Below are 105,000 nucleotides of genomic sequence, written 5' to 3' on the forward strand. Positions count from 1 at the left end.
TTAACAAAACCATGTCATTTTATTTTACTTATTTATTTTTCTTGTATTATTTGTAAGTAGGCATTTTCCCAGAAAGTACTACAGAATAACATTGTCTTTGATATGTATGGTGAAACGAACCAGTCAATAAAAACAGTGACACTCAATTAATTAAAATGAATGCTGACCCAATTAGACTCCAGTGTTTCCTTCCAAATTTGTGATCTCAATATTCGCGCTATAACCAGATAAATTAGTTGATCCTGGGAGTGGCTTCCCTTATGTACTGTTGTCATGTTAGCTGTGTTCATTATACTGTATATGTGAAGTTCAGAATGAAGATACCCTTTAGTGCGATCCCTTGAAGAGAGATGAGAGAAGCAGCACCAGAGTAGCACCGAAGCACCGCACAGCAGCACTTGCCACAGTCTGAGATGATGGCCTCGCACCGCCTTATCATTGGGTCGTATGGGGTCGGTGAGTGATGGCCAGAACACCCACTAACATAACAGTCTCGGTTATTTATTTATTTTTATACATATCCTTCCTTGGTATTATTGGCACACACTAGTATTTTCTCTTACACTGGCTTGAGTAGCATATTTGTTAGCGACTATGTCCAGCCTGTGGAAGACGCAGCCTATGACGTAAATATACAAGCGAAATGTGCATAGCACTGAATAACGTGACGAATGTTGCCGATAAACGTAAGATAGATTGAAGAATAACAAGTACTTGTATGCGTAACTATACATGTAATGATTGTACTGCTTTCTAGAACTTTGGTACAAATTCAGGATATTCACGGCGAATGGGAAGTAACAGATTTTCATTGATTAACCATAAGATTTGCTCAGTCAGCGCCATAAGTTGTGGATTTTTATAGTTCACAGTAAGTGGACTTTGCATTATACTAATGCATAGTGATGTAGTGTGTGTGTGCTGCACGTGCCTAAGGTACGGGGTCATCTCTGGTGAATTCACAACAATATTTATAACCAAGTCTCAGTCTCCAAGCAACAGCATTATTAAGTCCACGTACCTTTTTGGCCATATGTTACCTGAGTATTCTGAGACACGTTCCCATAGTGAAGAGAGCTAGTCCTGTCATTTGCTGTCTATAACAAGAGAGCTGATCGTACTTTTGACAAAAGTGTAGTTGTATACAGCTTCAGTATCAGCAAAGCCCAAAAGCAGAAATTGAAGAGGTAAATCGTCAGCCTTTTCATTGAAGAGTGTTCTAACATGGGAAGGAATCCATGTGAAGTGGACTTTATGAGCTTTGCTTCCAATACACTAGATTAATGAGAGACATCTGCAGATTATATCACAGTCTGTGGGAGTAGCAAACAGTAATTCACATAGGGCTCCTTGACTGTCAGTAAATAAGCATCCTTTGATAAAGATACTACACAACCAAGTCTCTCTTCTATCGAACATAGTTCTGCCCTTGTAGAAGAAAGACAGTCAGGGAGTCTTTCTGAAATTACATTGTCCACGTAGCCTACTGTGTGGAAGAGTCATAATACCTAATGAATATCCCACACTTAGACTTGGTTCCATCAACAGGCTCGTCACAGTATGTGTGCAGATTTGTGACGACTTATTGTGTCCACCTTTTGCATGTAGAGAGATTGAAGTTCACAAGGCAGCCAATGGTCCTTGGGCTTGGACAGTTTATGTCCACAGTCACTCTACAAGGACTCCACGTGGCCCGACCTTGTGTTTGTATTAAATTAATGCAATGGGCAATCACATTAAAGTGGCTCAAGAGTTTGTACTATTGCGGCCAGGAGTTCTTATAGTAGCCGCAGCGAGAAATGAACGCTGTGGTGGGGCAGGCGGGATGACCTGGGATTCCCCCATTGTTGCCATATCCACATGTCACCGACCATAGAGGTAGGATGTCACCGACCATCGGCCACCGCTGCAGCCCCGCTCCATGATCCTTACCCTGTGTCTCTGGCTTTCTCTTTCTCTCTCGGTTTCTATATAAACTGGTGTATTTCCGAAACTAATTATGAAATTATTATGACTTTTGTTCCACACCACCACTGAGGTAAAAATCAAGGAGAGTTTTCTGTATAAAGGTTTCCCCCCCCTTGTCTGAGGGCAGGTCAGTTCTGGCGAGTGTATAATTATAGGTCAGGCGGAGGTATCGGCAAGGCCGCACTCCCCCGCTCATATGCCACATTTAGGAGGGAGGGGAAACCTTTATACAGAAAACTCTCCTTGATTTTTACCTCAGTGGTGGTGTGGAACAAAAGTCATAATAATTTCATAATTAGTTTCGGAAATACACCAGTTTATATAGAAACCGAGAGAGAAAGAGAAAGCCAGAGACACAGGGTAAGGATCATGGAGCGGGGCTGCAGCGGTGGCCGATGGTCGGTGACATCCTACCTCTATGGTCGGTGACATGTGGATATGGCAACAATGGGGGAATCCCAGGTCATCCCGCCTGCCCCACCACAGCGTTCATTTCTCGCTGCGGCTACTATAGCCACCCTCGTCCAGCCAACCCGTGTATGTGGCAGCGTCGCATTCACAGGCACAGAAGTTGCCTTCGATGCATTTCTGTCGAAAAATATCCCTTCAGCTTTGGGCTTGTACTAATGGATAAAGCAATAGTAATATTTACTTTGAAGGTTTGTCCCTGATAACACGATTATATCATACTGATTATTTAATAACTTGTTTCTCGTATAGAGCCAAGCAAGTGACAAATATGTATATTTAACTCCACTCCACGACTTCCTGTAGGTTTGAACCTGCGAACAGAGTGAACAAGTTCGAAGCATTCATTTGTTACCAGGAGAGAGAGAGAGAGAGAGAGAGAGAGAGAGAGAGAGAGAGAGAGAGAGAGAGACAGAGAGAGAGACAGAGTTGCGGGAGTCCGTGAATTTTAGAGGAATGAGGTGGAGAAATGAGGTGCTCAACACAGTTAAACAGGGATTTTTCCTTTCGTTTCGGTTGGCTTTCTATGCCTAAATGACTAAATGAAGGTAAATTATGAAATATAATAACTGGATGACGAAGTGGTAATAGGGTCTGGCTAATGGTTGTTTGGTCCAAGGTGTGCAATGGTAAGCCTAATTTCAGGCAACGATCGCTGTTAAAAGTTGGATATTTTAAGTCCCATTTATTGTAAATATTCCATGTATGTTTACAGTACGTGTATGCCCCTATGGACCTATTTTCACCACATGAATATTTTTAGCAATGGACATTTTCACCACTCGGAGCACAATCCTCCATGGACCTATTTTCCTTAATGACTTTTTTTTTTTTTTCAAAGACGCCTACTTTTCTACGTAACCTATTTTCCCACGAACTAATTTTCCCCATTGATGTATTTTCTCCTCACGAACCAATTTCTCCGTCGACTTTGAATCTCTCCATGGATGCAGGTTTCCTACATGGATGTATACCCATGGGTGTATTTTTCACAATGAACCTACTGTATATTCCCCATAAGTCTGTTATCCGACGTGGTTATATCACCCACTGATGCGTGCAGTTCAAACACAGACCTCTTAACCAACAGACATATTGCACGGTGGACCTGTTGTAACCCACTGGATATATATATCTACTTCAGTATGATTCCATAATAATATCCCCTGTGCACCGATATTCCCAACTCGGACATTAACTCAAATCATCTACCCGCAGTGGCCTGTTTTCCCACAATCCGTCCATCCACCTACACACCCACCCATCAACGCACATACCCACAACCTTACTCAATACAGTATGTCTCAAGAGTAGGACGACAAAAACCCGTCTCTTGCCTTGTCCTACGCCACCCGCCCCATTTAAACAATGCACGAACCCCACTCCACCCCACTTAACCAGCCCAACAACCCTTTCCCTCCCTCTCGCGCACCCACTCCACCTAATCCGCCTGTGAAACAACCAGCCTACACTAACCAATCCACCCACCCATCCATCAACCTACCAATCATACACCACAAGTCAGATGACTCGCAATTCAACACACACACACACACACACACACACACACACACACACACACACACAGAGGCGGGGTGGATTTCCTTACAAGAAAGATGAGTCTCACCGCTTAACTCAGTCTGTCGGTAGAAAATAGTACCGGATACTCTTTACAGGGGGTTTGTCGGGCCGTAGATAGAGGGCTTCATTCCGGCTACATACACATGATTTTATGCGATATGAGTAAATAAGGTGCTCAAGCTAAACAGGGAATTTTTCCTTTGGCTAATGACGAAGGAGTTTATTTATCCCAGGATAACGCCTCGTCGGACAAAATGAAAGATAGGCTTTATTCTGGGTAACGCCAGTTGACTTTGTCAAATAATTTAGCAGGACGCGTAACTTCTGTTAAATGCCTTATGTTCGCATTTTTTTCTCTCTCTGGTGGTTGGCACCTGGATATTTTTGGCAAACTCATGAGTATTTTTCTCATTAACTGGATATCTCTCTCTGGACAGAGAGGCAAATTACTTTCTTAAGCACAGCTTTTTGTTAAATCAACATGCTTTATCTCCTAATTCATTATTCCAACGAAAGCAATCCTAAAAAGAAAAAATATACAGTATATCACAAAGCAAGGCAAGTTCTAGTGACTGATGGAAGAAATATTCACACTGTGGCCTGTTTCCAATGGATCACACGAATCCAGGGTTTCTTATCCCTTGCATTTCCCTGCGCCAGTCTGCCTCCATCTCATTATTCCAAAATTCACAGGCGCCCACCATACACGCTCTCTCTCTCTCTCTCTCTCTCTCTCTCTCTCTCTCTCTCTCTCTCTCTCTCCTGGTAACAAATGAATGCTTCGAACTTGTTCACTCTGTGTTCGCTGGTTCAAACCTACAGGAAGTCGTGGAGTGGAACCAAATATACATATTTGTCACTTGCTTGGCTCTATACGAGAAACAAGTTATTAAATAATTAGTATGCTATATTCCTGTTATCAGAGTCAAACCTTCAAAGTAAATATTACTATTGCTTTATCCATTAGTACAAGCCCAAAGCTGAAGGGATATTTTTCGACAGAAATGCATCGAAGGCAACTTCTGTGCTCGTGAATGCGATTCTGCCACATGCACGGGTTGGCTGGACGAGGGTGGCTAAGAACTCCTGGCCGCAATAGTACATACAACCAAGGCACGTGTCCGGAGGTGAATGAGTATTAATATGAAAGTACATCAGGGAATGTCTTAGTTGTTCAGACCCATAATTAATCATCCTGACTACTGTACGTGATGCAATTTCTTGTATCTTCGTTATGATACTTAGTAGTTCCAGTTCAGCCCGCATTACCTCAATTTTTGTTGTCTTGGGACAACCTAGGATAATCCCCAGGACCTCATATTGTACAATATCCAATTTCTTAAAGTGATTCCGACTATACTGTACGAAGACATGGGCTACGTAATCTATCAGGGATCTGACAGTACTATTGTACATCATTCTGAGCACTGGGAAGTCATCCCCTCTTCCCCTGTTAGCCAAGACTCGCAATGGCGTAAGTCTTGGGAGACACAGATTACAAAAGTAATCAATGCAGTCTGGGTGTTTATGATCTAAGCTGGACCCCAAGGTATTTGTAGGAATTCACTCTTTCCAGTTTAACAGAATTTATACTAGAAAGTCTGCATTTCCTATCTAGTCTTTAAAATTTGTTTTTTTTATTTATTAATAACGAGTCCCATATACAAGCACAGAGTCTCCAACTGTTGCAGGGCTTTACATAAAATGGAAGGGGATTCGCACTGGAGTAAGTTGTCATCAGCATATATAATTACCTCCCTACTTGGAGGGAAAGTGTGGCGTGCTATTTTGTCTATTAGTATATTAAAGAGCATAGGTCTGAGAACACAACCTTGTGGAGTGCCTAGTTCAATTTCTCTTTCATCAGAAAACTGTCCCTGCAACCAAACCCTTGCTGACCAGAGATAGCGATAGGATCTTATCCACCCAAGGAATTTCCCTTTAACCCCTTTGGCAACTAGTTCCTCAGAAATTACTTTCCTGTTTGCCTTGTCAAATGCCCCTTTCAAGTCAATGAATGCCCTACATGTGGCACTAGTATTACTGAGACACTTTACAAAACAATCACTCGTTGACTTTCCTTTAAAAAAAAGAAAAAAGCAAGTTTGGAGACAAGTGATCCCCCATCTTGTACAACAACCTACTGAAAAAGACTCTCCAACATTTTTCAGGCACAGCTAACTAGGGAAATGGGGTGATAACCACCACAGCCCTTTGGAATTGGAATTATAACTGCACTCTTCCAGGATGTGGGCAATTCATTGTCTGCATATGGTATATTGAACAAATCCAGCAGGGAAGTGTCGGAAGAGGCAAGGACGGCATTGATATTAAGTAATACCATCCTGGCCTGGAGCGGTCGATTTTCCTTTCTTGACAGCCCAAAGTAATTCATCGTACGTTATAGGAAGACAGGCGTCATCCCTCACATTAGCATTTACATCAACCAGAGAATTCCTGAAAGGCCTGTGGTGGTCAAGGCTGTCTCCATGACTGGCAGGTTGGCTTGACTGTGCAGAGGCGTGGCTCACTGAGTGATCAAAGCTTGGGCTTTGCCACCAGGGTTTGGTACACAGTCTATGCACTTATTTTCCTCTCTTGTCCTCTGTACATATAGTATCACACTCCCTGGAGGGACTTGGTCCTCCCAGTGGACGTGAGGAAATTATCCCAGTGCCATTGTCTGACCTCCCGATGTAGTTCAGTCAGGTACTGTGCGATTGCCACCATACTTATTACGCACTTCTGTCACTAGGATTGCCTTGTCAGCGCCTCTGTAGGTCAGCCAGTGTCTTCTGCCAACCAAGTATATCTGGATCTGTATCATATATAGGTTTGCTGGTCACTGCTTTGGATAGTTAAGTGAACTATTGTGCTTTGCAATTTTTTCAACAACTGCAACAAGATCTTCATAGAAAGTGTTAGCACTCAATAATGACCCCTGTGTGTTGTATTGGCTTGTAGGAATTCCTCAACTAGTCACTAATATATCAGCTTATTGGAACCCCACAGCTGATCACCAACTTATATATCAGATCAGACGTGGCTCCACTGTTCCAAGCAAGGTTATCAAGATACAACGTTCCACCTGGCTGACACTCTCCACCAAATGTCTTCTCACACTGGATATGGTGGGAATCGGTGTAGATCCTGTTGAAGGAATGGTAGAGGTAGCGTGTGCAGGTGAAAGAAAACTGAGCAGAGTTATCTCTCATTATTGGCTACAGAAAGATACAACTGCGACACAGAGAGAGCTCACAGTAAAGACGTCCCTCTCGTTTGAATGATAAGTGCTTTCTCCTTAGCTGGCCGGCTTCCCCACTGGGAGTGGCCCTGAGGTCAGCATAAATACAGAGGTGCCAAACCCTACAGACAACTGGGATTTATACATCAATAGAAGCTTCACAACTTTACCATGCGCATTATACACCTCAATAAAGTAGTATTGATTACATTAAAGTATACCAACAGGGTAAATATTTCCCCCGAGACTTTAAACATATATACAATTCATATTTCTCTATCGCCTTCCCTTTACCCTCGTTGTTTATGATAGAAAATGCTGGGCTTTGCAAGTCTAGCGCTCATTTCATCCCCACACCACACTACACTAAAGTGGCATTTGGACTCTTATCTCAACGCTACAGCACATTTTCTCTAAATATATATATATTTTTTTTTAAGCGAGGAAGAAGGAACCAAAGGCCATGAGCCCGCAGTAACAGTTCCCTCCAAGAGAAAAACAAAATACAATAGAGAGCCAAATTCAAGATCCGATCATTTTGAGATGCCTGGACACACTGCGTTTGAAAGATTGGAGATCATAGGCAGCAGGAAATACAGACAGAGGGAGACAGTTCCAGAGCTGACCTGTTGCATAAATGAAAGACTGGGAGTAACGGTTAACTCTTGCATTAGAAAGTTGGACAGAAAAGGGATGAGAGTTTGCTACCAGACGGGTGCTACGCGCCCGTCGTAGAGGTGGAGGAATGCAAGCAGACAGTTCAGAGGAGCAGTGACCATTAAAGTAGCGATAGAAAAGAGATAAAGATGCAACAGTGCGGCGAAGAGACAGAGGTTGAAGGGAGTCAGTAAGAGGAGGAGAGTTAATGAGACGAAGAGCCTTTGACTCCACCCTATTGAGAAGGGCTGTATGTGGGGAGCCCCCCCACACATGAGAGTTGTACTCCACACAGGGGCGGATAAAACCCCTGTATAGAGTCAACAATTGTGCAGGGGTAAAGAAAGAGCGGAGTCGGCTTATCACACCCAATCTCTTGGAAGCAGATTTTACAAGAGATGTAATATGATCTTTCCAAGATAAGTCCCGAGTAAATGAAACCCCAAGCATGTTCAAGGATGATGCAGGATTAAGCTGAATATTATTAAACATTAATGGGTATACCTGTGGAAGATTTTGTCGGGTTGATAGGTGTAAGAACTGAGTCTTAGATGCATTAAAAACAACCATATTATTTTTACCCCAGTCAGAGATAATAGCCAAGTCAAACATTAGGTGTATGAATAATATAATGTGTACAGTAGCGAGAGACATGCTCCAATGTGGAAAAAAATGTCAGACACTAGAACAGTGTTACGATACCAGTTCTGGAAATAGCAGCAAAGCTTAGGCAATTGTACATCTGGAATGACTAACTTAATCCTGGGGTTGTAAGTATTAGTACATAATGTCAATGAGTAAGTACTGCGAACGTAAGTTTCAGCAGGACTTGTTTCAAAGTTGAACAAAACTACACAGTCAAGCCTGCCTCCCTAAACATGGGTAGGAACATTATCACCTGTAATTATCACAGTATCAACGGCATCAAGAAAATTTTTTCGAACACACACCATTAACATCTCAGGTTTTGATGCTGCCCATATGCAGGTCTGCATGCCTAGCATTAAGGTCTCCAAACAAAATGCTTCTCTCTTCGAAAATACAGGCAGGAAGTGATTCAGTATATGAAAGCAACTAGTATGAACATATACATTCACAATATAAACAAGTACAGTGTACTATCAACATGTATGCACACAACTAATATGAACATATACATTTACAATATTACAAGTAGGCCTATACTTTCTTATCATTGCCTTCAAGGAATCAGCAACCTTTCTCCCTTGTTGTACCCTTTCAAACACTTCACCCTCCAAGGATGGAAGTTTGGAGGGTGAAGTGCTTGAAAGGGTACAACAAGGAAGAAAGGTTGCTGGTTCCTTGAAGGCACTGATAAGAAACAGGGAAGTGAGCATGGAAGTGAAAAAGTTATTACATGACAGTATTGTGATACCAACTCTGACGTATGGAAGTGAAGCTTGGAAGGTTGTTGGAGGGACAAAAGTCAAGAGTGAGTGCAGTGGATGTGAGTTATTTGAGAGGAGCCTGTGGAGTCATATGCAGAGACAGACTGACAAATAAGGAAGTGAAGGAGAGTTGTGATGTGGATGTGATAGGAAGCATTAGGAGAAACACACTGAGGTGGTTTGGCCATGTGGAGAGGATGGAGTGAGAGACTGACGAGGAGAGTGTGTGAGTGAGGTGGAGGGGGAGAGAGGGAGGGGATGGCAAAGGATGAGATGGAGGGATGGAGTGGAGAGGTATATGAGAGGGGGGGGGGGAATTGGTAACAGGGAAGTGAAATGGCGGGGGACAAGGTGACGTGGAGGCGATTTGTTTGTGGCCACCCCGTATAAGGGATTAAGGCGTCTGGCAATAGATAGATAGATAGATAGATAGATAGCCTATACTATGAAAATGTATGCACACAACTATGAACACCTTTTCAAGGAATGTAACAGAGAGATTTGGCTTAACATACACTGCCAAGTCATTGGTGTTGCCCTCTTGATGAAGGGTGGAAACACCATAACCTCTCACGTGGGGCACATCGCGTCCTACCTCCTGTAAGGCGACATGTCCAAGAAATCCTGTCTTCTTCTTATTACGCCTGTGCAGTACGTAGGTATCCCATGTTCATTTCCTACCTGTGAAGTGTAATGCTATCTCTCATCGATGAATTCCTGTGCCCATTTTTGCAACCGTAAGCTGCACAATGGGCCATGGCACCGTATTTTCCGGACTCATCGGCTGATTTCAAAACACTACATTTCTCACCAGAAATACGCAACCCCGTGCGGGCTCGAACTGCCAACTCTATGGTCGTAAGGCGAGAGCGCTACCATTGAGCTATTACCTTCGCTCACTCAGGTAAAGTTTACAAATGCTACGTGGAGAAGGGCTAGAATAAAAACCATGTCCACAACAAAAGACTGATAAGCAAAAGTGATTAATTTCACGAAGCGTGCATGTATAATTTGTATTTTGTTATTAATAACGTAAATAGGAGGTACCACAACATATTTACATGTCGATGGCAGAATGAAATTTGAACTTCTGGGTAGTACAGCCTATATTTTCAAAAAAAAAAAAAAATGTTTATATTCCATCACCAATCGGCCGTCCTTCGATTTCCCTCAAAATGTTTGTTCGATATATTATATGTAATTTACTGAATTAATACGATAACAAATGATTACCTTGCCCATCACTCCTTGACTGACTGATAGTTTATTGCTGTAAAGGTGCACGCTACTTATACAACAAAAGAAGGTGGTGGGTCTTGCCAGACACCTTAAGCAAATACAGTTATATATAGTTAATGGTTACAAATTCGTGGGTGTAGCCAAACGCCCTGTAGCAAATATTAGCTAAAGCATATGCTATAAAATGTAAAGGAATTTATAAGATATAATACATACAGGAGTGAGAAGTTGCATCACAGCAGTATAGAAGCACTGCATGGCAGCAACAGCCCCAGCCTGACATCGCACCGCCTTCTCTGTAGGTCGTGTGGGGTCGGTGAGTGATGGCCAAAACACCCACCGACACCACACCACTCCTCCCCCCCCCCCTCTCCCACACTCTCATCTTCACTACTTTTAGTTACTCATTTATAAATGTCCTTCATTGGTACACACTAGCGTTTTCTTTTACACTGGCTTGAGTAGTATATTTGTTAGCGGCTGTGGCTAAGTTGTTGTGGAAGACGTACAGTATAGGCTTTGAGGCTATGATGTCTATCTATCTATCTATCTATTGTCAGACGCTTTAATCCCGTAAGGGGTGGCCACAAACAAATCGGCTCCATGTCGCCCTGTCCCCCGCCATTTCACTGCCCTGTTCCCAACTCACACACCCCTCTCTCATATACCTCTCCACTCCATCCCTCCATCTCATCCTTGGCCTCCCCCTCCTTCTCCCCCCCTCCACCTTACGCACATACTCTCCTCGTCAGTCTCTCACTCTCCATCCTCTCCACATGGCCAACCCCCCTCAATTGGGTTCTCCTAACGCTTCCTATCACATCCACATCCACACAACAACGCTCCTTCACATCCTCATTTATCAGTCTGTCTCACCATGTAACTCCACAGGCCCCTCTCAAATAACTCATTTCCACTGCCCTCACTCTTGACTTCTGTCCCTCCAACTAGGTCCAACAAGACTATGATGTAAATATATAAAATCCACCAGTCACCGCCCGCCTCTACTTCACACCCAACCAGCTCTTCAATTCCACAAACCCCCAGTCACCCACCCACACCAACCAGCCCCACCCCCAACCCCATGCTTCCTGCCAACCACCCCCTCACCCCATCCCTCCCCCAAAACCATCCCCTCACCCCACCCCTCCCCTAATCCCCCCAGCACCGCCTCATCCCCGTCTCAACTCAACACCACTCTACTGCGCTCTGTGCTTCCATTCAGGGATTCTTCCTGTAATGCTGTGTTTTTAAGGCAACTTCTCGTCGTAAAAACACGAGCACTGGGACGGGGTCCTTTGGCTAGACCGGATGTAATGCACTAACAAAGGAACAGGGCATAAAAAGAGACAGTACACCGAATCACATCTATTGCTTAAATTCTCTCCCTTACAGTGCTACATACACAATATTTGATACACAATAACACAGGGATACAATAATACACTTATAACTGGATCCAATCTACTTTTGCACAGGGCACAGGGCAGTCAGGGATATGGGTTACTGTTATTGAAGAGAGATATCACTTCACTGCGATGGTCAATCGAGAACATTTGTCGTGTCACTGGTGGATAATAATAAACGGGGGAGTTTCACTTATATTCACTGTGATCGGGAGTCTGTGGGGGATATGATACTATAATAAAGGTAGGGTGCGTGTGGCGACATCCGACACTGTCACCTAGTCGCAGGGGAGCACTTCACTAGCCTTTCGGCTCACTCACACACCTACCTTCGACCCCACAGAAAACTCCCCGCTTCCTTTCTGAGAGGGGGAACTGAACTGTTTAATGTTTAAGCACGACTTACTACGATATCACTGTTTAACATAACTTTTTATAGTCACTGCCACTGTGCATTGGATCACTGTCACTGTATTAGGGGTCACTGTCACTATCACTGTTCTACCCGTGTTTCTTGGGTAGTTGGGTCACTAGTACTTACTGTCAGGGAGGCTCCCTTGTTTAGGGCCTCGACCTGAGGGGCGGCTCCTTCCTAGGGCCGCGCTGGTGGGGTGCAGGGAGGCCTCGTAGTCTGGGGGCCTCGACCTGATCGGGGGCCCTCGGGACTAGGACCGAACAGGCGGAGGATTCGGGCCTGCTTCTTCTTCTGCCGGGGCGTGAGAGAGCCTAGGTCGCTGTCGTCGGGGACCGTGGTGGGAGGCCTGGGCGTCCGGGGTCTGCAGGTGCTCAGGGGGAGAGGCGCCGTCAGGGCTGGGCTGCGGCAGCGACTCCTGTAGGGCTCCAACAGTGCTAACGAGCGTCCGGGTGTGGGCGGTAACTCCGCAATCGGGCCTTGCCACCACTCTAACGCCTCCGCTTGGCCAAGAAGCCTGGATGGCGACGAAGGGCTCCCCGGAGGGAAAGAGGCTTGAGGGAGACTCACGCTCTTCGTGGTTCCCTGAGTGTGTTCATTGGGCTGAGGTGGGGCTCCACTTCCCCTAGTATGGACTTTGGCTGGTGCCGTGAACTTGTCCGGCGTGCGAGGGACACCAGTAGGGTGATCGGGGTCGCCCTTTCGCCGAGGCAAGCGGCCGTCAGCGTGGTGTTCCTCCCGCAGTAGGGAACATGCCGGAGTGAGGGGCACGAGGGCCGCACTCTCTCCAATACGGACAGATCCTACCGTCAGGGAATTCTCCACCCTGGTACGTGCCCCAGTCGTAACTGAGTGTCTGCCCGTACGGGAATCGACTAACGGAGAAACGGGATCACCCGTCTGCTCCGGCGAGAGGCCGGCCCCGAGTCGCCGCTTCCGTAATTGGGTAGCGCTTCATGTACGGTAGCAGGGTCTCTCTACCCTGGACCATATTCTGGCCGTAGCCAAAGTACAACTGGAGAGGGATGCACACAGGCAACTCTCTCTCCTCAGCGTGTTCAGGCCGGAGCCTGGGGTCACCTTCCCCTTTACACACTTTGTCAGGCCGTAGCCTGTGTCTATTTCTCTTTTAAGGCCGTAGCCTTGGGCCTCTTCCTGCCCTTGGGCCTCTTCCTGCCCTAGAGGGTGTAGCAAGACCGTCAAGACGGTGTTACTTGGGACTGACCTCTTTTCAGTCCCACCCCTGGTCTGACGGTCACTACCCCGCCCGCACAGTAGTTCAGGTTGTCTGAACGCCTGGGGTTGGGGCACTTGCGAGGAATAGGGGCTCAGGGCCGGGATGTCCCGATGACCCTCTTGCCCGAGGTCACTAGCCTCACCTGTGTGTCCTCCTGGGGTGGTGGTGGGATGGCGGCTCGGCGGTGGTGTGGGGGGTGGTGAGGTGGGAGGTCCTGTGGCGGTCTCGGCGGGCATTTTACTTCCCCCTCCCTTGCCACAAGCTCCACCCCACCTGCCTCCTCACGGCCCTCTCAATCCCGTCTCCATCCCCTCATAGACCCAGTTCAACCCCCAGCTTCATGTCCTCCTTCTCCTGCTTGATCAGCCGATGGAGTCACATTCCAATCTTTACCAGATAGGGCCGGCAATCACGACCTCCAGACAGATACAGCCCCACAACACCACCACACCCCACAACCCCACCCACGGCATCCCCACCAACCCCCACCGCCACTCCCCCACCATGCACAACACCGCAACCCGCCGAAATTCAGTCCTACACATACAGTACACGCACCCTCCTATGCCAATACCTCCCCCCCCCTCGCAGCAGTACTTTTACGTCCACTTCCAAGGATGACAAGGCAATCCCAAGGTCAAAGTTCACCATCCGACCCCCTGCCACGACTACAGCCACTACCATCGTCGCCATCTCCTCGCTCCAGCCACAGCCGAACCAAGGCAGCATGATAATTTGTCCAATATGCCTTCTGGGTCTCACAAGTTGGGTAACAAAGCATTCAGACGCCCCATGCAGCACTTGCCCCGGTTGTTAGCCAGCTGTCCTCACCCCAGCTCCTTGATCTTCATCAAAGACCCCACCAGAGGACCCGATGAGCGATACCGCTCCTGGTATCGTTCCCTCTACAAGCTCAAACCAACCACCATCACCAGCCGAGAGCAAATATTCTACCTCCTGCCATGAAGACGTGGCTTACATGACAACAGGGGTGGTAAAATATCCAGGGCCCCAACACGACAGGTTGAAAGATCTACTGCAGTTCCAGTTAAAAAGAGGGCAGGAGAAAATACGTGTGGCCACACCCAAGTCGCGGGGATACGAGTGTCCACCCAAATGAGACACACGGAGCCAGTGCACCCTGTGGCCAGAAGTCCCTCTGGACCAGAACTGCCACACCACCCAAATCGCCGATCGAACCACCTGTACCAGCAGCGACAAGGGCTTGTCAACTTGGTGCTTGCTAGAGGCAGCACAAACGGGCTTGCTAGATGCAGCTTGGCAATGCAGAAGGAGTTCCAGTGTTCCAGTGTGCCTGCTAGATGCAGCACCCCCGAGCTTACTAGAGGCAGCTTGGGAACGCAGAAAGACACTGTGTGCTTCCCAGATGCAACACCCCTGAGCTTGCTAGAGGCAGCTTGGCAACACAGGAGTTCCAGACCACGCACTCCCCGGACTCGACAGGCTTCCCCAATGTGATGCTGAAGCTGGAGCCAGTCCCCCCCCCCTCACACATATCCCCTCCCACAGGTAGAGGATGCCCTCCTACCCCTGGAAAAGGAGTCCCAGGCTTGGTGACATAAACTTGTTGTCCTGACTGTCTCGGGTCCCTGCTAACTTCACCGCCAGACCCATTCTGAGGACAAATCGCATAACCCTATCGCCAGACTAAGGTAAAGAGCCAGACGTCGAGCCAGGGTCGTAGCCTATCTCCCCCTTAGCCTTATCACCAGTAACTCACCACACTACAACACCGGTACAGACATACAGTGGCTCCCTTCTTTTCCCAGAGAATACCCCAGCGGCGAGTGTGTTATATCCAGGACATCTCCTTCCAGATTTCCTCCTCTGCAATTCCCCTTTCCCCTAATTGACCATTTCCTCCAGATAAATCTCACAATCTCGGATGTAAAGCTGTGTGTAAAAGCTAGTGTAATAATAAATCTTTTGCTTGCATTCTGGAGTTTCTGTGTTTACCCTGTGCTCTTAAGGTGTGTCGAGTCCCGTTTTGGTGTTCCTCTCTTATTAGAACCCCACTGGACTTGGAAAATCCTAGTTTAACAGTTTCAAAATACTTGAGTTTTGGTTGCGGCTTCTGCTAAAAATTAATCAGGATAAGTAAACAGTTGATAATTATGCTGCTTATTTTTGTCTGAGTTTATGTGAAACTGTCAAGATATGATGGCTGAGGATCTGGTAAATGTTTTCAAAACTACAGACCCATGACATCAGATTCCTGCAAATTAATAACAGGAATCAATACATCACCGCACAGTTCAAAGTCAACTTTCTACTGTGACGTTTCTTCCACAGACAAAAAAAAAAATAATAATAATAATAATAATAACAATGATAAAAATAAGCGACGTATTGATGGGCCATTAATCACTGAGCTGTATAGTACAGAGAGGCTATCTCCGCTGCAAGAGTATGACTTTGGCCGCCATATTGGAACACCAGCACTCAAATTCAAATACTTTATTTCCAATAAGCAGTGGTTATTAATAAAGATACACTCGTCACTTATAGTACAAAAACATATATGGATTATGATTTTTTTTTCCTGCCTAGTTCAACGAATTATATCGGGTACATTTAGCCAACAAGTATAAAACAACGCCATAGGTTGCTGCAATGCAGAACTTACTCTTTACGGCACTAAGGCAGAGAAAAGTAATGGCAGAAAGGGAAAAGATAACGTGTGATATTAACGTTGAAATGACAGTGATGTTGAAGCTGTTTTACGTCGAAGTAATGGTGTTGAAATGGTGTGAGAAGTCCTTAGACTATCCATGTCATGAAACTGAATGTCCAGACTGACAAAGGCCGGAAGAATAATGAAAATTTCTACAAGAGAGTGTGAACAGAAGGGAAGAGGACATGGAGAGAAAGACTGGAGATACATGGGCCTCTTTTAGTGGCCTCATTCATGCAGGCATATTGGGGAAGAATCTACCTGCCCCACCCCAGGGGGCAGTAATGTTATAGAATTAGCAACAAGATATATTTCTTACTTGTGAAATGTAACGCCACCTCTCTTCCATGAATTCCTGTGCCCATTTTTGTATCTGTAAGCTGCACAGTGGACCATGGCACTTTATTTGCCGGAATAATCACCTGCTTTCAAAAACCCAGAGAGCAGCTCAGTACAAAAATGCGGGCATCAAGCATGGGGTAACATGGCTGCCACTACACCAGCACCGCCCTGGCGGCGGCTACATAAATTACGCAGTGCTACACCCTTGAGAAAGTCTCTCCATACTATAGACCTTTTCCAGTGACGTCACAGAAATCACGTGGTTTTGTTTACAATTTGATATTGGACGGCAAACTCCTCGCAGTAGTGGCTGTCCAGACAGGGCTGTCAGAGATCGAACTGTCAGATATATGCGAAATCTGGGCCAGTATCACCAAGATATGTAAAGGAACAATATAAAGTGTTTGGGGCTGGATCCTTACACCATATCTAGTCAGAAGTTCACCAGTTTCAAGGATTGGGGACCGAAACCAGATCTCAGATATGGCGACCTCTATCACTATTTGGTGAACACCTCATCAAAGTTCACTGGGGCATCCCTCAAGGTAAACAGACAAGTCACACTGTATATGTGTAATATAGCTAGCTGCAACTGACATACAGTACATGTAATTTATCCTGGTAATCAGTAAATTTTTAACGTGAGGCCATGGGGGTTGGGATTGTATACACTAACTGTGAATCGAGTAGTTGATGAATGGAATAGGTTACCCAGTGACAAAGTTGCTGCCCCCTCTCTAGAAAGTTTCAAGCACAGGCTGCACAGGCTACATAAACATATGGCAGGTACAGGTTGCATATAAAATGTCATTCTTGTGTTCACACTCCTGTGAGAGCTGCCTGGCATGGGCCTGCAGGGGCTATTTTCGGCAGGATAGATAAGTCACACTTTTGTGGGAGCTGTCTAGCATGGGCCTATTGGGCTACTGTAGTTATTCTCTCTTCTTAATCTTCAAGTTAGGTCGTAAGTTAAGTTAGGTCAGGTTAGGTTGGTTGGGTTAGCTTGGTTTGGTGTAAAACAAAAACAAAAAAGTAATTTCCGACATAAATAAATATTCGATGGAGATTAATCACACTATAAAACACTGAAAAATGAAAATTTTAAGCTTCAGTGTGTTAGGTGTAATTCTGGAAATTTGCCAAAAATTTACTTATCTTGGAAATTTCAGTAATAATAGGCCTAGATACATACAGAGCCTATATACAATATATGATAAAAACAGTTTAACATAAAATGAATAATTGACAGTATATGTCAAAACTGTCAAGTAAACTTTTACACTAACATAAAATGAATAATTGACAGTATATGTCAAAACTGTCATGTTAACTTTTACACTGCAACTGAAACATAACAATGGCACAAATTTAAATTAAGGTCATTTATTTTATGCTGATGAATACCACAACATAAAACTTAAAAGACTTTAACAATATAATTTTAATGATATTACATTTTACATTAACAAGAATGTCATAGTACATACCAGGTAAAAGATAAATATAAAGGGCTGTTGATATAGTGCAGTATTTAACCTCTCAATTGTGATTAAAGTGTTTCTGTACTCAGTTCCATATATATATATATATATATATATATATATATATATATATATATATATATACGCAATATATGGATGGGGTGATGAGAAAAGTAAAAACACGAATGACAGAGAAGGGGATGGCGTTGGTAATGAATGGTGATGGATGGAATATCTCAAATTTGTTGTATGCTGATGATGCAGTACTGCTTGCAAATACCAAATAGGAATTTGGTTGGCTAGTGCAGAGTTTTGCTGATGTCTGTGAGCGTCGTGCCTTGAGAGTAAATGTAGAAAAGAGTAAAGTGATGGTTACTGTGAGAGAAGGTGACTCCCACTGCGATGTTACAGTGAATGGAGACTGGAACTGGTGAGAGTTCAAATACCTGGGTACAGTGATAGAAAAGAGAGGGAAAATGTGCAAAAGAATTTGATATTAGAGTGACACAGGGAAGAAAAGTAGCTGGTGCAACGAAGACCTTGATAAGAAACAGAGGCTTGGGTGTTGCAGCTGCACAAGGCTTACATGAAGGAGTGTTAGTGTCAACTTTAACATATGGATGTGAGACTGGTGTGGCATGAAAATGAAAAGTCAAGAGTAACAACAGTGAAGATGGGACTGCTGAGGAATGTACAGGTATGTGGAGTACAGAGGATGGATGGGATACGAAATAATGTGATTCATGAAAGATGTGGAGTGAGGAAGTCGGTGGACACCAGAATCGAAGAAAGTGTACTGAGATGGTATGGTCATGTGGAGAGAATGAATAACAACAGAGTGGTAAAAAAGGTATATCTGAGCGAATTTGAAGGAGGGAGGAGGAGAGGTAGGCCAAGGAGAAGGTAGTGAGATATGGTGGATAGGTGTGTGAGGAAGAGAGGTTTGGAAGTCAGTGAGGCTAGGGAACTCACAAGAGATCGCGCTGGCTGGATGAATGTTGTGAGGAGAAGTACATGATCAGGGATCTGGCACCCCTTTTAACGTGGCAGCGTCCGGATTAACTCTATTGGATACGTTAATGTGAAGCTACATAACGTGGTGAATGTTTTTGGCGTATCAGATAGAGCCAGGATTCTGGGGGCTTGAATGATGAGTGAATGGAGGCATGACCCATTGGATTGGGCAAATATGGGCTGCCTGGACACTGCTACTCCTCGCCCTACCCTAGGATGGGAAAGGAGGTCCGGATGATGATGATGTACAGTACTCAGTGAAAAATGTATATTTAACTGGCACATACATTGGCAGTTTGGCTTTCAGTGCAGCAATAGAACTGAAAATTATACATAGTAGTACTAGTAATTATGCTTTAGTTGTAACTGAAACATAGACTCACAGTGGTATATTACAGTTTTACATTGAAGTGTTCAGTAGTGTTCTGTACTGCACTACTATTAAAGTGATCCACCATGACACAAATATGAGTTTCAAACGAATCACACTGAAAAGCATTGAAAAAATAAAAATTTAAGTTTTAATCTAACCTAACCTAATCTTACATAACCTTACCTAATTTGGGTAGGCTATTATTTTACGAGTGCACAGGGATTTGGAATCTCAGTTTTACTCTTAAAGGTATCTAAATCTCACCATTGCGAACATTTTGAACCCTAGAAACAACTTCCGCAAATGAATATTAACGCGAAAAAAGATTTTTGAAAATTTTCCGAAAAATTACTCTACATACTCGGGCGATCCGTGAGACCCATCGCGGCGCGTGCCTAATGCATTGTGGTCCTGTCCCGCGTGTGTCTACCATCACGTCACGGTTCACGTGACTTATGGGTGGGGCTAAAGCATGTGTCTACTGTTACGTCATGCGCTATCTGCTCATGCGTGAAGTTCAAACTGATACAACCGGCGCGCAAATTTGAATTTCAGATACGCTAGGGTCCCGCAGGATTTGAATTTTGAAAGTCAGTTCGTCTCCAGCCACGACCTGTGAAGCCTGCAAAATTACCGTAAGTACTTCAGGTGCTGTAAACTGGTGAGTAAAGGCATTACTTCATATTTACACACGGTTAGATTAGGTCAGATGAGGTTGGGTTAATGTCAGGGGGGGTCTGGGGGGCGAAGCCCTCCAGTTAGAAAGCACGGCCAGGGCTGGGGGGTCTGGGGGGCTTCGCCCCCCAGTTAGCAAACACGGACTCCCTAAGAAGCTTAAAATTTCATTTTTCCGAAGGATTTTAGTGTTTTCGTTTTGAATTTGATAACAGTTTCAGTCGGAAATCACTCGTTTTTGCGTGTTTTCCCCACCCAAAACCCCGCTTTCCCACAGGTCCCCCATTGTTCTTGGCACGAAAAAATATAATTTTATGGCTTAGCTTAGTTTAGCTTGGGAGATAATGGTTTGCTGGTGACAGCCGGCAGGCGATTGTTGGTGCAAGGCGGTGGGGAGTAGGCCAGACAGCCCGCCGCGCAGCGGCCTGGCTGGTGAAACCAATGTATTTCTGATGGTTTTTGATGTGCTGTGAATTATTCTGACCTTCATTTCTATCGCAGATCAATATATTATGTGATTTCCCCCACCCAAAAACCCCGAGTTCGCCCATCTCCCCCATTCTTGTGGGGGAAGGGGGGGTGGGGGATATCTTGAAATGTACTGATTTGCGGCAGAAATGAAGGTCAGATTCGTTCAAAACACATCAAAAACTATCAGAAATACCTTGGTTTCACCAAAAAAGACGTCCCTGTGCACTTGTAAAAAATTACCCTAATTTGACCTTCAGTATGACCTAACCTGTAATTTAATCAGTTTTACTTATCTAACATTCTTGATCATCACTGCTATGGAGAATACAGAGTATGTCCGATTTCGTTTGGGTGAAAATCTGGAATAAATACCAAAACAATGCCTGTGACATGGACCCTCCCCCTCTTTTCCCACAGACCACACACACACACATGGCCATGTGGGTCTTGTACTCTATAACATTAACATAATTAGGATATCCCAAGACATCTGCAGCTGCAAAGAATTATAAATATGCCCGTACCTACCCACAAATCATCAACTCACCTGATATGAAATGCTTGCTACAGAGCCGGGTGTAGGCCGTCGTCAGTCTCTCCTCTTCACGGCAGCTATCCACTTCTGTCGCCTTTCCTCATTGGCTGGAAACCTGTAGAAGTGTAACCAACTTTCAGTTTTCTGCCTTGGCTTACAGCCGAAGACACAACAATGGAATACCATTGTGGAATCTGCAACTCTCTAGACTTCCGATAATTTACCGTCCAATGTGCGTCGTAAACAAAAGTCACATGACTCGTGACGTCACATGCTATAGTGCTCAGTGTCAGCTGATGCGTCAGCTGACGAAACAGCATTATAAATCAACTCAAAATTTCAAGATGAGCAGCTTTGTATATCATTAGAAAATCGCTCAGAGCTCTCGAGGAACAGATATTTACTTTCCTTAAAGGAAAAAAAAAAAAAAATCCCCTAGTACAACTTGCAAACGGCCTCGCCGCACGAACAAAAACGTAGCGCTTATGACGATAATGCCCCACCAAGGAACAAAAACGCATTGCATTTACTGGACGAAACGTAAACAAACCACAGCATAAACACGGATTACACCCCACGATATCTCGGCTAACTTCAGTTTGCGGAAGAAACGTCACAGGAGAAAGTTTACTTTAAACTGAATAACAAATTGATTCCCATTATTATTCTTAGAATGGTTTTGTAAACATTACCCGAATATCTTTTGGTCCTCTTGGTCATCTCGTAACTTTGCTCATATTGGCTTTTAAAAATAATATAAAAATTGCATTTACAGTATATTTGTTGCTTTTAGCTTTACAATATGGGTAATACCTGTTAAGAAAGATGTAGTTATGATAATGTTAAATAATTTATGCTACAGAAGCCGACACCATCGTGTTCGTCCTTTTCATGTATAGATCTCTGAAACTTGGTTACAATGGCAATACAATTATAACAAGAAAATGTTTAAATCGGTCACATGGAGCTGCCTACGAGCAGAACGGGGTAAGATGCTTCAAGGACCGAGGTGACCGAGTTAGCCGAAATGTGTATGTGCAATTCTAAAAGCTATTGTTCATGTAAGCTTATGTTAGGGCAGGCTATTATGCCCAAACCGCCCTTAGTAACTTGTCTTTTGGTAACCTATCTACTACCGATAATCTAGTCCCAATCAATAACGTAACAGGCCATTGTGAGTATTCTCGTGCATGTCGTCTGCTACTTGGGCCTTCGGATGTGAATAAAATTGTATGTATATATATTCAGTAAAGTAAAATTCAATATTATGATACAGTTAATCGGTAAATTTTGAAAAAAATACCCCAAAATGTGTTTGTAAACTACCTCTTACTTTTTTATACGTCCTGTACTTTCGAATGCTAAGAATGGCCTCCAAATGACAGCTTGAAGATTGAAAAAATATATGCATTCTCATGACCGTAAAAATATTTTAATACTAAAGTTACCAACTGTTGAACCTTAGCTTCTAAAAATGAGGCTAGTATAGGTAAATCACTAATACAAGTGAGGTCTATGACAATCAAAGCATTTTTTGCTCCTTAGGAAACTTCAAAACAACAGGTAGGAAAATATTTTTCTTTGACATTATGTATTATATATTGAAATAAATAATGTTTCATGCAAATATAAAGTGACTACTGTATAGATAGTAATATTGAGACAATTGCGTTTTAGTTCAGAGACAATGATTTTGAGAGCATCTCGCATGACTCTCAGATCAAGTCGCGCGGATTGAGTGAGACGTTGTGAAGTTACCGATGAATTATGTGGTGTGTATGCATTTGACAGTCCATAATATCGTCCCGAAGTATCAAACACGTAATTTAAAATATCCGAGGGGATATACATTCTAGTGGCAGTGAAGCAGTGAAGGTAAGATGGTGTGAGTGTGAAGCGGTGTGCATGTTGTTGTGGCCAGCCTTCCAGCTGCAGCTGTCTCTGGAGCTTTGTGGCAGCTGTGTGTAACAAGTGACAAGCGACCTCACACTCCCCACTCACTTGCACACAGTTCATTTCACATTGTAACACAGTAGGTGTAGCAGCCTACAGTAGTGTAAACATTCAAAGTTTGTACTTTTATTTCATGAGATGACTTAATAAAAGAAGAAAATGAAATTTTAAAGATTTTATCATGTAACAAATTACCCGGATCTAATTCTCGGCCCACATCATAAACCAGGGGTATGCATAGTTTTGAACACTAATTTTGCATAACACTTTAACCTGGTTTTCATAGTTAGCTGGAGTCTTAGGGCAGGATTTATTTATTTATTTTTTCAAAGCCCACACTACCTTTTGTCATAAATTTATCCTAACCTTTCTCATCCAGTGTTAACATGTTATGGTAGTTGGAAGTTTTACCTAACCAAAATCAGGACTGCAGCAGCTTTTGTTTTATTGCATGTTTTGCAGGCAGTGTGTGTAATACAGTAAGATAGGGTAGGTTTTGACATGCATTGCTTGTATCAGGGTAACAATTAAATGTTTTGTGAAAGTGGGAGTGGTGGTGTTGTAGTATCCAACTCAAGTTTTAAAAACTTTCTGGCCTGCAGAATGAGCACATGTTTTTGAAAGGTTAGGTCAGATCAGGTCAGGCATTTTGCTGCTTGTGGGTCAAATTTATATATTTTTTTTTAAATAAATGCAGTTTTTGTTTTGTACCAGCTTTGAATTTTGAGTCACCCAGATCTAAACTTGAATTGAAAGCTAGCCTGACAGTCAAGCTAGTTTGAAACTTGTTGTTAACAATGTTTTGGCTCTGAGGCCCAGGCTCATCTGCATGCAAATTCAGTTGACTGCAGGCAGCAGTTATCTTCCCTCTGCAGTCCACCATTTCAGGGTTAGTGAGGGAGGTGTAGGAGGGCAGCAGGTAAAGCCACCTGATTACAGTATATTGGTACCACATGGGAAGGTATCCCACTTGAGCACCACTCACCTTTGGAGACACAGTACAGTATACAGTGAAAGTGAAGTATGGCAAGAAAATCAGTAATTGCTAGCAGTTGCTTGTAGCAGAGGTTTTATAATAGGTAAAGTGTTATTAACATGAAAGTATCTTTGAAGGTCTGCTTGAATTGATGCAGTACCTGCTGGATGTTTGAACACTAGGGTATCCTGGAGATGTATTTGTGTAACAGCAGTAAGGTCTGGCTGCTTTATCAGCCACTTTTCCCACTGTAATGGGTTGTTAATGCCCCTGTTGCCCATGGACAGAGTGAGGATCCTCTCTTTGGCTCAGAGATGTAGGGTGCACTAGTCGAACATGAGGGCTTTCATTCAAATCCCAACCAGCACAGCAGTTAATTAGTAAGCTTTGTATGGCCTTTACTCCACATTTGCATTTTATGCTGTTAACCAGGAAGTGGAGGATGAGGCTATGCAGAGCACATGCTGGTATGCTTTGTCACCTTGGGAACATGAATTAGACTCCAGTGCAAATCCCAGCAACTCTGAGTATGGTACATTAGCAGCTGTATGTACATTGTTCTTGCTGACATGTAACTGGTACTGTACTGACAATAATTAATTGTGATATATTTGTGCTTTGGACAATAACTGCCTATAATCAGTCCATTTCATCAGGTCCACCAGGCTGCTTAGATGTGCCAGTGGGTGGAATAATGTGTTATTTCTTGCCATCAGTATGTTACTACTTCCTCACTACATTTCTAGGGACTGAGTATCTCATGTCAACACCATCATTTGAGCTTTGGAAGGCTGCTGAAAATGTCAGGTTGTTCTAGCTCTGAATCAGTTCATAGCCATAAGGTCCTCCAAGAGATCAGGCCTTCTTAGATGAAGAGTATATATACAGTACAGTACTGTACATGTCCAGTATTTTAACGACAGGCTTGCACGTCCTTGACATTAGCTGGCGGTACTGCAGATGTTCAAGCTATGTTTGATAGGTCCTGAAGGGCAGCTGATCTGTATGGTTGAGGAACACTTTCCTTTCTGTAAGTGACCTGCCCTCACTCAGTGCTTTATGTATGGGTATAGGGTAGATGTGGAAATCTTTTGCAGTGTAGGGTGGGAAGCTGTATTGTAGTGGCTGTGGGTGTGAGAGTATTTAGGCTATATCAAAATTGGAACCTGGATATAGTGTGACTGTGTGAAACGATACCGAGAATGAACTGTCTTTCACACTGGGCAGGTACAAATCTGGAAGGGGTGTCAATAGTGAGGGCAGTGTGTGAAATTTGAAGTATTTTGTGTGTGTGTGTGTTATCATAAGCTGACAGGGCACAAATACTGTACCGTATGTAAATTGTTAACTTAAGAAGGGATGTACCATACTGACTGGATTCAAACCCAGTTTCACTGCATCCAGATCAGAAGATGAATATAGGTACTGCTGAGCTATTTTAGCTCCAACACAGTTAACATAATGCTATCTTTATCCTAGTAATGTATACCCAAGATGTACTTAAATTATCATCTACCATAATGTTTAGTAATTGTAAAGCATGCTAAAGTTAGGTTAGGTCTGGAGGATACCAAGGTTAGAGCCAAAGAATGTGACTTTCTCAGATAGTGTACATTTTTACACTTTGTTTGCGTAATACTGTACCCAGAATAATCTATTTATGATAATGTTGCAGTGGTTAGGACCTGAAAATGTCATGATCAAGATCAATGAATGCCAGTGTTGGAGGTGAAGATGCCCAATTAGAACTGAAAATATGGCACTCATGGTCTGGTTAGGTCTTATATTTCTGTAGTTTCCATAAATTCTCCACCTCGGACATTTATATTTAGTTCATAAGTATTGTCATTCACTGGTATTTAGCTTGCAGTACTTAGCAAGTTTGCCAAGATTTTCATTTATCTTCATTTTATGTTGCATTTCTTGGTTTTCATAATGTTTATCAATCATGCGACAGAAAACCTTGCATTTTCTTCATTACTGTACATGCTTTTTTCAAAAGTTGACCTATAATTTTAGTATTTTAGCTGTGACTCATATGTAAATGCTATTAATCTTTCTGCTGTGTTTTAGCCCAACATTTTCTCAGGTCATGAAAGTCCTCCCCACTTTTGGTATTGTAGAAGATTGCTGGTACTGTGCCATGTGCTGTGTCTACTGTTATAAACAGTATCAGTAATTAATTAGTATTCTATATATCTAGCCTGTCTATAGCTAGATGCCTTAATTCTGTAAGGGGTAACCATTTGACTTTGAGTTACTTGTTTTATGGGGAGGGGCACTAACCCTCCGTCAACCCACTTGTTGACGGGTAGGGAATACATATGGTTAGTTATATGGTTACCACCTAGCGTTGTAAATGCTAACACTGTTAAGTAGTATTTAATATTAAATGGAATGACTAAACTAGGAAATAGCCAAATCATCATTATCGGAGTGATTAGGTTAGTACAGTAATACAACTGCTTGTCCATACCTTTGTGAAGTTGCTAATGTTCTCTTCCACAGTCAGCATTATTTTCATGAGGAGCCTATAAGCAAAGAATACTGAAATGAATAGTGGACACTTTATTCTAATTCATCATCTGTGTGGGGAAAACAAATTATTCCTGTAAGTTGGTCTTGTCACTAAAGGAAAATCAGCATCAAAAAGGGTAAAGCAGCATGTCTTACCTGTGTGTTATGTGGGAAATTACCGTACACATTGCACACTTTAACTTGGCAAACTGCATGAAATTGTACTGGTAGCTATATCACTCATTCTCAGTAGACTTTCAACTGGTTTAACTGAAGAATGGTTTACTGCATTGTAATTGAGTTGGTTTTTCCATCAACATTTTCCATTCACAACACATCTTGTTGGTGGAAATATCTACAATACATCACTGGTTTGAGTGAAATCCAGAGTGGGAGAGATAATTGGATAAAGTTCCTTAACCCTTTCAATACAGCTGAATTGTAGTCTACCACCTGACTTTTTTTTTTTTTTTTTTTTTTTTTTTTTTTTTTAATACAAAGGAAAGGTCTCTGATTATGAAGGGATAAATGAATGCTATGTCTGACTGCTTCAGTTTGAAAAATATCCCCTCAGGCTTAATAAACTAATATTGAGGTTGCACATATAAGATAAAAGTGATGTCCTTGTAGTGGTAGGGTTAATCGGTCACAATAAATTTTTGGTTCAGTGTGATATCCAGGTTAGATTAGGTGTACTGTACAGTATTTTGTAATGTGAGTGATTTCCCCTCATATTCCAGGTTAAAAAATGGTTTAGTTGGATCCTGTAAGAATACCTTGGTAAGGTCCTGTACAAACACCCTGGTTAGGTCCTGTACGAACACCCTGGTTAGGTCTTGTACGAACACCCTGGTTAGGTCCCGTACAAACACCCTGGTTAGGTCCTGTACGAACACCCTGGTTAGGTCCTGTATGAACACCCTGGTTAGGTCCTGTAAGAACATCCTGGTTAGGTCCTGTAAGAACATCCTGGTTAGGTCCTGTATGAACACCCTGGTTAGGTCCCTTATAAACACCCAGGTTAGGTCCTGTAAGAACACCCTGGTTAGGTCACTTATAAACACCCAGGTTAGGTCCTGTATGAACACCCTGGTTAGGTCCCTTATGAACACCCTGGTTAGGTCCTGTAAGAATGTCATATGGTAATGTTCTGTAAGGATACTAAGGTTGTTTCCAGTTAATTCACCCCAGTTAGGTCCCATAAGAAGACATGGGTTTATGTTAAAAATGTAGGTTAATGGGGTTGCTGTTTAACTGTCACTTACATACCTGGTTCTGTTTCCACACATACAGTAAACAAGAGAAGTTTGGTTGAAAAAATAATGTCGAGTCTAAAGATCCCCCCCCCCCCTTCCCAAGTGTTTTAATGGACATTATCGGTAGTTGACCCAGGTTCAGATTGATTGCCTATGTGCTACAGGTTTGTGTGGGATTAACAAGATAGATTAAAACACTGTGAAGCTCAGGTTTTCCTCTAGCCACCATACAGGTATGTACAGTATACAGTATTTTTCTGGCTGTACAGTAGTCAACATAATATTAGAGCAGACTGTAAATATGAAGTGAAAGAAACATCCAAAACAGAAAATGTCCTTTTTTTTATTTATTATTTATTTATATATTTATTTTAATACAAAAATTTGTGCTGACAAGGATCCTGCATATTGTGGTGCTATGCACCTGGAAGTCAAACCTCATATTTCCCTGCACATTGGTATGGGGAAGGACCCTGGTCCCTGGCAAGAAGCTGTCTCCCAAAAGAAGTCGATGGTGGCCAGTGTTCAACTCCACGTGTAGGACAAACCCAGAGAAGCAGTCGCTTACCCGTGGCCAAAGAGTCTGCTTACCCAGACAGACTACATCTAAGCAAGGTTTTATTGTTTGTATCATTGGTAAAATAAATCAGCAACAACAACAAGTATAGAAATTAAAGATACCTGAAGTTTTGGAAGTCCAAGCTAATTTTTTCATTTGTAGGTGTAAAGACATGAGGAAAAGGAGAAGTTCAAGCCAAGTTTAGCATGGTATATTAAAAAAAATTAGGAGGGATATCATGGGTATTGTACAATCCAAACTAAACTTTAGCCACATCCTATGGTCCCAGACCTTGTCTGTGGGTTCTAGTTTTATTTCTTTATGGTCTTAGTTGAAGTTAGCTCACATGTTTTTTTGAGCATGGGAATATATTTTACTCTAACTTAATCCAGACTTTCATTTTACAGCTTACTTCAGGTAGCTCAGTTGCAGAAATATACAATGCTATGACTCTACATACTTTCCTTAGCACTTCTTCATGACTTCTCATCGTATTCTAGTGTTAATATGTTATTAAAACTTAGCATTCAAGGTTGAGAGATGGTAATTTGTGGTTAGGTTAGAGTATAAAGGATATAGTAGAAAGGAAGGATAAGTAAGACTGAACACATGTGGTCTGTGTTTACTAAGCACCAGATTTTAAAGGGACTGGTGCCTTTCCATTGGTTTGAATCGTCTTCATTGTAACTTGTATTTAAATGTTTTGTATGGTATAGCAAATGTTATTAATTGTTTGTTCATTCATTCTTTGACTCTTTTTTTTGGCTGATGCCGTGCTGTGTGCAGTACTTTATGTGGTACTGTAATCATTTTTTGTATGATTAATAAAGTTTTCCAATACAGTACTTTTTTGTTGGGGTGGGGGGAGGGGAACCTCCCACAGTAGTTTCAGAGTTTTTGAGTTGAGGTTAAATGTATGAAGGTGTGTTTTAATTGCAGTACTCTTAGCTGATTAAAAGTAAATTCTTACTTTTGTGTGTAACCTCTGAATGGAAGATGTTCGCTAGGGCTGCACAGTACTCGTGTTTGAGAAGCCACTTGTCATTTGTAGTACTCATACAGATAGACTATACTGCATGTTTTTTTATTGCATTGTAAGGGGGGGTGGGGGAAATGCATTCAACTGTGAATAATAAACTGCATTGTGGAAACTTTTGTTAAGGAAGGTTGGCTGCACAGTGATGAAAAGTTACACCATTTTTGTGTGTGTGTGTGTGTGTGTGTGTGTGCAAAAAAGCATACTTTTAAACTGTGTATTTCCTTTACAGATTTGCCATTTCTTTCAAGATGGCAGAGGGTGAAGAATTTGAAGGCCTTAATGAAAATCAGATGGAGTTACTATTAGAATCAGATGAAGAGGAAGCCAGTCTCATTGAAGAGATGGAGAAACACACCGGAAATTTTCAAAGTAGTATTGTTACAAGTAATTCGGAAGGTTCTTTAAGTATTAGAAAACGTGATTTAGAGCTGACAGGTCTTCCAAAGGATGTGGTGTCTTTCTTAGAAGCAGATGAAAATGCAGCCAAGCTCATTGAAGACATAGAGAGGCATGAAGGAAATAATGTAAGTCATGAATTTATGCAGACTCTAGAGGCAGCTGGAAGTAATAATGTGCTTGATGGGAAATCCTCCAGTGGGGAAGGTTATATGATTCATGTTGGAGATTTAAAAGTAGCTCATCATTTAAACAGTAAAGAAAGGGCAACTGATCTACAAGCTCTTCAAGAAAAGGTACTGCAGAGCATCCTTGGCACAGAAGGTGCTGCCTCATCCAGTGTAACTGAAAGTGAGCCTGCAGAAACTGAAAGCAATAACGATAGTGTTCAGATACTGCAGTTGGATATGTCAGCCAATGAATTAATCTTAGCAAAGTCAGCCGCATCTTTCAAATATCATGATCGCACCTTTCCTGCTGAAAAGGCATTGACATCTGAAAGATTAGTAAAGGTTCCTTACATCCTTCAAGATCTTCCCAGTCCAGGTAATAATCTGGTCCATAACACAGCAGATAATATGGACCCAGAAAAGTTAAGAGAATTGAACTTAATAAAAAGGATCCTGAAGCCAGAAGGGAAGAAGTTTGAAAGAACTACTACTCTCATCCACCCAAAGGCACTCACTCATTCTTCCAAACGGAAGAAAGTAAAAGATTCATCCCGGAAACGCAAAACCGTGGCAGAAGTGGATAAAGGTGATTTATTAAAGGCCAAAAAATTGAAGTTGCAAGCAGAGCCAGAGTCTTCAACAGCTGCTGTCTCCTTCTATTGCAATGGCTGCGATTTCAAGTAAGGTTTTTTTTTCTGAACAGCAATTGTCTCCCACTGCAGTTTCAAGTAATTCTTTTATATATGAGGCCCTCCGAGCCAGAGGGGTGATCATGCGGTTTTGCTTATTTTTGGTAATTAGTTGTTAAACTTTGACGTGGCTAATTATACAATGGTAAAATTATACATATATGCATTTTATTGTTTAGCTTGAAAGTGCCAGTCAAGACGATTAAAATGATGGTAAATATGACATGTTCAGAATATATTACAGTTTGTTAATTAGATATCAAAGCAAATAAGCAAAATGCACGGTCATCCATCTGGCTCAGAGAACCTCATATAACAGTAAAGTTTTTTACTGTATATTTGTTAGTATGTATATCCCACTTCATCTTACTTTACATACAGTACTACATATGATACTTGCTGTATTTTTAATAATCACCATTTCTTTAGCCTGTTCCTGCATCCCATCTTGTACATCAGGCAGAAACAGCCACCATATAGATTTTTTTTTTTTTTTTTTTTTTTTAAATCCTGTTGGAATACAACCATTCTGTATCTACTAAATTAGAATGATGCTGCCTATGTCTTTTGACTTTTTTTTTTTCCCACAATCACCTACAGATTCCCATGTACAGTAACTTTGTCCCCACTATATTCATATCTATTCACTATATGACCATAACATTAATCGCACTTTGATCTGTGGATTAGCAGACTTCCTTACTCCACATCTTGTGTCCAGATCTGACACTGAATAATTGTAGCTACTGTATTTCTAATGTGGTGTCATTGTGGAAAAGGAACTGTGTAGTGTGTGTTTTGTCTTTGTAGAGGGTGGATGTGTGAATATGTGATCTACATCTTGTTTGTGGCCAGATCTAACACTGACTGTATTTCTAACGTGGTGTCATTCTGGAAAGATGAGGTACAGTGTGTTGGTTGTGTTGTGTCTTTATAGAGCTGGATATATGACTGAAAGTGATGTGGCCTTCTCCGTGGCCATCATTTTCTCTCCACTTGTTCCCCTTGTACTTTGTTGTGCAGATTAAGTTGACATAGGCATCTACTTCCACATAAGTCTCTGTGCCTGTGTAGTTGTCTGTATAACCATAACAGTCTTCTGTCCTTATATCAGCAAACTTCCTTGCTCTCTCTCTCTCTCTCTCTCTTACAACTGTATATTTGACATTGTAACAACTTGTTATGTTAACCAGCTTTTATTTCACTCCATACATACCCGGTACCTAACACCTTTCTTAATTGTTCTACACTCACTTGTGGTCAAAGCTCTTGACAGTACCAATATTAACCCTTTGATTGGCATAGGCCACGTTCTGTTACAGACAACTGGTGGTAGTTTTGGGGGTGCCCTTCATCAACACAAAAATTGGACTTTTTTTCCCCACTTTCCCAATAAGTTAAATTTCTACTTTGCAAACAATATGGAAAATGGTTACTTAATTTGAGAGTTAAAAAATATATTTGTGTTGTCAGAGCTCCTTCCAATTTATATTTGTAGCAAACAGTCCAGTACATCAATTTAGGATGTAGTCCCTTCAAGGAACAGAGTAGTTTAATCAAGTAATAAAGTTTATGTTAAGTGGGGCCACTTACCCTGGCAAGGGCCCTCATGCCCAATTGTATAGTATGTACGCAGACAGTAGTAGCATTAAATTGTTGTGTAAGATTTTTATTTTATTTTTTTTTTTTCCTTCCAGATGCCCATTCATAAAGGAGAAAGTAGATGATATTGTGGAGCATCTGACCCCCTCGGAGCGTTATCATCAACTCTATAAGGTTCCGCCCAAACTCAAGTCATACAAAGAAAATGTCAAGCTGAGTGTGATGGTTGCCAAGAATAAAAGTAAAGCACAGGTAAGGGTGGTGTTGTAAGGTAATGAAGGAACACTGAACATTTGACATTGACAACAAAATTAGCACAAAGAAAACAGAAAACTGGAAAGCCTTTGTATCAGCATTCAACAATCCACAGACCCCTCTCATCTCCACAAAAAACACACAACACTATTACAGTACTACTGTAAATCACAAAATTAGTGGTATTTCATTTTTTAATGCATGTGTGTGTGTGTGTGTGTGTGTGTGTGTGTGTGTGTGTGTGTGTGTGTGTGTGTGATACTAGCTCTTTAGTTCTATCTATCTATCTATTGCCAGACGCCTCAGTCCCGTTTGGGGTGGCCACAAACAAATCGCCTCCAAGTCGCCCTGTCCCCCGCCATTTCACTCCCCTGCTCCCAACTCACACCCCCCTCTCTCATATACCTCTCCACCCCATCCCTCCATCTCATCCTCGGCCTCCCCCTCCCTCTTTCCCCCTCCACCACACTCACATACACTCTCTTCGTCAGTCTTTCACCCTCCATCCTCTCCACATGGCCAAACCACCTCAGTATGTTCCTCATAACGCTTCCTATCACATCCACATCAACACCACAACGCTCCTTTATATCCTCATTCGTCAGCCTGTCTCTCCATGTGACTCCACAGGCTCCTCTTAAATAACTCATTTCCACTGCTCTCACTCTTGACTTGTGTCCTTCCAACAATGTTAAATTGTTGTATGTTTTATGTTAAATTGTTTAAATGTTTTATTTTCAGGCCATATTACAGATACAGTTACAAACCATGAACTATCCAAAACATCAGTGTCTGATGTTTGCTATTAACTGTTGTATAAGAATGTCAAGTCAGCATTCAGTCTTTTGCCATACTCTTGCAAGAAAATCTTGGTCTGTCTGTGTTAAGGGTGTATAGTTTGTATCCTCTGATATTGTAGAATTGTCAGCAGTGGAGAGACAGTATCTTTGGTAAACTACCAGAGGAAGAAATCTGTGTTTCTTGAGATGTGTTGATTTTATGAAAATGATCTTTTATACCTGATCTCCAGTCCTCTGGGACATTACTTTCCTCCCAGGCCAATCTGCATATCTTCCACATCCATTCTACTACTATCTCTCCCCCATGCTTCAGCATTTCACCACACATTCCATCAATTCCTGGGACTTTCCCCATTTTGACTTTCTTCATTGCTTCCACATCTTCCATCCTACTGATTTCTTCCTCTCATCTCACATCCCTTCTTCTCCCAGCCATTCCCCAGCCACTTATACTCACATTACTTTCATTCTCTCTGTTCAGCAATTCCTTAAACTTCTCTTCATCTTCTCACTTTTTCTTCCTTCTCCATTAGCAGTCTACCATTTTTTTCACTCCCCAGCTAACTTCTTTATCATCCTAACTCTCTTTGCCTCTTTCCAGAAAATTTTCTTACATTCCCTTTACTTTTCGCTCAGATTCCTTCCAAATTCCTCATCTTCTTTCTTCTTACTCTCTCTTATTAATCCTTTCACTTCTCTCTTCCTCTCTACATGTAACTATCTATTCCATCTGTCAACTTCCTCCACGCCCATTTCTCATCCATTCACTATATGCTTTCTTTTGTGTCAGAGCCTGTCTCACCTCCTCATTCCACGATGCTGTTCCTTGCATCCCCTTTTGTCTTCTCTTCACCCCACATGCCACATCACATGCTGCATAGATTTCTTCTGTGAATATCTTGCACATATGCCTTCCACGTCCCCCATCCGCTCCATATCATATATACCTAATCTTTCCTCCACGTCTCTCTTATATTCTACCATTTTTCCATCCACTTGCAGCCTTTTTACCCTCCTTGTCTGAACTATTTCCTCCTGTCCTTCCCTTCTTCTATTCTTCCATTTCATTTGAACCTTGACTTTCACCACTGGTCCGAAAGTCCACTCCCCCAACCTCTATATGCTCCTGTATCCATTACACACCGTCTCATTGTATCATCCAGACACACTTAATCAATCATTGTCTTCTGTTCATTCAGTTCACCACCCACCCATCTCATCACTCGCCATGTATACCTGTGGATCATTTTGTGTCTGCAGAGGGTATTGGCTATCACCAACCCCCTCCCAGCACAGATGTACACTAGAGCACTGCCAATCTCATCCACTTCTGCAGGCACACCCCACTCACCAACAATTCCATCCACTTTCACGTTCCCAACTTTTCCAATCATATTCTCCAATCAAAAACACTCTCATTCCTTTCAAACTTTTTCATGCACACGTCCATGTTTCTCCATAATTTTTCTTTCACTCTACTTGCACGATCTTGCGTTGGCATGTACACACACACAGTCACCCACGTTTGTAGTCCAACTCTTAATCTTACCCACACAAACCTTGAGCCAATTGATCCATACTCTCGTATAATCTCCTTCCAAGGAAAAGGAGAAAAAGATGTGTGTGATAATCATAGGGGCATTTGTCTTCTTAGTGTAATAGGAAAAGTGTATGGTAGGATACTTATTGAATGAGTTAGGGATAAAACAGAGGAATTAATTAGAGAAGAACAGGGAGGTTTTATGAAGGGAAGAGGTTGAGTAGAGCAGATATTCATTCTTTTGTCTTTAGTAGAAAAGTTTCTAGAGAAGGAAAAGAAATTGTATGCAGCCTTCATTGATTTGGAAACAGCACATGAGAGGGTGGATAGACAAGGTGTCAATAAACGTAACTGAGGGGTTTAAGTAAATACAGTATAAACATATAGCTATCTAGTTACATACCATAGTTACATATAGAATAGTCATAACATATAATGTCTGCAAAGAAATGTGAAAAGTATTAAGAATATATAGAGTAATGGGAAGTTGTTAAGTGCCATGAAGAGTATGTGTGAGGGTGCTAAGGCCGCAGTGCGTGTGGACAGTGAATTGAGTTAATTTTTTTATTTGAAGGTTGGATTGAAACAGGGATGTGTCATGTCTCCATAGTTGTTCAGTTTTTATATGGATTGGGTTATAAATGAGACACAAGGTAGGGCAGTGGAAGTTGGAGCAGCTCTAATGAGAGAGGGCAGTGTTTGCAGACTCCCTGTACTGTTTGCAGATGATACTGTGTTGTTAAGTAAAGATGAAGGGGAGCTGCAAGGCATGGTGGATGAGTTTGTGAGAGTGTGTACGAAACGGAATCTAAAGATGAATGTAGGGAAGAGTAAAGTTATGATCTTCGAGAGAAATCAAGTCACTGAATGTTCAGTGAGGTTGGATGAGGAGGGAATGGATAATGAGAATGAATTTAAGTACTTGGGTAATGTGATGAGTAAGGATGGAAGTTTAGAGGGTGAAGTGCTTGAAAGGGTACAACAAGGAGGAAAGGTTGCTGGTTCTTTGAAAGCAGTGATAAGAAACAGGGAAGTGGGCATGGAAATTAAAAAAATTGCTACATGACAGTATTGTGATGCCAGCTTTAACTTATGGAAGTGAAGCTTGGACCTTGTTGGAGGGACAAGAGTGAGAGCAGGGGAAAGGAGTTACTTGAGAGAAGCATGTGGAGTCACACTGTGAGACAGACTGACAAATGAGGAAGTGAAGGAGCATTGTGATGTGGATGTGATAGAAAGCATTAGGAGAAATACATTGGCCATATGGAGAGGATGGAGAGCGAGAGACTGATGAGGCAAGTGGATGTGAGTAAGGTGGAGGGGGGGTGGGAGAGGGAGCGGGAGGCCAAGGATGAGATGGGAGGATGGAGTGGAGAGGTATATGAGAGAGTGAGGTGAGCCGAGAGCAGGGCAGTGAAATGGTGGGGAACAGGGCGGCATGGAGGTGATTTGTTTGTGGCCACCCCTTACAGGATTAAGGTGTTTGGCAGTAGATAGATATTTTATGGACAACCTTATATTGTATATTGTGTGTACACTTGTCAGTATATATTTTTTATTCATGCAGTTAATGTGGACCCCTCTGTACCCTTGTGATTACTTTTATGTACCAATAAAGACCTTGTTCTTCTACCAGGTCCGGCTTCTGAATCGTCTAGAATGCATCTCATGTCACCAACATTTTCCATTTGATGTTGAGGCTGGGGACCAGATTGTTACACATTACCATTGGTGCCGAAAAGTGCAGTCAGGTTCCAAGAGTTTAAGCTGTCTTTTCTGTGAGGAACTAATTGCCCGTGGGACTATTAGAAAGCATCTTTCCCCACAGAGTAGAAAGCAGTGTCCCATAAATGTTGCTTCAACTCTCCAGCTTATGTCTTGTGTCTGCAAGAAGTATGCTGAAAGACACAAACCAGTATGTGTTGTGTGTAATGAGAAAAGCTGGCCCTATCTTGGCCATTCATCTGACCTGAATCCTGTTTGTGAACCATGTAGAAAAAATATCACCAGTGGCAACACAACAAAACTGGTGGTTAGAGATGTGACTGGATGTGCAATTTGCAGTAAGTATTGTTCTAAAAAGTTTGTAACATACTGGGCTAGTGAACTTGAGTCGCTTTTCATTGGGGAAAGCTGCATTAAGAAATTGCAAAATCCTGTGAAAAAACATTCAGAAGAGATAACAGCGCTGAAGTTTGAAAAAATTAAGAAGCTTGTAGATCTGGCGGTGGAATCTGTAAACTTACCACATAATACAGAGTTGCTGCAACTACATAAGAGAAGCACTTCAAGCACAACTGAGAATGTAAACACTGTAGCTGCTGTTGGCCAGTCTCAGAACTGCAGTGATAGTCTGGGCATTGGAGGTGAAAACACCAGTAACACAGTAGAGTCCCCATCTTCACATTTGGCTGACTGGAGTGAGCCTTTAACCAGGGCATCTGTAGTTAGTAGCTCTCAGCCTGTAGCAGGGTCTTTCAAGATAATGGGTTCCAGTGTGACACCATTTACAACCATCACTAGCAGTGGGAAGGGTGTAAACTCAGATGAACTTCCTCCCCCTCCAGTTACACAGATGGTTAGAGTAGGAAGTCGTAATCCAATACCAGGGTCATTCTCAATGCGTCTTCCCAAACCTAATTCTGAATTCATCAGACACAAACCTGTTCCTAATAATTTTGCAATTTTGGGGAGTAACATTAAGGCAGGACAGTTCCCCCTGCAGCCAACTACTGTAGTGAGAGTTGGTGCACAAATATCTGAAGCTCAGTCAAAAGAGAACCCTACACATGTGGAAGAACCTACCCAAGGAATGAACTGCATAAGAATACAAAATGGGGGAAATGTTTTATCGAGTGTATCTCCTAGTCAACTCAATTTGAATGGAGGAATAATTCGGTTTAAGACGTCAACAAAGACACCTAATTCAACCCCTCCTCCTCCAGCCAATCCTCCATCAGATGGTAGTAAATTTGTTATTAAGTATGCTAGCCATGGACTCCCAAAATCAGTTAAAGAGAAGACCATGGATGCTGCAGAACAGAATAAACCTATTGTTATTAAAACATCATCTAAATGTTCTCGACCCAAATCCAATGAAGTAGCTCCTCCTCGAATAGCACATGTAATCAGGACTCAGAATCATGTTTTTAATAGTAAAATAGTTGAAACTGAAAATATAAAGTCAGTAAGTGTTCGTGTTGTAACAGGTTCTAGATCTAAACCTGAAACTGTAACATTGGATTAATTTCCATTAAAGAATGGCAAGGTATAACAAGGTAAGCTGGTTGGTTTTTCTGGGAAACTTGAACCTGAGTTGGAAGTCTTTTGGGCTTTTTTATCATAAGAGCATCTGTGTTGGTATAGTACTTCATATTTTGTACATTATAGTTAAGTAATGACATCTGTTAAATGTATCAGAGATATCATCATTTATAACAATGGATTGTGGTTGACAGGTTCAGAGTGTGTTAAGGTGTTATAAGACACTAACAGCAAGGACATAGTTTTTGTTTGTGGAAGGTGATAGTGTATTATGTACAGTACAGTCTTAATGCTTTGTTATCAGCAGTATGCAGAAAACTATGATGCATCACCTCAAGCTTTTCTTTGATGTCGTAAGCTTCAGTTTTTGATTAATTAACACAGACATTTATTGCTATAGTGTATATGAATGTGAAACCTTAATTCAGTCACTTCTATCATTGTCATGTAAGTGTTTCACATGCATATGAGCTGAGCTCCCATAATCAGACCTCCCTAGTTATTTCATGTTTTGCCATGATGACTTAAGTGTTCTCTAGATAGAAACTGTCATTGTCCCATTCCCTGCCCCCACCAACACGCTTATATTTCATGATTCTTGATGCCTAGACCTTGTTCCTCTACCCGTACACGTGTATCTCATGATCACGCATGCTTTTATGAAATTTTTTTCCCTGCGATCACTTTTATCGCGTATCTGTTGGCTTTACCATTTATTCTCCACATGGATAAATCACGTTCATGTGTGATGTGTTTATCCAGAAAATCTCATGCTCCAGCTTACTGTTTATTTGTTTTTCATAATAGCAGATTGTTTTGACTTTGTAATGTGTGTCTGATATTGTTGATTGCTATTTAAAGTCTATAAAAGGGAAGCTCTGTGTGTACCTTGTAGTGTATATAATGCAGTAATAGCAGATACAGATACAGTTGAGCTTTTCCAGTACAAAGTTTCAAAATCCATGGACATCTGAAAGCAGATAAAAATCTTACTATAAAAACTTCCATTTCTTAGTCTATGCAAGTCTTCATCCATACTCCAGTTCTGCATACCAGAACAAAAATGCTGCATGGTATATAGAATGCTTAACCCTGACAAAGCATTTTTCAAGTAGTATGAGGAGCATTAAAATGAAAACTTTCATTCTCTGGCCCTTTACTGCATGCATGGTTATTGGCCTATCACTCCCCCCCCCCCACCTGCAGGTGGGGTGAAATAGTGTACGAAGAGACAGGAAGAGGAAGGAAAACAATAGTGGGTGAACTAATCAGCAGCATACCCAGTGAAATGGGTCACACATCCATTCATTCAACATTCAAGCCCCCAGAATCCTTGCTTCACCTGATAGGTGCATCTGTTCATATGTAACTTCACGGTTACAGTGACCCCTCGTTTTGTGCGGTCCTTTTCATGTTAACATGTTTTCTGCAGTACAGTAGGATAAAGGTATACCCCAATTCAGTTTGTGTAGTCCCATTCATAATTTGTGCATCTCCATTGGTGTGCAGTTTGTGTTTTTGCTGTGTAAAAGAGTACTTTTTGAGTTCTGATGGGGCTGCTATAAGAATGAAATATGTGAGGAATGTTTCTCAGCTGATGCTTGGTGCTCACCACCACACCAGAACAAAACAAAATTATTCAATACTTGGTCTGTGCATTACAATGGTAAACATTAATTAATTGTTTTTGAGCTCTGTAGTGAAAACCATTGAGTGAAATGTGGCAGAGGAAAGTTTTTGGATTATCTTAGGTACATTAGCCAGCACTAGTGGTTCCTATGGAACAATATGCATAATTCTTTTTTGCGCCTTTTTAATTGTAGGCTTAAACATACAGATGTGACAGTGATTACATGGATGTGTAGTGCATCCTTGAATGTGAGGCCAGGAGGAGGTAGCTAGGATTGTTGTTGAAGATTTGAGAGGAAGGATGGGACTTTATTTATTAGTGTTGTGATGAGGAGGGGTAGTTTGAGATGGTTTGGGTATGCTCTGAGGACGGAGGATGGCAGTTGGGTGTGGAAGGTGAGAAGTGTGAATGCCGGGGATAGGGTTGCTAGAGGCAGACTGAAAAAGACTTGGGACAAAGTAGTAGGGTGTGACCACAGGGATAGGGGACTGAACAGGGAAGGTGCCAGACATCAAGCAGCATGGAAAGCCATCATTAGGTGACCAAGGCCAACACATTCAAGCATGTTGGAGCCTTTATAAACTATCCAGTATTAACATTACAATTTTCATGATTCATTAGCTGCACAAAACAAGGGGACACTGTACCTATCCAACAAAGTCAGTCTGACAACTGTTAAGTAAAAGAAGAAGAAAAAAAGAAGTGCCAAACCTTTGTTGTACAATCATTCATACAAAATTCATCCAACCAGCCAGAGCCCTTATTAGTTCCCTAGCCTTGTCAGCTTTCATACCTATCTCTCATGCCATTAACCATGTCTATCCACTTTCTTGGTCTACCATGTCTCATTCCACCATCAAACTCACGTACTGTGTACCCCTTTCTTCACTGTTATTTATATCCATCCATATGATCATATCATCTATAAAGTATGAACTTTTATCATCATCATCATCAACAACATCCCAATCTTTATCTTATTACTACATATATCCAACCCCTTCATTATGACAGACTTTGTTAATAAAATTGTTTTAGTGTAGCAAATGTAAAATACCGGGCAACTGTTTTATGGGTAATTGGAGATGGTTTGTAATCCTATCTTTACAGGAGGTGTCTCCAGTGTGAATAATAGCAGTTCATGATAGTAAAAAAGAAATGTCATCATAGTGAATGGGTTCAGAAAGTTACCTTGTTCAGTTTTCGTATTAAATTGAAACATGGTAGTTACAGTAAAGTCATTGATGCTTGATGCTCTGGTTTTGACTTTTGCAACTTTGGCTATCCCCCCCCCCTTTTTTTTTTTAATAACAAATGTGGCCCAAAATTGCCTTCCTTCTACTTTGAATGCTGAGTTGTAACAAAAGATTAGCAGTAGAATATAACACTAGTCAGGAAGAAGTGCTGTGGAAGGATGTAGAGCAGGAGCATTGTCATTTTCTGCCATTGAGCTACAAAATGAGGAAAATCTGGGCCAAGTTAGTGTAAAGTAACTGTACCCAACTTACTGTACAGAATCAAGAGCTTACAAACTTAAGTGATACATGAATGGATGTGACCCTTTTCACTGGGATTATCAGTAGGAACATATTCATACCTGACTGTTTCCCTCTCTCTTATCTAAACTACTCCCACCTCATTTTTCTCTCTTTTTTTCTAAATTACTCCCACCTTTAAAGGGAAAGGGAAAAGGGGATAAAGTGATAAACTTGATGATGTAGATGTTAACTTATATATATTCAACCAAATGAGGGGTCTATTTTTTGCACTGCTGTATGTTATTATGGATATATATACTCACCATCCATTCACAGGATGTAGTGCTGCTCTCAGGCACCTGCCGTTTCCCCTCTTCCTTCCTTTCCATCCTTCCTCTTCTCTCTTTCTTTCCATCATTGTTTCCCCTTCTTTCTGTCTTCAGGTGACTCTGCACTGAGTGACAAGCCAAATGGTTTCCTGTACACTAGGAAACCATTTATCATGCTGGGTGGTAACCATATAACCAAATTATGGCACCTGGTGGTTTGGTAGCCAGTTAAGGCATGGCAATCAGATTGAGCTGGTGCAGGTTTATATCCAAGGGCTGGTTGGGGTTTATTGCTCACATAATGCCACTCAGGGATGAGTGAGACTGGTCACTCTCATCTTAACCTTTAGCATGTGGCAGCAACTGCTGAGAAGCAACTAAAAAAAAAAAAACATCTTCATATAGGTGCCCCGGACCACAGGATTGGAACATAAATGTACTTACACCTCATTGTGCAAGGTTTTAACATCATCATCATCTAATCCTGTGTTGCCCCATGAGGAGTGTAGGAGCCTGGGGCTAGGCAAGTTGGTCCTGACATTTAAGATGAGTGACCAGCCTCACTCATCCCTGAGTGGCATTACTTGAGCAGTAAACCCCAACATCCCCTTGGATATAAACCTACCGTACACAGACTCAATCTAGCTGGAGCGCATTAATTGCCCATTAAACGACCGGGTGCCATAGTTTGGTTATATGGTTACCACTCATCATAGTAAATGGTTTCCTGGTGTACAGGAAACCATTTGGCTTGTCATTTAATGTAGAGTCACCCACAGACAGAAGGAAGAGACGAAAGGACAGTCACCCGAGATCAGCACTACATCGAGTGAGTGGATGGTGAGTGCCCCCACCTACCACATCATAATCTATTTATAGACTTTACCACATGTAAGGTTTTAACATAATCTATATATTGACTACCACAATGTGGAACAATTGTTATATTTCATTAACATAACAAAAAGGGTGTTGCAAGCATCTGGTTGGTGGAGTGGTATGAGTTGCTTGTAGGCTTCTTTACTACGTCTTGTAAAATGGCCAGACATTAGGTTCCTTCCACATCAGTTCTCTACTCTGTCTCATAATTTTTCTTCTCCTGTTTTCTTCACAGACCTTGGCAACATATTTGTTTGTTTCTCTCACTATATGTTCAATTATATCCCCATCTACAAAAGACAAAAATCTCCAGTGAGTCTTGAGGATTTTGCAAATTTACTTTGACCTGTGTTTCCAGTAAATAGCAATTGTTCTCTGTTGACTGGAGAATGACCACCACCCAGTTGGAACACTGTCATCATTGCCATCAACTTCTGAACTTGACATTATCATCTGGCTCCTCTGCCACTATCTGTGTCATCACCATCACCACTTGATGTAGAATCACTACTAATATCATCATTGAAATCATCATCCAAATCCTGATCAAGAATAAGTTGTATCTCCTCATCACTAATGCTCTTCTTTGTATAGGACATGATTATGTCTACAGTATCCAAATATCAAAAGAAAATTAGAAACTGAGGTCTACAGGAGAAACAAAGGAGTGTTGTGTCCCCTCCAAGAGCTGGGAACAGACTGAATCAGTCACTGAGTGAGCAACCGTATATAAGCCACATGCAACCCGTATGTTGCCAGTGAGGGATATTTGAGGCTCGAGGGCACTTACACATTGCCGATTATATACAGTTTCTGCTAGGATTTACAGGGGACAATTTTTGGAGAAGCATCTATATATAGTCTTTCTGCAATTTTTCAGATTTTGCACAGTCTATATATAGTTCTTCTGCCAGCTAAGGGTTAAATGTCAGAACCAACTTGCCTAGCTCTGGCCTCCTGTGCCTTTCATGGGGCAACATTGGATTAGATGATGGATGAATGAATGAATACTTGACACCTTGCGCTCCCGGAATTCTCTGCAATCCATGGCCATGACTGAACCTCGTCCAGGCTGCTTTATACTTCCACCACCACCCCATTTCTCAGTTACCCAATCCCTTTTTCCTTCTCTCTGTGTTGAGTTTACTGTTCCACTCTGTTTCGCACTACACAAGGTCTTGCTCTTCCAACAGTACCCTCAGTCTCACTTCACAGACTTTCTTTGGAACACAGTATGCCTTCTGTGAGTACATCCATACTGTCTTGATGTGTTTCTCTTGATTCATAAGGAAGTGCCATATTTTACTCATATTCCTTCCACTTCAAAATCCTCATAAATTTCCCCATTATTTAACCTGTTCAGCATATAATACTTAAATAGTACATGCACACATTCTGAAGAAATTCCTTAGTACAGACTAAAACCTTCATTAAATGCCCACGATTTATATTTTGAATTCAGGTTCAGAGTGACTCGGAGTAGAAGGTAAGTCTGTTATCGCTGAGCTGCCTTCACTCAACTGAACATGTGTTGTAATAGAAAAAAAGAAATTGCTTGCAAGTAAAGGACACAGTACAAACCCAAATCTTATGCTTATATTTTCCAAGCTTGTAAGTTTGTCATAATATTTTCACTTCTGTTGACCCAGTATGCACCTGTTTAGCTGGTGAGTGTTCTTAATACAGACATTAGGACCATAGATATAAAGTGACATGTGGACATTTTAATCTGCTGGATATTTACTGTACTGTATAGTATTAAAAGCAGTTTTCTGTTTCATTAAGTTTTGTCATGTACTGTATAGTCAGGGTCAAAAGTTCACATCATATTTCAGTTCTTGCTTCTCCGTTTCCTCTCTTAACTAATATTCTTAAGTTGAGAGGAGCTGTGCATATTTCTTTGCCCATTTATGGTGCTTTGTGATACAGTGCATCAGGGAGGAAAGTGACAGATATCCCCAAAGTTTGAAGTACTGTAGATGCAGTGGAATAGTTGGCAAACTTTTGTTCCTGATTGTACAGAGTACATTAATACATTTTGCATAATAAATAATCACAGGGTGTCTATATATGTGCAGGGTGTCTCTGTGATTCTTGTTCAGGGTGAATTGTCAGTACTTTAATATCCTTCCATGTAAATTATTTTCAGTCTGTAAAATGCAACAAGAAGAGGATTTAATCATGATTTAGCATATTTAACTGTAGGAATGCTAACTTTGAACATACCCAACATCTTTCTGGATACAAATCATAACATGAGTTTGAATTTCGCCAATCACGTTCTGCAGTTGGTGTTTGAATTGTAGCGCCCTGACCCAGAGATTGTTTAGGGAGTGAGGCTTTGTTGAGTAAACTTCACTTTTAACATGTCTTCTTAAGGAAGAAAACTTAATAGAAACAAGTTATAAAAATTAACTGCACAGGGACTTTATACACACCCTATATAGATAGATAGAAATACTGTAGGTATAAAGTATTTGTATAAAAGTAGCAGTTTCCGTTTTTAAGTAGCCAGTACTGTATTGTAAAGCAGACTTTGTACAATTCTTGGTTATGTCTTACTTCAATTGTCTAAATGTAAACCAGTAAAAAGAAAAAGTGGAAATGTTATCCATGGGAACTTACAGTGAATGCAGAAATATCCTTGTCAGTATCGAAAGTTTACTTCTGCACAGTTTGGTATTGATTTGTAATGGGAGTTAATGGTTGCTACCAGTAGTTCATCACTCAGCAGTTGTGCTTTTAGACATGTAGCTGACTCTGCAGTGTGCAGAATTTATCATTCTCTAGAGTTAATGGTTGCTACCAGTAGTTCACCATTCAGCAGTTGTGTTTTTAGACATGTAACTCTGCAGTATACAGAATTTTTCATTCTCTTGAGTTTATACTTTTAGCAGTCAGCTTTTCTGTGAGTTGTATACTTGGGCATTTTGTTCAGGGTAACACCAGCAGAACGTGTTACACAGAGAGAAGTCATAGATGCCAGAAGCATTAACAACTGTCTTGAGTAACTCTTTCTCTGCTGTGGATACTAGTGGGAATTCTATTTAGGCAACCACTGGACAGTTTTGCTCATATAAGAGAAATTTTAGCGGTCAAAGGATGAATACCTTAAGTAATTATTGTACATGTAATTCCATTGGACATTCCTAAGTCATAATTCGAGCTACAGTGTGTACGTACAATTTACTTTTTACTTCTAAAAATGCATTAATTGAGATATTTAAAGTAAATTAAGACAATTCAGTTTTGAAGAGATTAGGGAGTTGTAGGAAACTTTTTATATATATAAATATGCATTTGATCATCTTCAGCAATTCCTGTATAAATACTGGATTGTGATGATTGTTAAATATGTATATAAATATATGTACAGTATGTGGAAGTTAAAACACCTTGACATTTTATAAGACTGCAAATTTTTCTACATCCTTTATTACAGTGTAAGATGCAAATGGTAATATAGCGTCCTTTATATTATTTTTTCTACAGTCAGACCTTGCATGACTTCTAGCTGCATAGCTAGCAAACAGGTTGATGTGTTGCATTTATTTGCAGAGCAGTTTTTGTGGGTTAGATAATATATTGGTCAAACATTTGCAGTGAGGCATCATCATCATCAGGGGAGAAATGCTGTGGTGCGTATAGCCTCACTCACCCTCTGACTCCACCAACAGGGGCCCTCACATGTGGGGGTCGGACAGTTGGTACAGTATGGTATGCTGTGAGTGTGAGTCTGAAGTGTAGAACTGAGAGAAATTAAATTAGAAATATGTGGGTTGAGTGGGTAAGAAATGCATATTTTTAATAAAGTACAGTATATGAAAATATGGTATTATGACAGAAAATGCATATGAAAATTGTGTGTGTGTGTGTGTGTGTGTGTGTGTGTGTGAGGAAATGTGGAAATCAGCAGGATGTTGTACTCTATGTAAATGTGTGAGATAAGGAAGGTGAGGAAAGACTTCAACAATGCAGACCACCTTTAGGTGATCTAAACTGTAAAATGATGTGGTATCATTTTACCATTTGTGTGAACTCATTAAAATGGGAATGCCAACCACTTCCTCAGTTCTGAGTGAGTTGGGGCTGTATTGCTGATATTATTGTCAGGGTTTAAGTGGATATACTGACAATGTTATGAAAAAACACATGACGTGGTGTCTAATGAAAAAGTGTGGTCAGTTGCAACCCAGCAGTAGATTTTAGTATTTAGAGGGGGCTTCCCTGGATATGTGTTGGTGTGGCACTAATTCATCACTCCTGGTCTGAGTCCAAGGTGGGGGATGATGCTGTGAGGTGCTTGGCTGCAGTGTTCATAAGAGCCTTAGAGCCTGTGGTGAGTTATTCACTCACTGTCCTGGGATGCAAGGCCACTGCATCATCCAGATTACCATGGTTATCTACCACAGGTACTCATTTTACCTACCAACCCACAAGGGATGGATTGGCACATGAGTAGAATGGTGCCAGCTGCCCACACTAGGATTCAAATCCTAATGCTAATGGACAGGCAGCTTTGCAGTCAGCTGAGCTAGCCACTGGTCTGAATGGAACATATACCCTTTCATGCACTTCATCCTATAAGCTTCCATCCTTACTTATCACTTTTTCCATTTCCCGACTACTGTAGTCATCTTTACTGCATTCTGTTTATGGCCGTAACGGTATTTTTTTTTTCTTTACACCAAATCCATGCCGGATAAAAACAAGAGCCCTACCTTATGGCACTTCAAAGCAAATTTTCTTCCATAAACCTCTCTCGGAATTTCCGAGATTAAAGTCTTTACAAAGGGTCGATGGCAGAATTTAACAGGCTGAATTTATAACTCGACTGATCACAATTAGAAAAGGTGTGTCTAGGAATTAGTCAATCTAACCCCATTCCCTTACCTAAACCTAATAAGCTTTTGTCCAGAACAGACACGTGAAATGGCGGCCTACAAGTAGGACGACGTTATGTCTAGTGTGAGAGAAATATTTATTGCTGTAAGATGCAGAATACTGTACATGTACTGTACAACGAAAGAGGGTGGTGGGTCTTGCCACACACCTTCAGCAAATAGTACAGTGTCGTCTATTTTCTGAAACATCTGAATATTCTGGGGATAATTTGAGTTGCTCTCCGAGAGATGTTTATAGAAATATATATATATATATATATATATATATATATATATATATATATATATATATATATATATATATATATATATATATATATATATATATATATATATATATATATATATATATATTTAGAATCATTAAGATCTACTTGTTTTTCCTCACCACGATATTTGGGTAAAGGATACCCAAAAATACCATGAGCATAATCTTATATTAGGCCGATTACGGTAATATGGAACATGAATGCCCGTTTTAGTGGTTTCAGTTCTAACACGTATGAGGTACTGTAGGTTGTGTAAATTTCACCGTAACTACGGGGTGGAAAATAAAAATTTCCTTCTCCTCTGCTTCATGTCCCGAAACTCTCAAACCATTATCTAGGTACAGAACATAAGTAGTAGAGACTTTCAATATGGTCTCTAATAAGTAGCAGTCTTCAAATGGTAATTATTAAGATGTAACTTACCTAAATGGTTTCAGAAGTAGTCAGCTTTGGTTACATGGCCTGCTTAACTTATAAATAAACAAATATAAATTATTATATGCACGTATTATTTTATAAATAATTATATTTCTGGTCCTTGTGCCATGTATATGCTGGTTTGTGATTGGCTGGTGAATCAAGACTGGACTGTGATTGGCCGCTCACACCTTGCCCGGACATCGTGTTGTGCGGCATGGTATCAGAGCACTTGTCAAGATGGTTTATTTTGCAGGTAAGTGTGTTATTAAGAAATTTGTCTCGCATTAGTATGTGTTATTAGTTTCGAATTTTTCCAGTTATGAAGGTAGAGAAAGGATTGAGTTGCCCCATTTTCTTAGGGTTTCTACCACATGATGTGACCCTATTTTTGTTATTATTTTTTGTAACCCGACCGAGGTATATATAGGGATGTCATCTGTTCTCAGGATAAATGTTTCAGTATTACTTGCAGCTTTTTCCGTATAAGTGTATTTAGGAAGAGAAAGTTAATATGGTGAGAAATCGGTATTAGTGTAGTAGGGTGCCTCCTAGCCGGTGGCAGAATAATTGGTTTTAGTTTACTATCTATCTGTCTATCTATTGCCAGACGCCTCAATCCCGTTTGGGGTGGCCACAAACAAATCGCCTCCACGTCGCCCTGTCCCCTGCCATTTCACTGCCCTGCTCCCAACTCAGTCCCCCCTCTCTCATATACCTCTCCACCCCATCCCTCCATCTCATCCTCGGCCTCCCCCTCCCTCTTCCCCCCTCCACCTCACTCACATACACTCTCTTTGTCAGTCTTTCACCCTCCATCCTCTCCACATGGCCAAACTACCTTAGTGTGTTTTCCTATCACATCCACATTCACACCACAACTCTCCTTTATATCCTTATTCGTCAGCCTGTCTCTCCATGTGACTCCACAGGCTCCTCTTAAATAACTCATTTCCACTGCTCTCACTCTTGACTTGTGCCCTTCCAACAACGTCCAAGCTTCACTTCCGTACGTTAGAGTTGGTGTCACAATAGTGTCATGTAGTAACTTTTTCACTTCCATGCTCACTTCCCTGTTTCTTTTCACTGCTTGCAAAGAACCAGCAACCTTTCTTCCCTGATGTACCCTTTCAAGCACTTCATCCTCCAAACCTCCATTCTTACACATCACACAACCCAAGTACTTAAACGTACTTACATTTTCCAATTCCTCACCATCCAACCTCGCTGTACATTCACTGACTTCACCTCTCTCAAAGACCATCACTTTACTCTTCCCTACATTCACCTTTAGATTCCGTTTCTTACACACTCTCTCAAACTCATCCACCAAGCCTTGCAGCTCCCCTTCGTCTTCACTCAACAACACAGTATCATCTGCAAACAACAGTACAGGGAGTTTCCAAACACTATCCTCTCTCACCAGGGCCACTCCAACATCCACTACCCTACCTTGCACCTCTTTTATTACCCCATCCATGTTCAGATTGAACAACCATGGAGGCATGACACATCCCTGTTTCAACCCAACCTTCAGAGAGAAAAATTCACTTAGTTCACCATCCACATGCACTGCAGCCTTAGCTGCAGAAGAAATCAGCAAATTTTTGCTTCCAGCAAGTAGTATTCATTGGTATAAATGACACTTCTATGACATTGCCATCACAATTTGGTTTGAGTTCATTAATAAACTTGGAGGGGTCTGGGGGGATGAAGATCTCCAATATCAGAATTGACCCATGACTATAGGTTAGGTTAGGTTAGTTTAGTTTGGCCCACCTTAGCCTTGTTTAAAACCTTTGCTACATTCGCTGTTAGATTCTGTTTCTTTCACATGCTTTCAGACTTTCACCAAGCTTGCAACTGTCACTTATCACCGCTTAGCAAACAGTAGACAAGTTATGTCCAGTATTAATGGTGCAGGTGTTAATTTTATGCTGTTGTTTTTACTATTTCTTTTCCAGTGCATACAGCGGATGAGGTGTCCTTTGTTGATGGAACTCCCAGCAATAACTTAACAAAGATTGAGAGTTTTGAAGGGAAAATCAAGGCATTTACCTTCTCTGAGGATGGAAAAAGATTTGCATGGATTACAGGCGGCCAGTAAGTGTAGATACTAATATACGGTAACTACTGTACTGTGATCATATCATTGCTGGAAGTTTTTGGATATTCTTTGAAGAGGTGATAGATTTTAAATTCTTAGGAAAAATCATATATGTAATAAATTATGCTTATAAAAGTTTGACTATGAGGCATGTATGTATTGCCAGGGTTTGTGTAGCAGAGGCTCCTGCGTGGACAAAGATTGGAACCCTGAAGCATCCACGTGCCCAGGAACTTTGTTTCTCTCCGCTTGGCAGCTACCTGGCCATCTGGGAGTCGTATGTCAGTAAGTTAGGTTTCGGATCTTGTACACAAGGACATTGTGTCAGGACTAATGTTATAAAACTCCCTATAAGCATGAGTCTACTGCAGAACAAGCAGCTTTGATACGTGGCATTTCTGGAAAACATTGCTTCTCTCATACACATATTTACAGCATTTGAAATGGTGTACTGTGCAGTAGGCATATTAACCCCTTGACGCTGGCAGTATTTTGGCACAGTCGCCCTCTCACTACGGCAATATTTCCCAAAGTAGCCTTTTTTCAAATCTTCATATCTGGAAAAGTATAGCAGTTAGGGAAACAAATTAAAGACTACATTGTTCACCAACTCTTCTTGCAAATGAAAGCATCACCAGGTCTGCAGGTAGTTACATTGATGAGAAAAGACATGAAGAAAATGAGTAACTTTTGGCACTTAAAGCAGGATGTCTTCATGCACGTGTGCACAGCCCCGACTTTGGTTTCACCTTCAGCATGATAACTTCTCCGCTACTAGTTAACCTAGACATACAGGCGTCCAGGGCATGCACAATGACACTTATCACTGAAAACCTTTCCTAGTATCCTTGGGCAGAGGCTTGGCAGGGATGGATGAGGCAAGGGTCCACATGAGGTGGGAGTGGAATCAGATGAGAAGTTTCAGAAAACATCATTCAGCACCTGGCTAAGTGACAGAGAAGATTGAGGTACACTTGCGTAAGGTGGCGGGAGTCTCTCCCTACCCTTTGGTGATGATATCAAATGGTGGCCACCCGAAACTATGGCGTGAAAACAATTGCGGTTTCTGCCGACACCTGGCAGTCTCCGTTCACCATTTTTGCATTGGTCTCAACTGACACCTGGCACATAGGGGTTAAGCATACTTATTGTAATCCCCACTTTTAACTTTAGGAGTTTTTGTCAGCTGATGAGGTTTGTTTAATTTTTAGTAATGGCCCAGTTTATTATCACTGTACTGTACGAAATGTAATTAAAGTGAAGCTGATTAGCTGTTGCACTAGCAGACAGCTATACTACTGGTATTGTGTAAATTCCATCTCAAGGTGTTCTCAAGTATCATTGCAGACCAGGAGAGAGAGGTTTTGTAAGGATGTAAATTTTGTTAGGGATTATTCCTCTTTTGTCTTTAAAAGTTCTTAATAGTCCTACCATTTGAGGTTATTCATCTTTAGCAGTTTGTTTGATTCTTTGCACAGTGTCTACTGTACTTAATGTCAACTGCTTTATGGCCATTACAATAGTAATGGGCTGTAAATTTTAATAGTAAGCCATGTACGAAGTCTGTTCAGGAAGTATCAGACTTTAGGCTCTAAAAAAGTAAATACAGTAGGTAATCTTTTGAGCCAGGACACTAATCTGTTCTTAAAGTAGGCCCCTTCTGATTTGAGACACGTATCCCAGCTTCCTTTCCTCTGCCTGAAACATTTTTCAGTCTGTTTTTTGTATCTCCTGCAGGTGGTTCATCACATTAGTCATGATCTGTTTTCTCAGACAAACGTTGCTAAAGACATGCTAATCACAACCCAGACTTTGTGAAGACAGTTACTACTAGAGATGAGACTTGGGTCTACGGGTACGAATCGGAAAGTTGCACAGTCTTTCCAGTAGAAGTATGCAGGGTCGCTTCGGCAAAAAAAAAAAAAAAAAAAAAAAAAAAACAGGTCCACAGCAAGGTGAAATGCATTCGTGTGTTGATAGTCTTTTTTCGACCACCATGGTGTTGTGCATCATGAACACGCACCAGAAGGTCAGATTGTCAACAGACATTACTATCTCGACATTATCCATCGCCTTTGTGACGCAGTTTGGCTGAGACCAGACCTTTGGAGAGTGGCAAGTTGGAAGCTGCACCATGACAGTGCCCCTGCCCATTCTTCTCAACTGATTCAGGAATTTTTGCCCAAGCACAACATCCCCTAGGTCCAGCAGGCTCCGTACTCACCAGACATGGCTCCGTGTGACTTTTGGTTATTCCCCATGCTCAAAACTCTGCCGAAGGGTTTCCGATTTGAGACGAGAGAAGAGATCATAATGAATGTGATGAAGCTTCCGCAAGGGATATTGAAAACTGACTTTGGAAGATGGTTCAGGCAGTGGAGGAACGCTGGGCTATGTGTGTCAAGTTAGAGGTGGCCTACTGCATTAGTGTCGTAGTTCAACAAGTTAGCTATTTATTCTTTTTTAAACGTCTAAGGTTGGATACTTTCTGAACAGACCTCGTATTTCTGTCAGATGTGAGTAGAATACATTATCACTGGAGAGTTATGTACTTGGATTAGCTTGATTTTTTCATGTCAGAATAGTGCATTGATCCCTTGGTTGTAGTGATTTTTATTATCATTGCTAGATGAATATTGACACTCCTGCCATTATCATGCATTTTTTGGCTTAAAAAAAACTTTATTATTGCATGCCTGAGCTGGTTTCTGCTGACACTGATGGTGCAAAATCTATTGTTTCTGATGGCTTTAAGGGATTCAAAGATGAGGCCCTACTTGAGGAATTAATCCTAGGTGATGGAGACCACTCTCTCTCTCCTTATTGTGTCCTTTGCATAATTTCCTGTTAATGTAACCATGCCTATGTGTGTTTTGGATATACCATAACAGTATGTATGTATTTAGTAAGTCTAAATTGTTGTAAAAAAAAGTACATTTTGGTTTACAAATGGGATGCCCGGTACCAGTTTGGATAAAACCCACAGGTACTGTGCCTTCATTATCGTCCACTTTCATTATCACGTACTAGACGCAGTACCAGTTATGCACGATAACCATGGGATCATTCAATATTCTTCTCTCCCTAATCACCTGAAACTTATATAGTTCATTTCCTTACAGAAACAACAGACCAAAGTCAAGTACAACCCAACCTGAGTGTGTATGATGTCACAGAAAAGAAGTTACTCAAAGCATTCTACCAACAGAGTCAGGTTAACTGGTAAGGATGAGAAGATTTAGCACAGTGCTTCAATTGGCAGGCTTGTTTATCATTTAATTTTGAGATGGTTTTCACATCATGGCATGTTGACTTTTTCACTGTATGGCATCTGCCAACCGTGCTTCAAGTTCTCTGGAAGCATCTCCATTTAGTTCCCCATCTTTCAGTTCACTAGAACCTCTTCCCAAGCCTTCTCTGGTCTGTCTACTGGTGCCCAACCCTTCATATTCACTCTCCTCAATCTCATATTTCAGTTTTTATTTTCAATTTTTTACACATGTCAGTGCTTTCAGTTTTCAGTCAGCCTTGACAGAACTGCCTTTATGGTACTTTGTCCTTCCCTACTCTGTCTCTCAGACACTCATTGCGTACTCACCTGTCCTGCCAGTATACTGCTCCTTTCTTCCATACCACGTAGGCTACTGATTACTTCTTACAGTATTACCCCCAATTTTACTTGTAAAGACTTCCTTTGGCACCCAGTCTGTGTGTACATTTTTAATGTTTCTGGACTATCTCATGTTTCCTTTGTTTTTTCAGTAATCGCATGTATCACTTCTGTCACCATTTCTTTCATTCCAAAATACTCTTAAATAATTTCTCTGCATTAACAGATTGGTTTTGCTCATCAAAGGGAGCTAGTGTTTCAAATGATTGTGGCCCATTTCACAGGGCACTCGATTGAAAATTCTACATTTTTTTCAGTTTCATTATTTAGTAGGAAGTAGGGTCAGGATAATGATTATGATATTGAATATTATTTGATTTTGATCTCTTACACTCCTCGTGGGGTAACATAGTACTGGATGATGGATGGATTTGATTTTGATATTAGAACATCTGTTTTTCTTTCAGGAAACCACAATGGACAAATGACGAAACTATCTTTGCACGTAACGTCACCAATGAAGTACACTTTTACAATGCCAACGACTTACAAACGATTGTTCATAAGAAGATCCTCCAAAAAGTACGATCATTCAGTCTTTCACCGTCCACAAAAAATCATTATGTTACCTTCTTTGTACCAAGTAAGTATTTCTGTCTCATTTATTTATGATTAGCGATGCTATCTCAAAAAGTAAAAAAGGCTTCAAGATTGATGATTGTTTTAGTTTGTTTTCATTTGATGGAACTGGACTCTTTCCAGCCACTACTGATACAAAGCAATGGTTGCAGGAAATTCATTACAACTTAGTTATGAGGTAGGAATAAATCTTGGTTATTAGTCAAATCAACCTCTGGTACCTGTAATTGGCCATCAACAGAGCTGAAAGGGGTTAGGGATCATAGATGGTGTATTGTGCAACAAATGGGCTGTGGCCACACACTCATTATTCTTAGGCTGGAGACTCAGCCACAAGTATACAAGATCAGAGTTCAGTGTAATGTTTTGATGTCATTACAGATCACAGTGTACTCCCTCCTTTCCCCCCCAAAATTGTGCTGCTGGCTGGATACTTTAACTCTGAATCTGGTGACATACAGTACTTTTGAGCATATATCTTGCTAGTGTGTGATGATTTTACTCAGTGTTGAAAAGGCCTCTCATACTGAAGGGATTATTGAAGGGTAAAAATTACCCTTTCAGTCTGAAAGTCTTTAATAAACTGAATAAAGTCACCTGGATGTAGAAAGAATAAAATGAAATATGTTCTCAGGTTGAAGGGATTAGTTCCAGCCTATAGCACACTATCAGTTGTATGGTACCATGGCCTCCTAGGGTGGGAGCTTTTGTTGAGGATTTTTTTTTTTTTTTTTTTTTTTTTTTTTTTTTAAATAAATACATGAATGGATTATTCATGAAGATGAAATGAAGTGCAGCAGTTGAAGTAGAATTACGGGGTAATTTGTGGAACCTAACTTGTCTCAAAAAGTTGCTGGTGTAGTTTTACTGATGAAGAGTGAGGGTGGTCTGTTGAGGCTGGTGGGTGGGTTTCCAAGGATGTATGTAAATAGAAAATTTTCAGTTAAAGCAAAAAATGTGTATGAAAGTATAGAATGCAGTATTAAATATTGGCATGTAGTATGAAAGAGAAAAAGCAGGATGATTTGATAGTTTTAGGACTTTTTAATACCTTCTAGGACTCTCCATTACCTTCACTGATGTCCAGAAGTTTTATGCTTCTATTAGTTCCTCATTCCAGGGCATCACTCTTCTCCTTATATGCATTTACAATCACAATCTTCAGCCAGTCATTAAGGACAGCACACTCATATATAATCAAATTTATCAAATTGGTAACTAAACCCACTCTTACATTTCCCGAGACCTTCAGCATTTCAGGAGTCAACCCAGACAAACCCACTGCCTAACCCAGCTGCATTCAGCCTATTGCCCTGCTCACAGTAGCAGCATCAATCAGAGGCCAAAGTCCTTCCTTTAAAATTTTGTGGAGTGTGATACATGAACATTGATAATTTGGAAGCTGTACAGTTTTGGAATGTTTATATTGCAGGTGTGAAGGCAGCTCCAGCATATGTTCATCTTTACCGCTTCCCAAATTTTGAAGAAACTTCAAGTGCTCTTGCTAACAAGAGCTTTTTCAAGGTATGTCTGCCCTATATGATATTTAATTTTGATATAGATTAATGTCATCTGTGCATGTAGAGAGAACTAGGTAAACAGATCATTGTGTTTGGTCATCCACAAAAGTCTTATTATCGATTGCAACCCTCACCTTCATCCTAGAGGACCTAGCCCTCCTCACCTTTTGTTACTTATTAACCCAAAGCCCTACCGTACTTACACTGTTACCAGAGAAATGCTACTTATGTTTCATATTACTTGTGTAACACTATAAGTGTTTCCAGTGAACTGGGATCAACTCTTCAATTTCTATGGATGATTGAACTCTTAATTTGGAAGTGGACTTTGTAAGAACTGTTACAAGAAATACACTACAGTTTAGGGTCAGGAGGTAGTGCAACCAGTGCAAGAGTCAGCCCTTCAAAAAAAGCATTATTGTAGTAGGTGAAGAAATCACCTGCTGGAAGGAATGATGGTGAAGTCAGTGGTAAAGCTACACCTGTGGAGGTGATCATGTCTGGGGATGTAGGGGTGAGCTTGGTAATATATTTGACTCAGACGGGTCTGGTTAGTACTTGGATGGGTGACCGCCTGGGAACACCAGATGCTGTTGGCATCCCTACGTGTCATGTGGGGTTGGTGGAGGATTAGTGCCCCTCCCTGTAAAACAATTAACTCTAAGCCCTTGGCCACCCCGTCTGGGATACATGGCGTCTGGCAATGAATGAATGAGTGAATGAACAATAATTGGGGAGAGGTCTGTTCCAGTATATTAAAGGGGCAAATGACAAATGCATGAAATAGGTGAATCATGAAATAACAGTATTATAAAACTTAAAAGGAGGTAAGTCACTATGGTTCTTGGTTGGTAGGGGTGCTCACCATCCACTCACTTGATGTAGTGCTGCTCTCGGGTGGCTGCCCTTTCCTTTCTTCCTTCTTTCTTTCCATCCTTCCTCATCTGTCTTTCATTCCTTTATTCTTTCCTTTTCCTTCTGTCTCTAGGTGATTCTACACTGAGTGACAAGCCAAATGGTTTCCTGTACACCAGGAAACCATTTACTACGCTTGGTGGTAACCAGATAACCAAATAATGGTGCCTGGTGGTTTAGTGGGCAATTAAGGCACTCCAGTCAGCTTGAGCTGGTACAGGTTTATATCCATGGGGTGATTGGGGACTTTTGCCCATGTAATGCCACTCAGGGATGAGTGAGGCTGGTCACCCACATCTTAAATGTCAGGACTAACTTGCCTAGCCCTGGCTGTCTATGCTTCTCATGGGGCAACACTGGATTATATGATGAATGAATGAATGAATGAAGTCACTATGTTGTATATTTGTGAAATAAAGTTATGTATATATGTGGAAGGAATGTGACTGAGGCAAATGTGTACCTTGTTTGATGGAAGAAGAATTTATACATTGCAATGTGATTAGCTATAGTCTTTGCTTTATTTAGGTTGATAGTGTGGAGAACCACTGGAACCGTCAGTCATCGGCTTGCTTACTGCTGACAGCTGCTGAGGTCGACAAATCAGGCACATCCTACTATGGGGAGCAAATGCTTTTCTACCTCAATACTAAAGGGGATTCATCCAGAATAACCTTCTGTAAGTTGGAATCACTGGCCTACACTTTTATGTTGTGAGTAGCAGAGGTATTGTATTCATATCATTTATAAAGGCCCCAGCATGTTTCCATGGGTTGGCCTTGGTTACCTAATGATGGATCTCCATGCCACCTGATCTCTGGCAGCCCCCTCTTACAGTCTCATACTGCTGAGGTCACACTGACCTTGTCCTAGGTCTTTGTTGGTCTGCCTCTCACAACCCCACTGCTGATGTTCACACTTCTCACACATTTTGGTTTTTCAGTGAGGAAAGCTTAACAAGATTAGCCTTAAGATTGTTCATGTAGGTAGGGATAATGCAGATAAATTGTAACTCCTTCATTGTGACGCTGACAGATGATTATACTCAGCTTTGGGGAAACCTCTTACTTAGGGATTACAAACCATTTCCTTTAACCTCCTTAGTATGGTGACGTTTATATGTTTGTTACCACCATATATATATATATATATATATATATATATATATATATATATATATATTTTTTTTTTTTTAAGCATAGGGACAGTGAAAAGGTCCATGTCAGTTAGTTTGAAGGTCGGAGGAGGGATGTGTGAAAATGTGAGCTTTGGAAGTTAATCAGGTTCAAGAATTGACAAGGGATTAAGCAGAAGGAATAATTACATATACTGTACATATTTACATACACGTGGTACTATATGATGGGGTAATATCGGAGAAAAAGTGGATTTTACATAAGTTATTGGTTGCCATTGCTACAAATGAACCCACTCTGTGGTGAGAAAGGCATATATGGAAACTACATACTGTACTGTATTTTAAAGTTGTGTGCTCCGAAACCTTCTGAAATTAAAACAAGTTTTGGTCAATGAATTTTGAGCTAATGTCTACCCACAGACGTTAGCAAAACTCTGCACTAGTCTACCAAGTTCTTGTGTGGTATTTGCTAATAGTACTGCATCATCATCATACAGCAAATTTGAGATATTCCATCCATCACCATTCATTACCAGGACCATCCCCCTCTCCATGAGTCATGTTTTTATTTCTCATATATTGAACAACTATGGGGACATCACACACCCATGTCACACACCCACTCCGATCGTGACCCATTCACTTAGATGCCCATTAACCCATACTCATGCTTCACTACCATCATAAAAGCTCTTGACGGCACCTAGCAGCTTACCACGTACACCGTACATGTGCAAAACCTTCCACAATCCTTCTTGGTCTACTTTGTTGTATGCATTTTCCAGATCCATGAATGCCATAGACACCTTATGGTCCGACTCACAATTCATCACTATTCTGTCTTACCGCAAATATTTGATCCACACATCCTCTGCCACTCCTAAAGCCACCCTGTTCATCACTCACTAGGACTTCTGATATCTCTCTTACTTTCTCTATAATAATTCTTCCATATACCTTCCTTACCACACTCAGTAAACTTATGCCACAATAATTCTTGCACTCATTTAGCTCACCTTTATTTTTGTACAGGGATACAGTCACAGCCTTTTTCCAGTCTGCTGGCACAGTTTCACTCATCCATTCCTTTTTACCTGTCTCCAACAATCACTTCATTCCGCTCTCTCCACTAGCCTTAATCATCTCTGCATACACCTCATCAACCCCAGCTACTTTCCCATTTTTCAGCTGCTTCACAGTGTTCTTCACCTGTGTGAGTGTCACATTTCCTGGCACTGCATTCCTTCTCTGCACACCCCCAAAACCAATCATGTTTACGGTGGCTGTGCTCTCTCTATTCCCAGTCATCAGTCTTTCAAAATATTCTTTCCATCTGGTCCCTACTTCGTCCCCATGGGTTAATAATCTACCACTCACATCCTTCACATTTTCACATTTCTTTCCGCTGTCACTTCTACATTTCTGCACCACTTTCCAGAATACCTGTAATTTCCTATTTTCAGAGTAATTTGCATACATTTTTCTTCCTAGACCATCATTACCTCCTCCTTTTTCCTCTTCACTAGTCTCTTTACATGCATCTTGCTTTCAGTATACTGTATTCACTTCTTATTTCAATTGATCCCCTGTCCTGTACGGTAACCACTATAGCCACTTTTTTCTCTCTCTCTCTGTCTCCACTGCTCTCTTGACCTCTTTGTCCCACCATGCCGTACCTTTCTTCTTTGTTGTTACTCTTGTCAAACCACACAGTGCTTTAGCATTACTAACTAAGTGATCGCTATATGCATTCCACAGGCTGTCCAGATCCATGTAATTCCAATTCACTGATTTTAACTCCTCTCCTACTTTGGTCCTTTATTCATCTGCCATTTATTTGACCCTCAGCTTCTTGACTTTCAGTTAAGTTGTTAAATAGTAACTGCCAGTCACATATTATTTCCTGTGAATCCAGTTCTCTTAAATAGAATCATCTTGGATTAGCTGTACTTGAGATAAATGTCGTAAGTATGAAGAGGTAAAATGAGGTACCTTCTAACCCCTTCAGTGCAAGCAAATCTTTCCTATCATGAATAAAATCATTAGGTGTTGTCCAGGATAAATTAAAAGATATCTGTGGTTGAAAGGATTCATTTTCACTCAGACTTCTCTTTCAGCTAAAAAAGGGAATATTCACTCTGTGGCCTGGTGCCCTAATGGCCAAGAGTTCTTTGCTGTGTATGGGACAATGCCATCCAATGCCACACTGTTCAACCATAAATGTGAAGTGGTGGCAGAATTTGGAACTGGAGCGAGGAACACTGTACTGGTTAATCCTGTTGGCAATGTTGTACTTGTGGGTGGATTTGGCAACATTTCAGCAAAATTTGAGGTAAGCCACAGACACAGTACTCTAAATGATATTAGTTATCAGGATAAAATTACTGTGGCATGTAGGTTTAAGTGTAATTGTGTAGTTTTAACATGTGCAGTAGATGATATTAATACAGTGAATGCTATCCACCATAATGCATTGTAACCACATAAGTACATATCAGAAAACCACTTAATTGGTTTAATAAGAACTGCATGGAGGTGGTTCTATCATGGCCATCCCTTTTTGGAGGATTCCTTGGTGGGAGCAGAGAGTTAAAGATGACAGTGACAATGATGGTAATGTAAGAGATGTGATAGAAATGTTCTAATAATGGTTTCACCAATTTTTAATGAGCACTCAGTGATTTGCACAGTTACTTTTTAATCATCAACCATACCTCTAGTTGCTTTAGTTTTGTTGTTTTTGTGGCCCCAGATTCATCTAGATGTAAAGCTGGTTGGCTGAAGGCTCAGGTTGACCTTACCAGCAGTCCACAATGCTTTTTTTAGGGGACACTAGGGATATAATTGAAGGATGGTTGTATGGCCAGGCAGGAGTGTTGATCGGTTGTATCAGTGCCATTACATAAAAGTGTCCCTCTCCAATGTCTGTTGCCTTGATGTTGGAGAGGGATGCATGAGTTACTCAAACCCTTAACTGTCAGATTAGCAAAAGGTACAACCCTAGTTAAGTATCTTCTTAATATGTTTCATCTCTTCCACTGTATTACCATAGTAATAGAATAACCTCAGTCTATATGGCCAAGCAGACCTATCAACTGCAGGCATGCAGTCTTGTCTGCCAGGCCATCCATGCAGTGACTAGTTTTCCTCTGTGGTAAGCAGCTCCTCACCATGATGAGGCTTTGGGATACTTGGTTCCTGGATGGATGATACATTTGTATCTCTAATCCAGTTAACAGGGGCAACATAGTAGGCTCCACATAACCATGTTATGTGGTTATATGGTTACCACCCAGCATTGTAAATGGTTCCAGGGTTACAGAAAACCATGAGGTGTGTCACTCAGTGTAGAATCACTTTAGGAAGAAACAGGCAGCACTACATCTGCCACTCTTTTACATTTACTTGTGTAATCATTGCTTGCTCACCCTTTAGACCTGACATTTGCATATACAGTATTCACAAACAAAATAAGGTCATTCCTACTTTTAGCCTCATTTATATTGTTCACCACCAGTCCTATCTATTCTCTCCAAATGCTGCTTCCCAGTTGTGATTTGAAGCCAAATAAAGGCATGTATGATGGGTGAAAGGATGTATGACCCATATGATTGAAAATTCAAATGCAGTGCTATACAGTGACATTGCATTCAGTACTCTAAGAGATCATACAACACTGCCATACTGGGCTAATTCAGTACTGAACAACTGATAAACTGTATGGGAAAAATTGGTTGTCAGACAAGACTAATTCAGGTACAAAAATCAGTAAAATGTTGTAAAAATGGTAGGCAAACACAAAAATGCAGTTTGAAAGGTGGGGGCACCCATCATCCAGTCATACAGTGTAGTGGTGCCTTATGGTCCCTACACTGAATGACAAGCCATATGGTTTCCTGTAACCCATGAATCTATTTACTATGCTGGGTGGTAGCCATATAACCAGATTATGGCGCCCAACAGTTTAGCAGGTAATCTAAGGCACTCCAGTCGGATTGAGTTTGTGCAGGTTTATATCCAAGGGGTGGTGTGGGTTTATTCCTCATGTAATGCCACTTAGGGATGAATGAGGCTGGTCATTCTCATCTTAAATATCAGGACCAACTTGCTTAGCCCTAGGCTCCAGTGCACCTCATGGGGCCTCACAAGATTGGATGATGAATGAATTCAATATTTGAGTGTCGGTTGCATTAAAGATGATTAGTATTAAAGAAATACATGTTGGACGCAAGGCCACTGTAATAGCTGCCCATACTACAGTAGATTACAGGTATTCTTTCTCTCATTTCTGGATCATAACCACGCCTCTGAAATAATGTCAAAATTGGTTAGAATGATAAAAATACAATACCACTGTTTATTTACTAGATATGGGATATTAAGAATCGGAAGAAACTGGGAGAAACTGAGTGTTCCGACACAACACATCTGAGTTGGTCCCCTTGTGGCCAGTACATTCTCACAGCAACCTGCTCTCCACGCCTTCGGGTCAACAACGGGTATGTGACCCCCTCCCTAGTTTTTAAGTAATAATTCTCAGCTAGTTTCCAAATTTAATAATACCTATGATGCATTCTTGGGAGTGAAATTACTTATGGAAAAATACAGACCAGAATTAAACATAATAAGCAACAATTAAATGATTCTTGGATTGGTTTTTGTGAGCTGGTATGGGTTCAGAGCTTCAGTTTTGGGTTTGAATAAGTTACATAGGAGTTGACTGAATTGTCCATGCATGTCATTTCTTACTGAGCTCAGTTGCTGAGAGTAAGTGCATGCTTTTTTGGTTTTTGTTTGTGGGATTAATTTTTCATCTTAATTGTTTTGAGTTTATTTTTGTTAAATAGGATGTGTTAATATATATTGGTTTCTCTTATTAATTAAATACTCATGCTGATATATTAGGACCACAGAGAACATTCACCTGAAGGTGGTACTTTGATATCCATACACTGTATAATAGTCATGTATAGGGTACCCACAAGCGTACACATCACATAACTGGGTTTTTTGTTTATGCAGAACTTTGAAATTCCCCTAATTTCTGGTTACCTTGGGAGCAGCTGTATATTCAAATGGTTATTCTTGTAATTTGGAGCCAGGATTTCTGAGACATAAATGCATTTGTGATAGTGTGGTCTGTTTCACTAATGTGTTTTTCCATTTCAGCCACCAACCACAATCCTTTCAACAGGCAGTGCTTATCCCCTCCAAGAGAGGAGTGTGTATCATGAGACTGCATCATCTTCATTGTCATCATTTGAGTTACTTATATAAAAATACTCGTCATCATTATCTAGACTCGCCCTAGGGCAGGGTGAGGAGTAGTAATGTCCAGACAGCCTAAGTTTGCCCAGTTCAATAAGCCACGCTTCCATTCACTCATTGTTCAAGCCAGTGGAATCTTGACTCCATCAGATAGGTCATAAAAATTTCACCACATTCTGTAGCTTCACATATACCTATCAGATAGAGTCAGTCCGAATGCTGTCACGTTAAAATAGGGTGCCAAATCCCTGGTTATGCACTTCTCTGCATAAAATTCATCTAGCCAGCTCTGTCTCTTGTTAGTCCCTTAGCCTAATCAACTTCCATATCTCTCTTCCTCACACACTTATCCACCATATCCCTCCACCTTCTTCTTTGCCTACCTCGCCTCCTTCCCCCTTCAAATTCACTCTGTTGTCGTCTATTCACTTCACATGACCAAACCATCTCAGTACACTCTTTTTGATTCTGGTGTCCACAGACTTCCTCTCTCTGTGTCTTTCACAAATCACATTATTTCGTATCCTATCCACTCTCTGTACTCCACATACATTCCTCAGCAGTCCCATCTCCATTGCTCTTACTCTTGACTTTTCATTTTCATGCCACACCAGTCTCACATCCATATGTTAAAGTTGGCACTAACACTCCTTCATGTAATCCTTTTGCAGCTGCAACACTCAAGCCTCTGTTTTTTTTTATCAAGGCTTTCATAGCACCAGCAAGTTTCCTTCCTTGTGTCACTCTACTCTCCACTTCTTTTGTACATTTTCTATCACTGTACCCAGGTATTTAAACTCTTGCACAATTTCCACTCTCTTCATTCACTGTAACATCACACCAGGAGTCACTATCTCCCTCAGTAACCATCACTTTACTCTTTTTCTACATTTACTCTCAAAACACAATTCTCACAGACATCTATAAAACTCTGCACAAGTCTGCCAAGTGCTTATCCAGTATTTGCAAGTAGCACTGCATCATCAGCATATGACAAATTTGAGATATTCCATCCATCACCATTCATTACCAACACCATCCCTCTCTCCATTACTCATGTTTTTACTTCTCTCATCACCCCATCCATATATATATATATATATATATATATATATATATATATACTGTATGTATACAGTAAAAGTCCTATTATTCGGCATCTGATTATTTGGTAGATCCGACATTTCGGCAGTTTTGAGAAATAGTCCCATTTACGAAAATCTTTGATTGTTCGGCAGATGTTCGGAATCATCTCGGCAGTCCAGGAAGTGTTATCTGTGACTTGTAGGCCTAATGTTTCATTACACTTCTGTATGTTCAATGATTTCTATATTTTTCAGATTCAGGTATAGTACTGTATTGATTACAATATTGGGCAGTATCATACAAGGACAGTAACCACCCCTACCAAATTAGGGAGGGTTACATTCCAAGCCCCCTTGCTAATTCTTGAAATTCGTTCATTCTTGACGCCTTCCTGAAAATGACATTTACCAGTAACTGCATAGCCCATGAACCACTGATACTGTAATGCATTACCCATAAATAAATGTTGCCTGTTAAATCAGTTTCCCTGTTGTTTTTAGCTGTATGGCTGTGACAGCTCTAGTATTTTTATTCCTCAACATAATGGCGGAAAGAACTCTCCTGTTTAACTAAACCTAACCTTACCGAGTTTAACTGTACCTAATCTATCTATCTATCTATTGCCAGACACCACAATCCCGCAAAGGGTGGCCATTTGACACTGAGTTAATTGTTTTACAGGGAGGGGCACCAACCCTCCACCAACCCACTTGTTGACACGTAGGGAGCTGTACCTAATAATTTAACTAAACCTAACCTAACCTAAAGTCAGAAAAATACTTAAAAACAAACTGGAGGAATATTAATTGCTAAGGTCTTTCTGATTAAAGTTAAACGTACATTTAGCGCTCATTCTTTTGTTCGTTTTTGTGTTTAATGTGAAAAAGAGAGTATTGATGCAAACAGTAATATATCCCATTAACCCCTTAATAATCTCCGGCACTGAACAACCCTTTACAGTACCGATGTCAGTGATGTCAAGTTAGTGTGAGCAATAAAGAAAACTGAACAATTATGGGGAGGGAACGAAGGTCACTGGTATGTTTACACGACTCTACGCTACGATTCCAAGCAGTCAGGGGGTCTGTTAATCTCAGATGTTTTCGCCCATTTGGTAAATGCCCTGTAAGTTTATCAATTTTTCTGTGACTCATAGCAAATCATAGCATGGGTTTAGGAAGCTAAATAACACATTGCTAGGTGAGCCAGACGATTATCTTTGCATGTTTAAGAAAAATAAATTGATTTCAGAAGAATGGAAGACATTTACTCTGCGTACTCAGAGAGGGATTAAATTTCTTCCATTTTCTTAAAGATGTGAAGATAATCATCTGACGCACCTAGCAATGTGTTATTTAGCTTCCTAAACCCATGCTATGATTCACGGGAGAAATTACAAAGTTATGGTGCATTTACCAAATGGGCGAAAACATCTGAGATTAACTGACCCCCTGACTGCTTGGAATCGTAGCGTAGAGTCATGTAAGCATACCAGTGACCTTCGTTCCCTTCCCATAATTGTTCACAGTTTTTTCATAGCTCACTAACTCGATATCACTGACATCAGTACTGTAAAGGGTTGTTTAATGCCGGAGGTTATTAAGGGATTAATGGAATACATTACTGTTTCCATCAATACTCTCCCTTTCACATGTAAACAAAAAAACGAACAAAAGAATGAGTGCTAAATGTAGGTTTAACTTTCATCAGAAAGACCTTACCAATTCATATTCCTTCACTTTATTTTATGTAATTTTCCGACTATTTTATTTTGTGTTTGGAAAAAGTACTGTATACAGTACTCACTCCAAACCTATTTGTAATAATATATGTAGTGACGAGTTCACCAATACAAGTGATGTACTGAGCTGGTAGGTAGTATTCCGTATCATTTCAGCCATCCAGGAAGTGTTATCTGACTTGTAGGCCTACTGTGTCATTACACTCGTATATGTTCACTAATTTATATACAGTAATCCCTCCACTATCCGACGTAATAGAGCCAAAGGCACGTCCGGAAAGTGGTCCTGTCCGGATAGTGGGCACCAGCCTCCTGGACTGGTACTTATGGACCCTAACCCAGCCTAACTTTGAAAGCCACCTAAATAACTCCCTGCCAGACAGGCATAGGACCTATTTAAACCTATTTAAGACCCTTTTCACACCAATAATGGACATAAAGCATGAAATAAATGAAAAGGAACCAAAGAATGAGGAATTAGAAGTGACTGTACCTCAGCCAGGGTACTTACATCACATTTGTGGCTGCCTTTCTAAGGTTTTGGCAGTGGTGAAAATGCTCTTGAAGCACGTACAGTAATCCAGTATTGTGCTGCACTTAATTCTTTGCACTGTGAGTTATAATTGTTTAACACTGCACATTGTTCTTAACTGCACCACTGCAGTTCTAACCGCCAGTTTAAACTGCCAATTTGCACTCCACAGTTGATCCTTTGCACTCTAAGTTCAAATTTCTTAACACTGCACAACACTGTAAATTCCCATGTGGTCTAGAGGCGAGGTATTGCAGTATATTCACTGTTTATTAACAAAAAACGAGCAGGTGTGGCTTCCAGTGTGATAAGCATCTATTCACAATCGAAGTTAGGGAGTAACTGTTGATGTCGGAGAAACAGAGTTGCCAGATCGCAACGGCCACATTACCAATCTCTCAACTTTCATTACCAAATTTGTAAAGCTAGCATTTATTCTTCACTAATTATATATACAAGTGGAAATACATGCAATCACTCTCCTTATAATTAACAGCATGTTGATTATTTTCACGCTATGTAGGGTAGCAGATTAATCAGAGAGAGCAAACAATCCACCATCTCCATCCTGTGTATCCTCATACATGTGAAAAAACCATTTGGTAATGCATTATTCTGATTCATTACCAGACAAATTTTTCATTACCAAATTGGCCCACATTTGGTAATGAAAAATAACAAACGGCAACCCTGACATGGAAGGGGGGAGGGGGGAGGAAGGAAGGGGTGAAGGGGCCATGGTATAAGCAGCTGTTTGGCGCCGCGCGGCCATTTCAAACTACGGGTGGGAAAAAATTCAGATTTTGGGGAGATTTCTTTCTTTTTTTGGCCATTTTTCGGTTCTGATGGTCCAGGCCCACAATGTGCAGTAAGTGGGGATGTCCGGAAACTGGGCGTCCGGAAAGTACAGGGATTACTGTATATGTTTCAGATTCAGGTATCGTATCATATTGAGTGCAGTATTGTACAGTATACAGTACTCTCTCCAAACACAGTTGTAATACCTTAAGTGGTGATGACAGTGTTCACCAATATATTTAAGGTACTGAGTGGGTAGGTTTTTTGATTATTCACCAAATCCAATTTCTCGGCATCATCCCGGTCCCATAGATGCCGAATAATAGGACTTTTACTGTATTTATATTTATATAGAGCCTCTGTGGTACAGTGGTATAGTGTGCGTTTTTGTACGCTGAAGAACGAGGGTTTGTGCCCCACCAGGGTAAAAAACTTTGGGAGCATTCTTCTAGCCACGTACTGCATTGGCGGACATAAGGGGTGCTGTGGTTGAACCAGTGTCACATACTATAAAGTATGCTTGCACCCAGTCGGCTTGCACGGGCCAATTACACTTGGTTCACAGACTACACACACATCCAAAGCCACTCCAACACTACAGTTACACTTACAAGCACTTCTCACCCTACATACAATCTCTACCAGACAGCCTAAGCCACTTGGTAGAGATACATTGGCTGTATCATCCCCACTTTGGTCGAGATAGGCCAGTCCTGCAGTGGACACATCAAACAGCTGATGAGACGAGAGAGATGAGATATATATATATTGAACAACCCGTGGGGACATCACACAGCCTTGTTGCTTAGATGCCCATTTACCCTTACACATGCCTCACTACCATCAAAAAAAACCTTGACGGCACCTAGCAGCTTACCATCTAAATTGTACTGCGCAAAACCTTCCACAGTCCCTCTCTGTCAATGTTGTTATATGCATTTTCCAGATCCATAAAGGCTATAAACACCTTATAGTCCTTCTCGCATGGCTTCTCCACTTTAACCCCTACACGCCGGGGGTTTTCTGATGTCGCATGCTTCTCCTGACAGGGGATTTCATGATTTTAGAAAAAATACCCATACTTCAAACCGTAATATCTGCCAAACTATAACAGCTATAGAAAAAATTAGAGACATAAGACTCATCAGTTCTTTCAAATGAAATCATCCCCACATCTCCAGGTGGTCCTGTTGATGAGTAAGGATAAGTTAAAGTTCAAAGGGTGGCAGGAAGACGCTTGCAGCTATACATGTCAACCGGCAAGTAGGGGTTAAGCTAAAATTTGGTTTTCCGTGAATGTTGGTGTGAATCAGGGGTCAGGCTTGTCTCCCGTGTTGTTTATCATGGTACTTGAAGCCCTGTCACGTGACTTCAGAAATAGACTCCCGTGGGAGATGTTGTATGCTGATGATTTGGTGTTGATTGCAGAGAATGAAAGGGAGGCAGAGGAAGGATTTAGGAAGTGGAGAGATGGTACAGGGCACAAGGGCTTAAGAGTAAATGCAGATAAAATAAAAGTGATGGTATCGAGGGCTTGGGGCGTTACTGTCAAAGAAGAGGGAAAGTGGCCGTGTGCAATATGGCACAAGGGCCTGGGAAATAATTCCATCTTGTGCTGTGTTTTTGATAAGTGGGTGCACAAGAGATGTAGTGATATTAGAGGTAGACTGAGAAATGATGCTAATTTCATGTATGTAGTGTGTCAGGGAGAGCATGTGGATATTGCCAGGTTTGAAAAGATTGAACTTGCTGGCGAGTCTCTAGACTGTGTGGAATTGTTTTGTTATTTGGGAGACATGTTATGTGCTGGGGGTGGGGCAGGAGCTGTCTCAGTGGCTAGAGTGAGTGGTGGTTGGAAGAACTTCAGGGAGCTGTTGTCTCTCCTAACATTGAGAGGGCTCTCCCTCTGTGCTAAGGAATCTTTGTATGCGGCATGTGTTAGGAGTTTAATGCTGTATGGTTGTGAGACCTGGGCAGTAAAGGAAGAGGATATACGCAGGTTCAGATGTACAGAAATGGCAATGATTAGGTGGATGTGCAGTGCATCCTTCGAGTGTAAGGCCTGGGGGGGACTAGGTTTTTGATGGAAGAATTGAGAGGTAGGATGGGACTGGAGTGTATTGGTGTTGTGATGAGGAGAGGTAGATTGAGATGGTTTGGGCATGTGGAGAAGATGGCGGATGATAATTGGGTGCAGAAAGTGAGAAGTGTTAATGTTAGGGGATAGGGTAGTGAGAGGTTGACTGAAAAGGACATGGGATGAGATAATTGAGTGTGACTTCAGGGTTAAGGGACTGAATTTGGAAGCTGCCAGAGATTGAGCAGCATGGAGATTTGCCATTAGGTGACCAAGGCCTATGCACGCAAGCATGCTGGAGCCTTCAAAAATGAAAATAACACAGTATAAGGTATAACTTGCAAAATGATGTAATGCAAATGTATTGGTGAATAGGAATGCCTGCATGTGTTCACACCAACTTAACCATGCCTATTCATACAAATGTCCCTCAGCACTGTTATTGTCCTCTAAAAGAAGGATGGTGGATTGCAGGAGGCGGGCAGCTTCAGCCTGAAGTCAGTTGGGTTCACATCTGAATGAGCTGAGGGTCACACCAACATGAGTTTGTGTAGCAGAGTTGATGAAGCAATGAATATTGTGTAACAGGGATGATTATTTCACTGCAGGTATAAACTGTGGCACTACACTGCTGTGTTGAAGCAGGAAAGCTTCAAGGATGAATTGTTTGCTGCCACATGGATCCCTGACCCAGCTGCTGCCAAGCCCTTCACTCCATCCACTGCACCCGTCACTGGTATAGCTTCATCAGTGGCTGTGGGTGAGTTGTTTCATTCAGTTTGAACTGAGAATATTGTCACATTCACTGCCTAGGTTCTATTCACTTATGAGTGTTAGAAGTAGCATGTACTTCAGTAAGTACACCCAATAGATAGAAGTATATTGATACTTGTGTTGTCTTAGTTTTTTCTTTTTTCTTTTTTCTTTTTTTTTCTTTTTTGAGCCTAAAGGCTTTTGTTTAGTAGGTCAGATTATTAGTATGAAATAGAAAATGAAAGTAATTTTGGAGATATATTTACTTGCTGGTAAATAATGTGTTGTTGTTGTTGTTGCCCCAGCATCATCTGAAAGTGAACTCATTGACTGCAAGGTGAAATTGCCCTATTGCAGTTCACCATCAGTTTTCTTTTTTGGAATGAGGAGGGAGTGGAGGGACATTTCTATAACTAGGTAGTTGAGCCACCCAGTTACAATAGCCAGTATTGTTATATTGGTGTTGTGGGACTTTGAAGCCAGTGATTGAGAGTTTTTTTTTTTTTAATGTGAAGATATATAGAAAGCACTTCTGTTTGAGAGGTGATTTACAGGTTTGATTACTGATAATTTGTGTACTTTCAGCCTCTAAGCAGAAGTATGTCCCTCCATGGCAGAGAGGAGCCCAGGGCCCAGTTGGCCAATCAAACTTAGAGAAGAAGTTTTTAAGTCAAATGGAAACACCAGAAAAGGAAACAGGTAAGAGGACTTCATTGCCAGTAGATTAAATTCAGTCAAGTCACGTGCAGCATACCGTTTTGGTACTGGGCATTCATTGACATGATGATTCATACATTATCATCATCATCATCATCATCCAGACCTCCTTTCAGTGCGAAAAAGGGTATTTCTCTCATGACTGTCAAATCAGTCTCATTTTTAACCCTTTATCATACTTCCCCATTCCCCACTGTTTCATATTATTCAACACTTGGTGGTCCAGAAGTCTAAGGATGCTGGAGGAATGGAGGGGATTGGGGGGGCAGTCATTGGCTGTGCACAAGTTCAAATCTACAAGAGGTGGCTGAAGGTTTACTGATTATGTTGTTGTTATTAATTAACCCTGGTCTGTCTTGTCGAACAGACCCATCATCTGCAGGCAAATGGCTGTTCAGCCATCCAGTCATCGTGTGCAGTGAATTGATGTTTCTCTGTTGTGGGGAAAAGTGTGGAGGATTGGTTCCTGGATGGACACTGAATTAGTCTCTCCACCCAATTAACAGGGACATCTTAGCAGGCTCCATGTCACCTCATTATCTGGGTATATGGTTGCCACCCAGCTCTGTAAATGGTTCCTGTGTTACAGGAAATAATTTAGCTAGTCACTCAGTGTAATGCCACCTGAAGTGAAAATAAAGTACTGTAATAAAAAGGACAGGAAAGTAAGGGAGAAGTTGGAAGAGGGAAGGGTAAACAGAGGTTAAATGAAAATGGTGAAGGAAGAAGTAGGCAGCACTACATTAGTTGAGTGGTTGGTGGTAAGAAAAGGATTATTGTAGATGACTGTGCACTGAAATGAGAAATGTTGAGGTGGATGAGTATAGCACCTAAATAAAAAAGTTGAGAATAGTGTGGCAAAAGAGATATTAGGGAAGTAGCACAAGCATGTAAAGTGGGATAGTTTGGACACTGAGAGGAAGGGGGAGGGTGACTGGCTGAGGAGGGTCACAGTTACGAATATGGAGGGAAGAATGCGTAGAAGTAGATTGAGGTCCGGTGTTATGGCCTTTGGGAGAGAGGTTTTAGAAAGGAAGTGACTCAAGACTGTGACATATGGAGAGCTGCCATCAAGTGAAAAGGCTTACACATGCTAGATTGGTACATGGTCTTTAACACACATAACATAATGCTGCCTTAAGTTTAGACTCTGTCATCATGCATTAAATGTTGCAGACTGCACATGACTGGACTTGAACTAAAATCTCTTGAAGTGAGTGAACGGGTCCTTGTGATTACAGTTTTTAGTTATTCCTTTACCTGTTTTGATTTATTTCATATGTTATATCAGGGCTATTCAACTGGCAGCCCACGGCCCAAATCCTGCCCTTGAGTCATCTTTGTTTGGTCCTTTGACTGACTCAGAAGAATTAAAATAAACAAGCTTAAAACACAGTTTTATGTTTTTCATTTTATTTAATTATTTAGCAGAAAATGTAAATTCAAATGATGTATGAATGTCTTGTTTCTTTCTGTGTAAAAGTGTTCAGACTGAGGGGAAGAAATGCAGGTAAAGTTATGTTTGGCCCCGTTGTTAATCTGAGTTCTGTAATGCAGCACCACTTCTAGAGTGGTTAAATAGCCCTGCCATATACAGGCGGTCTGTGTTATGATGATGAGGCACGTTTGGGAAAACCCATCTTTGAACTGGGGTATCAGTTACTGGGGATGTTAAAACATAGAAAATACAGGGATTCGTTTGGAAGCCTTAGGATCTCCCCCAGCCAAGTCCAAAACCCACTCATATGAGTCCAAAAACAAGTTTTCAGCACACTTAAACCCCCAGATAGTTTTAAAACAAGCTAAACTAAGCCTAAAAGTTAATAACTCACCTAAACTAAAAAGTAAAATCTGAAAATGATCAAAAATAAGTGTAGAAAAAAAATCAGACTTAGTAAACTGTACCCCAGAATTACAGTGTTCACTCCACTTGTGACTAAAACACATTAACCCCTTAAACGCGGCCGTGAACAGTCGACCCCCCCCCCCCCCCCCCCGAGTGGTGGGATTATATCGTGGTCTGAGTACCTATAGGAAAATATTAGCCAAAAATCAGAGATTAACCCTAGAACATTATACTTGGTATGGCAGATAGTACTTACATTCAGCTTTTTCCAGAGACAGGTGTTGAGCCTTCGTGGACTACCCAAGGACTTGGAGACTTGCAAAGTTGGGTAACCAAATCTTCACTTTCACACCTCCAGCAACCCGGTTTCCCCTCTACCACAGCCTCATTCTGTCACAGTAAACTTTATACTACAATGTAAAGGTAGTTTGGAATCCGTATTTGTACAATAAGCACTGAAAATAAGGCTAAAATCAACGGAGCGTACGGCCGACATGCACCGCGGCGGCGGTCTTCCCGTCACTCAACAAACATTTCCATTTTCACAGCTAAAAACATGTATACTACATTATTTTCAATCATATTACTTCCCAAAAGATCACCACGGCGCACTTTTTATTCTGCCTTACGCCCGCCACTTTATTCTCGTTCCTGTCGGCCGCTTGCACTGACTCGGAAGAGCTAGAACTCGCCATAATGTCACTTTGAAAGCCTGCGGTAAACTGACGCTAAACAGGGGCAAACCGTGAGAAAAAAAGCTAGTGTTACAACTGGGGAAACAAGCGTTTCCCATTAGCATAAACTGCTTGTGAGAGGAGAGCGCAGATTTACAGTTCTGAGCACTCAGAGCGCTGCCATGTATCACAACCAGGCTGGCCGGGCTGTGGGGAGGGGGGGGGGAAATGCGATACTTGGCAACAACTGAGGTCAGTAGTACAAAGGTAAAGTATGCTAATTGTAGCTAAAGGGTGGTGGTACTGATAGACAATACCAGCTGGAGCCTGCTTGCCCGCGGTTATTCAAAATTTACTAGAATCGCAAATGTGACGATCCGCCGTTATGTCCTATTTGCTGAGCGTCGCAAACGAGACGATCCGCGTTTAAGGGGTTAATCTGTCTAGAAACAGTTTATAAATCAACCTAAACACAGTTAAGTCTAAATTATGATTAAAATTGGTTCAAACAAACCCATTGGATAACTGGGGACTGGCCATCAATAGGCAGGGAAGGGTTTTAATTTTTTTTTTACATCACAGACGCTGGGTATCGCATAAAGGAGGATCATATACCAGGGTATTACTGTACGATACAGTACTCAACAGTACTCAACATTGCCCCATCGCTCTTGGGTCTACCTCTTGGTCCCATCCAGTTTACTGGTGTTTATCCAGTTATGTAGGCACCATTGTCTTCAGTTATGTTAGTTTAATACAAATATACTACTATATTTACTTATTTCTTTGGTTTCAATTAGATTTCCCACCATACTACCTGCTCACCTGAAAATATAGCCACCTGTTCCTCCAAGTGACTTGACCTCCATATCATTTTAATTACACCCAAAATGTACAAATTAGGAAAAGCTTTATCCCTGTCGTACAGTAACACTGTTTATTCAGGTAATTGCTGGATGGATTTATCTGGTAGATGGATGCACCCACCATCCACTAAATTGATGTAGTACTGTCTTCAGATGGCATTATGTTCATTGAGAATCCAAATGGTTTCCTGTAACCCAGAAATAAATGGATGTCTTTTGGTCTAGTTTGTTATGGCGATCCAGTCGGATGTGACCCTTAGGGATTTGCATCCAAGGGGTGATTGGAGTTTATTTCGTATGTAGTGCATGCCAGGGGCAACTGAGGCTGATCACCTTCGCATTAAATTTGGAACCAAGTAACCTAGCCCTGGGCTTCTGTGTTTCTCTTGGAGCAAAGAAGGATGGGATGATTGATAGTTACGATAGATATTGCTTTTACACCATGAGCTTACACATTTTATGTAGTGTGGGAGTGTACTTGCATGGTACTTTTTTTCTTCTTTTCCCTCCAGAACCACAAAAACTGTCTAAGAGTGCACAAAAGAACAAGAAGAAACGTGCAGCAAAGAAGAAACGAGAGGCTGAAGGAGAGAAAGAGAGCAACAAAGAAGAGAAGAGTACTGAATCTCCAGAATCAACAGTCCAGTCACTTGCTGCCAATGTTGAGCTGACCGGGGACCCTGAGAAGGACAAGAAAATTAGAAACCTCAAAAAGGTAATGAATTTCTTTGTATACATAATCTTATAACTGATGTACACCAGCACAAAAATTATTCAGTACTTTTGGTTACGATGATAGTGAAAATGAGCAACATCCGCAGACACACGAGACTATAAGTGTGGTGCCTTAAAACATATACCACCCAGTAAGTGAATCTTTTTGCAATTTTGAGTTCTAATAATTACCAGCAATAATATTTGCACTTATACTTACAGGATACCCCATATATCACAATGCTTCGTCCATGTTTCAGAATGATACGTGCTGTAAGAGTGCTGAGTACCTTTTGTGTGCGTGTACAGCTTAGCCATAGGGCTTACAAGAATGGTAACAGCCAATTATCTTATCACTTATTTGGGGAACCCAAAGGACCAGAAACAATTTATTTAACCGAGAATAAATAATTATTATCGACATCACTGCCACCATTATCATCGCCATTATCGTGATCATGATCATCATATGCCTTTGTTGATGAAGATAATGAGATGACAGCGACCATTTCACTTCCATACTCACTTCCCCATTCACTGCTGTCAGTGAACCAACATCCCTCCATCCCTGCTGTACTCTTTCATACACTTCATCCTCTAAACCTCCATCCTTACTCCTCATACTACCAAAATACTTGAATGCACCCACATTATTCATTTCCTCACCATCCAGCCTCACTGTGCACTTTGTGACTTCCTTTCTTTCAAAGACCATAACTTTATTCCCAGCAGCATTCACATGGTGGCTCAATCGGTAGAGAGGTGGCCTGCAGTCCTAAAGGACCCGGGTTCAAATACCGCTGGGGCAGGGAACTGTTTAAGGATTTGAATATAATAAAAATCAGACTTTACTGATCTACCAGAAGACCTGCCTACATGTCGTAAAAATACCCCTGCTAATACCAATACACCAGTCCTGCATGAGACGGCCCTAGCATGTATTCAGTATGGATGGTAGGTGTTAGCGCCGAAGTGGTGACATGTAGAGGTGTGCGGTACTTAGAAGGACTATTGGGCCTTGAAAGCAGGCTGTGAAGCCTGTGCCCAGAGTCGGAGACATTTAAAAAAAAAAAAAAAAAAAAAAATACATTCTTACACATGCTCCCAAACATATTCACCAAGTCTTGCTACTTCAGTTCCTCTTCTCTTATCAGTACAGCATAATCAGCAAAAGACAGTAGAGGAAGTTTCCAGTTTCTGCTCTATCTCATTAAGGACACTCAATATCTGCTGCCCTATGTTGTATTTTGTTTACAACTCCATCCATATATTTATACATTAACTTACCGTGGAGACACATGAGGCCTCCGGTGCTACAGGGACGTAACCCTCAAACCACTGTTTTCTAGATGAGACTGTGAAAAACAGACTGCAACTCCCAGGATGAACGTGTTATCAATTTCAAGTAAAAAGCGACCGTACGAGGGTCTATAGGAGGGTCGGAAGTTGCGTGATTTTACCTGTCAGAAATGTCAGTCCAACTCTGATCTGGTGTGCCACAGGGGCGTAACTCGGAGTGAGCCACCAGCCAATGAGAAGTCGGCATTCTGTGTTTACCTCCTCCTCAGCCAGTCACCTGCCACCAGCCCCACATGTGCCTCTCTCTTTAAGCCCAGTGTTCCTGTTTTCCACCCAAGCCAGCTGTGTGGATTTTAATGGCTAATTAAGTGCATTTTAACCAGGATTGCAGTGCCATCATGAGTTCTACTGACAGTGAAAATGAAGCTCAACCCCCACAACACACAAGAGGTTAAGGAAGCCAGAAATGGGGGGGGGGGGAGCAAAATATCCCAGTGTTGTTCCCCTCAAACCTGAGAAACTGAATGATCTTAAGGAAGTATGTAAATTCATAGCACTAGAATACATGGGATTCTACAGTGACTTATTCAAGCGCCAAGAGGAAGTACAGGAGGAAGCGGGCGTGGCCGGGAGGGTGACGAGTCTGACCTGGATGACATCCTTGACTACAAGAACACCCCCCCCCCTCAATCCACTCAGCCACAGTGGCATCAGTGGAATGTTTTGTAATTATATTAATTACACAAGTTGTTTCAAGTTATTATCTTTCCTATGTACCTTTTTACAGGTCGCTGAAAAGAAAAAACACATAAAAAACTAAATTTAAAAATTTATATAAAATTCACTATTCATCGTAGTATAATGAACTTTTCACAACTTACTATCCTAATGGTATATTTACTAAAAATTATGTTACAGTTCCAGTCATGAAAATTTTTGAGGGGGGCCTTTTAGGGTAGGGTGCAAAAAACAAACAAATGAACACACAAACAAACAAACATGCATTTTGAAAACTTCTCAACCAGATGATTATAGTGATATATAACTAAAGATCATATTAATTGAAATACATTATGTACCTCTTCTCAAACTTTACCCTTCAATTACCCAAAACTATGATTTTGGAGTTACACCCCTGTAGCACCGGAGGCCTCATATCTAGTTATAGAAAAGAGTGAAGTAGATCATGTGGTTTTGTGTTAAGCATCTGGCATGGTAGCAGAGAGAGCCTTGTTACAGCCACACTGAAGCACTGAAAGTACTAATCATCCATACAGAGTTAAATTAATCTTTCTACATAAAAGCAGGCTAGAAAAGCATGTGCCCTCATTCACACGTAGTGATGAAGACTTTTTTTATTTGTCAGGTGGCTAGGCATGAAGTTATCCACCACTGTCTGGCCACTCAACATGCTTAAAAATGTAAAGGTTGTTGGAATTGTTTGGATATGTAGTTATAATTTCACTCTCATCTTAAATGTCGGGACCAACTGCCTGGACCCGGGCTCCTACGCTCCTCATGGGGCAGTGTAGGATTGGATGATGGATGGATGGATGTTTTTATACTAGAGCTTTTTCCCCGTGTGAATGTCTGTGACCATCATCCACTCACTTGATGTAGTGCTGCCCACTTCTTCCATAGCCTTTATCATTCTTTTTCTGTGCCTGCACTCCTTTCTTCCTATGTCTCCTATCTTTCCTGTCACTTCTTACTGCTTTTCTTTCCTTTACAGGTGGCTTTACATTGAGTGACAAGCCAAATGGTTTCTTGTAAGCCAAGAAACCATTTACAGTGCTGGGTGGTAACCATATAACCAACCCATACGTGCTCCCTACGTGTCAACAAGTGGGTTGGTGGAGGGTTAGTGCTCCTCCCCGTAAAACCAATAACTCAGAGTCAAATGGCCACCCCTTATGGGATTAGGGCATCTGGCAATAGATAGATAGATAGAATGTGTGTGCATCAGATAGCATAGCAGAGGTGTTAAGATTCACCCTTTGTCCAGATTTATCATGTACCTTTTATCTTCTTTATCTTTCCTGACTGCTTTATACATATCTTTCAGTATACAGTATTAATAAACATTATCATGTATACACCCATTGTTGGCATTCTGCACTCTAGTAACAGCATTGTTTTTGTTTCAGAAACTTAATGCAATTGCCAAGTTAAAAAGTGACCAGGAAAATGGTAAGGTGCTGGAGAAAAACCAACTTGAAAAGATTGCCACAGAGAATAAGTTAGCAAAGGAGCTGGAAGAACTGACTGTCTGATGAGTCTGGATGTATTTCTTAGATGTGAAATTAGGAACTCAGAATTTCAGTAGAATTCAGACTTACATAAGAGTTGTGCACACTTAAATACCAGATTCTAATACATACCAGGAAAGTATGCACAATTCTTATGGCAGATCAGTAATACCTCGGTACGTGGTTACACATACCCAGATCACCTGTAGGAGACTGGCACTGACAAGGAGTCTGCATGTGGTGGCACAGTACACCCTGGATAGAACAGCTTCAGAGTCCATTTGGGAGCCAAACCACTTCATATTTCCCTGTGCCATGTTGTGGGGGAGGACCCTGGTTCAACCCTAGCAAGATGTCTGCCACAAGGAGGTGTTGGCTTCCCACATGATGTATGTACTGTACTGTACCTGTAGGACAGCCCCACAGAAGCTGTTGGTTACTTGTGGTCTGCTCAGTCAGATGGGTTAAGTAACCAACAACAACAGTAACAACAACCTGTTGGGGACTGATTCATGTGTTATGATAAGATTCATTTGGACAAGAAAGATTACTTCAGGATGCCTTTATTGCTGGTGTGGGCATACATGTATGATGAATTGATAATTGGGTATATGTTGCATGCCAGTGTGTGATACATAATCCCTGTAGGAGCATAAAGGAAATGTGTTTGCCGGAATTCATTGTTATGGTTTCTTATAATGGATGGATGAATGTGTAATGGGCTCTATAAAAGCCTGCATTGCCTTGAAGGCAAAGCGGGGATCCTCTCTTTGTCTCAGTGGTAACGTGCCCGCCTTTGGAGCTTGAGGGCCTGAGATCAACTCTCGGCCAGGACAGTGTAATTAATTTGTTTCATTTCAGTCATTACCAGTAGATGTATTTTGTGTCAGTGTTTGTTACACAATCCCTGTAGAAGCAACTACACATCTTAAAGGAAGTGTGTTTGCAAGAATTTATTATAATAATTTCTTATAATGTATAAAATGCTAACCAGATATGGAAGTATTTTTAAAGCACAGTATGTTATATATATACTGTTATTTTGGAAGATCTTTGCACATATAATATTCCCATTTAACTCCCTGCTCCTATAATAAGTATTAAATGGTAGACCAGCCCTTGCCAGACAAAGGTGATTCCTTGGGAGCTAATCAGCCAGGAATTTCTACAAAGTATCATCTGTCAGTATTCAGCCATACCTATAATTTAAGATATCAGAGTCTGTGACACTACCAGCCATTGTCTTCATGTAAGCCCCTCCTCAAGACCATTCTGTTCATGCATGTGTAACCTCCTATTTTTAATCTAGGAATCACCCATTGGAGGTAGTAAAAATCGCTTAAGTGACAAGAATTTGGGTATGTGTAATCACAAAATGTATGGAAGAGTTAGAAAAAGTTCTGTGAAATAGGACAACCTATTTTATTTCTAGAGTGTGCTTGGATTTGCACTACCAGACACAGTTCAACAGATTTACTGGTGTTTGGTAGCTAGACAGTATTTTCCAGTGGGGCAAAGCCAAGAAGGATGAAATAGTGATAACTGAAATCATAGTTCCCATTGTCCTATTTACTGTGCACTGCAGTTGGTAAGTTTCATCCTTGCTGGTTTGAAGTGGAAGCAAGCTATGAGACCACCATTTATGTCTTCTGTCATTAAGACTAGTAAGTCCAAAATGAATTATGGCAGATTTCTTTATATTGTTAATATATATGGTTTCAGAGTGATAGCAGATGTTTTTTGTTAATATAGTCTGTGTATTTATTGTCAACCTATTTTTATAATAATATTTTTATTATTGTCAGTATGGAATGTTTTAATGTTGCACTACTGATGTGATACATGTTTTTTGGTAATGAGTATTAATGGAGGAAATGGTGCAAAGCAAGGCAGCTGAAGGTGTTTGTGTTAGGGGATACCACACCCTAACTTGTCCTCCTTCCGGCTATTTACACTGCCTGAGGTAAGTATATGGCATTAAGTATTGTATACCTTGCTGCTTCATCATATTATTGTACTTGTTCAGTACAGTACTATCTTCCCATTATTTCCGTATGTTCCTCTGACAGTTGTTATTGGATATATACCAATATTGTATTGAACTCTGCCACTGAGGTGTAATATGTAATGCAATAAATCAGTACATTACTGCAATACATATATTTTTTTAAGTCATAAACCTGATGGAAAAACAAACTTTTTCACACATGTGAGCAACAGTAGTGCAGTGGTATTGCAAACTCAGTGTTAAGACAACACTCACAGATACTACATTTGAACAACAGATAGCAACCCCGAAAACTGTCCATAAACACTGCAAACCCCTCCGGCCCCTCACGGGGCTCGAGTATCTGGGAGTGGCTTCGGTCGCCCGGGGAAGTACCACATCTCCCAACACAACACACACAACAACACCGTTTTTTCTACACTGAGAAATGACTCCCCGGCTGTCATTTCTCAACGACTTCTTCTAGCCGGGGACATTGAGAGCAATCCAGGACCCACCAACAAATACGTATGTCCAACTTGCTCAAAACCTATCACGTCGAGCCGACAGACAAAGGGTTCAGTTCAATGCAACTCCTGCAAGAACTGGACCCATTACACCTGCACAACACTTGCATCCAGAAAACATTACACAAACACCTGGACCTGCTCCTTATGCTCCTTCCCCCCACCCATCAACCCCCCTTCCAATCCTACTCCTACTTCCTTCACACCTCCACTGCCAAACCCACTGACCCTTCCCACACCATCCAGTCCCCCAACTCCTCCCATTCCAACCCATCCTAATCCACCTCAACCCTTACCTCCATCACAACCTCCTCCTACCCCTTCCCCTCCACCCACACCACCTCCCCTCCACCCACACCACCTCCCCCCCGTGCTGCAGCAGCCGACAAACATCGCACACACAACATAAACATCCTTCAGTTAAACATAGATGGCATAAACACCAAAATACACGAACTCTCACAATTCATCAAACAACAGAACATACACATTGCCATCTTACAAGAAACAAAACTACACAGAGCACAGAAAACACTGACATTTCATATCTTCACCACCATTCAACAAGACCGGGCCGACGGCGGTGGCTGTGGACTCATCACCCTGGTACACAAATCCATCAACTTTGCAGATACCAGTGCACACACAAAGGCACTTCTCCCCCCACATGACACCACAACAGAAATACAATCAATTAAAATACGCACAGGTAACAAATCACACATAACAATCGCTAACACATACATTCCTCCCCAATCGTCCCCCACAGTACCACACAATTACTCTCCACAGATACACCACATCACTAACATACCCATCATCATCCTGGGTGGTGATTTCAACGCCAAGTCGTCGGCCTGGCATGTTAACAACCCTGACACAGACAGAGGGCTGGTACTACAATCCCAGACAGATCATCTTTTCATACTAAGCAGTCTGGACCAACATACCCATATCCCACACCAAGCCCTCTTCCTCCCATCATCTCCAGACATCACCTTCTGCTCCCCAAACCTCGCTCCACTACATCATGGAGAGTGGTCAAAACCCTAGGTTCTGATCACCTCCCAATCATCATCACTACCAAAACCAGAATCACCCCAGCTGGCCACAAACACACATACACTAATTATAAGAGAGCCAACTGGGAGGCCTTTGTAACTGAAACAGAACAACATTTCGAAACACTAAACAGTACACCCATCACAAACATCAACACTGTTGTGCACACCTTCAATACAATCATACAAAACGCAGACAAAAGACACATCCCTAGAGGCAACAGAAAGAGACACAACCCCAACTTCACACCAGAAATTCAAGGCCTCATCAGACAACAGGACACACTGCGACACTCCCCAACACCCCATACACAAGACACCATACAACAAATACAAGAACTCAACACTCGGATAAACAGTAAAATATCAGAACAGCAAACACTAAACTGGAAAAATTACCTCCAAACACTTGACCATAAAACAAACATCAGCAAACTCTACAAAACACTAAACAGCATCACACTTTCCAACAGCAACACCACACAATCACACGCTGCCATCACAACAACAGACACCATACCCTCAAACAAACAACAAGCAAACACTCTCATCAATCACTTTTCACAAGTCAACCATCTAACCCCCCATCCGGAAGACCGACGTATCATCAGACGTAAGAGACAGTTCCCCACAGACCCAGACTACGCACCTTTCACTTACAACCAGACGAAGCACATCATTAACAACCTCGAGCAATCATCTGCCTGTGGACCAGACAACATAAGCAACATTCACCTTAAACACCTAGGACCACAAGGCATACAAGCACTCACCAACATATCAAACTACAGCTACTCACACAACATAATACCCAACATCTGGAAGCATGGCAATATCATCACTATCCCTAAACCCAACAAAGACCCCACGTTACCCTCCTCACATCGCCCCATCACACTCCTCTGCACCCCCTCTAAGGTCACTGAACGACTGATACTACAACTAGTCACACCTCACATTCCCTTAGCCCAGTCACAACATGGCTTTAGGCCACTACACTCCACAAACTCCCTTCTTACAGACTTTACACACACAGTTTTCGATGGCATGAATTCAGCTAGGTCACCACACAGAACACTCCTAGTCACACTAGACATTAGCAAAGCTTTTGATGCCATCCCCCGCCACAACCTCACAAACAAAATACTCAACACAAACATGCACAATAACACAAAAAGATGGCTGGCAAACTACTTAGCAGGCAGATGTGCACACGTAACATTTGCCGGTCAGTCTTCTAACATCAGAAACTTCACAAACGGCGTCCCCCAAGGATCTGTTTTGTTCCCTGCACTCTTTAATCTATACATGCACGACGTACCCACACACCACAAATACACATAGCTTCCTATGCAGATGATATAACACTTACATGTACACACCAAAACGCAAACACAGCTGCACACATCATTCAACCTTACCTCAACACACCACACGAATGGTTCACCACAAACAGGCTCAAAATAGCCCCAGCCAAATCTACAGTGACTCTTCTCACAAATTGGACAGCAGAACACAGTCACATCCCACACCTCACTATAAACAACACTCCCCTACCACACACACACACACACACACACACACACACACACACACACACACACACACACACACACACACACACACACACACACACAAAATCCTTGGTGTAACGTACAATTCATCAATGTCATTTAAACAACACATCACAAACATTAAAAATAAAATAACACCAAGACTCAATGCTTTGAGGTCACTTGCCCATACAACATTCGGACACAACAAAGAAACCACCACCACAGTATACAAGCAATACATACGTTCAGTGATAAATTATGCAAGCCCTGCTTGGGCTTCTAACCTGACCAAAACACATTACAACACTCTACAGACCATACAGAACAAGGCCCTAAAAATAATCACAGGCTGCACAGCTACTACACCCACAGACCACCTACATCAAGAAACCAAAGTCCTCAAGCTCAAGGATCACCTAGACATGAGGTGCACCCAGTTTCTTGCTGCAGCCTCCACAAACCCACAACATCCACTACAGTACATGGCAGCACATCTACCCACACCAAGGAACATCAAAACAACACCCAGCACACGATACCATACGCAAATACTGTCATCTCTCCCCCCTCGCCCACCTCAGACCAGCTTTCAGAAGCATATCCACACTCAGATCACTCGCCGCTCCATTCAGTCACTTAAAGACAACACACAGCTGCATGCACGGCCTCCTGACATCTACCCTTCTGAATCCTATCTTCCTCGTGAGGACAGGGTCCACCTGGCCAGGCTGAGTTGTGGGCACCATCCAGCCCTCTTAAGCTACCAGTAGAGGCTGGATGACTCCGTCGCTGATGCCTGTCCAGGATGCAAAACAGCACCCCATACTATTAAGCACATAATGGAAGACTGCACTGCACACAATCACCTACGCCAACAACACAACATACACTCTTTGAGAGCTCTGTGGGAAAGCCCGGTCTCGGCCATGGCCTTCATAAGGGGCTCGGGGCTGTTCGGCCAGACTGCTTAGGGAACTACTACTACTTCTACTACTGTCCATAAACAGTTCATTTCTGTAAATTATGCTAGCCCATGCTGAAGCCCAGCCTTAGAAGAGAGAGAGAAAGAAAAAAAAAAAAAGGTAAGTTTCAAAAGACAAAAGAAAGCCATAAGAATGATAACAGGATGCACTAAGACCACAAATACAGTATGGACCACTTACATCAAGAAACAAAAATACTTCCAAAGATCGCATGATCATGAGTCAGGCAGTTTACTTCTTCAGCGCAAGACCCATCTAACCCTTGTAACTTCATGTTGCATCACCCCCTTCCACAGAGAAACAAGAAACAAACAACTGGCCAACATTAAACAAAGCATCTTGGGAACATCCTACAATGAACACCAAGCTCACAAACACTTCCTTGGGTGGCTATACTGTGTGACAAGCATAATGGTTTCCTGTAACCCAAAATCCATTAAAATACTGGGTGGTAACCATATAACCAAATAATGGGGTGATGTGGAGCCTACTATGGTGTCCCTGTTAATTTGGTGGAGAGATGCTTATGCAGCATCCAAGCAGGAACCAAACCTCCACTCTCTTCTCCTTGCCTTGGAGGCAGGGTGACTTAGTGGCAGAACGCCTGGCTGGAGACTGAAGGGTCGAAAGTTCATGCCCTGCTTGAGTAGCTGCCCTGCTGGGAGAGGTGGCACTCTCCCGTCACCTAGAGAGGCTGTATGATCTATCAAGGTCTAGCTCGGGGAGTTCATTTCCCATCCATCATCTAATCCAGTGTTGCGCTATGAGGAGAGTAGGAGATTTCATTTCCCAGTATAAAAAAAAAAAAAATCCAAAATTCCCCTTACCTTACAATGGTGAAGCATTGCCCACCATGGGAACATTGGTCCACGTACAGAACAGCCGTCCAAGGGTAATTGCCAACAGTTGATGATCTGCTCAGCCAGACAGACTATGGTTGCTCTACTTCTACTTCTACACCACCTAAGCCACCCTACCCAGAGAGAGACAAGTACATCTACCTAGACTCCACTGCTGATACCACCCTTCTTTGGTACAGTATCAATACAAAATACAACTTTCAAATAATCTCTTAAACCCACACTGCAGTGCAACCCCCCACACCGCTTCACACTGCCTGAAAACATGCATCACAATGTCACAGTATAGATAATCCTTCAATGTAACCTTAACAAAACTCTGGGAGCATCCAGTTGAAGTGGCAGGTTTCTTGCTGTACTGTACTCTTGTGTTCACAAACCAATTACCCTGGGGTTGCAACAGCAACAGAGAAACCAGATACACATTTTGTAGTCGTCATCATCATCCCCAACACCTTTCTACCGCTTGGGAACACTCAAACAGGGGATGGTTATGACAAACACCTGTAGGCTAGCTTATCCTCACACGTCACTCTCACTCTCTCAAACACTCTTTTCCTCTTCGTACTCTTCCATTATTTTGCTCTTCAAATATCTTCTTCCATACCACATAAGGTCTTCCTCTTCAAATACTCCCCTCTGTCTCGCTTTTGCAAACTTTCTTTGACACCCAGTCTTTTGTATCAAATCGTTTATAAAGACTCCAACATGCTTACAGCCGTCAGCCTTGGTCATCTAATGACAGCTCTCCATGCTGCCGGGTCTCTGGAAGCCTGCCTATTCAGTCCCTTATCCCTAAGGTCACGATCAATGTCCTCATCCCAGGTCTTTTTCGGTCACCTCTCGCAACCCTACCCCTGACGTTCGCACTTCTAACTTTGCATCCAACTGTCATCCTCCAGCCTCTCCACATGCCCAAACCATCACAATCTATCCTTCCTCATCACAACACCAATACATTCCAATCCCATCCTTCCTCTCAACTCTTCAATCGTAAACCCAGCGCCCCTCCCCCCCCACCAAGCCTTGCATTCAAGGACATACTACACAGTCCCATCTAATCACTGTCATTGCTTTATGTTTGAGCTTATGAATATCCTCTTCCTTTACTGCCCAGGTCTCACTACCATACAGCATTACACTCCTGACACGTGCAACATACAGTAAAACGATCTTGTAGCATGGAGGGAGAGCCCTCTCAGTGTCACTAGAGGGAACAGCTCCTTGATCTTCCTCTACCTTAGCCATATAACTAGCTCCAGCCCCACCTCCATTACATAACGTGTCCCCCAGATAACAAAACTCTTGCACACCCAAGAGACTCACCAGCAAGTTCAGTCTTTTCACGAAGCTCAGCAAGCAAGATATTGTTAGTATGAGAGTAATACGTCTGGGGGATGCAGATATTTTGTGTTCAGTAACATGGATTAATGCTAGCACTGATACACGCTGCTCGCATGTAAGCAACGTGTACGACTGAGAAATCATCCAGGTAATAAGCCTGTCCTTAAGCATATTGCAGATGAACTTCATTTTACGTGTGGCACTGAATGTCTGTTTTTCACTCAGCCAATAGGTCGACGTCAATATGGAACTCATCATCAGAGTGAGATACACGCTGATCGCACAATCTGACAGCCTAAGTGAGATATGTAGGGAGGGCAGATGGGTCGACCGTATGAAGCAGAACATATCTTAGACGCAGCTGGTCTTAAGGACTGAACTAGAAGCAGGTTCGCTGTCACAGGGTCCTACTGCTTGTATTACAACTTTATATTACATACAGGCCACTTGTGGTATTAGGTGTAATAATTCACTAGGTGTTGATAATTTAATAATACAACATAAGCATCCTTTCACTTAAGTATTACATCGTGAACTGCTGTTCGCTCAGTCCATCGAAGCCTCGAGCCATCATGTTAGGTGACGGGGTGGGACGGGGAGGCAACGTTAGATGGAGCCTGTACAACGCAGACCTCTGCTTCCCTCGAGCCAGGGGTCGGGAAGTCGGGTGAATGGAAAACATGGCCTGTGAGTGTACATGCTGAGAGCTGAGAGGAGTAGAACAAGTAGGATTTCAGGGAAGTGTTGACCATGAAGTGGCTCTCATTTCATGTCAAAGGTACTCTACAAAAACATATGTGAGAACTGCATTGCTGTAGTGCAGAGAAGCTCTGCCTGTAAGAGAAAAGGATACGTGCAAATTGGAATGCCCAGAAATGGGAGTAGCCAGATGGATGGGTAGGGTTTCACAGTGACAGCTGAGAATAATGTGATGGCATAAGATATATGAGTAGCCTATAAATGAGGTTATGAAAACTGTTAGGTTGAGATGGCTTGCATATTCTGTGAGGAAGTATGACTGGTTGGGAAGAATAGTAGGTAAGAATGTGGAGGGAAGTGTCCAGAGGCAGATTGAGGGAGCTGTGGGGTGAGATTCTGTCTGATGACCTCAGGGCAAGGAGACTGAAGGAAGAAAGGGTCAAGATCACAACACGTGGAGAGCTGTCATCAGGTGAAAGGGCCTACACAGCCAGTACGGCCAGTGGATTGGTTTTCTAGCACATAAGAGGAGCCTTCTTTACATCAAGAATGAACTAACGTTTTTGACAAGCGAGATTCCTTCTCGCTGATGCAAGTCATGTAGAGATCTCTGATCCTGTGTATGGAAGACTGGGTATATATTAAAAAAAAAAAAAAAATGTTGCCATAAATATTGCTACTGCTTATGTGTCACTAAAAATCCTTATATAAATGTGAACATGAAATGGTCCATGTAAGCAAAGTGGCTAAAAATAATAATAATAATAATAATAATAATAATAAAAACAGGGAATGACGAGTATGAAACTAGGGGCAGTGTGACGCTGGCTAGGATAAAATGACGACAAATTTTGTGAAAGTTGAGCGAGCAAGTCACCTGCTCAAAGGGTAGAAGAATGTAAATCTGCAGTTATGGCTGTTAATAGGGTAGTGAGCCTGACTTAGTTTTAGGCTGACAAGAGACTTGGACGCGGGCATAGCCGTGCTGTGGAAGGTGAGGGAGTATATTATAAAAACTGACGATGGACAAGAATGGAGGGATGTTTTAAGTATGGAGTAGCACATGACAACAGGTAAGGGCTGTAGGCCTCCCCCCCCCCTCCGCTCTCTCTCTCTCTCTCTCTTTCGGCAGTCGTTGTGCATGTCGTTGGGCCTTTAAGTGAGATGTGATTTCTAGTGTTTAATGATGAATTTATTTTACTCTTGATAGTTCTCCAACTACTTCGTTTGCGTGTTCATGTTCTAGGACCTCTTCCCCTCTTCCATTTTTTATTTTTTATGTTTTTTTTAATGCAAGGAAGAAGGAATCAAAGGCCAGGAGAAATGATGATCCTGTGAAAATTCGCGCTCAGAGATTTTATAAGCGGCTAAGGGATAAAGTATAAAGCTCAGTGGATAAAACCTTGCTAAGCTTGTTATAAAGGAAAACACATATCACGCCTGTTGTCATACTCGGCTGGTTGCAATCGACTTACTTCGCGCCTGTCCGCGGGCTCGGGAATCGCGGGCTATCGAGTTTATATATGAGTACTATTGGGTTATTTACTTTATGAGTGATGTAAAACTTTTGTATTAGAATACAATGAGTTAAAAATATGGCAAAACTATAATGATAATTAGACAATACTTAACAGCTGACTTATAAAATTGACTCCATAAAAAAATTAGAATGAAGAGTTATTTCCATGTATGACTGCTGCGCTTTCAACGTACTCTTTGATTTGACTGTAACACATATATTTTCAAATGCTTCTGAAGTACATCCGTGTTATTAAGCAATGTTTGAGCTCGCAACCTCTGGCGCTGAACTCCCAGATGGCAACATTGTGTCAGTGAGTCAGCCAGGCGGGTCTGCGTGTCGTGTTATTCTCTCCACCTCTGCCCTGTATTACTGAAACATGAGCACAAAACCAGGTAAGTTTCTTTATCTCACTTTCATTTGGGATTTTGCTTAGGCTGAGACATAGGTTACATGGTGACAAGTGTGATTTATAGCGGGGTAAAGTTAGGTGGGGGTGTGTGTGTTTTTTTCCTGCTTCCCGTTGGTCAGAACTGTCAGCTCGTGTGGGCTGACTCTACCGGCCAGGTGAATGGCCCTTAGTAGGCCCCATCCTGTAACCCATTACTGTGAAGTAAAAATAAAGTACAGCCCTGTGTATTTAATTAAATTTTCGAAGAATCAAAGTTTGAGGCACCATATGTTGAAGGTATTTGTGAGAAATAAGATCGGAACTGAACAATGCAGCACAGGTACACAGGCATCCATTATACAGTACCCAATATCAATTTGCTTACACTTATGGAAAAATTTTGAATGTACAGTAAAAATGGAGTTGGTAATGGGAGAGCATTGGTATTAAACGTACCATTTGTAGCAATGTTAGGTGTTTGTTAGTTTTGCGTTTCGTCAGTTTTTTGTTTGATGTTCTGGGCATTATTTGTGAAGCCATATCAGGTAGCATTCTTCATGTGTGTTTCAGTGATTTTTCAGCATATTGTTCCTGCTAAACATGAGGACTGGTTTTCTTGACAGCTGTTCTGATGTAAACAAAGAATAGCACTAAGAAAATATTGAGTTCTCTTCCCTCCCCAATGACATATTGATATGCATATACAAAAGCCGATTTGTTTTCATCTGAGACCATTTGGCCACTTATGAACTGAATACAAAGCCTTGTTTTGCATGAAAGTCAATGAACTCTACTTGTGAGGTATGAATTTGTCTCCTTACTAGTCAGATCCACCCTCCCGTCAGACTGTGCTTGGCCATCAACTGATCTAAAAGGGGCTACAGATCTTTGTCAGATGAAAGCAGACAATAAGAGAATTGACGTAACATTTAACTATATACAAACCCACACACGGATTTAGTCAGTTAACATACCGAGTAGGAGAAGAATGAGCATTTGAGTAATGTATTCTTACAGGGCTTTGTTTATTTACCGTTGATGTAGGACGGAATGAGCAGAGAATGAAATAATTTTAGTGTTCTTTATATACCGGTAATATTCAGTTTTTGAAGAATAGATTTTACGTACAGTACATAACCATAATTATGCAAAATCTGTTTCAACCTGAAGATGTCATTTGTGTAGTATTTTTTGCTGATACCAGACTATTTTATTTCACTGAGGAGAGAGACACCTATTAGTGAAGTGGTGCGTAGAGGCTGCATGTAACCCATCCAGTTTGAAAAAGAGTCTTCTAAGCTGAAATACATCGTCTGAAGTTAGCAAGATTAAAGTAAAAAGTACGTCATTGTAGTGAAAGGGCTAATATTGTATGAAAATTTTGTGAATGTTCGGAATGACCTGTACACCCAACTATCAGATGCTAAAAATAATACGCCTGCCTCGTACTTTATGCTGTCAAAAGCTAATTCTCTACAATACTGGTAATCATCCATTGGCCTTTTTTTTTTTTTTTTTCTTTTAATTCGTAAATAAGGAGGGGGAGGGAGATTCTCCAGCTCCTGTCTTCATAAGTTATTGGATCTTTGTGAAAATGAGCTAACCCATCCTGACCAGACCAAATTAAACCTTACTTAAACTTACTCTGACCAAGTTAAACTATGCAGTACTTAAATCTGTTTAACCTGACAATTTTAGATACCGGTACTTAAGTTTGTCAGTTAAAATGTTGATAATCTATAAGGACACATAGGACCATCTTATTTTGCAGTTTTCTTCTTATCCTTTTTTTCTTTTTCTTTCTTTTCCTTACCTCTTCATGAGACTTTTTGGGTATTTTGAGTGCGTTTTCAAGTTCTGAAGTTTTCTAATTTCTGTTGTAAGTAGTGAAAAGTGTTTAAAAAGTGGGATTTGTTGACATTCCCAGTTGGCCCCAAAGACAGATGGAAACCATCTCAGAACACCATTATTTAATAATGTCACTTATCATGTGCCTTTATCTAATCCTAACCCAAGTTTTCAATACACTGACCAAACCTTATTTATCCAGACCTACCCCAGCTTATCCCTTATTGGATCATATATTCCTTGTTTACAAATGCATCCTCATCATACTGGAAAATAAACTTCTGTACACCTTTAGAACATGACAGTCAGTTGAGAGGGAGGTAAAAAATATATATATATATATATATATATATATATATATATATATATAGATATAGATATATATAGATATCAGTCACAGCACTGTCGCATCATGATGGTGGGGTTGGCAGTTTGAACGTGTACCAGGATAGCATATATCTGGTGAGAGATGTAGCGGCCTCAGCAAGGATCTCTCCTTGCCCTGCAGGGCTATATTATGTTCCATTGGTCCTAGCTCAGGGGATTCAACCTTTTGTTAATTAGCCAAGCTGCTGGAAGAATTGTGCTAGGATGCTGGTGTTCATTTTTTCTCACTTCTGTACTTGTAATTTTAGTTTATATTGCTTTTTATATTTTACGCACTAAATAAGCTCATACTGTACCTCATTATACAGTATACCACTGATTTCTTTATTTGTCCGATTTCAACAGTTTTTAACCCCAGAATATCCCTTATCTTAAATAGTCTTCCCCACTCGTGTGAGCTCAAGATTCTAGGATACTGGGTTAATGTTGTATCTCAGTCTTCGTAAATTACAGTTGGAACTTTTTACATTGTATTGAATAAAAGAAACAAAATTACAGGTATGGGTATGAAAGTTGTTCGTCATTTGCTCATTCATAAAGGCTTAAACATGCTTGTGTGCATTGGCTTTCGTTGTCCAGTGGTGGCTCTCCATGTTGCTTGATCTTTAGCAGCCTCTCTATTCAGTCCTTTATCCATGAGGTCACACTATATTTGTCTCAGGTCCTTTTTGGTCTACCTCTTACATCTCTTCCCTCAGTGTTGACACCTCTCACCCTATGTACCCAGTTGTCATCTTCCATCCTTTCCACTTGGCCAAACCATCTCAATTTACTCCTCCTTTCAATACTAAAATATTCTTGTCCCATCCTTCCTCTGAGTTCTTATACTTGATATCCTGACCCCCTGGCCTGTTATTCACTAATCACTAATCATTGTGAGTCTGAGCTTATGAATATTCACCCCCATCACTGACCTACTTTCACTACCGAGTAGCATTACAATCCTAATTCATGCTGCATACAAGGACCCCATAGCACTAGGGGAGAACCCCTCAGTGTCAGGAGAGGCAACAGCTTCCTGAACTTCCAGCCATTCCTTACCCATACCACTGAGCTAGCTCCTGCCCCACGTCCAGCACATACCTCGTAGCTATCATGTATCCTAAATTACAGAATTCCACACTCAAGACACTCCAGCAAGAAAGGAAGCATGATATTTATCCAAAAGGAACAGAAGGGGACTCGCAGGATGTTTTTAAGGTTGGGGTTAAATTAAAGTTTGGCTCTGTTTACACTGGGTGGTTGTGATAAATGTTGTATATAGTGTTTCCATCAGTTGGAAACTGGTGGGAACACTAATGGTTGACCACAATTATATCGCCTCCATGTAGACCTGTCCCCTGCCATTTCACTGTCCTCCCCCCAACTTGGACCCCCCACCCCCTCTCTTGTATACCTCTCCACTCCATCCCACCATCTCATTCACTCCCCCCCCCCCTTGCTCTCCCCCTCTCCACCTCACGCACATACACTTCCTCATTCTTCATCCTCTCCATATGGCCACATCACCTCAGTGTGTTTCTCCTAATGCTTTTTGTCACATCCACATCCACACCACATTGTTGCTTCACTTATTTGTCAGTTTGTCTCTCTATGTAACTCCACTTGCTCCTCACAAATAACTCATTTCCATTACTCTCTCTTTTATCTCTCCAGCAAGGTCCAAGCTTTGCTTCCATACATTAGAATGGGTATCACAGTACTATCATGCAGTGACTTCTTTACTTCTATGGTCTTTTCCCTATTTCATATCACTGCTTTCAATGAACTAGTGACCTTTCTTCCCTGTTGTACCCTTTCAAGCACTTCACCCTCCAAATGTCCATTCCTACTCATCACACACTTATTTTCCATTTCTTCACCATCTGTGCATTCAGCAACTTCATTTCTCTTAAAGACGACAACTTTACCCTTCCCCACAGTCACCTTTAGATTCCATTTCTTACACATACTCCCAAACTCAGTCCTGTATCCTTGCAGTTCCCTCTCCATCTTCACTAAAAAGTACAGTATCATCAGCAAACAACAGAACAGGAAGTTTCCAAATAATGCCCTCTTTCATTAGGGCCACTCCAATATCCACTGCCATACCTTGTACCTCTTTTAAAATTCCATCCACATACAGATTGAACAGCCCTAGAGATATGACACATCCCTGTTTCAGTCCAACATTCATGCCCCTGCTTATGCCTTTCTAGTGTCCCTCGATCACATCCATCATCTCTGCAGTGGTCATAATCCTCCTCTGCTTTTTCAGTGCAGTAGGTTTTAGGAGATTCCTTATGAGAAGCCATTTTTCACAGTCACTTTGGGAAAACACTTGTCACACTGAAGAGACATGAGACACGCAGATGGAAATGTTGGCACAACGAAAGACGCAGCAAGACTGAGACCAACCATGTGTGGTATAGTGTGTCCACAGCCTGTGGTCCCACCCAGGCCTACTGATAATAGCCAAAAAAATAGCCTGATGTGCTACTGATTCCTGCCTGATCCTCCTCAATCTATCTCAAATAGGTGGGAAAAACCACCGCCAATGTTGGTAACTGCGTTCTGAGTCATCCCACACGTGGGGAGTGACCCAGTAGGCCTGTGTCATATGCTGTATGTAATGGATAGTACAGTGTATGTTAAGTAAAGAAAAATGTCTGGTGGACCCTGAGTTGTCTGGAAGGTCTGCGTGATTTTTACCATTTAACATATGGTATTCAGTATGTACTATGGTTTGACTGGGGGGCCATCAAAGTGTCTGTTAAATCTGGTATTTGGTCTACTGAGGTCCAATAAAATGAGGGTCTACTGTATAGAACAGTACGTGTAATGCTTACCAAACTTTTTGACGTGATCTGCCCTCTTACTTTTTATAAGATTCTAATGCCCCCATCCCCCTTACTACTTTTATAGGTTTTAAAGTTTTTATTTTATACAGTATTGTACTATTGTTAAGGCAGTTAATTGCCAATTAATTTGTCTCTGTGCATACAGAGTAGATTAGCCCTGGGTGTGGATGACAAGACTCAGTTGAGTGTCTGTAGGCCAGTACAGTATATCAGAGGACAAAAGCCACAGTCAGCCATACCTCATCAATACTGTCAATGCCTTATATGCATCCATTCTCTCCTTATAATCTTATGACCATACCATCCAAGTACACTTCAACCATACTGTTGTCTGACTATATACTCCATATCTTTGACAAATCACATTATTTCTTATCCTGTGCACTATGCACTTCACAGGTATTCATTAGTAAGTCTATATCTCATGCATTTACCTTCAGCTTAAGGCTCACGTATTGTAGCATCATATGTTAATATGAGCATTAACACCATACAATCTTCCTGCCGCCTCCACACTGGCACCTTTGTTTACAGTCAAGGCCTTTCATAGCACCAGCTCCCTGCCTTCCCTGTGCTACTTTTCTTTCCATGTAATTTCATGTTGATCTCTCTTTTCTGTTAGCTACTTAAGCTCCCTCTGTAATTTCTCACCATTCACCAGTACATCACACTGAGTCACCTTCTCACTTTACCTTTATCAACATTAACACTCAGAGCACAACACTCACAGACACAACCAACACACTCCACCAGTGTCCAAAGCTTCATTTCATTACCAAAAGCCAACAAAACATCATATTTATACATCAAATAGAAGTTATTCCATCCTTCACCCCACCTTTCTCTCAACAGCTCAAATCTTAGGCTTTCTCGTAACCCCATTTATTTAAGTATTGAGTAACCATGGGGATATTACACACACTCCTGTTTTTTAACCCCATATATCTGTGTATTGAACAGCTACAGGAACATTGCCCACCTCTCTCCTTTCACATAACCTCATTTATGTGTATACCGAATGGCTTTGGCAACATCACACATTCTTCTGTTTATTCAGCACTGATGTTGAACCAGTAATTCACATTCACCAACTTTTACACATGCTTCATTATTGTAATACAAAGTCTTTACAGCATGCAGCAGCTTTCTGTCCACACCATACATAATTCTTCCATGACTTCCCTCATACATCTTATAGCAAATTTCAGATCCATAAATACCTTAGTCCTTCTCCCATCCTTTCTTAACATTATCGCACCAGATATTTGATCCACACATCCCCACCACTCTTAAATCCAGTGTTTTTCGATCTCCTGACTTTCTGATAAATTCCATACCTTCCCTTATGCAGTAATTATTTTTCCTTACCGTATATAATTTTAACCATGCACCATCAGCAGGGCTTGGTCATGGATGGGTTAAAACTGCTGTGTACTGTAGACCATTACTGAGACAGATTGTGAGTGACGTTAGATTTTCTTCCAGTTTCTGACACTGCCCCATTGAGGTGGGTACATACAACAGCAAGCATATATGACACTCTGCATACTTATAAAGAACTATGATATTTATTTGAACTCATACTCAATCCATTGTGTTAGATCAGGTGTTGTGCAGGGCGATTCACTACATTATTCAAGTTTGGGAATCCTGGCACCATCGCATAAGTCAGTCGGTGTCAAATGAGCTTTGGTGTAATGCTGTCCCGGTTTTAAAATTCATCACCAGTCTCTTACAGATTCATGCAGGTCTGTTCCATCAGGCTTGAGGATGTATTTGCCTCCATTTTATCAAAATTGGATTATTTGAGATGATTTTGTTTAGTTTTTATCCTGAGACTTGAAGGATAAGGTTGTTGGGGATGATTGTTGTCTGCTGGAAGGTGGAGTGGAATAGAACGAAGGATTGTTGGCGAGTCATGCAAAGATCTATTAGAATTTTTTTTTTTTATCCATTATGCTTGAGATGTGGGAATATGCATGTCATTAAGCAGTGTATGTATATAGTCAAATAATGATGGAGGAGACACCCGCATGCATTTTCCTTTGATATTTTTCACCGAATTTTCGGACACCTCACGTGGCCATCATCAGGGTACATACGTAGGATCCTATCAAGGAGCATACACCCTTTATACTGTATTACTCAACCTGTTAACTGCTCTACTGTATACAGCCTGGGCTGTTCTGAGTGCGACTGCTCAATACAGCCCTGGCTACGCTGGTGAATTTCGAATATAGTGCCATGGTGACCAAGGCCGACCCTTGCAAGCATGTTTGAGCCTTCAAAACCGAAACCAAAAAAGAAAACGAAAACCATACATTCCAATAGGGAATCAGACACTTCGATGTTCATCCATGGCTTTACCAAGGTAAATATTGAGCTAATATTTCATTACTATATGCTTTGGCATGTGTTCTCTCAATTCCTAAGACAAAATTTGGTCTTTGGGAAATTTCCTTTTTACCCCTATGTCTGCGCACCACGGACACCTCCAAAAAACCGCCATGTGCAGTTAAAGGGTCAAGTTGTGGTTCTAAAACATTTTTATCTGCAACGGAGCTGACAGTTCTATTAAGTAGTACACTGGGGGATTCCCCCCCCCCATGAGGGAAAGTTTGAATATCTTCTCATGGAGCTCTGAACAATTTTTTATGAAGCAAAGTTGTTCAGCTTGATTTTGAGTTGATTTAACATGTCAGCTGTTGCGGCACCTGACGCATCAGCTGACTACAATATTTAGCAGTTTTCAGACACCCATAAGGAGGCAGTTTAATACTGTACAGTTAACTCTCAGTTATCCATCATCACAATATCCGGCCCAATGCAATATCCAGCGCTCTTGTTTGGCTCAGTGAAAGTAATATGCTGCTGAGAAACAGGAAGCAGTAGGCCCTCTGGCTCATACATGGGACCCAATTGGTGTGTGAGCAGACCCCACAATGCATCAGCCTATCACAATGCATTGTGGGAGCAGCCCACCCTGCGCACTGAGCCTACTGTCGCTCTCGGTTTCTCCTGTGGACGCCTAACAGCGAGGAGGTATATGTGCGAGCTGCTATTGTGACCCACATGGTGGCTAAACCCTAGTGCTATGACCTAGCCTGTGGCTTCCCATGCCTCGCTTGTTGCTGTAGTGTTGTTACTAACCTTGTGGCCCCTCAGTGCTCTGTGCCCTAGTGCTTCGACTACTGTATAGCGAGGACATATCTGTGCGTATCTACCCTCCATCGCTGCCAACACTATTTTTTTTTTTTTTTTTTTAAATAATGATCATGGCGGCGCAACTGCCAGGGTCATATGCCGCCGTAAAAAAAAAAAAAAAAAAAAAAAAAAAAAAAAAAAAGAGGATAAGCCACACAATCAAAAAGGAGAAATTCTAAATATCCTTAAGAAGTCCTGCCTCCTTCAGAAAGGAGAGGGTTGCCCCTCCGCTGCCAACACTAAGTGAATACTCTATGATTATGATAAAATTATGTATTGTACTGTCTCACTGTATGTACAGTATGTACCATACTGTATTGTATTTTATGCCAAATTTTAATCATTTATGTAAGGATAATATTGTATGAAAGATTTTAGGATAGAAGGTTGACATGGATAGTAACAGATTATCTTGCACGGCGCTGAATGAATACCCAATTGGGGATACATTGCAATATCCGGCGTGGGCTTTGGCTAAATTACACCAGATAATGGAGTGTTTACAGTAAAACAATTTCACATTCTATGAGTTTCAAAGAAAAACTTTTAAAAATTGGCAGCAATAGTTTCGCCACAGGTCTGTGAAGATAGTCTCCTGTTTTATCTATGTCCAAAACAACATATAGCATAAGGTCATTAAAAAATAAAAGGGAATACCATAACAAACAAAAAATACAAATTAACATTACGGGCCCTAACAGTGGAAGTCACAACCATACAGTAGTGTAGTAATACCAAACCATTAGTCATCTTGTAGCTAAAATACAGAAAAAGCACGAGGCAGATAAGGTACAAAAATAATAATAAGTAATGCACAAAAAGACAAGAGAACACTCACCAATCGGTAAGAAAATCTCCCAAAACACGACGTTGATTAGAGACCGACACTGAACTGAGATCTTTAAGGAACTGGTAGTCTGGCACAAGGACAACAATGAACAGGTCAGACATCGACAACGAAGCAAAGCGTAATGAACAGTTGAAGCAGGAAACAAACCCATCAGACCACTAACTAATGTTTGCAAGTTGTGGCTCTGGATTAAGCTTTTTAATTAGGTCTTTCTCCCAGTAATACATCTCCGTGAGTCCCAAACCCACCAATAATTTGAAAATCATTCTCCATGAAAGGGTGATCATTGTTTAGTGCAATGATCCTAACAACGGAGAAGGACATAAAGTAAAAGCTTCCCAGTCTTCCTCTCTCTCTGTGTGTGTGTTGCATTTTATCATTTTTTTTTTTTTTGGTGCCATTTTTGCTCGTGTTTTTCTGTATTTTAACTATAAGAAGACTAATGATTCGGTAATTTTTCGTTATGATTGTGGATTGCAGTGTTGACTTATGGTAATTTGTATTTTTTGCTTGTTTTTTGTTTACGATCGTACACTTAATGCAGTTTGGGACAAAAAAAAAAAAAAAAAAGGTAAACTTCAGATCCATAACAATATAACGGGTTTGTGCTCCTTGATAGGATCCTATGTCTGTACCCTGATGATGACCACGTGAAATGTCTGAAAAGTAGGTGAAATAGCCTATATCCAAGGAAAATGCCGGCGGGTGTTATCTCCATCCTTATTTGCAATATATAGAAACTACTTTGCCATGGGTCCATTAACACTGCATTTCATTTCAAAGCATTGTATGTGAAAAACCTTGAATAAGAAACCAAACTTGCTGTTGCCATACCTCGTAAAAGATGAAAAAAAAAAAAAAACTCATCATTGCCTGTCTTGGTGATATGATAAGAGTGAAGGTATTGTAGAAGTAACCACTGAGCTCTTTTAAAATGGATAGGCTTTCTCACGGCTAACAGCGTAACTGATGTAGCCGCCGCCAGGGCGGCGCTGGTGTAGCGGCAGGCATGTTACACTTCGCCTGATGCCCACGGTTTTTGAACTGAGGTGTTCGTTGGGTTTTTGAAAGCAGCCGATGATTCCGTAATATATAGTGCCATGGTCAGCCGTGCAGCTTCTGGATGCAAAAATGGATACAGGAATTCATCAGAGAGAGATGACATTACATTTCACAAGAATCTTGTTGCTAATTCTATAAGATTACTGCCCCCCGGGGTGGGGCGGGAAGATTCTTCCCCGGTATCCCTGCGTGAATTAGGCCACTAAAATGGGCCCATTCATCTCCAGTCTTTCTCTCCATGTCCTCCTCTCTTCTGTTCACACTCTCTTGTAGATATTTCCATATTTCTTCCGGCCTTTATCGGTCTAGACATTCGGTTTCATGACATGCGTAGTGCCATAAAGGGTAAGTTCCGCACTGCAGCAACCTATGGCGTTGTTTTATACTCATTGGCTAAATGTACTCGATATAATTCGTTGAACTAGGCAGAAAAAAAAATCATAATCTATATATGTTTTTGTATTATAAGCAAAAAGTGTCTCTATTAAGAATCACTGCTTAGTGGAAATGAAGTATTTGAATTTGAATTTAAGTGTCGGTGTTTCAGTATGGCCGCCAAAATTGCAGGCCCGCAGCGGAATAGCCTCTCCATATTCTAGCTCAGTAAGAAGTAACAGGTCCATGTGTAAGGAGTTGCTGGCTGTGGCACTGAATGACGTATAGCAGTAGGTGGTCGTTGTTGTGGCAGCGGTCCTGAATGCTGTGGTTGGCAGGGCATTTTTTTTTTTTTTTTTTTTCCCTTACCGATTGACTATGGTATTTCAAGATATGGGTTGTAAAGTGTAGTTTAGCCAATCCCGTGTACTCTCCATTGCTTTATTATACATTATCATTATCCTGGTCACATCTCCTACCTAAGAAAAGGATGAGTGTGTAGCCTATTGTAGTAATGATCGCAGTTGCACGTTAGATAGCTACAGTATCCTTGAACTTTTTAACTGCTTTTTTTTTATGCTGTTGTAAAACGATTTTATTAATCTGAAGCGAGCCTTTCGTTACTGGAGGGATAAGATAAAGCGTCCATTAATCACTACATTACCAGGTAGCAGCATAAGTGTATTAAAAGCTGCCTGTTCGGGCTGAAGGGGTTTTAATAGTTTTGCACCGTATTCAAAGCTTGAATGACAGAAACCCATTGTTGTTTGGTACTATAATTCACGAAGAGCCTTTACCTTCGATGTCTAATGGAACAACTATTTTTGAAGGTTGTGAAGTGGCCGATACTTCTTTGAGGGTCAGTACTGGTTAGGGTGGAATTACAGTACTGGAGGTTTGTTTATGTTAACCTTGTGATCGTGTTTTGTCTTGTGATTTATAACAGCAAACGCCAGACGATTTTATTTAGCTGAGAATTAGTCCCGAAAGCTTGAGAATGGTGTTTAATTCCTTCCATCTGATGCCAGACGATTTTGTTCAGCTGAGAATGGGTCCTAAAAGCCTTAGAATGTTAGTGTCGTAACTTGTTCCAGCTAATGCCAGACGATTTTTTTCTGTAGCTGGGAATGAGTCAGAAGTTTGAGTGTTAATAACTGCACTGTTGACCACCTCATGATCGGGACAAGTTTGGTGTTTTATTCCGTTTAAACACAAGGCGATTTTATTCAGTTGTCAGTCATAGGAGCTTGAGTGTTTAACATGGGGAGATTGCATAAAGGCATTCTGTGTGTGTGTGTGTGTGTGTGTGTGTGTGTGTGTGTGTGTGTGTGTGTGTGTGTGTGTGTGTGTCCTTCCACGTAATTCCCGTAGCACAGTGACGGACAGTACTGCGGCTCTGCATCTTATCCAAGCACTTCTTCCTGACTAGAATCATGTTTTTGGTTTAATCCCTTGTTAAACCTCCCTGGCAGAGTAAGGCAGTACGGCGGTCTTAAATCCTTTCCGTAACACTTCTTCGTGACTAGCATCATATTCCAGTGTTAGTCTCGTTGCAGCTTAGCATTCATGATGGAGTTTTAAGCCAGATTAAATTGGACAGAGCATAGATTTTCCAACAAAAATGATGATGATGATGACGATGATGATGGTGAGGAGGAGGAGGAGGAGGAGGAGCATAAAGGAAGCTTGCGTGGCACAGAGAGAGAGAGAGAGAGAGAGAGAGAGAGAGAGAGAGAGAGAGAGAGAGAGAGAGAGAGAGTTGTGATAGACCCTTAACACCAGTACAATGAACTATTTTGTTATATTCAGATAATTTTGTTTAACTGACGTGCATTTTGGAACTGACACGAGATGGATGTAGAAAGAGGAGAGGAAAAAGAAGAAAGTGTCTGGAAAAGGGAGGTGGGATAACTCCTCTCTCTCTCTCTCTCTCTCTCTCTCTCTCTCTCACACACACACACACACACACACACACACACACACACACACACACACACACACACACACACACACACACACACACACACACACACACTACGTCTTGTATCTATTCACCACGATTTTTTTTTTTATAATCTTAATTTCTATTTTCTTGAACGGAAGGCTTTTCGAACTGGCAGGGGGAATAGATGTAGCCTTCATTTCAATAACTCCTGTCTGTCTGTCTGTCTGTCTGTCTCTCTCTCTCTCTCTCTCTCTCTCTCTCTCTCTCTCTCTCTCACACACACACACACACACACACACACACACACACACACACACACACACACACACACACACTACGTCCTGTATCTAGAAATCAGCTACGAGGGGGCTGCAAAGTTTAGTAAAAAAGCGTTTGTAGGTTTTAGTAATAAATGAAAATAAAGATTACCATATTTTCAAGGGTATGCGGGATGTACCAAAAAAAAAAAAAAAAAAAAAAAAAAAGTATCGCACACCTGGGCTACGATGGATGTGAAAATGAGCGAGTTTTGCAGACGCACATTATTAACATACTGCTTCAAAAAATATACCATCTAAAATGTAACGATTTATGCGATTTCGAGTCAATAATTACCAAGGATAATAATTGCACTTATAATTACAGGGGGTCCCATATATCGCAATGCCTCGTACATGTTTCAGAATGATATATGTTGTAATTTGACCGATACTTTTTGAGTGACTACCGTACCCCACAAAAACGTCTCCGTCGCTCATCCTTCCGTCTCATTCCATTCATCCTCATTCCATTCCATCCTTCCTCTCATAAATTAACTCTATAGATTCGTGTTGCCACTTTTTGCATATGTGTTTGCATGATTTGATTTTTGAACCCATATATTTAAATACCCAAAATGACGATGGTGCTGGGGGTTACCTGCCCAACGAACAGATATATATACTGGGTTTGAAGTGAAGTGACGAAATGGAATGGTACCAAATTGTAAAGTGTTTGAAAAAGAAAACTAGAAGAAATAGAAGGATGGAAAGAAAGAAGGAAGGAAGAAGAGGAGGAGGAAGAAGAAGAAGAAGAAAGAAAAAGGTAAAAAGAAAAAAGAAATTGATGATGATGATGAGGAGGAGGAGGAGGAAACAGCAAATTTAATATGGTGTCCATCGTAGTGTGAATATCGTAAATACAAATTGCATGTTGTGCTGAAAGGGTTAGGCATTTCCGTCGTGGTTGGGACGATTAAACTCCGGGATTGGGCATGGGACAGTGGATAGTTTGTTGATGAGAGGAGGAAAGCCGAGAATGTGGTAGTGTTCGTTGTCCATGATAGATTTTGGGATTGTGTATGACAGTGGAAATTTGTTGACGAGAAGAGGAGACGAAGACCGAGAATGAATTACGTTTTTACTTTAACCTGGCCGGAAATTGCCAGCCCTTCATCTTGAATGCTGAGTCACGTAGCAGTAGATTAACAGTGGAATATGATGCTGGTCATGAACAAGTGCTGTGGCAAGATGAAGAGCCGTACCCTTGTCTTTCTCTGCCATTGAACTACGTGAAATAAGCTGATCAGGGACAAATGGTTTTAATAAGAGACAAGCACAAGATTATGGTGCTAGTAATGGACAGTGATATGGAAAGGATGTAGAGCCTAAGTATTGTCGTTTTCTGCCACTGAGCTACGTAAAATAAGATGCAAAGAGATGAAAAGCTGGGTCAAGTTGAAAGAATTATCGTGTGTTAGGAGGAGAGGAAGACAGAATGAGTCATTGCCCTTTCAGCTTATCTTGGGCCAGATTTTTGTCCTTTTTGCAGCTTATTTCACGTAGCTCAGTGACAGAATAAGACAATACTTTAGCCCTACATCCTTTCCAATAGCACTTAGCGACTAGCATAGTGTTCTAGTGTTACACCTGTCATGACCAACTCAGCATGCAAGATGAGGAGAAGGTAATTTTAGGCCAAGTTAGCGTAAAAATAGGGTGTAGTGTTTCCTGTCTTGAATGAACTCTGGGATTGTGCGAGTGGTGGTGGGTAGTTTGGTGTTGTGATGACGCCTGTGGTGACATTTGAATTGGAGAGATACAGCCACCCGCTTCCACCAACTCACACCACCTTAGTCCAGTACCTGACATTAGACCGATCGTAACACCTTTTATTAGCGATTTTTTGTACCTGTTACACCTTGATATACTCGTTACCTGCTCATTATTATTATTATTATTATTATTATTATTATTATTATCATCATCATTTAGTGTTACATGGTTACACGCACTTACACTCAGTATACACTCAATACTCATCCACTCACACTCAGTACACACTGATAACTCACGCACTAACTCGTACACAGTACCGACGCACTCAATACACACATTACTTGCGCACTCACACCTAATGCAGTCAATACTCACGCACTCACACCTAATGCACTCAGTACTCACTCACTTACAATACACACTCTGTACTTGCACTCTCACTTAATACACACTCGGTACTCACGCACTCACATTCAGTACACAGTATCCACGCATTTACACCCATCACATTCAGTACTCACGCACACACTTAATACTCACTCAGTACTTCAGTACACACTCGCTACTCACGCACTCACATAGTACACACTCATTGCACGCACATTCACTCAGTACACAGTCATGCACGCTCACTCACACTCAGTGCACTCAGTAGGCTACTCACGCACTCACACTTACTACACCCACAATACTCACGCACTCAGTACACACCCAGTGCACAGATGCTCACACTTAAAACACACTCAGTACTCACGCACTCACACAATATACTGTACACCCAGTAGTTCACGCACTCACTTGATACACCCTCAGTACTCACGCACTCACACTTACTACGCACTCAGCAC

The 105,000-nt window shown here is 41.4% G+C and overlaps 1 protein-coding gene across 1 annotated transcript; it reads left to right on the forward strand.

The window, feature by feature from the left end:
• The first annotated feature begins 48,290 nt into the window (after positions 1–48,290).
• Positions 48,291–80,832, forward strand: eIF2A (eukaryotic translation initiation factor 2A). Its single transcript, XM_080285361.1, has 13 exons — positions 48,291–48,385; positions 50,094–50,232; positions 50,403–50,521; positions 53,359–53,458; positions 54,314–54,489; positions 55,918–56,009; positions 57,449–57,599; positions 60,176–60,390; positions 62,427–62,557; positions 70,169–70,320; positions 70,899–71,012; positions 74,929–75,131; positions 78,577–80,832. Exons 1-13 carry the CDS (start codon positions 48,370–48,372, stop codon positions 78,700–78,702), a joined length of 1,734 nt encoding a protein of 577 aa, XP_080141487.1. The 5' UTR covers positions 48,291–48,369; the 3' UTR covers positions 78,703–80,832.
• Positions 80,833–105,000: the final 24,168 nt, after the last annotated feature.

The sequence above is a fragment of the Coenobita brevimanus genome, chromosome 106 (genome assembly GCF_032717465.1).
Source record: "Coenobita brevimanus isolate Jiangsu-jjx chromosome 106, ASM3271746v2, whole genome shotgun sequence".
In the NCBI taxonomy this organism is placed as follows: Eukaryota; Metazoa; Arthropoda; class Malacostraca; order Decapoda; family Coenobitidae; genus Coenobita; species Coenobita brevimanus.

Bases quoted from the DNA above. Each gene is read 5' to 3' on its own strand.
- eIF2A (XM_080285361.1), top strand. The intron at 50,522-53,358 runs GTAAGTTAGGTT...ATTTCCTTACAG, and splicing joins CATCTGGGAGTCGTATGTCA to AAACAACAGACCAAAGTCAA. The intron at 71,013-74,928 runs GTAAGAGGACTT...TTTTCCCTCCAG, and splicing joins AACACCAGAAAAGGAAACAG to AACCACAAAAACTGTCTAAG.